Here is a 144179-nt window from a genome sequence, read left to right as displayed (position 1 = left end):
AATAATCTATTCAACTCTGTTATTATTAAAATTATGGATTTAATTGATGTATTGTAAATTAATTAAAATGTAAGACATGTACCTATCTATAAGGCCCAAACAAATTTTATAACTATTCAAATAAAGGAATTGTAAAATTAAATTGTGTCTATGTTTAGTTAAATTCTTAAAAGAACAATTTTCTTGATAGGTACTATTGTGTTGGATTTTCAAGATTTTTGACTAATCGTTGAAATTTGTATCAACACATTAAAAAAAAAAAAAAGAAATCTGAAAATTTCAATACGTAGCTTAAATAGACTATAGACAATAATTGTTGTGTAATAGTAAAATGTTTCGAGTTTCTAGTATTTTTTTCGAATAAATTCCGAATAAAAACAAATAATAACAATGAGTTAACTAAAGTCTCCATCTTTTTGGATTATGATTACTGGGAATTTCCAACCAATAATCACCATCTTAAAGTAGATTTAATTAGTCACCTGAAACTCTCTTCAAAGTCAGAGGGTATCTACTAATCTTAAATCGACGTCAGACACAAAAATTAAACTTAAAAAAACACTCATCATTGTAAAATCGACAGAAAATATTTTCATCGTTGATAACAGAATTTAAAAGTATAGAGATATATATTATCATAATTTTTTGTTTTTTTATATATTGATAATAAGGCTTCAACAACAAGGTCATTAGCCTGCGGTAGGTTTACATTGTTATATACAATTAACTATTAAGTATAGTTGGGAATTACGTGATTATGTATTAGTAGTTTCTACAGTTTTATATAATATTTAAAATACAATTTTGTTAGTAATGAGATTTTTTACAGTATTAGATTTTGATTTGGCAATGTATTTGAAGAATCTGTGTATTAAGTGAGTATTGTGTTTTTCTAGTGCTTCCTCCATTGAAGAAGGTTGATTGAAGATGGATCTTGCGTTGACATACAGCGGGCAATCTAGGACTATGTTTTGATCGATAACGGTTCGTTGCATTGGACACAGAGAGGATGTTTTCCATGTTTTATGATATGTATATGGGTGAGGTTGGTATGACCGATTTTTGTTCTTGTGTTGATGGTTTCGGAATGTCTAGAGATATTAGGCTGGAAATGCCATTTGGTAGCTTTTTTTTTATTGATTTTAATTCACTGTGAAGATGTTGGCTTCAGGGAGTAGTTTGAAGCATTTTGAAGTACGGTTTGTATAGTAAGCGAATTCTACTCCAACGCTGGTTTTGGAAGTATCAGTGTAGATTTGTTTGAAATCTTGGAATTCGGTGTGTATAATTTCGTCGAAGACTGCTTGATTGTTGTTCGTGGAGTGTTATTTTTTTTTTGAAATGAAGAAGCTATTTTAGGGGTCCATTGCCAGAAGGGGGTTGTTGTAAATGGAGAAAAAGTGTCTGTGTAGATAAGGCAATTTGAATTGCTACTCAGTTTAATATATATATGATATTTTCACGGTTCATTGATGTTTGAGGCTAGAAGAAGAGGAGAATATTTGTATTATGCGGTGTTCAAGGTTTTTTTCCTTGCTGCGGATTTTAAGACTTCTTTATTTCTTCGAATATCTGTAGAGAAAGCTCACCTGCGATGCAAACAATACTGGGAACTGTGTGGAAAGCTCCTATGAAAAGTCTGATAATAGGTTCGATAATTCGCAAAATATTAGAGTTGGCCGAGTAGTAGATTAATGAATCGATATATATTATTTATTATTATTATTAATAATAATATAAACTATTTCGGTGAATAAAAAATAAATAAATAACTATCCTTTTTCCATTTATTTATTTATTTAATAAAAATACGGGTATGAGCCCAAAGTTATAATAGTGTAATGAAGCGAATTTTGGCACATAAAAACATTATACAATAATTTAAATTGACTATATAGGTTTTAACATTGTTAGCAAAAATTGGTTATGAGAAGTCTTTTGATAGTCATGGCCCATTGCTCATGAGGTATTAACAATTATCAATGATCCTGGGTAAAATTTCGTAAAACTCTCTCTCTATATATATATATATAGTATAATATTCATTATTCGTAGAGTAATTCTAAAAAAGAATTATTGTATAATAAAATAATATACGTTCGTGTGTTAAACCAAAAGTTTGTGGTAACATTAATACATTATGTGTAGGTATAATAAATTATTTCATGTGAAAAATAGTATACATTTATAAAACAGGGGAGATCTACACACATAATATATATATTAAACGTTTAAAAGAAAACAAATCGATCGAAGCGGCGGTGGCGGCGGCTGTTCCACAATCTCACGATGAATCTGCGACCAAAACGGTTTAAGTCCATTGTGTCGTATATATTATTATGTGTGTATGGTACCGCCATGGTGTATGGTATCACCGAGTGTTTATCCAGTAATATTTTACCCCTATATGAGTATGCAGTATACATGTACAACTGATTTAGTAAATTTATTAATCTCGCGGGTACGTTTATATGTTGAATTATGTGCTCGCCATCGCCACCCTTTTATTATTATTTGGCTACCGAACAGCTGAAAAATGTTTTTACAACGTCTGAGTGTCTGGTCTCGACAAATGATCATAACCCTAAATCATCGTTTTCTCTCATTTCTCGTTAATATGACTATAGTGTATGGCTCTAACCAGGATTGTTATATTATTTTTCGATGCGAAACTTGACCATTTGTCTGCTGAATAATTGGGTATACCCGATATGCAGACCGGAGACGTTTTTTTTCCCGACATATCATATATACAGCGGTTTCCATTTATATTGTCTCGATCATAATATAGTGCAGACAATTGTCGTTCGCTATATCCAACCCAATATTGTATTATATTATTATTATACGTTCCACGCTAGACTTTGAATTAAAATCTCCAAAAGTAAAATTTACGTACATTTATTTTGACAATATACATATATATATCATTCCATATTACCGTCCTTGAACAAAAGACGGCGGTATTTGGATTTTCGCCGCCAATTGTCTGGACGTAACTGAGTTACAAAATAACGATTACTTAAATTTGATATTGTAAGAGAATATTCTATAGAAGTAATTTTACTAAGTAAACTCATTTCTCGTGAACTTTTAAAGCTGTATCCTCAACAATTCAATCTTTAATCATAAATAATCATATATTATATAATTTAATCATAAATAGTTCTTTCTCAAAGGGATATTTTCAAGTACAAAAGTACGTGTAAATTAATATAATATTATATATATATATATATATATTATACCTATGTACTATTGGCAAATATAATACCTATATCATATTATATTGTAACTGGAGAACAGATGTGTATACATTTATCTACGAAAAAATCAAATTGACAATTTAATATTGAATATTTTTGAATATTTGTTCAAATTTTACTTCTTGTTCATAATTTTGTGTTCGTCATGCTTTCAGTGTATTATAGTGTTATTTATATATATGTTATTTATTTATAGTGATTTCATTATATTTAACGTCAAATATTCCATATATTTAGAATATTTAGGTACTTACTTAGTTTCTAACTTAAAAGAATATTTTTTTAAGATTAAACAGTTAAAAATTATAGATTTTATAAATGATTTACACTGTAAACTTAATAGTTTTAAACTTTTAATAAATAAAACAAATAATTAATTGATTGCATTGATTCATATTTTTAATGACTCATGGCGCAAAAGTTGATGGTATAATTTTCGATTTTTTAGAAAATTAACATCCACTCTTTTATAATAACTATTATTCTAAAAATGAAAAAAAATAAATATTTTAAATAATTTTTTTGTCGTTGATTATTGTATATTTTGATAGTTGAAAAAATACTTATTTTAAATATCATGAAATTTAAATTTCGATCGAAAATAAATTGCATAATTGAATGCAATCAATATTTTTATTTTATTTTTTTATTGTTCTTATAAACATCGGCGACAAAGGCCATTAGTTACAATTATTTATACATACATTTTTTTTTAGATTTTAAATTTTATCATACAGATTTGTTTCGCTTAGGAATTTAAGGATTTGTGTGGTGGTAATTGCGTCGACTCCGAGGGCTGCATCTAGTGTGTTGGATATTTCGAAATTTCTTTGTTCATCTGTGTTGGCATTGGAGACATTCGGTAATTACATGGTTAACTGAGAGTTCAGTTCCACATCAATATTTTCATACTTTCTTAAAAAGCATAATATTTTTACAAACCGACATTATCCGTTTTCTCTAGATTTTCACGCTCCGGAACTGGTATATAACTCTAAAATGAACACGTTTAAAAAATATATATATATTATAGATACTGGAAAGTAATACGTCGGTTAAAACTATTTACCAAATTTGGTAAACTCGTTTTCGCTCATGGTTTTCGTAACACCAACTGCATTTGTCTTATAATGATATGCACGTTTGATCTTATCACTTACCATGCATAATATTACACTAGGTAGTCACCTAACCGATAGGAATACAGATTTTTGACGTGTAGGTATATTATTATTGTAATAAATTCCGGTGATATTGTAATTTTGAACAAATAATGACAGCGTTATGCATAGGAATGTGTACAGTAGGTATCTACATTTAATATATTAAACGGAATTTTTTTTTTTTTTTTGGGGGGGGGGAATGGTAGTGAGAAAATGCTCTTGTAATGGAGATCATTTAAATAGCCATAGTTTAATGCCAATATAATTGCAGTTAACCTATGGACGTGACTGAAATTCAATCACCACGAATTCATATTATCCTGTTTTTTACGATGCCGGCAAAACAGTGACGGTTGTATATTGTGCATTATACACATTTTGAAAATTGTCGCGAATAAATTCGTATTAACTACAATACTACATATAGGTCCTATATATAATAGGTATACGCATTTGTGTATAAGTTTTTGAAAATTCCAAAGGGTGGGGTTGACCCACGGTGAGTGTTGTACACGGTGTGTTATATACAATATTGTTGTATTGTCGTATCCCTTAGGTGTACAGATTTGGCGGAACATGGAGGACGAGTAGCGGGTGACTAGCGATGGACAAGACGAGATCCGGCTGCAGCCATATGGATCGCGTCCAACGCCACTGTGCGCGTGGGGTGCAAAATGACCGTTTATCGTTTCCGTGGACAGACGACAACCCTTTACTCATACGCTCATAGATATCTTTATTATGATATATATATACCTATATATTATATATGTATATACAAGCAGCAATAGCAGCAGTGAGTTGTAAAAATCCGGGAGCGCAATAAAAATAACCGATTCCGGAGTTCGACGTTGTCATATACATGTTATATACATCAAGCGTATATATATATATATATATACGAGACAACGACCTCGGTATCAGTATAATAGTATTATTATATTATATATACAATGTATGTATGTGTGTGTGTGTGTGTGTGTGTGTGCGCGCAATAGCATTGATAGTCGTACAGTGGCAGTATATAGCGACGGAACCGGAGCGAGAAATGTGTGTAAACGATGGTAGCCGGGTGGACGACTGGTGTGGGTGAGGCGGCGGTCGTTTTTAGAGCCGCTATCAATCTTGAGGGACCGACGGCGCCTCGGCTACATGGCGCCTGACACAACCCTCACGTACATCACCCACCCCGGCGGCGGTGAAACTTTGGTGCAAGAGCGGGTGGCGATCTATCTATCTATCCATAAATATATATATATATATAATATGTTTACATGCTGCGAAGCGGAGCTGAAACGGATCTTTTTAAAAGTCCGCCTCGTGACCTTTATATTTTATATTGATAAAGTTACACCCGCTCTCACGCACGTTGCCCGCAAGCACATAAAGGCAATTTTCTTTGTATTTTCGTAATTATATCTGATATACAATAAACGCTTTTTGGATATCGAAACAATGCATAATTTAAAGTCATCGCCGTCGTCGACGATTTTTCTTTCCTATTTCGTATTTTTTCCCATCGTTTCCCACGAATTTGTCATTATTTCTCGCTCCGCTGCGCTCTAATATTCACAATGCTATATACTATGCTACATAATATTATATCATTACTCGTATTTTGGATGTTATATTGCGTAACGTCAATGATGACGATTGTGTTCGACTACAGGTAAAACTGCTAGGTTTTAAAAAGGTTTTAATGACGAATGACAGTTTTCGCAAAAGGTAGAGTTTACCAATAATTATCTTTAAATTATTTGTCTATTAAGATATTGCATTTCAATCCCTATTAACGGACCGAGAAAAGTATTGGTTTTTACGATGTGTGATCTTTAATTCCGAGATCTTTTCATTAGTTAGGTGTTTTTTTTTTTTTTTTAATTTTAATTTTTTTTTACTGTATAGTTTTAGAATGATAAAGTTGAAATAAATAAAAACCAGTGTTAAGGGTACATAGTTATCTATTGACTAGATATCCTTATATTGGCCTATTTTAACAATATATTTATAAAGATACATATCACTATTTAAATGTATCACATTTAAATGTTATGCATTTATATTTATTATATACGTTTTATATAAAGCATTTATTCAATAAAAAAAAGAAAAGAAATCAAGTTATAATTTTCAATTCATTAGTCTCCTGACAAAATATAACATGTTACTAATTTTTTTTTCTGCAAGGAGGCTAGTCCTTGATGTCGAATGTCTTGAATCGAATTTGTTTAGTTTTTTTCTAGGTATTCGTATAGATAAAAATATTTGCTCGATAAAAAACCTTGAAAATTGAATACACGTTTATTTATAAGTTTTTATAATAGCAGTTGATAAATATTAAAGATCCATAGGCACGATTTTTTACAAGTACCTATTTAAAGTTCAAATATTGAAAATTTTTATCAAATTATCAAATTATCAAAATGTTCAAAATGTTTTGAAGTTAAAAAGTTTTAAATATTTTAACTTTTATGACTTAGTTTTGAAAATTTAAAAACGAAAATGCTGTAACCAAAAAGTATAAAAACACAGTTATTTGTCACAGAAATTTTTAGTTATTATGTTATATAATTTAAAAATTGTATTCGTAACTATTAAAGTTTATTATTATATTTTTATATAAAAAAAAAAATGAATTTAATCTATACTGTACAGTCTGTGTAATGTCTAATAGTACCTAAAATAAATTACTTTAATCATAAAATATCCTAGTAATATTAATACAAGCTGAGAAACCGTCTTTGCTAATCATAATCGTTTTTCGTATATAAAAATATGATTTTATGTCATTGAATTCAAACTTAACACGTCCATTTCAGTGACCCTTTAAACACCTAATGTATAACAGAGCGTTACTCACTTACCTGCTTTCGTATAGTAATTATGCCACGTATATGATATACATATTATTTAAATATATTAGAAAATTTTCTATGGAGAAAAAACATATAATAATTGTTAGTTATTAATTATTATAATTTAGAATATTAGAACCCGCTAATAATATAGTGGTCATAGATAATTCAAACCTTGAACTATAGATATAATAATAAAATTCTTTGTTTTATTTTTAAATACGTGTTACGGAAAATACGAGTAATATATAAAATCATTACTTGGTTTTTGATAATTACAGTCTTGCGACATGCTGACATCGTTAGGTATAATATCATGTGATTCACTAAAAAGATATCTATTCATTTCATAATTACCTTAATACGAAGGAAGTTAATAAACTTTGAGACTTAGACAGAAGAAGAGAATTTATTATTATTATTAATTCGAAGAGCAGTTCAAATTTTTATTAGCTTATAAATTATAACTGTTCATTATTGATACTCGTATCATGCTATGTTATATTTTTTGTGCGTTCATGAGTTGTATGCAATATAGTCTCATGTATCAAATTAATGACACGATTTTTGAATATTTTAAAAATATCAAATATTTTTTTATATTTGAATATATAGTTATATAATATATAATATATATATGTATATATCCACTAATTATCTGTCAAAAATAATTTTCACGATTCAAGATAGTTTTTTGAATTACAAAATCAAGATGTCAACGGCAGTGGCGTAGCCAAATAGATCCACCTGATGCTTAATATACTACTAATGGTGTGGCTTCTCATCCCTTGACACTTATATTATATTTATTTTTAGTTATATTAGTTTGAAGAGTAATATGATACATATAACTTTCTAGTATTATTTCAGGATCATACAAGATGAATCGATGTTCAACCATTAATTTGTATTTTTTAAATTCTTTTTGTATGTCATCGATCAGAAATCATTGCAATATCTTACAACTGGTCACAGAATATTATGACAAAATAATAATATGTCCTATTTATTATTATTATTATTTATCCTTATTATTATTATTATGATTTTATCATTGTCTAAGATTCTAACACGGCTGTTGATAAGAAAATCGGGAATAATTACAGACACTTTTGGTGTTATCATAGGTGTACTCTTATTGTACTATTTTATTTGAACAGAATATTTTTATCACGTTGACCACAATTCTTATGTCTACCATCACGCACCTTGATATAGCCTTATACTTATATTTTCACACCATGTTGATAATTTAAGCGAAAAAAAAGTGAATGTGTATTTTTTGAACATAATGATCATCATAAGACACATTGTAATGTAGGTAGAAATAATAGTACCAATGTGTATTCTAGCATTACCAAAACTATAGAAAAACATCCAATTCCCTTCTACTATGCGTAAAGAAAATTAGTTATGGCAATGTGTCGGCGTGTTGATACATTAATACCTCAAACAACTCATTTTATTGTACATAAATGTAAATATCACGGATATCGGGATATGAAAATATTCCAAAATTTAATCGTATACATTTTTATGTAAAAAACATTGGGAAAATGTTGTGACTGGGGAGGGGGGGCATTTGGTTCGCAATCCATCCCGGGTGCAATATTTATTTTTCTTGCTCGCTGCGATTGAAGCGACTGAGCTGCGCTCAATTACTGTAATAAACTATTTATACATAAAAGTTAAATTACGTTTAAACGTAGTATATAAAAATAGTGAAAAATAATTAGTATATTAAAAATACTACCGAGAGAGGAAACGTCAGCTCTCCCCCGAGTCATTTGGTGCAGAGATTTGGTGGTGGTTAATTTTCATGAAAAAAAGTGAAAAAAAAACTCGTGTTCTCTAAATAAATAGCTTACAAATTGAAGCACATATGGAACATTTTACATTATATTAGTCGTATGCATAAACTATTACTCTGAATTTACTTTACTGAAAAGTGTAATAATAAATGTTTGTTTCTTTATATTATATTGCATCTGTATAACTCATATAAGACTATAATATAATTGTTGCGACGTTGAATTATCTTTTATTGATTCATTTTAAAATATTTTCTGATTCCGATAAGGAGACACAATATCATCCAGTGCCTGATAAACAATCAAATTACCTCAATGATTAGCCATTTGAGAACTTGACCTCCATATTTTGTAAGAAACCATTATTTCATTAGTTTGAATTTTTTAACTATCTTAAGAATAAATAATAAGTTTATTATTTAAATAAAAACATTAAAATAAATAATAATATAATTGATACTATATTGCATAAGTTTCATTTGAATTTAGATTCTAATCGGAGGGAGGAACAATATATCGATAATTACAAATAGGTTAGATTATTCATTTTTTTTTTTTGTGTTTTGTTTATTGTTATTTTTTAGAGCAATATATTTGATAAAATCATCTACATGAAGGGTAATTTCTTATAAAATTGTTCATCTACCTTGTAAGTTTTTTAAAATTTTGTCTACCTTCATTGTTTTATGTTTATACATTTTTTTTTACTGTAAAAGCTTGAAAATGTTATGCACGGTAAATTATAAAATATTTTTTCAGCGATTTTAAAACATTAAATATACATTGTGATATAGCTTTTTTTTAAATAAAATTTGAAATCAAGTGTTATATACAAAATTTTTCATGAAAATATACATTTTATTTCGTTGTTAGAAATGTATTAATTTTCAATTTATGAACCTCAAGCAAGAAAATGTAATAAAAGTTTCCGCATACGTTGTTCTAACGAAAATTAAAAGATAAGCGTAAAGCAATAAAATAATTTTCTCTGAGGTGTTTCAAATCAAATTTAAAAAAAAATAAGAGATTCAACGATAATATTTAAAATAACATATTGATCGAATAGACTTGATACATTGTGTTATTAGGTCTTATGTTACCATTGCCTATGCACCGTTAAATTTTCAAAATGATCACAACCTATCACCCAACATTTTTTCCTTTATACAATTATTTTATTGAAGTTCAATAATAATTTACAACTGTATTTATAAATTGTATAATTATAATAATAAAAAAGCGAGTAAGTGGATGTCGCTCTGCTGTACATTAGGTGGTGGGGTGGACCTCTGACTAGGGTAGGTGAGATTTGAATGCAATGATAGGTATCATACTATCATTGTATACGAAAAACGATTCTGAACGGAGATGATTTGTCAGTCTAGGATATATTAGAGATAATTAAAAATTTTCAAATCTTTGATTTAAAAAGAAAATTTTGTATAAATTTCTAGCTTAAAATAATTTGCGAATTTTCGTAATTTTTACGTATTTAGTCAATATTTGAACTTCAAATGCTAATAAAAAAAAATTGTGCCTACGTATTTTTATAATTTTTTAATTACTATAAGAATAACTTATGAGGAACTTTGTATTCAATTTTCAAGTATTTTGATAGAACCGAAAAAATGTTATCAACCCTTCAAAAAAATTTTTCAGAAAAATTGAAAATTTCAGTTGTCTATTAATATCTCAAAAAAAGTCAAAATATTTTTAAAATTAAATCATGTAAAGAAAATGTCAATATAAACAACTGATAAAATTTTCACGTATCTACGACTTATACTTTTTGAATAATAACAAATATTTAAAATCGTTTCAGGATAAATCGTTATCGTAACGCTATTTCGTAAAAATTTAAAATTCAAACGCACCTCAAATTTTTCCTATAATGACGCTTCGAGATGTCTCTATAGCTACTTGAAGGAAAACTTATGGAAAATTTAGTGTTGTATTTTTAATCCTTAATTATAAACGCAAAAAATTTTATGATTTTTCAACTTCAAAATTACTTGCAAATTTTCGCGTTTTCGACAGATTTCGTAAAATTTTGAACTATAAACGCTTATAAAAAAAAATTGTGACCTACGATTTTTAATATTTTTTAGCTACAATAAGAACAACTCATAAGGAACCTTTTATTAAATTTTCAAGTTTTTTTGGTCGTCCAACATATTTTTACCGACACTTCAAAAAAAAATTCTCAAAAAAATCGAAAATTTCAGTGGTCTATAAATAATTTAAAAAAAGTCGAAAATTTTTGAAAATTAAACTGTATATAGATATTACTAGCATCAACATTTGGTGAAAATTTCAAGTATTTACAGTGATTAGTTTTTGAATTACAACCATATAAAAATATCGGTTTGTTCGAAAACTGGTTTTGCGTAAAAATTACCGTTTTTCTGTCATTTTTTTTTTTGTTTTTCACGATTTTTTTGAAAACTAATGGAAAATGTTTACTTTTGACCTCTATAATGCACCAAGGATCTTCAATTTGACATCGGAAACCACCCCCAAAGTTTGAAATCGAAGCATTATTTCGACTAGTTATGCTGTACACAGACACAAAAAAAAAACACACATCATTGTAAAATCAATACATTCATCACTTCGTTCAGAGTCTAAAATATGTGCGTTGCTGCCGACTCTATTGTACGCAAATATACGTAGTGTGACCATTCAATGGTATTGACTTGTATTCGTTTTTTTATAATTTCAACCCTCCTAATTAATTCATATATTATTAGAAATAGAGAATGATTTTCTATCTTCTCTGGTCCATTTATAAAATCCGATGAATTATCATTAAATTTAATATTTATATACGTGTATAACGCATATGCTCGATGAGTAAGTACACTCAAAGTTATTAATGTGAAACATTCAAATTTTTTTTTTCTTTTTAATAGCTAAGAGTTTAGATCACAGAAAAAAATAAAAATGTATTAATTAAGCATTAGTAGAAATATAATGTTTAAATGAACGAGGTGCCAACATATTTCGGGTACCTCTACTGTGCCAACCCACTTCGTTAATCTTACTTAATAAACTTTAAATTCTTATTACTAATCAATAATTATACTTGTACGTAATTCGATTATTATACATTGGATTTCTCAGAAAACGTTTTTTCTAATTGATTATAAGAATTTGGAATTAAAATGCGTTCTTTCATTCAAAAACTTAAAAAACGATGACGATAAATATAGTTAACAGTATTATTAAATACGTTCATATTTATTTTGTCCAGATAATGAGTGCTTAATATTACAAGAAGCACCATCATGTTTAAACACCATGAATACATAATACTTGTAGATATCGCGTAAGATACTATAAATAACACTATAGATATGCATCTTCTACACCACGTGGATATTGTTGTTAGGAGCGTGTTAAAATGCAAAACATAAAAAAAAAATAGAGGACTTTGAAATACAACCATAGGTTGGTTAACCAACAGTGATTATGATATTTTATTTTTTCATTAGGTACCTATCTGGTTATCTGTTCCTTTCCTATTGATCCAATAGAGTATTGAATAATGTTTATTAAGATGGTTGAAGGTAATGAATACTACGAGTTTAAAAAAATAATAATAAATATACGATATAGGTACCTAACCTACGATGAAATTTCATAGAATTTCAGGAATATAATCTATGAGTATAATTATTTCTATCGTATTTATTTATAGAGAATACATTTTGATGTAGATCTAATCACACAATATATGAAAAAAAATATTTAAGCCTAGGGAAAAATAACAACAATTAATAAGAGCTCTATAGTTTACCCTTGTTGTGTCATATACTCATATACACGATTAAGTTTTATGAACATATAGCCTTTTTAACATTTTTATTTGGCCTTGTTATTGTCTCTTCTACTAATAAATGAACATCGATAGAGGAGACATAATAATATTATAATATTTTTATTTAGATAACATAACATAAGATTACTTTTTTACATTTAATAATATAATTGTGACTAAAATATTATGTGATTGTGAACTTAACCAACCATTCCTATACATTTCATAAAATCCATGAATGACATACATTGAAAATTAACTTAAAACTATAAAGCAATAAAGTATTATCTATATGGCATTATACAATATAATTCTATTTGATTATAATAATTGCCATTATACATTAATAATTACTCTGAAGTAATTTTTTCTTTTTTTACTAATACACTTTAGAATAAGATACATTGAACTGATAAAAATAGTGTATTACGATAATAATAATATGATAGGTACACGATGATTTATAAACACTATACTCACGTAGTTATATGAGACAAATTGTACGATTAAAAATATATTGGAGAAAAAAGCTATGGAGCACGCGTATGCCGAGTAATTGCAATATCGTGTTGACGTGTTGTATATAAAAATATAATAAACCGTCGCTAATAATACGTTCATTAGCGTATGCGTAATTGCGGATTGCAACGAAATCACAAAAATAAAAAATAATTTAATATTAAATAAATAATTAAAATAAAGAAAAAACGCACAAATATTATTATATTATTTAAACACGGATACAGAACGAATTTTTTACGTACTTTCGGTTAACAGAAACCACTTGCATAATGGACCGTTTAAAATATTATCTGGAGATAATGTTCGTGTAGTAGTATATTATTCCCAAACTATTCGAAACTTTGGCAACTGAATATCTCGGTGTCATCGAGTTCCCATTGTTAGAATATTATTGATTTTTGCTTAAAAATATATATGTTTTTTAACGTCAATAAAAATCGGTCAAGTTATAAATTTTCGCCGTTATTCGCACTAATAAAATGTATACCCGTTTATCAGCCGCGGTTAAATGCAAATAATATGCTTTAAATCACTAAAATAATTTAATTTCGAACATACTACAGATACATTTGTAAGAGCTAATAATAATACATATTTATATATATCATGTGTTTCAAATATATATATTTTATCTTCACTATTTATTTTGTCTTACGTCACTTTTTATGTACCGTGTTTGCTTAGAACGTATTTCTTGTTACAATGATAACAGTCAATTGTTTTTTTGGCAATTTGACACAAGCCCACACATTTAAACGTATACATTATTTTAGATAATACACCTCATCTTGATTTGGTTTTATATCCATCATCGGGCATAGGTCATCATAAGCACATCTCAAGTTTGACAACAAAACGCATTTCCTGGCGTCACTTTGTAAAAAAACGACTCATTCTTATAGAAATACCTAGCAGAAGTCGATCCACTGTTACTATCTATCAGTAAATATAATTAGTTAAATATTTTTTAACCCATTTACCGTTAAAGTTTGTTCGAAAATAAAACCGAAATTGTAACAGTTTAAATAATTTAATTGTATATACCTACCACAGTTAATAATGAACTACTATTTACCTTTAGTATTCGATAAACAGTGATACATAATGCATTTTTCAAAAGCAAAAAAACCATATTAACTGTATTTTACTATTTATCATAATATCATACTTACTTTTAATTAGGATAATCTGTACAATGTCAGATTCAAATATTTGGGTATTTTTCTTATCTTTAAAATATAAATAATTACTTATTTATAATAAGAAAATTACCTACATATAATTATATTGTAGAATATAAACTAATAAGAATAAACTCTTAAAAATGTTATGTGTGTTTAGAAAAAAATGCACCAGGCGATAAATGCTACTTATTTCTTACTTATTACAAGTCCTAAATCTGTACATAAATTGTTATCAGAATCACATAATTAAATTGTGATTAAATTATGAACAAAACTTGATTCTAACGGTTTTTGAATACAAGCTGTTATAAAAATCGAGAAAATAAAACATTATAATTATGTAGGTACCTATACTAGGACGTAGAACATATTTTTCATCATAATACGGCTTGTTCCGATTTCTGACGTGTTTAGCTGGGGCTTGAACAATAGGTGAATGGTTTCTACCTGTCGTCACCTGTTGTAAGATAAGTATCTATTGTAGTTAATTCATTTGCGTGTGGATCGAAATCGGAAGTTGTCAGTCAATAAAAAGATTTTGGTTTATTTCAGCCCTATATATATATAAGTCTTCTTTACGGATGAATACGCCGACACACTGCCACGAAATTCATGCATGAATAGACTTTTTCACAAAGGTCAGAATTTAATATTATCTTCAAACGTTATTATAGTTTCCTGATTCTCGACAGGTACTTACATAATATTTTTTTTTTCAAAAAACATCAATCTGGAAGTATAGTTATTTCAATATTTATGCATCGTAATCTGTAGTGTTTAAGATTTCAGTAGAATATGACAAATTTACAAAAAATATTTTTCAAGATTTGGTCAATCAAAACATGAATATAAAATTGTTAAATTCGTAATTATATTTATTAATTAAATTGGTTTGGATCTTGTAATTCTGTGACTATCATTCTTGTAGAATTTCAATTATTATTAAAGTGTTCTAAATGTTGCACTCAACAATTAATATCAAACGAATTAAATCTACAAATTCAAACAACTCAGTACAATTGTTGAAAACAACTTGTAAACATATTAATGTCAATAAATCTTAAACAAAACATTTAATATTATAAAGCTCTTGCACTCTGAAATCATATTTTATTTATTCTGTGTACTTACTATCTATATTATATTATCGTGAGTACTGAGTTATTTTATTTTGTTTTATTTCAAAAGGTCTATTATAATTCATCAATAATGATAAAATAGATACACTTGATTAAGTTACTTCTTGAATTCCGACTGTGACGATGATGTTTGTTCTTGAAAACAAATAGTCATTTAGCATTCAAAAGCATTTTAAAAATTTTAAAAAACAAATGTCTACATAATACATTTACACTATTTACATCGTCGCCTTATTATAAAACGCAATAATTTAAAATCAATATACGCTGTGAAGTAAATTGCTCAAGAGTGATCTAGTAGGTAATTTTGCTTTCAACAAACAATATATACATTTGATCGATAAAATAATAAGATTTAAATAAACCGAATATATGTTTTGATATTAACTTTTAAATGTATAATTTTTTCTTGGATATTTGCCAATTTATTTATACATCTTCGCCGAAGTCATTGGTTGTAAACAAACATAATGGTGCTAATGAATGATCCTAAATATTATATTAATAAATTTAAACTGTAAACTAATTAAATCTATATTTTTATCTTTAAAAAAAAAAACAATATACAATTTGTTCCAAAAATCAAAAAAAAATTATGTTAAAACAAAATATAAAATTACACCAGTAAATTAAATCATTATTTATATATTTTATATTAATTTCTGCACTTAGTTTGGCTTGTGTGAAACAAAATTATTAATTGAATACATACTTGATTTTGACCTATATAATTATTATAATATAATGATACAGGCAATCTCATAAATCCATAAATTATATTCTGACATTACATTCAGATTAGAATTCGCTAATGAAAATGAGCATCAATTACAATTAAATATACATGCATCACTGTTTGGTAGACTTAACTATTTCTATGATCTTGATTATTCTCGTTAAAAATACAATCACTCGTAGGTCATTAAAAAGTTCACTTTTATTCTTATGACACACATTCCTGGAAAATTAAAACTCAAAAGATATCAGTTTTCAAATAATAACACTTCATGATATAATATATTTCTAAATATTAGTACAAGTATTCGTGTTGAAGATTTTTATTTATCACGAGACACTCATTAAAACTAAGTGGCTTATAAATTATATAATTGTTAAGTACCTACACTTTTTGTACATATAATTTTATAAACTATCTTGTGTAAGTACTCAATTCAAAAAGTTCTATAGTAGCATAAAAAACACAATTTACTATTTAGATATACTATAGGTATATTATTTGGGTTTTCATTATAACCATAATAATCTATATATAAGTGTAACCTTTAATATATTTTATTATATTGTGTGTGAAATTATTATTGTTCCATTGTAATACATTTATGTATTAATTATTGTGTTTTTGTTTCAAATCAGTATATGGTTTAGGAGAAAAATAAATGGAAATGGAAAAAAAAGCAATTATGCTTAATTTTAAATCATTATAATGTTGTAATAAGCTATTTGTTGTTATTACTAATAATTATTATAATAATAACAATATTTCACTAATTCGACTGCTGTAACAAAATATACTGTAAAAAATATATGCTTGAGCTAATTCAATAAATTATTATTGATCTGACATTGTCGATTTGAGATTAGACGAGACTACGAGAGCGTATTTAATATTTTAATTTAATGGGTCATCATCATAACTGTGCGGGCGAACGTTGCCCAAATAATGAGTAAAACGCTTCTTTATTGTCAGGTGTTCTTTTGTTATCGGCTTTTATTGATTATACGATCAATCTTCAATAGGTATAAAGACTGTTCATTGATCCGTGAGATATCAGTATATATACAGGGTAATCTGATCTACCAAGGAATCTCAACGCTCCCCTAATTTCTTCATTTAATAATGAATTCATTCAATTTTTGATTTTTGGAATACTTAAACGTGGTTAATAACTATATTTTTGTTACACCCAAGTAAATATTTTCACATTCTTGACACTTGTTGTACTACTTGAGAACTGCACTGTTGAATTACAAATTTCTGTTTTATTTTTTTTTTATATATAAATGAAGCCTTTTTCATACTGCAAAATATTAAGTGGATGCTTTGTTTTGAAATTGTTGATGTATTTATTTCAAAATTCAAACAAGTATTTTGTCGGATGTTAAAATTTATACATAAAAAATAATAGTCATAATAAGTCGGTAAATTTTTTTTTTTTTTAAATAAAAGTAAAATGCAATATGTTATATCATATCTAGTATTTATTATACTTGGACCATTTTTATAAGTTATAAATATTGATTAATCAATCACTGCATCATTTATCAACATTTTTAGTGTCGTGACCTTCAAAATAGGTATATTATGAGTCTACGCGTAAACCATTAACGAAACAAAGTTTTACTAATTTATGAAAATATCATGCTATATGTATCTATTTGAAAATACAATTTTTTAGCAATTCGAACTCGTCCCTCGTAGATACACGTCCACGGTACTTATAGTGGTCGCCGTGATGAGAGACGTTGGTGCCACTTGGTGGTGGGCGCTTGCTATTATTGATCAGATATGATAAATGATTTACTCATCGATTGATCAATTAGTTATTTTCTAAACATAAAATACACGAAAGTAAATTTACCCACGACGACTGCGCGTGTTATTAATCTTGTGTTATTAGTGTTATTACGTTTCTACAATGATTATCAGTTTCACACTATTTGTATTGTTAGAAATAAGACATAAACAATATCAAATTAGTTTTGAGTTCATTTAAGTGCGCGTTTTGTTAGTTTTGTGTAATTGGAATTACAGACAGTTAATATGGGTACACGACAAAATGAAATGCATCGTCTACATTCGGTAGGCGTAAAATACTAGGGTTATTCAACAACGAATATAATTTTTAATATATTTATACATTAATCATTTATTTATACTAGTACAATTTTTAAACTCACACAGTCTTCAATCCTTATGATATCTTTTAAAGTCATTAGTACTGAAATCGTGTTTTTCTTCGCACAACGAATCGCTGCTTTGGTCTAATCACTCCAAACTCTATACTAGGCTTCTTCTTTTTTTTTATTGGAGTCGATAAAACCATCGGATAAATTAACCAGAATATGCCAAAATAATTATATATAAACAAAACTAATAAAGTTATAGTACACATAACTGAAATGATTATCTATCTAAACTCTAAAGTAATATGAAACATTACGTGTGACGAATTTCGTATAGTTTTTCTGTCGGAGTCTATATATACATGTATCTACATCATATACCTACGTAAGATGTGGAATAATACACATAAATATCTAAACTTGTTATAGTAGTCAATTGTATTTTTTGCTATATAGTATTGTATAGGGTTTGCTTGAGTTATTAACAAAATATAATCATTAAATGTATAACATCATAATCATATTATTTTATAATCAGTAAAACATTAAAATAACCAAAAAATTTTTAGCAGGTACCTATGTAAAAATATAAGAGGTCATTAGTCAAGAAAACTGTTTGACAATTCCTATCGGTATAACTATTATATATAAAAACCTTGCACGCGCATGTACAATGTATATAAATATAAGATCTTAAGTTTATGGTCCGAGAGTATATAATGTTATACTGTGGGAAAGTGTCAGGCCTGTTTACAAACTACAACTCTTAGGGTACGTCAATATACGATCTGATGAGTGATACGCTTTAAAAAAAATACCATATATCCGTAGACGGGCTTTTTTAACAGACCACCAAAGACACTTAATTACAAATCTCTATTTATTGATGTTCCTCACACACACACAACGATAACGACGATGACGACAGGTCGTTCGTATATAACGCACTGACACGTTCAAAAGTATATTTACGGCAGTTAATATTATACGCAACCGAGTGTTGTTAATCCTATTCTCGGAGAGCGCGACGAGATTAAAACAATTTCCAGGACCGACTAATTACTTTCGGGCACTCGATTCTGGTGTAATAATTTGTAATAATACATATTACAGTATTATATATAGTCGGTCACCGATTTCTCCGGGATATTAGCCAACGATATTTGCCAAGTTTCGTGTTTACGGACTGTTTGGACTTGGGAGGACTTTCCTATGGGAAGTGACGAAACGCATGTAGTTCGGCGCCTACTTCGAAATTGGCGACAGAGTTATAATAACAAAAACAACAATAATAATAATAATAATAATAATAATAATAATAGCATGTATGACTACAACGTTCATTATTCGATGCACGTGTGTAATAGTAGACTCCATATTTTGTGTATATTTGTATAGGCCGCACTACACCACGTTACGACTTCACTATTTTACCATTGAGGCGTGAATTTAAATACAAATATAGCACTTTTGTTTTGAACTTTTTTTAGGTTTTTGATTTTAAAGTATATTTAAAACTTTTGTTGCGTGGTTTATACACTACAAATCTATACATATAGATATAGAACGTTCTATGGTATAAAATAATATTATAATATTATATGCGATTTGTTTTGGAAAAAAACCAATGCCAATACATAAATATTCCTGTAATAAAAGTTCTTTAGAAATATAAACTCTGTACAAACCATCTCCACTACGAATGGTGAACTTCGTACATATTAATAATTTATCATCGAGTTCAAATTTAATAGAACCTTAACAGTGACCAGCTAGTGTAATTCGACGCAGTCATTGCACACAATAGAGCGACTTCATCAAGTTTTGAACACAAAACTACAAAAAAGTAAATTTCAAAAGCATTAAAATAGTTTTTTTTTTCAAAAGAGAGGTATTTATTTAATGTGCTATATTTTATATTGGAAATAATATATTATTTTATTGTCTACGAGATTATACTTTATATTTGTAAGTATATTTATATTTTTATACGTTTCATAAACCATGACGACCGAGACTGTAATATATAAAAGTATCTGCTCCAATCAAATTATTTTAAGTTAGTACTTAAATCATTTATAATTTTTATTGATGATTCAGCTTATTAATTTTTTTTTTTTTATAATCAGCTAGTAAATTAAGGGTACCTGTTCTTTTAATTTTTTACGGTGGCACTTTCCAGAATGTGTGTATGTGTGTGATATATGAGTAATGCGAGTTTATATATAGACCGGCGCCACTGTAACCCATATTATATTATTACGGTGTGCGTCCGTCGCGGGTGACATACTGTGGCCGAGACTGGAGACGGTCCAGACAGGCCAGCCACTGCAGTTGTTTCCGGGGCTTGAAGCAGAATTATATCAATTTGGGACGGTTATTGTGACACGGTTTATTTGTTTGACGTCATTCATAGGTAGTAGGTACCTACATATTATTATTATTATTATTTCTATATAGGTGAACTACTCACGTGCGCGGAATTATATAATATATTATAAATATTGTAAGGCAACAGCTGCGGAAACGAACACACAGATTACAATAATTTTTAATAACAAAGAAAATGATTTCATCGTGTATATTGCTTAGTATTAAGTTGATGAATTGTTTAATCAGTATAATCTCGTAGTTTATGATTATATTATTAGTTTGTGTTTTTAAGGATACATTTAGTTCATTATATTATTATTATCTTAGTGATTTTTTTAAGAATATAATATAACCTCAAACATGACATAAAATATAATAATAATAAATTATTAATTATTATACTTAATAATTTCAGCAACAATTATGAATACGACTTGTTAGGTTTTTTATAATACCTAAACGAAAAAGTCAAATTATTTGAATTTTAATATTTCATAGCTGCCACTTAATAAATTTTAAGCTTAGAGCTTTGATAAATGAATTGAAATTACTCAATAGGTGTACTTATGCATGCATTGAAAGAGTTAAAATTTCCGAAAATTGTGTACTTTGTGCCTCCTATAACTATTATATTACATGAGTTATCAAACTGTAATTTAATCAAGTTCATAGGACTGAAATAATTTGAGTGGTAAATATAAGACGAAAAATACCGTAAAATAGCAATAATATATTTGTCGTACATCTTGAACTATGACTGCAAAACGCAATTTCACGATTTGGAATGTCAAGAGCAATAAAATATAGTTTATAAAATGCATCAGAACCATGTCAGTGAAGGTAAAAAATCCAATCCAATGAACACTTTAAGTTTTAATCAATCCAAAATTTCCGATTTATTTTGGTCCTATTCAATTTTTAATATTTAATATATTATACAACCATATAGGTAGTTATCTTAAATGATAAACATTAATCAACTTTTATCATTATTTGTTGAAATAAAATATGATGCAATAAAAATAATGTTCAACTGCATGTACTCGATACAGGGCAGTTGTTTTCGGAATAGAAAATTACTCAATATTATATTTGAGATCTAAACAATATAATTATCATCAAATTTTAAACTGAAATATATATACTGCATATCGTGGTAGTTACAATATTGTCCATGCAGATATTATAATTTATGTTTATGCTTTAATTCCACTGTACTAAGATACAAAAACTCAATTCAATTTTTAATTTTTGGAAATCAAGAAAGTTTGACGATTTTTGCTTTAAGGTCACCGTCGTCGTATAAACCGTCATCATAACGTCGATCATTTGATCGTACTCTGATAATCTACGGTTTACAAACGATTTCGGGAGGAGGGGCAAAATCTCTCCCACCACCTACACCTGGATAAGTCTTCATATCATATATGTGTTGCTTGTAGAATTGTATATTGTCATATATTTATTAAAGGTAAAGTGTGTATTACTAAAACGTACAGTGCATAGATAGGACTGCTGTACAATTATTGCAAGGCTCGAAACGATGTGAGAAAAATGATAACACAATATTTCAAAAATGTTTACCTTAAATGTGATTGAGGCCCGTCAGTCATTTATTATCATACATATATATATATATATATATAATATACAAGTTCTTATATTAATATAACTATAACTTATCATTCCTATATCTCTATATTCGTGGACAAAAACATTATTATTATACACGGCAATTATATATACGCTCCGATAATATTACTGTAATTAAAGGCGACGTCGACAACGACGTGGGAGAAACTAAATTTTTTTTCAGTGCGTTCAATTCAAACACAGAATTATACAAACAGACCTTTATTGTTATAATGATATTTATATAAGTATGTATATATATATATATTATATATATATGTGCGTGTGCATGTGCGTGCATAATATATTATTATACATACCTATACCGTCGTTGATACGCCCACACGCTCGTTGAATTCGTCTCGTTTTACGCGTTCGGTATTAATTTAATTTATTTGAAATGTCTAAGCCATTTCGTTTGAGCAAACTTAAAAATCATTCACGTTTAATAAAAATGTACAATGTGGTAGCCAATGGGCCCATCTCTTAAAGCGATTTCAGGTTCAACTGAGGTTTTCGTATACGGTATGCACCAACGGTGGCGCTTCTCATTGCAGTTTATGGAAAGATACATCAGGTAAAACTATAGTCGAAACCAAATTTTGAAATATTTTTTAGTTTTTTTTCCACTATTATAATATATTATATTATGTTATCGTGTTATATTATACGTAAGTGTAGTGCAGCGTATATGGTTGTAAGTTGTACATATAATAGACAATTATGATTACAAGACATAATATGTGTCATTATACATTTTATTTACTGTTATTTATTACGTATTTTTATAATGATATATATCATACATGTACCGAGTCATCGTGTTCAGCCTTTTTGAACCCGTTTACCTAGCACACATTAAAATGTCAAGAGATACAATGTTTTTCTCCTCGTTATATAATAATTTATCGCCGTTTCGATAGTACCTATACTCGCGTTACCTATAGGCTATAAACTATAAGTTATAAAATATTTTGTTCATTTTTTTTTTCTAACCTGAAATATGATAATAATTTATTACGTGTGTTGCAAAATGTACGTTTACCTATATATTTGCAGTTTTGTACACATTTCACGCGTATAGTGTTTATGGATTAAAAACGAAAGTCAGTACTGCCTAATTAAATGTTATATTTTAAAATTTATAAGGTTAAGGGTTTTCGGGTGATGTTTCCTAAATTACTTTGCTCTTGACTAAAGATTTCGTGGAAACGTGTTATTAGATTATATATTTTTGTTCGTACCTACCTAATCTAGAAGAAGATACAACACTGAAAGTGAAAATGCTTATATTTTTTTTTTATTATTAAATTAACTCCAAAGATCCATTATGCAATAAATTTTATTTTATTCTACCATCTCATTCCGTTTAACATTTTTAATTTTGCAAATTTACTTTCTCGAGACTTTTCTGTGTTATATATGCAAATTATATTTTCTTAATCTATTTATAGGTACTTATTGTCACAAAAATATATGATTTTGAACAATAATTTGATAGGGGTTCAAAAATAGCACTTAAATAAATCATTTATAATATTTTATAGTAAATTATTTAAGATTCAAAATAATATACAGGCAACATTAATTATTTACAAAAACAGCAGGGGCGGACTGGGAGGTGAACGGCCCAGTATTCTACTGTCGGGGCCGGCACTACCCGTTTATACCATCCTCTATAAATAAGATATTTATAATAGCTACATACTTTTTCGGGTATTTATTTATCAAATATATTAGGCGGTACTGCCGTACTGGATTGTGCATAAACACCAAAAAGATAACTTGTTTGCACACTACGAAATTAATTTTTGATTCGAAAGCTTTACTAATTTCTAAATCCATGTTTAGTACCTAATTATAGGCTAGAGTCATAACTAGAGACGAATTTTATGTATTTGCATGGTGATACTAAGTACATGCACTTATAAAATGGTTTGAAATGTCGGCGATTCAGACTTTATTGAATCCGTAGACCAATTTTAATTTTGCATATAAATGCATATTTGGTGGGTCGGTGCACTATAAACTTTGGGGTCCTTTTTTAACAAAAATAAAATAAAAAAATAATAGGTACATATTTAACAATTAAAAGTTCAATCCATTTATTTAATTATAATAGACATTTTATTAGTTATTACTTATTAAAAATATCTTTTATTTATGGTAGCAAAGTATGGAATGGGAAGGGGCCATTTAAATTTGGAGGCCACAGGGCCTAGTGCACCGCCTGCACATGCGTAAATCAGAGCCTGGATACAATGTACATGTTATCATTATAAACTACATAGTTTGACCACAGAATAGATTAAATCTATTCTTTGGTTCGACTACGAAATATTAACTTATTAGTTATTAGTGTATCGTTTTAATAGCCGGCAATCGATAGCAGTAGGTAGTCTTAAACTGTTTGGTATTTAAAATTTAAAAATACATTTATTATTAATATACTAATATTATCAATTGATGTTCATGAGCCCCCGACGGCCCATATATTGAGCCGGCCCGGTGAGTGCTACGGCACACTCGCACACCTGGTCAGTCCACCCCTGAAAAACAGAAAGATTAATAAATTAATATGTATAACATTATTAGGTATATTATAGAACATTCAATATTGCAATTGAATATATTTTATTAAAATACTGTCTTTTTAAAAATGTATGTAGTTTCTAAGTATTTTGAATGGTGTATAGACAATGGTTTTAATGTCTATCTTGTGTGTTGTATTTCAGTCTGAATAATTAAAAGAACTTTTTTATTGTTATTATGTTGAATGTTTTTGTACCCTTTTAGATTGCTGTACCCGATAAAAAATTACCAAAAGATGTAAGATTTTGGAATAATTTGAATAAAATAATTCAGGAAGGCAATGATTTAACGATAAATGAATGCAATGATTTATCGAATTTATCGTAGCTAACAGATGTTTAATAATAATAGTACCTACCTAATTACCTATATCATTGTCCATATTTGATCCTTGTTGTATAATTCCTGAAAACTTTAAAATAGTATTCATTTTTTTTTTCTAAATATTTTAATTTACAATTCGTCATCAAGACTGTTTTTGTCAATGAAATGCGTGTAACTATTTAGTTGATTGTATATAATTTAAAATGGTTTTGTTACATTTACTGAAATCGAATTTTAAAACTATAGAATTTATTGCGGAAACTCTCAGTATTATCATTTTATCATAGTGATGCCCATCCTTTTTTGTTTGATGCTGGATTGGTAAATTGGGTCACAAATGACCATAATTCGGTAAATTGAGTCCCGAGAAAAAAAAGATTGTAGATCCCGCCATCCTGGCTACTAATTAAAAAAATAAAAATAAAAATTTATGTAGATTAAAAATATTAAAAATTTAAACTAATAAAAAATTAAAAAATTAATTTCATAATTATTATCATATAAGGGAACAAATAACCAAAAACACCAGTAATGTTATAACTCGATTTGAGTTTATTAAATCAATATTAATTAAGTTTTTACCAAGTACAATATATATATTTAATATAATAATAATGACATTCATTTGTTAACTTCACCTAATCTTTGATGAACAATTATCTTTGAGTGAGTCACCGATAAATATACAAATACGAATCATCACTGTAAATTGTTTATAAAACACTCAACGTACCAAAATAACTGTACAAAAATCTTTTTAAAATTGATTAAAATTATGTAAAAATTTCTAAACTAATTGAGTTGAAAACAAAATCCTTTTTTTCTGATAAATTCCAAAAAACGTATCAACATTTTAGTTTAATATTGTATTTAGAAAACCATGAATAGATTTTTCTACGTTAAGAAACATTATTACTATGAAAATTGCAATTATTATTACAATATATGGCTTACCACTAACTTATATTACATAAATTTGAACAAATATTTTTACCAGAGGCGCATCATGGGGGGTGGGGGGTTAAACACCCTGAAAATTATGACTAAAAAGTAAAAATGTCTGATTATTGATTTTAATAAAAAAACACAAAATTCAAAACAATTTGATGTTATATTTTTTCTACCTCCCTCCATAATCTCCCCCCAAAAAAATATACTATAGATACGCCACTGATTTTTTCAAATGGACAATAGATGAAATCTATTTGTACATCGTGATTAATAGATGATGAATACAGTTTATTCAATTTTAAGAATTTGAACAGTAGAATTCAAACCAAACTTTTCATTATTAGCATAGGTAAACGAAACACCATCGCAAATTTTACTTTAAAAATAATAATTTAATACAAACATATATTATATAATATGTTTTAATATGATTACTATAATTGTGTTTTTAAAAATATATCATGATGAAAATAGTTCATAAATTAATAATAAAATTATCTTTTGAAATAATTTTACATTTTTTTTTAGACATTTGTTAGACATTTGTAAGACGGGCCATAATGAAAAACTCCGCAGACGGTCTCATGCCTCTTACAGGCTGTGAGTTGAGCACTGCTGATTTATCATGCATTACCAAATAAAATACATTTGTTAATTACATATTATGTTCATTGGTGAAAATAAGGGGCTTGGAAATACTAAGCATATTATATAATTTTTAGAAAATATTATTGAAGATTACCCCCCCCCCCTACTCTTAAAATAAATTGGGCTTTTTGTGCTTGTGCACATAATGACACCTAATTATATGTATATAGGTACACTAAAGCTAAGTTATAGAACAAACTTTTACGGATAATGACGTAAGTATTCTGTGATGATATAATGGATGTTTTGAGAAGCATAAGTCATAGATTTAATTTTATGCTACACGTCACGAATGTTATTTGTTAGTTATTAGTGTTTTACTATTTTGGCATACGTCTGCTGCCAAACGGGTGATAAATTCAAATGGTATTTGAAGTAGCACCGGAAATCAATGAATCTCGTACTCTCATTTCTTAATTATTTTCTGTATTCAGTAAAATATGTACTATTATTTAGCATAGATATCTAGTATACAGTGTGTAACCAAAAAATATGACAAATGAAAAATGTATACCTATTATAATGAAACGTATCTATAAGAAAAATTATGAAAATTATATAAATAGTAAAAATTTAAGATTTTATCTTGACTGAAGATTCCCAAAAAGAATATTTGGAAAATGGTATTGGCTTTATTGAGTTTCAGCCATTTTCGCAAAAAAATATTTACATTTAAAAAAATTTTAAATAATCTTTTTGACTTAGATAAATGTCTTACCATAAAATTTTTTCCAAATATGTTAAGATATTTACAAATTAATTATTTTAAATGTGATTACATTTTCATTGTTAAAAAATAAACAATAATATTGTATACTATTCTTATAGCGCAACTTTGTAATTGTCTATAAATTATATTAGCGCTTATAAATATATATATTTTATATTATTAGAACAAAAGTTATTTTCTTTACCAGAGTATACCGTTACACGCCTAGTACGTTAAAACGCATTACGCGCATCATTCTGCAGTTAGGAATTCCGTAGTTAAATATTATCATCTAATATATCGTTGTGTATTGCACAATATTATGTAGAAAACACGTAAGCACTACCTATATAGCTCGTTAGGGTTCAATAAATAATAATTTTCGAAAAATCGTCTGAGTGATCTTGGACTAAAAATCGTTACATTGTACCGCGGACTTACCTACGCCATTTTCTATATGCATACTGTAGCACCGATCGCCCAATTTATATATGACATGGTAGATTTTTCAGATGGAGGGCCCACCATGAGATACTACCGTGTACTGCGTACAGAATATTATACGTTTAAATATAAAAATATACGGTCAAACGTTACATTACTTATTTGTAGACGCTTTGATTTACATCTGTTCGTTAAATTATGAAAACAGGAGGGATGATGAGGGCTCCTTGAAATACGATGTCATAGTACCTATATTTTAAACGATTTGGCGCCACTGTATGCATATATTATAATCGTCGTACCTATACACATTGTATTTATAATTCATATTATACTGTCATTGACAATATTATTGTATTTATGCGCAAGCAATATTGCCGCGGAATAATAATAATCTGTACGATTGTTACATCAACCGTTATCTCTTCACGTTAATTTATCTATATGTATATGTATAAATTAATAATAATCATAATTCACGTAATCGGACTATAATTAATATTATAATATCGTTTATGATTATGAATGTGTGTACAGCGTCTACCACAGCAGACGCACGTTATCAATATAATAATGTTTTATTGGAACCGCGGGCAATGCGTTATTATATATATATATACGCCAAATAAATTAAATATAATGTTATGATTACTATCATATCTATCTTTCTCAATATTGCGATGCTTCGTTTGGTTTTTCGGCCGATCTTAACGTCAGATTGTCAGAAACGGTAATTTACGGGCAAATCACTCAATACAACAATATAATATAATATATACATATGCTGCAGGTAACAGGTATCCGAAAGGTATCGGTTTTTTAGGCAGTTATCGAGTGTTATAAATATATATTGTAATTATTAAATTACAATAAAATATATTACAACTATTATATTATCACCAAGGTTTATGTTTTTCAACCGATCATGCGTTCGTCTCGATTAATTTATAAATATTATAATGTGTGTAATACGTCATATATTAAGTACATAATATAATACGTTTCATTTTTGCGGTTTTTGCACACATTCTTATACTACCTCCTTCCTTATTTTATTTTTATTTTTTCTTAATTCTTATTGCATATTATTCTAGGTCATAAACATCCGGATTCGAATCATAACTATACAATATAATATTATTTCCCAAGACTAAACGATCTGACAAAAAAAGTAATGCTCTTGAATAATGTTTCCTGTGTAATGTCTCGGTGTATAACAATTGTTGAGAAATAGACCGTTTTAATACACAGTAAATTATATTCATATTAAATGTTGTTATTATTAGTAGTAGTATAATATCATTCTATTATCGGGAGACTATTATCTATCTATAATGACTATTATCACTACAATATTATATATTGCAATATTAATACGCAATTATCATTTCAATGAAAAAATTATTGTTATCACTGCTTGATAATTATAATTTTTTTTCGTGATAATTTTTTCCAATCAAACGTATTTTTACTCCGATTTTTATTATTGAAACGGAAATCGCAAAATTGTAACTGTCGTTTTCATGGAACACCGCAATGTATACATACGGCATACGATATCTTATATATTATTTATATCATCATATTAATATTGTATTGTATTGTCGAAAAAAAACAAAATATCATCATCAAGTACCTTGTTTTAAGTACCCATCAATAGAGAATATAATAAACCATGCGAATCATTAATAATCGTTTCACCAACGATTAATATGCGCTAGAATTATTTGATCCAATAAATAGCGCTTTTATATAAACACACTATATACAGCCAACTAGTGTATCTATATAGTGCTCCACTTGAAAAAAGCGTGTTTGCACTGCGACGAATTATGAACAAAACCCACTATATAGGTACTGTATTTGAATTGTCGGTTTTCTTTTCGAACGGAACAATTGACAATGAAGTGTCTATTATTATAGGGCGTGGGGGCAATCATTGTACATAATAACATACAATATGAGAATTAAAAGAATTATTTTTTAACTAGGTATAAGTATAGGTAAATTAAAGCAATGCAGCTTAATATCAATGAATTTCTGTTTCTCAGTCAAAAACTTTTAACATTTAATACAACGTATACTTCATATAATTTTGTTTGAGTAGGTAGTTACATAATACCACAATAACGATGTTACAATTAATGTTTCTTTCATAAGTTTTTCCGTGGTTTTTCTCGAAACAACTTAAATTATTTTGCTGTAGTTTAAGAAAGAAAATACCTATAGAAACTTTAAATTGTTTTTTTTTTTTAAAAGATTTATTTTTTATGCACAATTGAATTTTAGTTTCGTGTTTTTTGTTTATACAATTAATTGGCTGGAACCCCAACGGTTTGTTGATAAACGGTCATCTGCTATTGTATTAGGTATAATTATTTATTTTTTAAATCCTAATTGCATATATATATATATACACACAGTGAGCTCTCAATAAAATAAACAACAACGGTTTATTATAATTTTACTTATTAACGCGTTGTTTTCGTACATTTAAACATTCTATAAAGGTACTTTTAGTAATTGGTTATGTAAACACGATGATTATTATTATCGTTGCATCGAGTTACGTCGTACAACAAAAAATATTTACCGTTGCTCAGAAGGTACAGTACAGTCGTTTAGATGAATAGACCGATCAAAAACTTCAAACAATCGAAGGATAATAAAATACTAGGAAATATTTAAGACCGGCAAAAAGTTCAAGAGATAGACTATTTCGAGTTAATAATATTTGAATTAACCAATGTCATCGGTGTTTTTAATTAATAAGAGATCAAAAACTCACTTCAAGTATGGCTTGAAAAAATAATTTTGAATGTTACAACGGTACAACTATACACAGTTATAAGTTATAAACTTACAAATTAGATACGATTCTCGTTGGCCATCAAACAACTATAATTGATAACATAAATGTTATTATGGAACACAGGTGTAGTATAAAAATATTTGCCATGCGAAGTGCTGCAGCTATACCTTCTGTACAATCACAACGTTACTTGTACCGCAGTCAATGCTGTTATAGCGCTATAACCATAACTATTGTAACTACTAAAGACACTGCGTATAAGTACTCGTATATACGTCATAACGATGATGTTCGTCGTTAATCGATCGCGACGCGTCATAAACATTATACTGTAATAATATTATATCGATATAACAATACCAATACAATATAATAATTGTCAACATATATGAATATATATAGGCATCCGTGCGCATGCACTCGTGTATAATTATATTATATTATACTTAAAATGAATATATCGGGTGATCCATGATTTAGTAAGACACATCACTCATTGTTTAAAAAAAAGTTTTTTAAATATTTTTTTACATGATTACAGCAACGATTTTTTCTAAATAAGGATATATTTTTTTCTATTTTCTATTGTTTTCATATTTTAATATTTATGCTTTTTTAATTCCTTATTCTACAGCAGAATATTTTTTCGAGTACCTATACTTTGTTGGTAAAATTTTGAAATTTCGGACGAGTAATGAGTTAATGAGTTAGGTATGTCAATGAATTTAAATTTTAGATAAGTGAATTGGTGGAATCTGACAAGTGTACACAGCAAAATTTTTATCCACTGCGATATATGTATATATGTTTGGATTTTTATAGATCTAAATTCTCCGAATGATGTATAGCTTCGGAATAATGTGATAATGTGAAATAAAAAATGTATGTTTTGATTCAAAAGGGTAAAAACTTACAAAAAATAGTAAGAAATATAAATGTTTTCTAAAACGTTAGCGTATTTTGCAATTATAATGAGTGACGTCATACATTAAATTTGATCACCCCGTATAATAAATATATTATATTATTATATAATAATTTCCGTCTAACAAAATGTATACAACATAGCGAAAATTATTTTGGGCGGGATAGAACCATTAAGGCTGTAGCCGTATTTAAGACTCCAAATCGATATAAATTATAGTTGGGAACATTATCTGTGAAATATCGTTTTTATTTTTTTTAAATCATTTATACGAAAAAAGTTCATATTCTTTCAAAATTCATTATTTTTTTGGTTTTCAAACTTGAATAACTTTTTTTCCTAGTTCCGAGATCGAAAAAATAAAAACAATATTTCACAGGTGAAATTCTCCTTTTTATGTAGAGGAAATTTTTGTTGTGTCTGTAGCCTTATCGGCTCTTTCCCGCGCGAAACATTTTTTGGTATGTTTTAGATTTGGAAGACGAAGACAATACAAGTGGGTTAGCGCTCTCTTAAGTTTCGCATAAAAAATATGATATTATTACGTATGTATGTGCTTGTGTGTACGCGAATGCGCGCGCGCGTAATAAATAAAATAATAATTAACGTAAACGTCCCGGCGGTCGTCCGTCAGATGGCACTGACCAATGAGCGACGGCGGCGGCGGCAGCGACGACGACGGCGGCGCGCGACCTCTCGCAGTGTGCTATTCGTAATCGGGGCGTAAGAGTGCACCGGTGCTCGAACGACTTACCCCACGTGCGCGCGTATATCATGCGATGTGCCCCGCCGCCAGTCGTCACATTACCGTTAACGCGTGCGAGTCGAGTGTGAAACCGATTGGTGTTTAGAAAAATATTTCGTTTGTTCGTTGAAAGACATTAGTTTTTCTCGCTAATTAAACAATATATTAAACGATCGCGTATTAAGATAATTTTTTTTTTTTATCGTTTGTGTTTTCAATGAAAAATCCCTGATCGGTTCAGACGATTGTTAAATATTTTTCGTCGTTTGCACTTCGTGTTGAAAATAATCATCCGTATAAAATAATACATTATCAATCTGGGACGTGTGCGACCACGATGGACACTACCTAACAGAATGTTTCGTCCGCAACAGCATAACGACAACAAGAACGATTATAATAATAAATCTACCCATCATAATATTATGTGTCGTGTGACTCTCGTGCGGTTTTCAAGTTGAATTATTCGTTACGTTTTTTTTTTTTTCGTTATTTTCTAAACCGTCGCTACGTACAAAGTGCCGACGACCACTTCGCGCCATCCCAAAAATACCCAAAGAACCATCTACCCCCCTTACATCTACACTGCTGCGATGACGGACCCGTATGACGACCGACGCAATCTGTACCAAGAAGTGGGCCGGTGGTGGTGATACGCACGACATGTCGAATGGTGGAGACGGCGCAGCAGGTGCAGTTTGCGCGTGTAGCCGTCGCCGTAGCCGTCGTCGGACAGCGTCGTCCTCGTCTCCGTCGCCGTCCGTGCTGGCCGTGTGGACGACGGCGTTCGTGCTGGCCGTGGTCGTAGGCGGCGGCGGGGTCGAAGCGCTGCACTCGGCCGCTGCCGTATCGATGGGTGGCGGTGGCAGTGCGGCTGCGGCAGCTGCGGCAGTGGCAGCGGGCCGGATGGCGCCGTGCGCCCACCTGGGCGACGAGACCAACGACGTGTCTGCTCGGGCGTACGCGTCCGACGTGGTATTTGAGGGCAAGGTCCGGTCTAAGGGCCCGGTACGGCCCGGGGACGGTACGTACGGCGTCACGTTTGTGGTACAGCGCGTGCACAAAGACTCCATGCAAGCGGTTACGTACGAGGGACTGCGAGTCGGCAGCCCGGTGCGGCTCAACTTTCGTGAGAAGCGCGGCGACCGCAATCTACCGCAGCGGAGGCCACCGCTTCAGCGCCGGGTGGACGCACAGTGCGTGCAGCGGTTCGCGCCGGCCGCCGGTGGTCAGACCGTCGAGGCTAACATCAAACGCGGCGCCAAGTACTTGGTGTTCGTGGCCGGTGTCGGGCCGCACAACCTGTCCGTGCTCGGGGAACCCGTGCTCAGGACGCCCAAGAACGTGGACGCCGTGCAAAAGGTGCTTTGCAGGGACTGCGGTGAGTACTATTCATCACCTTTATACGTTTATAATTATTACTTATAGTTTCTATTTCGCGATATATAATATATATGCAATACACTGCAGTGGTGTATTTTAGGTTTTTCAAACTTATATAGACGTTAGTCCCGAATCACTACCCATGTCACCCTCACACTAGTCTCATTCCTAATGAATACATATAATCAACATATAAAATGAAAATAAAAACATAAATTATATAGAGTATCCGTCAAAATAACATCTCGTTATGTTCAATTAAGTGATATTTTAGTTCGAACCTAATCTTCACGAGCACATTGTGCTATACATCTAAAATCTTTGCTTAGATATTTGAATGAATTATTTGGCCGAAATTCGTCACTCCCAAAATTCCGCTGTTCTATAGGCCTTGTAGGCCCGTGTCTATAAATACGCCCATATTAGACTATATTGGGTTCCACCGACATTTTTAAATTTCTACTAAATATGCCACACGCGCAGATGCTCCGGTATTGGAAGTCTTTATATACGACCAAAGTTTTAGGACTAGGGTCCACATCGTAATGGCTCAGCGCCGGCGTGATTGTCATGCAAGAGTAATGTCACCGATCTTGGACTTACTGTTTTTAGTGACACTATTATATTATCATATCATGAGAAATATTTTTATATAAAAACGTGGTATACCTTTTTTCAACTGAATGAATTCTGATGATTCAACTGAATAGTCCTATATAGAATTAAAAGGATTTCGGAGCGCGCTGTATGAAAAATTTGCGTTCAAACCGTAGTTAGCTTAAATATAAGAATATGAATTGAACTATATTATTATCTAATTTAAAACATTTGTATTTTTACAATATTTCAGTTATTTAAAATAAAATGATTAATTAATGCTTACGTACAAACACACGCATAATATTTAATTAACTTAAAGTTTAATAATAGGGAAATTTTCACTCTTATTACAATAAAGTTAACATCATAAAGCTATTTCTGCTTTATTCATACATATTCTATACATATTGTGCGTGATAGGAGATAAATAGTTCACTGAAAATCGTTTTAAGGATTGAGTCAGTAGTGGTGTTTTTTTAGTAGTCTCGGGACTTTTATTATAATTTGCACAGAGGCAATTGTAATAGTTGATATTTAGTTAAAACACTATAGTGGTAGGTACTTAAAACTAAAATTATAATAGTGATAGTGATTAATGATTATACTATATCAATCATCCCACCATTATTTTGCTATTTTTCACATTGTCTTTGGCTTAACCAATTTCTCTGTGTTCAATTTCCGGTCTAATAATCCGTAATTTAAAACCTTCAAATATAGCAAAATCGATACGTTTGCACGCCCACCACTATTGGTCGAAATCTCTCTGTGAGTAACCACTTACCTCTACATCGACGGCCGCAACTTACAATAATATCATGTTATATAAAATATATACTTGAGTGGCATACACTAAACTCGAAAATTGTGTTTGCGAATTGAAAAAAAAAACGCGTACCAATACATCAATTAGGTGTAATTTATTAATATTCTATACACGTAAATGAATATAATATTATAATCCACCGTTTTTACCGCCGCGTGGAACGCCGTACGTATATACGTTCCCGCGTGGAACGCGTCCAAATCGTCTATTTTCGGACGGCTGCACGGCGGCGACGATGACTCCGGTCGCCTTGTCTCGCTCGCTTTATCTCAATCGCTGTCTCGCTTTATCTTTATCGCTCTTTCACTCTACCTATCACATCATCTCTGTCTCTCCATCTGTGTGTCTCTATCTGTCTCCTTCGTCTGTCTCTGCGATAAATATGAGTCAGTAGGTTTTCCGACTACGAAATCGCTCATGAGTGCCCACTTTACGCACGCGTGATGTACGCTTAGTACACACGGCCAGAGATCTTTGCAATATATTATTATGATACTAAAAAATATGGTTCTTCGGTAGTCGTACGGTTTTTTTTTTGTTTTTTTAATTTCGTTTCTATTCCATGGGTTTCTAGCAATCTCGCAATTTCCGCGTTGAAACAATATATAGAGTATTTGATGGTTTTTTTACCGTTCGATCAGATCACGTCCTCGTCGCGGTCGTCGTCTGGTAGAATAATTCGGATTCGAATTTTGAGAACCGCGTGAGAGAGAGTTTAAACGCTACGATTCGCACGATTTATATCGATGCAAAATATAAAACGACGAAATATTGTGCAGGGTGTATATTAAAACAATAATTTAATATCAATAATTTTGAAGGTTGGGACTCTGCGACTCAGGTTTTCGCGTCATCTCGAATGCACCGCGGTGCGCCGGAGGAACTAGGAATCGTTAACGACTATTTTTGGACGTTTCCGCGGCGGCGGCGACGGCTGCGACACGATATTATGTTACGCGGGGCGGCCAATGACCAAAAACATCGTATATTTTCACTCATGTGATACGGGTGAAATGCGATATCTTTGTGCGACACAGTTGAAAAAAAAAATTAAATTCACTTTTAATTTTTCTGATTCTTTTGTCGTTTATCCAGTGACTTACGCGTTACAATGGACTATGCACGTATATGAAAATTAATGTTATATTATATTATACACGCGACAAATAATATTCTATTATAAGTACTATTATCTATATTAAATAAGTGTGTGGTTTTTAAATCGACTACGTCTCACACTTTAATTTTGGACTGCAGAGGCACAGCCACACTCACGGCCGCTACTGGATGATGTAATTTATTGTAAACATTATACCATATTTTGACGTGCACAACCGACGTGAAAGTTAACTAGTCTGTCGGTAATTTGCACACGTGTTATTGCTGCTGACCACTAAAATATGAAATATTTTTATTATAACAAATTGTTACATATATAAATATTGCTGTTATCTTCTAAACTAAAAATAAGATACATTTAGAATTATGCACTCAAGTAATAATTTTTCTTGCTGGGTCCTCTTCTGCTTATGCTCATAAATATAAATCATCGAATGTAAAAAATAATTGTATAATAAAATTGACACTATCAGGAAACGTGATTCTAATTTCTAGTCCTCAAAAGGGTAACCACTGTGCGTCTTAGGTTTGATTTACATAATAATAACGAAATGAATAAAAATAAATAAAGTTTTCTTAGAAGAATACAATATTTTTTTATACACCTTTTTCGTTTATTAACTTAATTAAAACATTATGGTTGTACAACATTAACATCAGTAATATTATGATTTAAAACTTTACGAATTATAAAAATGAGTAGATAACAAAACTTAACATGGTGTTTATGCAATATTCGATACAAAATCTTATAAGTATAATATACATGTACACGTTACTAAAAAGTTCTTTTCTGAGCGATTCTAGCTCCATTTGCACCCTTTATATCTATCATCGATTTCCGTTTTTAATACACAATCTTATCAAGGATTCCAGAATAACGCATGTTTATGTTTAAAAAAATGAACTCTTCAAATTCTGATTTTCGATATTTTTAACTTTTTAAATACCGATATTACGGTGTTATAATATGATTAACATCTAATGACCATGTTTAATATATATATGTTTTTATGTACACGGCATTTGAAGACTTGGAGGGTACTGATCACGCGACTATTTTACTAATATTTTATTTGGATTTTACAAACCTAGTATAATAAATATATTATGTTAAAACATCTAAATAAATATTGCATTAAGTATTATTGGTGTTATAATAAATTCTAAATTACAGCCGTGGAGACGTCCTTGTACGAGAACCATGCGAATAATACACACACAACATATTCTAACATAATATTATTAGGTATTATATAGAAAACTGACATACGTAATACCCTGACGCGCCGTTGTATATTATAGGTCCATAATCCTTGGAAAACAGGTGACGCGTTTCGTTTGAACGAAATTGACGAGTATCGCAATAATAATACATAATTTACTAAACAATATTCGCGTTTCACCGGTGCCGTTGTACACACTCGTGAACGTCTGTGGGAAAAAAGATTTGAGAATCGTTCAATCGTCGAGATCAGTCGCGAAGAAAAGGTCGACGGTCACCGTATGTCCGTATAAAAGATTTTTGATGCTAATAATGAGTAAGAGCGCAGATTTTGTGATAAACTATATTATTCTCAATAAAGTGACACATAATATTTGACTTTGAGTTTTATCGCGAGTTATCAATCTAGTTGATTATCTACATAACTTCAGATGTGACACTATAGTCTATTATTATGTGTATATATGTATATATACAGTATTAGAAAAACGTGCAGCCGTTGCTGCAGCTTGTTATCTTTTTCCGTAGCGTTGTTAGATTCCGAAAAAAAAAGTTTTCTTGTCATCAATCACGAATGCCTAATATAGATAATATGAAAATCTGCAGTATCTACTATGAAATCCCAACCGAACTTAATTTGTTTGATTCATAATTTCCTAACGTCTGATGAAGCTCAATGCCTGTTTTTCGAGGGTTAAAAATATAAAAAGTTAAGGTAAGACTCACATCATATAATTATCATCTATCTTATTTACAGTAATCGGTTGAAAAATTTCAGGAAAAAATAAATGATTTGAAAAAATTTATACATAAAGACCAGACACATATTTTTTGAGGAGACAAAAAGTCCATGATAAAAAATATGGTTTTAAAATAATGTGGAAATCGGACACTGCAAATTTTCTATGTTAGCTTAAGTTTATCTATCACTAGCTTTATTGATTCACATAAAACATTTTTTTTTTTAACTTTTATCATAGTATTTGTAAGGAAATTATACAATAAGATTTATATAGATTTTTATATTTATTCGTCTTCATGGGTGCATGTAAAAATTGTACATTCATCAAATATCCATGAAAAGAGATGTGCACATGAAAGATAATTTAAATCCCATGTTAAGTGTATATGACATACACGAGTATAATATGAAAATATCATATTGTCTGCTAGTCATCTGCAGCACTATAGTCACGTATACTCGTCTAGAATTAAATCATTATTTGCACGACTGTATCGATCGTGGCCGAGAACCTGTGGGTGATTCAAAATCAAGTATTTTAGTACCTACCTACCTATATTATATACTATGTAGTAAATTGTATATACCTACTTATATAAGTACATATTACAATTTACAATTTACAAGGGTAGTTTTTGTTTTTATCGCACACACGTTCATCGTAATTGTCGTAGTACCTACGCTATATATGTAGTATATTGTACATATATAAATACACATTATAATTCATAAGGGTAGTTTTTTTTATCGCATACACTGGGAGTATTTTCTCTAACCAAGATACGTGACGTATGTTCGAGACAATCGTATTTCTGACGATGTGTGCGGTCGTCCATTAATTTCGGGTGTGCTCAGGTAAAATCGAGCGCCGAAAGACGGAGAAAAATAGCAATACTTACCGATTGATAAATCAAATATATAATGATCTAGATGGGTGCGCCACTATTTTCGTGTCGATAATCACGCGTGAGTACCTAAATATGTTGGTATTATACGGTACGAGTATGATCTACTATAATATAGTAACTATATGTATGCTATAAAAGGGATCCACAAAACATACATATTTTGTATATTATAGTCTGGGTTCCTATACTTTTCGTCTACTTACGAACCTTTTTTTTTAAAACTTTCCACAAGGTCGTTATTAACTTATACGTATAATCTATAATATGAGTTTTGTATTATTTTTAAAATAATTACTATAACGTATGCACTGCAGTATATAATTTATATATATCATAATATAATGTTATACAGCATAAATTGGTTTTCGTCCTCGCGCGCACGTGTGCACGTAATGGTTGTGCGATAATCATATTTCTCACGATAAATATTGTCAACGAGACAAAAGTACACATCATGTTATATATTTATATGTTTCGTATAATACCAATCAATTAGTCCGAGGTCCGACGGCGACACGGGTTGTGTGGAATCTCGGCGTGTATATCTATCTAATAATATTATAATACGCGCATATGTGATGTATGCGCTCGGTAAAGCACTTGTAAAACGTAAAATCGAATAGTAATAGTAGAATGTGTTTCGTTAGACGGCGGTCGTAATGTAAACACTCGTGTGTCCGTAATTTAGAAACAAAACAGACGGGTAAACCGAATACGTACCCTCGTGTACAGTCGAACGAAGAAAAGAATCGGAGGATGTTGTCGCCTTCACTACGCGTAAAATATCGTCTTCACTAGGGGTCATCAATTAATTTAGACGGCCACTTTAGAAATTCGAAAAGTTTTCTGGGCTATCAAAATTGAATGTATAGGTTTAACAAAAGAAACTAATGGCAAAATCCAAAAATTAAAAAAAACAATAAAAATTAAATTTAATTCACCAAGAATAATTATAAATTAAAATAGAATATTATGTGGCAAGGGTGGGCAGCAAGCTATTTCAATTGTGGGCAATGTGTGCGGTACGAGCAGCAGGAGAGAGCTGCAGCATTCACCCAAGACTGAAATTGCCTTCCCGAATGAGCCTCCCATGATTTTTGTCACGCCTTTGGGTTCTTTGATCATACTACAAGTAAAATAGGGATCTATTTAACAATTATGACTATTCCACGAAAAAAATGTCATGAAAGAAATTTTATTTCATTTTGATAAAACAACCATAATAGTTATCAGCAGGGTAATACAATTATCGGTAACGTTCGATGCACTCATGCAGGAACAGTGAAAATTAAATATGTTTAATTGCAAGGAGGTTTTAATATGAATGTAAGATGTAACCAAAAGTACTAAAATATTTGTAACGATGACCGTGCTATAGATTTCAGTGTTTGATTGTGCAAGCGTAATATACGCTCAGTACTTTTTGGGATTCCACATGAATTCCCTCACATCGAAACTTTTGGGGATTTCCAATTTACCACCCAGCATTTATTGGGATTTCAATTTTACCAGCTGACATTTTGAGATTCTCAATAATTTAGTGCCCGCTGAACAGAAAAATGTATTGTTTTCCAACGTTTCAACGCCTTCAATAGTCATCAAATACTAAACTTTTGTGGCAAGAGCGCCAAAATTAAATTTCTCATCTAAGTCCACATGCAATTTGTCCATATGATTCTATCTGGTGACCTTGGCTGTTTTATATACACAAGAATACGATACGTAAACGAGGGCGTTGGGTGTATGGGTGTATTAAAACCCTCTTCTATACCTATAGATATATGTATAATATATTATATATCAAGTATGTATCGAAATCCGTCAGTGAGACGACGCAAAAATTGTTCTGTTTTCTACAAATATATGTATGTAACGCAGAATACTATTACACATGATTACAAATCGTTTTCACAGCAGGGTTTAAGTAAACTTCTTTAGATTTTTTAAAAATTTTAGTGGGTTTCCCATAGTGTTATTGGACCTATCTCGCGAATTACTTATTAGGTATATACTACATTATATTATATTGTAATTTCGTATATCGTACGAAAAAACATCGTCTCCCTTGATATTTGGCACAAGTACCCACGTCCGTGTGACATAGCAGAAGGGCATATTATAATATCAGCGGTGTATTATTATTATATACACGCAAACAATCGCGATTTGGGCAGTGTGCGAATGCTGCACTGTGAAAACCGTCTAGACAGTAGACACACGTTCGTCTGTGCGGAGGAGTAACACAATATTATAATATATGATATACATGAAGTAGGTAGACGTAGTAAGTATGTTTATATATGTACATGCTGCAGTAGTGTTATAATATTGTCTTTACGCAGATTTATCGTGAAAATAATGAACGCGACTTAATGCACGACAGTAATAATTGTACGAAGGTCGTGGCCACAGACTATTGAGGAAAAATATTATATATTTTTTAAATATATTTAAATATTTATGTTCAAAATGTAAATTCTATATCTACATACTCTACAGGTACCTAAATATATATTATTATATTTATTGAGAGAATATCAAACATTTATGAAGTAACATTTCTATCTAAAAAATATATTTTTTATCATTTTTTTTTTTTAAAGATTTTACTTATTGTCATATAGTACCCATTTTCAGTTTAATATGGAAATATTTTTCTGAAAATGTTGATGTTAAAATTCTCATTTTTCGTGAAAAGTTAATAACCTAGTTACTATGTTTATAGGTGTATATAAACTGTACTACATGAACTGAATGTTTCACATCAAGACACCGTGAAATATTGGCTCATCTCTGCAATAATCTAATCTAAAATAATTATAACTCTTTCGAAATTTAATTTTTATGCATAAAAATTCTATGAAAATAGGTATTCATTTTCAAGATATGAAGTTCATATTTTTACAAAATTCTATGCTATGATTGTTTTACCAGTGTTCTATAATCTATAATATTATCCCCCCAAAAAAATTAACTGATTATTTTTATGTATTTTCTGATGTAAGTATTAGTGAAGTCGCAATATCGTGATAATTATAAATAATTATTGTTGTTTATGCAACAACAAAAAATGTATGAAAAGTACAAAAATACTTTTATGTTTAAGTATACGAAATGGACTCGATACTTATTATTTAATAAAAATGTTTTCCAGGGATATGTTTTTACCATAATTGAATATAATATGCTATTAACAATTATGATTATTGTGGATGGTATTTCTAATAGTTATTATTAAATACTTAAATATTATAAAATTATGTACTTAAAAATTTTGAATGAACAAAACCAAATAAATTGTGAACGCTTTTAAATGTTTGGAGACTTTGGTCTTTAACATTATTAAATGTGCATAACCACATTCATGACGAAGGTACTTCAACATAAAAGCGTTTGTTGACGAAAAAGTACGAGTGCAAAAAGTAAAACCTTTCCTACTATTTGTAATTATATTATAATGTTAGTGACGTTGATGTGAATATTTATTTTGTTTACTAATAATATTATAATAATATAATATATAGTGACAACCATATGGATTTTATTATTTGATAAGGACTGTGTAGAATTCGAGTGAAAAACTCGAGCGCGTGAACATTTTGATGTATAACCAGCTAACCCAACCATATAAAATTGAAACCGAATCCACGTTCGATAAACATTTGGGCTGTTTTTGTTTCTGTTTGTTTAACAATATTATATAATTTCGTATAGTCGCGATGAATGACCTTGATAAGGTTATAAGAAACTCTTTTGCAGTGAAACCGACACACTGTGTGCGCGCTTGTGTGTTGGGGAGGATAAGAAGAAACTCGAACCTCGCAGAACAATGGGAAACGTTAAAGATAATTACATGGCGCAGGAAAACTAGTCATACACATACACACACACACACTTACACTCATAGTGTTTATTACTATAAGTAATAACTAATTCTATTACTACTACTACTACTACTACTAATACTACTACTAATACTACTACCGCTACTACTATAGTACTATTACTACGGTTTAGACGCGGCATTCGGTATTATTACGTTCATGTTGTTATGTGTTCTTTTTCTTTGCCGCCTTCTTCCCTTGTTTTTTTTTATTATTATTATTATTATTAAACGCACTCGATTGTTTCCGCCTCTTTATACACATTATTATGACGACAAATGCCGTAGTTTGAGTCCACAGCCCCCCAGTATTTAATACATAATATAGAATAGGTAATGCTGAACGCGCGGTAGGTGTATATATAAATATACTATTCTATTATTATTGTTATTTTGAATATGTATATACATATATACCAAGACGATTCCCACCGTCACCGACAAATCGACGGCGTTAGAAAAAAAAAATTACCACCCTCTCCCGGCAAACGTATAGACAGACGCGCGTTAATCCGTATACATCTTCACGGTGCAGTTAAGAACGTAATATTTCATAATATACAACACATAAATAATAACTACGGCACAACTATCTACGTACGTACGTTTATATGTATCCGTTTAAGCCGTAGTTTTGTCTTATTCAGTCACACGACGATGATGGCAGTGGTTCAGTCGTTCGGCAGAAAAGAGCGAGTCCCATCTAAACATAGGTACACAAACGATAGTAAAATTTTGCTACGTAATAAATCTACTTATGTATTATAACGCAATATAAATATTCATATTTCATATACCTATACAATAATATAGTATAAAATATATACACTGTCGCATTGACCGGACATTGTGGTATAATTATGATATCAATATTTAATCAAATTTCTGCGTCGAAACCAACTATATGTAAATCACCTATGTAAAACTTTTAAATTTGATGTTACCGCAATAGTTCTTACTAAAAATTTATATTTACAAAAAGAGGTGTCGACAATATGTCGTTACATTTTATGTACTCTTCGCTATATTATATTAGAAGTGCACTTGCACTATACAATGAGTCGCTAAGTACAGTGTGTAGTGTGTATAAAACAATAACGACTATTAAAATAATGTTTTTATAATATATATACTTTATATTTTATCATTATCATAGTATAACTTAAATAGTTTTATATTTTCTCTGATTTTATTCTTCGCCGAAGCGGAACAAGGGTAACGGCTTCGGCGGGTTCTCGAGTGATTCTCTATAACGATATACGACGGTGACGGAAATAATCCTATTAAATTCTATGACATAGCCAAAAATTAATAATACAGGAAGCCATTCTCATACAGCTAACACAGAAAGCTGGAAACACGGTGGCCCACTCTGTATAATAAATGAAAACAACTGACAAAATGCTTTTCGACATCACCACGATATCATATTGAAGCGTGCAAAAATATGTTACCACAACAGAACAAAATAATTTTTGTTTTGTTTTGAGAGATACACAGTTCTATTATCAAATCTATTCTCTGGAACAGTTAAAATACTAAGGCATATTTTCTAATTTGAAAGTGAACCTATTTGGTACTTTGAAGAGTGAAAAGTAAAAAATTACAGTATTATTCTTAATTATTAAGCATTTTTGACGAAATTGATTTTCTTCTCTGAATAACTCCGTAAGCGCGTAAGGCGTAAATATTTTTAACCTTCATAAAATATTTTTATAAGTGTATAATAGTATTTATTTGTATATTTCTATACACGGCATTAGTTTTCAAAATAACTTAATACATATTTTTTAACCCCATAACAATTGAATTTATTTCAAGGTGTCCGATCAATTCTTGTTTTTTTTTTGGACGACGTAAGTTCGGTTTGTAATGTATATTAATTAAATGATTTAAAATTCATTAAATAAAGTATCAAGACTAGGCCGATACAAAAAAGTCTAAGTCACGCAATTCGTTTGAAATGAATAAAACGGTGAATAATATATAGTAAGAATGAAAATTATAGATTATATACTGTAATATAGATACATATTATACATCAACTGTTAAAATGGACATCGCACGTAGCAACGGGTGAAAATCCATTGCTTCCGTTTCTTCACATATCTTCACGGTATGAGAACGCCGCCGCGGCCGGTAATAATAACGTGATTACTAATTACCACTACTTTATACTACAACGTATTGTATAATATCATGTAATTTGTACACATCTCACAAGAATATTGTTATTATATTTGATCCGGTGTTAATAGTTAATGGTAATATACCTACAGATCAAACGGGAACTATAAACCAAATATTCGCTGTCGATGCTAATCCCAATATGTAAATCATATTATATTATATTGGTGTGCATATATATTTATATAAACGTATAGCAACGCTATTATATATATATATTATATGCTGTGATGTACGCCGCGTGGATAGTTTTGATATTATCGGGTGAGGTTCGATGATTAGTGTAACACGCAAATGAGTTAAACGCGTTCAGCAACAAAATCATATGTAAACTGTATATGTATATTGTATACGATACACTTCCGCAGGATCGTCGTATACGTGTAATGTGTATATTATAATATAATAATATAATATGTAGTGATTTTTTTCAACAATATGTACAAGACATTTATAGTTTATCGGATAATTTCTCGTTTTTTCCATATAATTTAGTTTCCATAAAGGTTATTAAAATTAACTGTTTATTATAACTACACTTATAAATATTTATAAAACAACTACCTACTCAAATAATAACGCATTTTTGAAAATATTTAAAAATTAACTCGTCAAAGATTTTTGAACTGTGGATCAACAGCGCAGTCACTTTATATTATCAAGAACGTTTAAAGGTCTGTTAAATAAAAATTTATAACAATCGATATTGCTTCATAACAAAATATTAGATATAATATATTATATTATATAACTTTGGTAGGTAGAAGGTACCTATTTAAAAGTTCAAATCATATTAAAACAATTATTCAAAACAAAACAGTAACAGTTTACTAATGTGGTGTTATAAATTTGGTATACATCTTTCATTATAATATAAGATGTCACGATATACCTACTTTATACAATATTTAATTAGAGATCAAGTTCGATTTTACCGGTAGAACTTTGAAATTTTTAGTTCAAACAGTTATCAACGTGTCTTAAGCAATATTTATGTCCTAGATCGACATAAAATGTTGTTCTCCCACAGACTGTCATTATTTTTGATATCTTTATAGTTTAAAGTAGAGTTTAAACGTTAACAATAATGTACACAAAGCTTTTTAATGTAACAAAACAGTAAGAAGTCAGTCAAAAAACGTACCGTCGTGGTATTGTGACTACAGTGTAATCGCTTTATACACTATATTATAATTTATAACTCTTCTTACGACACGATTTATCATCCACACTATACAAAAGTATAATATTATTATTATAATAGTAAGTTTATATTATGTATTATGTATATATAGAAAGAAAACACTACTATCGTCGTACCTATATAGGTACCATGTGTTTCCCCAGCTGCAGTATCTGATATCTTTATATGACATTATGATATTATCATTATTATACTATGCGTACCGAATTAATTATATATAATACTTTATCTGTTGTCAACGCGCTTAAAATATAATATTGAATATCGTAGATTATTTGCCCAAGGTCGAAATCAAAAACACGTATTATACCTACCTTTAGTATTATGCTCCAGCGGTATAGACGATATAATATAAATTGCATAGAAATATCGTTTAAGTTTGAGTACCTAATCTGTAAGAAAAAAAGGAAAAAACCTGGAAAACATATAGTAATACTAGTTGTTATGATAGTAATAATTATTATTATTATTATGAGTATTGAGTATTTTACTGTGTAAATATTGTGATCTAGATACTATAATGCGATCGAAAATAAAAAAAAATAACCCAGTTTTCAAAATTATTATGCCAACGCGTGAACCATGTGCCGGTGTGTTATACATTAACTGAATCGACAAAATAAAGCATTATTATTAGATTATTATTATAATATTCTACTACATGTCTGGATTTTAAATTTTAATTAACTTCCGTGGCCTATTTACCTACACACGGCGGTGTCACGGTATACAACGATACGCTTTGAGTTTAGACTTTATTGCAAGTAGGCGTATACTTCGGTTTTTCAGTTTTTTGTCTTAGCAGTTAGTAGTTTAGTACTCATAACGTAGATCATATCCATTGTCATTGTCATTAGTTTATTATTTTAAAGGTATAATCTCGATAGAAATGATTGTACGTAGTAAAAGATTCATGGAGGACCATTGCAAACAAACAAGAATTTTTTTAAGTACCTGCCGTAAAATATGTGTTCACGTTTTACAAAAGTGATTATGAGTTGACATCGCATTAACCATCATGCTCTAAATATTTGATTACAGTGTGATATTTCGCTTAATATAATACTATATACATCACATAAAAAATTCAAAACTACAAACATAATTAAAAAAAAATATATATCGCAGAGTAGATGATGATGATTACGATTTTTTTGGTGTCTCATATGTCTATATATATATATATTGTGATATAATGTATAAAATGTCCTGCACACACATCCGGAGTTGTATATCTTACGCGGTTTATTTTTGAGCACAATAAAAACGTAAAAGTAAAATCTTAGTATTTTTTCACTCAGTCTCATGAAGTCATGAAACAACCTCATACTGTAAATTAAAATACAACGTATAATCTTTATGCACTCCTAAAAAATGTATGATTATAATGGTACATTTTGATCAATTTCATGCTTGTGCGTATTGAATATACCTACCCACATAAATTGTATACAATATTTCATATATATATATATATATAACATTAATATTGATACATAATACAATTTATAATATTATATAAACTTATTTTATACGGCGTGCAGTTATATAATACACGTCACATATTCCACATGGTCACTACAAACTAATCGTGAAAAAATAGTAAATATGTTTTCACGTTATTTGCGTATCTTTTAATACGAGTGCGTGATGGTGTATCTTGTGAATTTTTAAGGGTATACACTATACCAAAATATAATGAGCTTATTCCTGGTGGCATTCATTTAAATCGATCTATCAATGAGGATAAACTTACAACTGAACTTGACTATAAATGTCTTACTAGTGCGTAAATACAAATTGCTTTTACACAACACATAGCTATATACTCCAGAAACATATCAAAGTAAAAAATCGTTTTCGACAAATGAAGGTGAGTGATGATAAAAAATAAAAGGAAAAGAAAAGTCATGTCAAAATACGTGAATACGTGCGGTGATTATTATTATTTTTTTGATTGTACTGTAAATCATATAAAATAATATGGCTCGGCGGCCCGGGAAAGTGTTATCATTGTGTGGCGGTTATTAGAATAAAAATACACAATATAATGGTAGTTACCAGCGGGTTCGAAACGGAAACGATAAAAATATATAAAAACAAAGTATCAAACCATTATGACGCGTATAAATAATAGTAATATAATATAATATTGTCGATTTCCCCGTGTGAATCGATTTATTCGTCGAAACGACAACGGAGGTACGGGTAATTAATTATCGTTCTGAAAACAACGACAACGGACAGATAAAAGGAGGAAAAAAGTAATAAAAAACCAGTGCGGCCTGTAAACGAAATACAACGTTCTGTTGCTGTATATCCCCACCGAATAAACGCGTACTGCAGGCTATGCATGCGCAGGTATCGCGGCGGCTGCGAAGACACGGCGGCGGCGTCGGCGGCGGCTGTTTAGGTCGAATCGAAATAGAACTGAAACAGTAAACCGTTGCACACATTTTTCCCACGGTAACACGCTGTATAAATATATAACTATACATGTATACTCTATACGTGCACGCGTATACACGGCTTAACAACTATATAGGTAACATTATTACTGCCGGCCGCGACGTTACTCGTACCTATAGTCGTAACACATTCACGTTATGCAACATCGACTCTGCCGCAGCAAAGACTTAACCGGCAAAGTCCAAATGATTAAGTTACCTTGGCGGCGGCAATGACGACGGACAGACTTACCGAGTTTCGAATATTCCAACGGTGTAATATTATTATTCTGATGATAAACAGCCACTCATCGGTGGTAGGGGAGAGATGACTGCTGGGTCCCCATTAAAAATACAACACGGTTCACGTGAAAATCGATTAATGAAATCGTATTTGTCAATAATGAAAAAATCAGGCAGAGCGAGAAAACATGATCAGTATTGTTTTTTTTTTCATAAAAAATCGTCGATTTTTGCGTTTATGACGTTTGTTACGTTGCTGACAATTGTATATAGGTACATATACCTATAATTATTTTTACTACACAGTATATAATGTAATAATATATTAAATCGTATTGGGGGTTGCTATAAAATATTATTATATATTACATGACGTACACGAATGTGCCGATTTCCGTGTCGTTTTATATATTATAATACCATAATATCACATTTAAACGAAGGTAATCCGCACTCGCACGCACCAGTCGTACTTATGTGCCAACTGCCTATACACAATATAATATAACAATAATATTATTATTATTATACTCACGTATGTTCGTGTATAGTAGTGTGATGACAAATATGACTTCGACATTAAACACGTATACGTTCCGCCGTGGTCAAATCTTCTGCTCTCTGTTGAACCGGAACCCAATATCTAACCCTGCCGGCCTCGCGCGGGGGACCATATGGTACCTAGATATTCAATCCTTTTGGCCTTGTCGGGCCCGTGAGACACAAAGACAAGCACACACACACACACATTCCTGCGTGCGTGTGTGCGTATGCGCGCTATCTATCAGTACGTGTATACCTTTGTAGGTATGTGATGATGTGTTTATACATATATTATTTCGTTTGGTTGTGTCGAGAAGGGAAAAAAATCATACGAGGAGAAATTAAATTCGGCACGAACTGCTCCTGCTGGTGCTGTTGTTGTATGACCACACACGTTTAAAGATTGTGATGGCCGTGTGGCTGCGACGCGGTGGCGGGGACCGCTGCAGTATATACAGGCAATAATAATGTTTATTTTTTTTTTCGGAGGGTATGCCACTAGAAGTAAAAAAAAAAAAAAAGGAATATTAGTCGATTGTGTTTTAGAAACCCGACACCGCGCGCGAAGGGACAGGTTATAACGGGCTAACCGGCAGCTATATAGTAGCAACAATACAGCAGCAGCAGTCGCCACCACCCCGAAAGTGTGGGTAGACGAAATCGTGCAATTACGTCGCTGTAACCTGTAATTTTTTGTCCGACTTATTCCTATTAGACGTTTTCATCGATTAGGTACCTACGGTGGTTGAGTGTGCTAATACACTCGTATCGAATACACTGGGCCAGTCTCGTCCGTCCCGCCTGGCCGTCTGATTGCTGCAGCCGACTCCGAGGAAATTACATTTTCAAAACGCCGAATATTCTACACGTAACTACAACAGTATACGCCGCCGATACCATCGAGTCGTATAGTAATGCTCACCGTGTCTAAAACGGCCACCAAACGAGTCTATTGTCTGTATAGTCAAACGGAAATAATACCCACACAGATGCTGTAAACAATATATCTATATTATATAAACACATATAAAATATATAATAATACAATAGGCATGTACTGCATAATACCAATAACAACTTACCTGTGCGCGTACAATAATAATGAAATATTAGCTGTCATCGTAGCTTATACTACGTTTCGGAGGTAGGCACCCAACACCGCGTCACATGTTCGCTTAACATACCTATATAATATAGTTTTGACCATCACATTTTACTGATTAATCGTTAGTTTTTCAACTATAATATTGTTTGTTCACTGTGAATATCATAAACATGTTTTATGACTAGGTAGTAATATATTGACGCCAGTAAATTAATGTCCATAATGGTAAATATATCCTGAAAACGTCGAAAAATGTATACTATCAAAAAATATAATGATATATTATTACCTATATTATATTATGTGTATGAATGCATGATAAATAATATTATTGTTACACAGGTATATTGTTTGTGTATACCGACCGGTTGATGATTGTTGTGAACATATAATCGCACTTCAACGATATCGTTTTATAAAATATCACAATATCACATGTGTTATTTTTTTTTTTTTGAAATCCGACACAATTAGAACATAAAATGGCCTCTATGATATGTACAATCTATTAGATTTTGAAAATGTCTATAGTGTGTATACATATACCATACACTTATAATCTATATTATATTATTTGTAAACGCACTATCACATACCTTAAATACCAATTGTTTTACGTGTAAGGTGTATAATATATTCTATACAGTGATACTACCGTTTGTTGTACCTATACTAAAATATTATATTAAATAATAATAAAACATATAAATGCGGTGCACGTATCTTTATATTATTGTCTTTTAAAAAAATGATATAATACACTTCTCTAGATTTACGATTAAAACTGATCGTGTTCGCGGACACACGAGTCGTCAAAAATAAATTTATAGTCATGATGAAATTGTCGGTACACTATGGAGAAATACGCGAGAATGTACACTCAACAGTCAACATGCTATACCCGACAAATTTCTGGACGTTTTAATACTTTATTTTAAATTTAGGATTTCTTATTACGCTGCAATACTTTAAAGATTCGTCGTTAATATTTTAATTATATTATATACGATATCGTACTAGTTGCCACAGATTACGTTATTGTTTCGACGATGGTTACAATTAATGTCCACCGTACGACTTCTATTAACGAATCATATCATAATCAAATGGTATAAGAATGGAATTATGGCTGTCGAAGTGGAGCACGCTTCGGAGGAGGTTCAATTTTCCGGGCCGAATAAATATCAATACACATAATATTATTGTCATCTCATTCACGAGTCTAACATTTCAAAAATGGATAGTGTTTGTGGATCTGGACCAATTTTTCTGGACGTATCTCGTACAAAAATTCTTCCATCGGGTAATGATATATATTTTATGTACACTTGATACATACATATATTATATGATGTAGTCGGTTCTGACCGGAAAACATCCGATGCACTTCGGCCGCCGGACGTCAAGGAACCCAGGCCACCGCCGACGTACAAGACCGGAAATCGAAGACAAGGGCCGTGACAAATCGGTAATTGGGTCAGGCCAGGTACGTTGCCGGATGGGACTCTTTGCTTTGTCTTAATAACCCTTTTTTTATATTTATTATACTATATACGTTTTTCCATTTTATTATTATTATTATTATTCTTTTTTTCTACTGAGTTAAATCGCTTCAATAGCATGTCTAATCGGTCGCTCACGTATTCGTCAGTTCCGCTGTCTGAAGGTTTTATTTTTTTATTAGTTTTTTTTTAGTATTTATTTTTTACCACGAGTATTATATTCTCTCGATTCTTTTTGGTGGTCCATTTGCGTGGATTGGCGCAGTAAGCGAAACACAAGAGAAAAACCGCGAGTGCGTGACTCCCGGCGACGACCGCTGTTGGAGGCGGTGGCGACAGTGGCAGTGGCGGTAAATTATTATATATACTCTGTTCTCGGCTCGTTTGGACACACTTCCTGTTATGTAGTGGCGGTGGTAGCATTGGTAGCAACAGCCGCCTCTGTGTGGCGAATGCTTTGCCGCCGACGGAAAACCTGCAACATGGATTGTGGTGGGAGACGGACGGAGACGATCGGAAAACTTATATATACTACCTTAATATTGTGATATAGACAAATAGTACCTACGAAAAAATTAAAACGGTCACACCGAGGAAAAAAATCGACAGACTACGGCTAATGGGTACCTATACTGTGTATATCACGCTGAAATCGCACAATCGCTTTGGAAGTCTTTTGACGATATACCTACTATTATAATATAATATATATATATATAATAATTATATTATATATGTATAATTTTCGAATCACTGCGATACCGTAGTTTACTAGGGTGGTCAGAGAACGTTGACGCCGAGTACATGATGGAATTGAAATACATTTATTGAAAAAATATAATCATCAGATTATCACGCGAAAATTATATATACAAACGAAATTATAGTAGAACAACGATAATAAAAAGAATCAGACAACGAATGAAAAATAAATTGTATAATTACTACGTTTTACACCTTTTAAAGTATTTTCTAAATTCTAAATGTTTCTCATACACCACTACATCAGTGATATCAATTATAATAATAATTGTTTTGGAGTAAAAATAAAACATTAATTTTAAACTTTTTTGTTGTATATATTTATTTATTGTGTTATATTGAACTCAAATTCTACAACTTTATTACATATTAGTGAAAACGACTAAAACGAGTATTCCTCTGATAAGATCGTGAATTATTATTGCACATTTAATTTCTTCACATCTAAACATTTCGTGATAATATCTATTATAGTATAAAATTGCACTTTAACGATAGCATATGCTATCTGAAATACACCAGTCATATCTAAGTTTAAGCTGAAAAGTGACGACTGACGAATTATTATGCCCTGCAGTGTGTTAGATACTTAATGTATAGAATCTTCGATTTACTCGATTTGGAGATGCTGTATCTATAGTAATTACGTATATACATATGTATATGCGCTCATAATATTTTAAAGGGTGTTTACTCGTTGCATAAGATAAGTGATACAATATTATTGTCATCATTATTTATTATTCAAATGTGCTTGCTTATGAAAATCCAAACGAAGCATGCGCATTACTGAAATTAACACTGCGCGGAGTTTTTGCAGTCATGTTTCGTAGTCTGCTGTCATTTATTATATAACTATAATAAGAAGTAACCAACAAAATAATAATTACACTAAAAATGCTACTGCGTACGTTTTATTTAATGTTTAGATCCACATGTCATGTATTTATTAAATGCTGCAAGGGTGGCCAGCTGGATAATAATAACATTATTGTATATATTTGGATATTTAAACGAATTTCGAATCGAACGCCGTTACGCAAGTGTGAATATTCATTACGATATTATATTTATATAATCGACTTGCTAGCACATCGTGCAATCGTGTAAAACTTTTGGCACAACGGCATCGCGTACAATATTATTATTATACGAGTAATGATATAAAATAATAATAATAAATATTATAATGAAAAAATTACGATGTGTGCCAAATGTCATTATATCATTATTCATTATTATTATTTGTTGATTATTCTTATTTCTTAATATACCTCAGGTTAAACGTATCTCCTTTCGTCCCGTTATCTATTATTATTGTATTCTAAACATGTGTGTTTATCTCATCATACAACACGCTATGATGAAGTGTTTAAATTTTAAAGATTTCTTTAAACTGTTACCCCTCACAGTGCTTATAATATTACCTTGGTGATAATATATGTGCTTGAGTATGGTGTTACGAAAACGGAAAAACTGTATGTTACGATACTTACAAATAGGTATTATGTTTATATTATTAAAATATAATAAGTAAACACGACAAATTATAAATCACGACAATGTTTGCGTTTCGTCGGACGGCCAAGTCTGCAGCGATGTACACATTTAATAGAAATATTATTAAGACGTATACGCATAATACTCGTATTAATACCATAGAATCGGATTTGATATAAATTGATAAATTGTCGTTATTATTTCATTATGTGCAGTGTAAGATACGTATTATAGCTCTGCTCGTCGAAAAACTAGTCGGATAGCTGATAGCTCTTATAATAAAGCGTCTTAAAAACGACTCGCGCTCGACCCCTGCGCCCAGACAAAACCTATTAATTTAAATTATTATACGCGTTATAAGCGTATATGCGCCTAAATACGTGTCAAGTTCGGTTGAGTGGGTCCCAGAACAGATGCGCCACTTGAATATCATCGTCGTATAAGTGTCGGCGAATCACGATGATATATCGCCGTTTAGTATGGTATTCTCTAATAGTATATATATATAGTATATTATGTTCGTCTGCGTACAGTCCGATGACTGTGTATACAACACATAGCTCATGCACTGCTGTGATATTGTTCTTATGCGTATCAACAGTCATACAATGGCGTGGCAAAGGTGACATTCGAGAGGAAGGAGCGGCCCACACAGGAGTCTTCAAAGGGATGGGCCATGATGACGATATTATATTATTATGTGCTGGTTATTTGTCACGGACGGAATCTAATTTGTCGACATTTTCAATCAACAAAAAAGTACAAGTTAATGGTGGTGTTTGGATGCAGTTTTTGTGTTTTCTACGACACCTGCAACGTCTTTAACGTATATACATCTATATAATATAAGTAATAATAAAAATAAGATCGAATTTTTGAGCTCAGTGATTGTCATATCAATTGAGTATTTTATCAACAATTTGAATGCAAATTTCCAGGCAGTTTCATATTACTATAATGTTTCGACTTTAACTCCGACGTGTTCTGGTAAATTAGAAAATGTTGACGGATTACGATACCAATGATACCACTAATCAATTATCTATATGTGCTTACACTGAGCCATATACCATCGTTTCGAGACGTTGATTAAAATAAAGGCCGTAAAATAGTGAGAGGAAGAAAAACGAAGACTCTCCGCCGATGATGGTCCGATTCAGCTGCGACGAAGACTTCGTCGTTCCGGAAAGAGCGAAATACACACATACACACACACACACACACACACACATATATACGCTCTTTATATCTACCAGGGCTATATTATAAAAACTGGCAGTGGAATTCCGAGCGTTTTACGATTGCCATCTCTGGTGGCTTTCACTTTTCAAATGATCTAAAAACCGCGAGTGCGTTCCCCGACGATCAGCTTGCCGATATAATAACGGGTAAAATGGTAGACGGTAGTATATATTAGTAGTATAATAGTAGTAGAAGCAGTAGTAGTAGCAGTAGTATAGTAGTAACTGTTGTAGTATTATATATGTATTATAGCCGTGATAAAGTATATATACCTGCCTTAAGACTATCTCTGTTTCTCGCGCACGTGCACACACACACACATACACATGCATTCCTTTGCCGTGTCCGATGTTTGTTTTTATCACACAGTTATAATATATAATATTATATATATATATATACATATATGGTGGATTTTTTTTAATACTATTTATTATTATTATTTTTTTTTTTGATTTATGAAACCCGAGATATATTAGCGCCTAGGAAACATATTTCGCATTATTTCTCTCTCCACACGCGTATATCAGCTATATAATACGTATTTATATGTACATAGTGCGTGTGTCTGCTGTGCATGTCCTCTTATACTTGTATATAATAATAAACACATATAGGTACAGAGTTGTGAATTCAATGTATTATAAACTATAAGATGTGCACTGAAATCTGATGATATACTTAATATACATACAAAAGATAACATGTTCTTAAGATTTGCACTGATTTTATTGCACTGATAAATATCTGAAACTGCACTAAAAATATGTGATCTTCACCAACAACAAATCTAAATATATATATATTAATAATATTATAATTATTGAAATTTCATTTTTATATCTAATATGAACCTAAGATTAGGCTTCATTATTTTTTTTTTAATAACACCTACAAAAAAAGACAAATCATCTAGGTAATGTAGATTTTTTGACGGATATCATATTATTTTTACAAAAACATAAAGATTAAAGAATATTAGAAAAAAAGCATTAGGTAATACAAAGAAATCATGAAAACCTGCAATTATGTGACCTTATATACCTGTTAAATATGCAAAAAATGCACAACATGTAAATGCATTAAATTCGCAGCCCTACTACACTATATATATAATATGACACCGTTGTGCCTGTGTCCCATGTACGCACATATGCCATATTATTACATTACCACAACGAAACACTACTTGTTTGATAATATTTGAAACGTTGCTGATTATAGTAGGTATATTGTTAATATTATGATTGACTGTTGTACGCGTTGCAATCAAAAAATCTACAAGACGATTATAAATTTTACCTTGTGTAGGTATATAATATAATAAATCATTATGTAATGTTAAAATCATCGATGTTTAGATTCGCAACGCAGACACGATGACCGTCCATCAACACGATATTAAATAATATATTTCTATATACTATTTACGTATCATATTTAGCATCCACGAGAAACATTTTCGATAATTTGCCGTTTTTCTATAACCGTGTGAGCGCACACATAACATTATAACACTACGTGTGGTTGTTGAGCAGTCCGACGTTTTCCCCTTTCTTATTTTTGGACGATTCTCCGCGACAGTTCACTGCCCTTTGCTGATTATTTATGGTTTTCGGTTATATATATATATATATATATATACCGCCCATGCGCTCCTGATGAAATTATTGCTATACACATAAAATTATATTTATTATAATATCTCGAGTATTGACTAATAATTTTCGAGTAGTATCAATGTATCCATCACACTCCATAATATTCTCTATATTTGCGTTTAACCTGCAATAAAAAAATGTTCGGTCAAATAACCGTGAGTGTTATAGGCTATAACTCACTCGTGTGAGCTACGTAAGTAATATTAGACATCATTGTTGTATATTTTTATAATGATAAGTGCCAAGGAAAATGGTTATTTAAAAAAAAATTTCTACTACAATTTATCACGTCCATATGCTAAATCTATTCGCAAGTATTAGTGCTGTGGCCTGTGACTATGATTCAGTCTCGTATCTGCGGACTTCTTGCATTAAATGCGATAGGGACCACATAATTAAAATCTATTTTATTATGCGCTTAAGTATATATTATGAAATTCACTTTTTGCTCGCTTTCTTTCTCACATGAATGGATGAATGTATTATAAAGGAATTCGTCCATCCAAAAATTCTCAGACGTCGCCACTGCCGCGTGATTTGTTTAACAATAATTGTATGGAGACCGTTCGAAAAACGCCGCTCTATTTTAGTAGTCGAGTTAAAATAATATGTAACGTGTGACAATGATAAGTAGCTTTTCCACGTACACACTGTCGTCTCGAAAATATGAATAATGTAAGAAACCAAACCAGCCGACAATACGTCGCGTTTTCTGTTTTAGCTAACCAGCTGCATGCATATAGCTAGTGTACCTATCCTTATTAAGGACCGTGACGACATTGAAGTGAACAAATAATTTTTTTTTTGAAATACGCGCTTTCTACTCGAATTATATATCATCACAAAGCGCAATAACTTTACGTTAGTATACCTATCGATCGCCGATGCGATATTATTACGCAAAAACATGACTTCATTTTTTCTGAAGGAAACGCTACTATATTATACACACAACCAAATATTAAAAGATTTAATTAATGTATTATAAAATGTTGATTATTATTGCAATCGTGGCATTTTTTCTAAATTAAACTATTGAACAAGCACACGTTTTTGTAATGCTAACACTCAGCGTATGCGTATAACTACAAAAACATTACAATATATTATATACCTTTAAGAGGATTTTAGTTACCTAACGAAAGATCAACCAATATTGAAGCCAATTTTATTCAGCCAATACTGAACTTAAAAAATAGCCGTCTATCGTATAGTCCAGCGAATATCTTAACTTACTGTTTAGATATTTTTCAACATCACTTGTATTAGTAACCAATACAGGTGTATTTTAGTCACACTATAGTTTTTTCCTACTAGAATGATTGACTCCAACGATAATATTGACCTGTTTGTGCTCGTATAGGTACGTGTTTAAAGTATATTCTGCATAATATCTGACCATTGCTGTACTAAACCCTGTCCTATAATATATATATTTATATATATTACATTTGTTTGAATAATATTATAAAATTATAGTCACTTAAATAGCTTAAATGTGTATATACAACAGATATAATTATTTTTAACAGAATTACGAATAAATGTGTAAATGTAAACGTATAGGTAAAGTTACATTATATTGTATAATACCTACCTGAAATTATGATAAATATTGTCTGATAGTAATGTTAAGCGATAATCAAAGTTAGACGCGCGATATCTAAGTTTGGGTATATATTTAAAATGCGAATTTAACTGATAACGTAGATTAAAAGTATTAAGTATTAAGTCTTTGATTTATAGAAGCCGAAAAAATATCAAAAAAACATCTTATTATTATAAATATCCCTCATATACGTATATTTAATATATCGCATAACATTAAACTATAACAAAATTAATTTTATAATATTTTAAATATAATATGCGCATTACAAGTTAATATTATAATTATAATTTATAAATCATAACATAATATACCGTATGCGCACAATATTGTATTATAATAATATGTAATACCTATATAATATGTGTTACCTGATTTCAGAGTAATATATTTTTTAATAAATATGATTGATTTATAAATCATCGTGTAAGCATATTATATAAGTATATATTATATTATATTTATAGTATTAATAACATAATACATTAACAGTGGAACAAATTCGAGCACGCACGATGTAATAATAATAATTATTATTACTGTACTGTACCTCTCGCTATAGTCGTTAACCGCAGCAGAATGTTTTTTTTTTTGTCAAAGGGTTTCACATCAAAAAGAATTTGACGGTCTCGCGCGCAAATAGAAGGTAATTAAACACAAAAAAAAATATTATAATAATATGTTAGAATACCGTGTGCATACGGCGATGCGCCACGCGTGCTTCAACGGTCTTCACACGCGTATAAAATACGATCTTTTGACATCGTAAAATCATTTTTTATTATATTTCATGTGTAATACGACTGATAATCCTTAACGGGATGTGCAGCGTAACTTCTATACGCACAATTTCTTACTTATCTAGTACTTCCAGTATACCTCATATACGCGCATGTTTTTTTTTCGGTGGTGGCGCTAAGACGTACTCGTTACATATTTATAATATTTAACTGAAGACCTATACTATGATATTATGCATCACAAAAATTAGTGTAATTCGGACATCCAGACAAATTTTTTAATTAAGGTTTAGAATTCCTTAGTAAGGAAATTAAATAAATATATAAATAAATAAATAATAATTTTTATAGTATGTCCCGTCTACATTTTGCCAACTCCCTACGGTGATTTATAAATAATACTTTTTGTATTTCAGTAGCTGGTACTTGTAACTAATTATCATTATATTTAATTTTGTGTGTACTATTGAATAAAAACTTTTTTATATAACAGAAAGTATACCTTCCAAAATATTAGATATTCAAAGAAAATTTTTTTTTGATAAGTTTATCTTTTAAATATAATATATACAACACATACATCGGTGTATATATTTATGCAGGTACACCTATGTATAAGTGATCTTAGTAGACTGTCGGAAATTTCCAGAAGGAAACTTTTTAGGTTTCATATTATATTATTAAATATTGGAAATATTGGAAATATCTGGAAAATAATTTATGAAATTCAATACCTCTCTGCAAGAGGAATCACGACTCCCCTCTGACATCCTGGATACGTTACTGAGTGTATAGTATTTTATTGTAATAAAGCGTAGCTATTTTATCTGTATATCATCCTATACGTATGCGTAAGATTACACGATATAATATTATAGTATATAGGACCAAGCCGTACGTCTTAACGTCAATGATGTGCAAACGGCTGATTGTGTTAAATCGAAAAATATAAACAGCTGAAGTTTTTTTTTTTCATCACTATCGATTTGAACTCTTAGTGCCGTCAATTTTCATAGACGGAAACGGTCGGTCAAGACGAACCGCCGCCGTAGGTCGTGCTGGCCGTGTGTCAAAAAGTGGTGGCCAAAAATAATACACCCTCGTCGATGTGGCACGGTTACACCTTCATGCGATGACAAAAAATATAATATATAGAAACTGGGCCGTTTGCGTGTTGGTAGATATAGTAGGTGTTTTGTAGGTATAATGTGCGACCACACATTAAACTAGTGGGCCAATACAGTTTTGCACCGCCGCCGCCGTACTATATCATGTGTTTGTACCAAGGTTGAGGTCAATGTAAAACGTATAGCAATATCTCAACGAATCTGAGTGCGTTTATTTGATAATATAATCATAATGTATATGTTATGTTGTTCATCCGTATATGATGACATCGAAACGTAATACAGGTGTGAGACCTGTCATTATTAGGTACATATATATGATCATTGTTGAATCTTAAATTATACATAATTTAATAATTGAAATATGGATTATGAATAATTAATTATCAATTAAACTTTAGAAATGAATCGACTTACCAGAACAGCTATTACACAATGATCAAGAGTTATGCAATAAAAATTTAAAATTATTGGTAAATTTATCACACACATTCCAAATCGAGATCAGGTGTGTTTTGTGCGGACTTGACAATATTCGATCGTATATCGCGTGCAAATGGATTATTTGTAAGCCCGTTATAATCTAATAAAATCCAAGCACGCAATTCAACAAGTCAGTATTTTTCCTCTTGGAATATACCATGCCAGTGGATAAAAAAATATATTGGTTTATTAAATATTATATACTCAGGAATGTCATGTAACATCACACGAACCGTTACGTGAACAGTTTTGTAAGTCCGGGCGAATTGGAAATACGACGTGTGGCCCCTCCGGTGATTCGCAGTTGGTAAAGAGATTATACTTTAAATTATTTTCGGTTTGATATTTTACTTAATAATACCTATTAAAAAATTGAACTAATCCATTTTGTTCAACTAAACAATTATTATCATGTCCAAACAAAAACGCAAGTGCGTATATGCTTTTACAAACTATATGTTCTAATAATCATAATATCATGTATTATGGTACCTATAATACTTATCTCACATAACCTATATATTATATAACTTATCTAGATATATGCATCACTATGGGTGTATTATAAATTATAATAATATTTTTTATACTTCCAATCTAACTGCCGCGGACTATTCTATATAAGTTTTCGTTTGTATATTATACACAAAGACGAATAATTTAGTAACTATTATAATCATAATATTTTATAATAATGTGGTCTGAGTATTTTGCTATTACATGGTTTAATTATATACTGATACTGCCCTACCATAATATACTATACTCAAGCAAATACACCGAACTAATTATCAATGATTTCTAATAATATATCGTTATTCACATGATTTATATTGTATAAGATATTTTTAATTAAAAATTAAAACACCATTAAAGGATTATAATAAAATGTTTTTAAAAAATACAGTGGCGTTCATATTATGAGAGGTTTGGGGGTGTTCAAACATACCCATTGGTGTTTGTGTACACCACTGACAAAATTCATAATTGCATTAACACGATGACACGAAAGACGAAACATAAATTACCCCACACATATTAGTATAGATAACCCTAATTTCTAGTTTAACAGCGATATTATTGATATGTGACAACTACCTATGTGGGGTGGTTACGCTTATTTCAGACATGTCCATCGGCTATAATATTAAAATAAATACATGTTCTCGAATCTCGTGCATTCAAAGTATATAAAATGACGTGGTAAGAAAATAAATAACAAAATAATATAAATGAAAAAGAAAACAACACATTGCATGCACCCATCACGTCGGATTATCTCGATCATTTTGATCATTAAAAAATGAATAATGGACATTCCCGGTATAGTTTCGATCACGATTATTATGTATACGAGTATAATAATATATTATACACATAATATAATATTCGGCAATTTCCTTCAAGCGTATACACCACTATACCTATATTATGTGTGTATAATACCTATAATATTCGGTATGCGCAGACGAACGGCAGCACGTGTCTAATAAATATATACGGTAATGCGATTCGGATATTTTTTTTTCCGTTTATTTCCGAGATCGCAGACGGTTCACTAATTCATTAGACAGGTGATTCTCGTTCGGCAATAAAGAAGCAAAAAAAAAAAAAAACCACCAGAATCTAAAAAAAAACCCTGGAGAGTCTAATTCGCGTGTTATTATTAGGGCCACCGGATGGCGATTGAATGATTATCTAGGTAGAAAAAAATACGCAAGAAAAAAGTTTTTGGCGGGGAAAAAATGTCCACCCGCCGTCGAACGTACGTGTGGCTTTTTGGGTGTTCCCGAACCGGTTTTGGCGGGAAACTGTATTTCGAAAAAACGCACACGAACACCGCTGACGATCTATCCTCGCGTATACACACACACACACGATCGTCAATTCGGTCGTAGTCGTTACCGCCGTCATCCAAGTCGTCCAAGTCTCGAAGTCGGAGCGCCTATCCCGCGGGCCGCGGCGCGTGTGTGGTCCCCCGGTGGTAGACCTGTTTCTATCTCATCCGTCGTCGTAGTCTCATGTGTAGATATATATATATAATATATATTATTATAGTAGTATATTACAGTGTGTAATGTATTTATGTACATATCGAGTATAATACATACATAGTGCGGCCAGCCCTAACTATTCGGACCGGTAGCTACTTTGTCGATTTGTTTTATTGGAACTCTCTCGCTAATTACCGCCGTCGCGCGTATATTATAGATAATATATATTTACTTAAGTGGACCGATCGTAAAACACACATACATGAAAATTGCGCAGTATATATTTTATAACCACCAACCGATTAACACACACACATATGCACGCTATATTCAGTACGTTTGAACTGTAAATATTTAATTGTATAATAATATATATGTCATATACCTATCTTTTATGCGTATAATATTATAATAGTATAAATGTGCATTAATCGTAATGTATAGTAGCACATAGCTCTGACACCGATCGGGGTGAGCATTTCCCGAAGGAAGGAACTCCGAACCACTTTGTTCAACATGATTGCAAAATCTATTAAATTATAAACTATATATATATATTATTGCAATTTCAAAATGTATCAAAAGTTTTGATTTTCTGGGAGGACGCTTAACTAGTGTGATGTGTTGTCTTTGTTTTACAGTCGTACAACATACCTAATTTTACGTTCACAATAATCCATTTTACTCTGTTATTTTTAAAATTAGAGTAACTTGACCTATTTTATGATGTATGATGCTATTATTATTTAGGGCATTTCAAAGGCATTTCTAAGGCTATTCTTTATATATATAATTTAGTACATAATTTTAAAGCTGTAATCAAATAATTTTAAAATGATAATCTTGCTTTAAAATTAAAATACCAATAAAAACTATCGAGTTATCCTAGCTTTATATAGGTATTATTAATTTTATTCACTTACTAAAAAATAGATTGACCATCAATGTACGAAATAAAATAAAAGTATTACGATAATATTGACTAATTATTATTATTTCTCATCCACTTTCCTGACATAACATGCCACCTACATACAAACAGTTATCTTGTAGCTTATTCTTCGGCAACAGGCTTCAATAATAATGTTATGTAGATTAAAAAAAAATCCTAATAAGATATTTTAAATCCAACTCCCTGATTTGTAAGTTCTTTCATATATATCTTCAATTCTACACTTTCGACTGTCGATGTGAGTGCTATACACAATAAATTAATTATTATGCTTTCTATATACGAGTATATTCACACTGTTTCTAGAATACATTTGGATCAAGTTTTCACAATATATATATACAATAACGTGAGAAAAATTGCACATCCAACGTTTATTATGTTATACACAAAAATACGATAATTTTATGTGGTACGGCCCGTGTGATCCTCATCTTCGTCAGCGGTGAACTCTTTCGCTGCTTCTGCTGCAGCCGCGGATAATATAATAATATAATAGCCCGTCCAACGCCGCCAACATAAACACACACACACACACACACACACACACACACACACACACACACACACACACACACACACACACACACACACACACACACACACACACACACACACACACACACACACACACACACACACACACACACACACACACATTTAACACTATATAGGTACACACTACAAGTCTGAGTTGCATATATATATATATATATATATATACGTATAATATGAGACCCATTTGTACAAACGGTTATTTACGATTGCCTATACGTATATAATACGACCTACGTGTACATACATATACTCGATCGGATACTGACGGCAGACGCAATTAAACGATTGTATACACAGCACTATATATTTTGATATCGATGTATAATAACGCGTGCACTAGCATATTATAATAAATGTTTATGTATAAATACTCACTCACAAGTGTACACTACGTCATGGCTTCAGCCGTGGGCAGTACGCTGCCAGTGGTATTGTCTCGGAAACCCTCCCCAAGCAAACGTTCACCACTTATTGATATCGCATATATATATATTATAATGATATAATGTAACGATTCGTCCGGGACGCATAAGTAGTCTGTGCCATGTAAAATATACATTATAGGTATCTATAATACAATATATAGGTGCACTATAAATTACGGCTCATTGGCGGTTATCGACGTAAATGCATAATAAGCCAACCCGGTAATATATACAGAGTCTTTTGTCAAACATTTGAACTACAGACGTAATATTTTTGCCGCCGTCCTGTGGAATTAGTGTCAAAATAAGACATTGATGCGTTTATATAAAGTGTGGTGAGTGCAACTTGAAAAGACTCCATCAACCAAAATTCATATTGAATATTTTTAATTATTCTACCGTTTTATATTATTTTGTTGATGTTGCGCAGTGCTGTGCTTAAGTCGGGGGGGGGGATATTATGCATTTCAGAAGAAGCAGCTCACTTAATGCTTTCGGCATGCTGGTGGCTAACGGCTCCGCGAGGGGAAATTAAAAATCGTTCTTGATATAGTTTCGGAGCAGTACAGGTGGGTGGTACCGATTAGAGTACCAATAAATTGCAATATCCGTAATGTTTCCTTCTGAGGTATCAAAACCATCAGTGGGTATCGGTAATTTTCATTTATTTTTTGCTCGTTTGTATAGACTATAGGCGATAATACGTAAACATACGTATACATAATATATATATTCACACATGCAAGGAAACACTTAATATCGTTCGTCGTCGATATGTCGCGTATATACACCGCAAATCGACGACGGCGTATATATATATATAATTCCAAGGCCGCCGTTCAGACCAAAAATGTCCGGCATTCCCTCGGTCTCGGGCAAATGATTTAAGAACGTATACACATTTGATTGGCATCTGTCGTCTAGCCCGGGCACGCCGTCATTAAAATGATCTCGGCGACGGCGCGGTCAGGGTTGTGTATGCGTGCGAGCAGTTTGCGCGCAGACGCGACCGCATAAATCTAAATCGCATAATAATAATCTCCTCTCGCCGCCATCGCTATAGTGGGACAACGACAACGACAATAATATAATATACAATATATATTATTATATTATATAATATATTTTATTATATATATATACATAATTTAACGTATAATAGAATAATGTGCCGCCGTCAAAGGTATTTTTCGTGTCTGAGCGCGCGTATACGGGTCGTATATACCAACGAAAAATGTTAATAGAGGCGTATAAAAGCGTGGAAAAGGCGGCGGTGGCGTTTATACTCGTCCATCGATGCCGGTTCGTATACAAGTTATAATAATATATATGATATAATGCGTATAATGTATATAATAAGTATATATATATATATATATATGTGTGTGTGTGTATAATGTATACGTATATACAAGACCTCTGCACCGCAGCATACGAGGCCGGCAGCACTAGCACCAGCAGACGATTGACAGACGACGACGAAGGATGATAATCATATGTCGGGCGCATAAATACTACACACATATAAGCATATATATATATATATATACGTATAGATATAATAATATGTATGAGCAGAAGGGAAAAAACTACGACGACGACTACACGACACTAAGGAATCTCGTATATAAAATTATAAAACGAGGCCGGTACAGCGAAACGGAGAGAAAAAAAAACTGCAACAAATGAACACAATCGGTATAATTTTTTGGTGCGGAATAAATTACAGGGTCGCGATCGTACGTAGTAGTGCAGAATATTGTGTGCGGGCCGATACGTATACCTGTGTAGGTACAATATTTTGTTAGACGAGTACTGCACGTAAATATAGTGCAACGTCCAACTCGATTATAAAATATAATATTAAATTGCATTTTATTTTCGCATTGAGCAACATTATGGGTTTTCGAAAACTAGAGAGTCTAATAAAAGCTTGCGGTTTCAACATCATCGACTCTCTAGATCTCGGCAATTACATTTTGAGAAAACGGTGCAAATACGTATTCGTGGATATAACCAAGCCCGGAGTATGAATTTATGATAAAGATATACTTAAAATGATATCAGAGATATTGTAATAAAAATGGTATCGATATCTATATAATACTTTAGATAATATCCGAATTTCTTTTGAACAATTGCGATCTATGTGGTAGCTAGTGGTTTCTGTCTGCTGGCACTTTTCATATACAAAGTAAAAACTTCACAGGTATACAGCTGAATGAGTTCCACGAACATAATGAGGACATACGTCGTGGAGGTGGATCTTCATGAAAATTGGTAAAACATTTTATTTCACTGGGTAGTATCTTTTTTCAGCATACATATTCATTGTTATATTGTTTTAGATTCTGAGCGGAGTGAGAAATGTATTGTTTTACAATGATGTTTATTTCTTTTTCTTTTTTATTCTGTAAACACTTTTCCTCCCTATAAACTTGCTCAAAAGTATCAAGTGTAGCATTTTTTCTGAAAGGTAATGTTCTTCAGCTGGTACATTAGAGAGGTACATTTGTTAGGTTAGGTTGGAAAAAATGTTCGATTTTACGATTTTACAATATTAAATAATTTATTACGGACGACGTTTTTTTTTTTTTTTGAAATTTAACAATATAATTAAAATAGTATAACATATCCTAGACTGATAAACCGTCTCCATTCAGAATCGTTTTTCGTACACAATGATATTACATCATTAGATTCAAATTTAATACCATCCATTACAGTAATCCACTTGTAACCTACTGTACTGCAGAGCGACATCCACTTACTTACCATCCTTTTTTAAATCTTTATCGTATCTAAAATTGTTTTAGAAAACAGCAAGAAGAATTAAATATTCAAGTGAAATTTTTGAAATACTAAAACTGCCCGCTATGAATTATATTATAAATTTATAATATTGACGATATAATAAGGTGATCAGAACACAACAAAGCTGGACGCCGACAGAGATTTGCAACCGGACAGACGTTGTGTTGTATAGTTACAGTCGGTCTTCTACTTCTACTCGGTTCTTGGTTCTCAGTCTGGCACGTGCTCACAGTGCGATGTCTCTGGAATCCCAAACATTCGTACACACGTTAAGTAGCCACGCTCGTCGTATGCATTATTTTTCTTATCTCATTATATTATACACTTCTTCTAATTATTATCGTTGTCGTCTCGCTCACATCGTATAATATACTTTTCTGTATAGGTAGGTACATTAAATGTTGTATAATATGTGTGTTTTAATGCACAGGGTAATATTGACGGCCTTGATGACGTATCACTAAAAACGCTCTGATTTCCATTATAACTATTCTTTTTGATGCCGCAGACGGTTTTTTAATTACTGGTTAAGAAAATATTGTGGAGAAAAATATCTATTCACATCATAATATATACGCAAGTATAATATTAATTCATTTATTATTACTTTACCATATCCAATAGTCAATAGATAACATTTATACGTATAAATAAACCAAATAGGTATGTAATGATCATCAGTCGCTGTACACAGTGTAAATTGTCTTTTAATTAATTGCTTTCGATACTTAGTGATATTTTTATGGTATTTGATTAAAATGTATGGTTAAGAAAACAAATAATTCATAGCCTAGATCCTAGATTATACCCTAATCTAATCTAACCTTACCCAAATTAGTGAATTTTCTATACGCATTTTTATCATCTTTACTTTTATAAAAAAAATATTAAAAAATGTCTAGAATGTATTTGTATTTGAATGTTATAGGCTGATAGCCTATAATAAACCAGAATCCAGGGATTGTATACACACACACACACACACACATATGTATATATATATATATATATATATACTACCGTATTATATATTACGTTTTAAAAGCAAATTTAAATCGATAAATCTATTTTATGTTTAGTATCGTAGTATTAAATTTAAAAGTTTGATTAAAATTATTTTTAAGCTAAATGTGTTTTAACTTTTAAATGTATTGAACACGATAGTTATTTGATTGTTTTCAGTTCAAACAGTATTTTAATATATATTATTTTGAAAATACATAAAAAATACAGATAGATAAATAATAAAAATGAAAAATAAAACATTCAATTGAATAATAAAATTTTTTTTTTGAAAAATTCTTTTCGGATTTCAATAATACATCATCAAAGGTAATGATTCATTAAAATAGCATATTATCTACTAATACTCAAATATTATTTTGGGATCGTAATATCATTATTAGTGATAACTAGATAAATTTATTTTGCAGTTAAAAATTACAATATCTACTGTTCTGGAGTGAAATATGGTATGTGTGTATAAATTACATACACTTTCCAAAAAATCAAAGGTAAATAATATTGGTAATATGACAAATCTATCGTCTTTACTTGTTAACTATTTTTTTTTTATAGTAAAATATATAGAACACTTAGAAACCGGTTGTTAAATGTTTATAATATATTTTGTAGCATACCACCTGTATGATGGATACTCCAAAAATATTATAATATTATGCTTCCCAAGGTGGAGGTTGAAGTTTCTAGTTAAATTATTACAATATTATGAAAATAGTTCGCTAAATAATTCGTACTCATATTAAATTATTCTGGTGTGATACAATTTGTAATATAAAGCAATTACACCCGCAATATAAAACATACAATCTCCATCTAGTTCAGAATCACATCACATTTCTTTTTTATTCCGATTATACAATACTAATATAGTATTTAGTATTATACTATACACATATTTTTTGTAAGAATATATACAAATTGTATATCTATTAAGTATTGATTATACCAAAGGACAAATAAAAATAATTGGACAAACTTTGAGGAAAGAAGTCACTCATTAACCGCTGGTTTATAATAGGTATAGATACATTTTAATAATTAACATACAAAATCATAAATGCCCCTAAAATAGTAAAATCTGTACGCAGATTTGTATTATGTTTTGTCCAAAGGCTCACTTAAAAATAGTATATAATAAAACGCATTAAAGTAACGTAGGATAGCACGGTTTAGTCAGTTTCACAAAGAAAACGCCAGCGCAGCGCGACGACAATACTATAATAATATTCTCTATAACAGCGGTTCCCAACCTTTTTAGCCGGCCGTGCACTTTTGTTTGTACCAATTTTGTTAGGTACCCTTCTGTGAATATCACGAGGAACGTGATAAAAATAAACACTTGTTTTCATTCATAACTGATTTAAATAATTTTATTGAACATATTATTAACAAATTATAATTTTATAGTTGATAGTAAAAATAAAAAATTCTGTTTCAATACTGAAAAACTAATAATTAATGCGATTTTTGAGGCTGCTTATTTTTGGAAAGTTAGGCAATATTTTTATCTGTTTTTATCTATTTATGAATTATTCGACACATATTAGAAACACTGTATTTAATATTAGATATACAGATAGTATGCTAAGTAATTTTGTACGTAAAACAGTTTTTTTTCCTTTTAACTATACAATCAATTTTAAATATATAATTTAATAATTTTATTCATACTCGGATGACCCGTGTTGCCCCTTAAATGGCATCGCGGTGTACAGGTTGGGAACCGCTGTTCTATAACGTCGTTTTACTTATATTTTCATAGGACGCATTGAGTCGGAACTATATTTTGTCGGGACCCGTTATAGTAGGTCGAAACAGTAATTTAACAGAACCACGTATACCGTTTATTTTTATTTGGTGAACAATAATATTTATTTTACGTTACTGTATTATAAAGGTATACTACTACTTATAGCTACCTTTGATATTTGAAACGCTAGTGATTTCGTTCTGTGAAATGTGAATATTCTGCACGTGCAAGTACTATCATACCTTGTTCATATAAACAACTTCGTAGCCGTTCACAGATATTGACACTATAATATAGATATTGTCGACGATGATGATTTATATAAACTATAAAAAGACATTGAATTCTAAAATTTATTCGAACATTTTCCTCCAACGCTCATACGCATAACGTATTTAAATATTCATATTTAAAAACTAACCTGTTCAGGAAAAACAATTTTTACAACACTAACACATTCTATCCAATCAAATTAAAACAAATAAAAATAAAAATAAAGAATGAAAAATGAAAAATAGTAGATATAAAATATCTACTTAAGGAGATTCCAATAATATGAAAATATTTTCCTCATCTTTATAACGACATGCTATATTTCATTAAAACAAATGGTTTAAATTAAATAATATTGCGTATTTCAATATTTTCATCAAAATGACAAGGTATTTAAAAATATGTTTTTAATTTTTATGGTGTTATTTTCATCTGTTACTACCACATTACTGTTCGCCATCATAATAAAATGTTACTTAAGAGTATGATCGGCAAGCCCGGCAAGGGGAAGGATAGGGGTGTTAATCACGATTAGTAAGTTATACTTATATCTTGACTGCGAACTGACATCGCAGACGGACTATTGCGTAGCTAGGTATAGTAGAGTCATTCAAACCGTCACACAGAAATTCGGTCGCGTTTAAATGAACGAATTAACGTAAATTATACGAGCGCTTATATGCAAGAAACTCGGCCGGTGGACGACGACTGCGCGTTTCTAGATCATAAAAAATCCATTTGTGCGCGACCGCTTCGCACGGCGACGTGTATTCCTTGAGAAAATATAAAAAAATAATAATAATAATAACCGCGACCAGCGTGGTATGACCGATTTATTATTATTAATTAATATTCGTTGTACATGCTGCAGTATGTATTTATAACACTCAAATTTTTCAATAATTAACATTGATGACCTTTTATGTTATCATTATGATATACATTTTGACATTTACGATGACGTTCACTTTCGCGCGTCCACGGTGTGTGTGTGTGTGTGTGCAGAAATGAGACGACTTTACGACGTTAACCGCGATAATACTATTGACACTTCGGTTCTGAGGCTCGTGGTATGAATTTGGATGCGCAGTGGGGCGGGTGAATGGCGTGAAGAACGGGCGCAGGAAGTCGCGCGCGAGGCAATCGGAAAATATTCACGCGTCCGTCGTCGCTCGCGAATTAGGAAACGGCCGACGGCAATAAAACACGGATTGTTTGGCGCACGCCGAGTCGTGAGCGGGCGAGACGACTGTGGGAGGGAGTATAATAATAATAATATATGTATAGTGTGCCGTGCACCGCGTGAATGAGTCACCGAGTTATATTATATTATGCACAGTGCACAGAGCAGTCGGGTAGGTATACCGTCTGAGTGCGGTGCCAAGAAAAAAAAAAAATTGATAAATATATATAGCAAGGACGACGGCGTCCGCGCGTGTATATACGGTTTTCTATTTATTTTATCAACGCACGGATAATGTTTATAGTAATAATAATAATTATTATTATTGTATTTCGTATTGCAGCCGTGTCCGGCATAGGCGCTCTATTATTGAAACGGGTCCAAAAACGGTCCGACGGGGTTTCCCGCTTGATTCCGCGCAGCATCAGCGTGTTCGCGTGTAATTTTATCCCTCCGCGGGTACTCTGATGGTATTTCAATCGTTAAACACTTATCGACATTTAATCATAATATTATATCATGCTATAACAATATTATTAATGACAACAAATACTACGATCACCGCTGATGTTCGTGCACGTACTCTACACGTCCGTATATGTAATAATAGATACGGCGCGATTCGTGAATAGATGACGTATTTTTGTTTGCTTTTCAACGTGCCCGCCGAGCATGACGTATATATTATTATAATTACCGAGACAACGCGAGACGACCGGCTTGAAATAACATAATAATAATATCATACGAATACGACGTCCCGAGATCTAATTTTAAACTGATACGCCGTGCATAGGGTGCACACCATCACTACACTCCACCGCTGCACACCTCAAGCACCCCCAGAACTGTTCGACGGGGTAAACGCGAAGCGGCTGTCGCGGTATTTTTGCTGCGATAACGTTTTGTCTCCCAAATGGTCTGCTTATATAATTATAGACGTGGTGTGGACGGGAACAGGTGCTGATGACGCACTGTCTGTCTCCCACCCACCCAACCAGTGAGCTTCTATTTTCGTGGGGTACATGCTCTATCTAATGCCCACGGATTGTTTACTCGCCAAACGAAGAAAAACACATAAGTCGCATGTTGTTTTATCATCGGAGAACTATAAGTAAATACACAAAATTACTATTACCGCGGTGTTGTACCTATATCTGCTATACCTATATCTATCATGTATCCGATGCCCTTTTTGAACTCTATCCAAACGCCCGTGCAAAGTCCTCCCTGCGGATCGGTAAGACGTACGATCATCACTATTTTAGTCAAAAATCCGTCGTACATTTTGTAATACGTAAACCGTTATGTCCATACGATAGTCCACATACGAATCAGAAGTATAAACGTGCAGCCGTCTAAACCTCTATAAACATTATAATAATATAGTAAATATTTTACGTGCTCCGAAAATCTGCGAAGATAAATGGACTAAATAAGATTATGTAGTCTCACATATTATTTTACATCTGTGGGTTGTCATCGACGACCATCGTGAATTAATTATCAATGTCTTAATACGTCATATTATAATGTCCGTTCTCCACACGTAATCACCTGATGTTTCTTTTCGCAACATAATGTCACCCGTGAGTTATTGTTAACGCTTCTATTTACGGTATTGGTTGTCATTTCAAATAATATGACCTTAAATGCAAGGGTCTATACATAGATTTTATTAAATTATAATATTTATACTGTATAGCTGGTACCGGCTTGAATACAGCGTGCGATTTATTTTATTACCTTGTATATATATATATGTATGGGCGTATTCATTATAAACTTGTATACAAACCGCGAATTATAATATACCACACAATAATAAGTGCATTAATGACGATTATTGTATGCAAACGCCCCTGATTAAACACTGATTGAGCATTATCCTTGTAAATATCCGTTTTCGCCTCACCGACGCAGAGTAAACAAAGTCGATAACAATACCGTCTGTGATGTCGCAAGTATAGGGATTTAAGTATTACGTGTTACCTATAATATTATTATACTATTATAATATATTATATTTTGACGTACCTACACCATAATATTATACGCATGTCGTAAACGAAAATAACTGGTTAGGTTTACGTCAGCTGAGTATATTATAATAAGGCATATTATACACAATGCGCGTTCGATCTGTCAAAAATCGTCGTGCAATCACCGTCCCGTGGGTTTCAAACACGATTTGTACTCGTTTAAGGCAGACCGCGTCGTATTAACTACCCACCTCCAATCTACATAGGTTATGGGTATATACGTTTTCGAACCGACCGGGATACACGAGCGGCGCCGTGTGGCGCGAAGAGATGACACGCTAAACGGCTAAACGAGTAATCCGTAACTTTAAAGTCACGAACGTCTTAGAAGTCGCAGTGGAGTAGGTACAACCGTCATGGAATGTCATCGTCGTCGTTATAGCATTATATTATTATGTTATTTTCGCTAAGAGAAAACATCATTTCACCGCGGCAGCCTGCAGGTTTGATTATAACAATCACATTGCCATGTATAGATTATAATTATAATACCGTTATTATTATTACTATTATTTATAGTTAAATATTTATTAGTTTATTATAATAACCCTTTTGATATTGTCGGATAAGCATCAAGCATATAACTATAAATACTAATAGATATAAGTATAATAATTGATTTCAAACAGAAAACGTGCCGTTCCAGTGAAACACTCATACGATTGATAACATATACAAATTTAATTGAATCACAAATTAAAACCTAAATTAGTTTCTCATAACAGACAGTTTTTGTAAAAACAAAATTTTGCCAGCTTCGACATCATCTGAGCTTCAGATAATAAACAATTATGTCTTTAAAAATTAATTTTATATATCGTTATGATGGAATACTCATTTATGCAGGGAAATACGATGTAACTATATTTATGTACTTTGTGTTTATAATATAATGAACAGATATATAACAAAGATAATATATTTTGATCTCATAGTTAGACAATAATGCTACACATCCAATATTTTATTTATTGCTCCCATTACTTATTATAACTCGAATTAAATATTTTTATTACAATACGTATTATAATTATTACACTGCTTAGAAATGTATTTATTTAAAACCAGTATTGATTTTTTTTTAAGATAAAGCGATTAACACACCGTATGAAACAACGTTTATGCTTATAACTTTCCAACCAGTTTATAGCTATTCGTTTTTAGTAATTTGAACTATGCTTAACTTTTCTGAAGTACGGGAATAGATAGGAATTCCTTATTTATTATTATTATGTTTTACGTTGCTAAAGCCAATTTTTTTTTTAAATGTCTTCATTTTGTGTTAATTATGACGAATATTTTATGGCAAGCAACCACTTTAACATTCCGGCAAACTGTTGCAAATCACGATATATTAAACGTATATGTTTTGGAGTGTCGTTATCAAAAATATAAATTTAAAAACTAAGATCTGTATGTCAAAATTAACATTTTCACCAAAGGTATTTTCTAAAGTGGCGAGAAATAGTGACAACAATTTAAAAACGCATCATCGCACGTGACCGATAATCGGAACTTAAAATTCACAAGCTTCTTATATGATACGTGTTCCTGAGTAATAATTTAATGAGATCATCAGGTTATATCCGTGTAGAATAATATGTCCGTTCTTTGAAAAATTGTGCGTGAATGCTAATATAGGTGTATAATTCAGAACTACTATTCGATCATAAATAATACATTTTGTTATTCGATTATTATATTATTATTATTATAAGTACCTATATAAGTAATAGGCTGTACACCGGTCGTGTTTTCAGTCGTTTATTATTATGTTGTTGTTGTTAACACTGTCTCATATTCATACCAGCGTGTACGATAGTTAAATAAGCGCACATAATAATATTATATTAACTTTGCGGCAGCAGTTATTCGTCTGCGCTCACGACCCATATAAAATATTATACTTTTTAATATGATTATTGCGATACCTTTATGTCTACATAATATCTACTGCATACTATATTAAGTTATATCAAAACAAGGGGCTCTTTCGCTTCATTCACCAACCTCCATTCAATATATTTTTTTTTTTTTGCTAGTATGAATAAGTTAATATAACTCGGCTAGTATAAATTATCTGAATGACAAATCAAGAATAACAAACAAATATGTAATGCCCCATCAATTACAATATTTTCAATTAATTCCATCTCAGTTTGCTGCACTTAATCATGATTCCCAACAATATTTAAATCATGAAAATTGAAAATGTTGTTTACCACGTGTAATTATAATAATTTATAGTGTCTTTAAATGTATTAAATAATCCAAATTTATCCCAGTGTCTTTAAACAGTTCAAACAGAATTCCCATTTTCAATTTTGAGAAACTTACCATTATAATATGGACACTTTTCTATCTCACCATCACTAATATGTAAATATTCAGGCTTATTTGTATGTTTTTTTCTTTTGTTACGCAGCCTCTTCTATTCATCTTAAATTGTAAAAACTAGCTTTCGTGTTGGTTGTCACAATATTATTTCTTAGAACTTTTTTGTACAGTACAATGCATGGTTATTATCATATTATTATATAATTATGATAAAGTCGATAAACGACGATTGTCCGCGGGGTATCCCCCGGCGTTAGGTGGATGTCGCTGCAGGGATGGGTATCGAAAAGCTGAACTCCGCAGCATCCACGCATACATAAACCACATAGCCGGTATTTGTTATGCATGTAATGCACGTTGTGCTGCATTTATATCTACATCATATTCGTATATATTATATGACACGATATTGTTATATATATATATAGCTAAGTGTACGTGTGTAGTATATATATATATAACTGCCCCGGGCCACCTATGATATATACGCGGCTACCGTCTCTCGCGTCCGTCGCCGTCGCACACCTGCGCGATTAATGTCAGCCGGTTGACGACGTTACTGATCGTCGACAGGTCTAGTCACAGCGCGCCGACTAGTCGTCGTCGTTGTCGTCGTCGTCGTCGGAGGCCACCGAGGTTACCCACAATGTTGGGCATACATGTCATAATATACACAATACAAAAACCCACTCTGTATAGGCCGCGTGGTAAAGTGAAGAGAGCCACTTGCCATAGTCGGCGTTTGAGAGCACAACCGGACTGCTGTAGTAGCTGTACGCGTAGCCCCCATACATAGGCAAACGACAAAATATTCCCATCATCTTGGCCTCTCTCTGCGCTACCGCCGCCGCCGGTCGAGCCACCCCGCCCTAGGCGATGGTGCATTACAAAACATGTATGCGTACGCGTATATAATGTACATATTATACGTGTATGTGTGTGTGTGTGTGTAATCCGTACTTATATATACGCTAAACTGCTACAGGATATATATACATCACGCTCACGTATATATAGATATGTGTCCGCGAAGACGTGGTGGCACGCCCACACTATACATATATACCTAAATGTATATACTATGGTAGCCGATGGCGCGAGGGTATTTGCAATTTTTTTTTTTCATTATTGTTGTTGTTATTTTCATCGGCAGCGTAGTGACGTGGGAACGAAAAACACCTAGCGACTTATCCCCCGGCACAAAAGCTGCTCCGCCACGTGATATCTCCACTTCGAGATCCCCTCCTCTACACGACCACGGTGCGATATAGGTACCAGCACATTATTGTACCTAGGTATATGCGTTTGTATATTAATATATTATATATGGTGGAAGGAGGGGAAAGAAAAAATTCGCGAAGACGACGACGACGACGATGGCAATAATAATAGTAACAATAATGGTATACAGCTGCACGAGTGAAAAAAAAAAGAAAAAACTATAAGCCGTGCCACAGACTGTCCGGGGTCAAGGATCCGCGGTGCACACATGTGGGGTCGTCAAAGATGGGCATACGGCGGTTTTTGCGGTCGCACGCATCCCGATATGTAGGACAGACGGACGGAGAGAACGGTTTCCGTGTCCGTCGTCTGCCTCTTTGATAAACCGCGTCACGTATGCAATATATATAGTATCCAACGCGCCGTGCAGGATACTCTTGCGCGAAACAGACCCCCGACCACCCACTCCCCACGCCACACATACACACCCACCAAGAGTCGATAGGTACCTACATGTCAACCAATCGGTCGCTGATCGGAACTTTTGTATTACAATATGTACGTAATTGTGTTGAGGTACTTATACCTATAAACCAGGAATGAGAAACTTTAACCAAAGGGCCACTGCAGTGTTCAAAACTTATAGTCTGGCTGTCCGGATCGCAGTGTAGGTCAGCGTTTTGGTTTTGTCTTCTAAAAAAAGATTGAAGTTTAAAACATGGCGTGACCTAAATAATATGAGTACGCTCATTCCAATATCATACCCAGTAAGTAAAACGACAGGGATGCGGGCAACTTGCCCCCATGGAATTTTATCACAAAGCTTAGAATAAAGTTTCCTCTCTCTATCCAGGTATGACAACTTCAGTACCTACAAATAATCAAATCTTCTAAAATAAAGAAAGAATGCAACATTCAAGATAGATTTATAAGATAGCAAGACTAACTATTACTGATATTCATTTACTTCACGTGTCAGCTGTTGTTTAATATTATATGTTGAGGTATTATCAACGTTTTCGTATTATCCGAGCTACAAAAAAAAAACCCAATACAATTATGTGATAAATTATGATTACAGAATTATTGTCATCATATTTTTCATCATATTCGTACAAATTATACTATCCTTTTTTATTAACTATTATACCAAGGTAACTAAATACTTAATATTTTTTAATGATATATGTGTATTTACAAATTAATTTTAAGCCATAAAATATGTCTTAATAAGACTTGTGTAATTAGGTTATATAGTTTTAATTATAGTGAAAAAAAGCGCCTCTATCTAGATTTTTAAAAAGTTACACCACTGAAAATATCTATACATGTATTATATCAGCCACGTTTGAAAAACTATAAGAGGAATGCTATGCCAGATATAATTAGATAATATAATATGATGGAACTCTAAAAAACCCTGAAACTAGCGAGAGTCAAATTCTAAGTAAAACTTTTCGTAAAATCAAAATCGGCCTAAATTAATGTCTTATAGGATCTTCAATAATATTCATTCATAATTCAAATCTTTTAAATTTTTACATACTTAATATTATTATATTTGATTAATCAATGGTGAGTTTAATAAATTGTCGTGTTTCAATCAAATTAAATAGCAAAACGATTGTCATCGACCCTTTATATCGATCTCTGCGATACTTTGCTTGGTAGTTGTGGACTTTATATAGGTACAATTATTGGACAAATATATTATATACTTACATCATATATATATATATTTATATAAAATACTTGTACCTTAAAAGGTATCGATGGAATTTTACGTGAGTATATTATATTATTACATATATATATATTTATATTTATTTATATATGTATGATATACCTACGTCATATTAATATATACATGTGATCGAACAAGAGTCGCATGTCCGCGTAGGAATTTCTGAAGACTCTTGTATTTGTTCATGACAGAGGCAGCCTGGCGTGATCTCTAAAGCCACAGCAACGTATTTCATCCACATATACTATGTATGAATGTCTATAAAATATGTATTGTATATTAATTATTTTACACTGTACGTGGTTTAAAAGTCATCACTGCAGTAATATTTCACGTAATTTTTTTTTATTATTATTGCATATCATATTTTGCATTTTAAATTTATTTTTATGTTAAGTTGTTCTATTAGTATAATATATATACATTATTATATATATTAAGCCCACACAGATATTATGCACACCACACGCTGTATAATAATATGTTATAGTTGCAAACAAAAATACATTTTCGTCGGAATTAAACTTATACATTATGCAAATGATATTGAAATATAATTTAAAAATGTTTTAAACCTAAAAATAACGAAAATTTCATCATACTGATGATCGTTGTTAAGATTATCGAGTTATATAAACAAAAAAAACAAAGAGAAAATGAATGAATTATTTTATTTTATTGTGTTCTGTTTATAGTTCAGCCAATCGGAGTGTGGGGACTTCATAACACGACGTTAAAGGTCAAAAGCGCTTTGAAGTTGATGTGCAGAGCCAAAGGCAACCCGATGCCAGCTCTACAATGGTTCAAAGACGGCGTGCCGGTTTTGGTGGGCAGGCGAAGGATTCAATACAAAAAGTAATTATATTGCCAAGCGCTGCAAATGCTTGTGTTCGTCCTGTAACGTTATAACCTAATCGTGATGTTCCAGGAAAAGATCCATGCTTGTGATACCAAAGGTGAGGCCAGAAGACGGAGGCAAGTATGAGTGCAGAGGTACCGGAGTCCAAACCGGCCATGTGGCTATTACGTCGGCCCAAGTCATAGTTAATTCCAAACCGGACAACAGTGAGTATCTATTATATTCATCGATTAGGCAATACGCTTATAAATTATGATAATAAATTACAGCTATCATACAGTTTCCAGGTGTACTTAATACTTATTTTGGTTTTGTAAAATTGAACGTTATCACGTAGCTTAAGTCGAGATAAAATTAGGTTCTTTCCTTCGAGTTTTCGTTTAATTCTAAAACTGTTTTATTAATTCGTGAATTGTTCAATTGTAATTATAATTCGATTTGTTATGGTCACTCTAAATTTGTTATTAAAACCTCAACGATTTGTATAATTATAATCTCTAAATCAAGTATCTATATAAATACCTATATAAATTAAATAACCCATCTATAACAAACAAGCAACAACAACAGTATATAATACTTCTGAAAAACAATAACAAAAATAAGGTAGTTTTTATTAAAAGTATAGGTATTTATACAGATCAAATAACCGGTGCGGTGAGTTTAAGTTGAATACAATAAATTAGATTATGTTAAATTGATGTTTTTTTTAAAATTATTATTACTACATTTTATTTGAATAATTGTTCATGAAAGGGGTCCAAATTTAAGCCCAAAGAGGAAAACTTTTGGTTAGTAAAAAGACTATCAGTACATAGCACTATTTATATACATTAACTGAAATTTGAATATTCGTCATAATATAAATTATGAACTATCAATCATGTACGAATTTTAGTTTTTTTTTAAAGTAAGTGATATATGTTTATAGTTACAAAAATTTGTTTTATAAAAAAATGTCATTTTTGGAAAATTTTAATTTATCGACTTTCTTAAATAAATGGTTCATTTTTCCATTTTTAATATTGGTGAGGAACAGCTATAAGTGTTAAGTGATTAAAAAATATAAATAGTAATCGCCAATCGTAAACACATACTATATCACATATTATACACAATAAACATAAAATATATATAAAAATATTAGTATATTATAATATAGTCGATTGGTTTTGAAAAGAAAAAAATTATTTTATGAATATATACGAACTGCTGACTATTGAATCAGTTAATTCGTATTCAAATTCCCACTGCAAAGCTATAGCAATTAATATGTTTACGAAATATATAATAATACATCGTATTATCGTGACAAATTTGTGGATAATTATTAACTGGTTGTATAAATATGTGATAATGTTTGATTTTCGTCGGTCCTATGTAAAATACATTTTTTCGTGGTATAATACAATCATAATAATAATATACGCGAGGCACAAGACGCCAAAATTGTTTCGATCGGTATACGTGAGTGCAATATTACGCATATTACGTGGATGAAAACTGGATTACCCGTTTTGCTCGAAAATGATTTTACCCTATTATAGTTATGAGTTAAATTAAAATGTTATTGTCAAAAAAAAAAACACATCAACAACAACAACGAATTCCTACCACTAACGACCCAATTTCCACAAGTCCCAAATGATAGTGTAAACGTTAAATAAACACCACACTACTATTGTGCCTGTGTGTGTCCGATGGTGCCGCGGGGCCCCCCGCGCAGGTCGATAGGCGGCGACGGGAGGCGCACACACACACACTGGTCAGACTCGTATCACGTGTGGTCGCCGATCGCGGTGGCCGTTCTCTCTCGCGCGCGCGAGCACACACACACACACACCATCTGCTCGATGTGTTTCAATCAATGTGAACTCGTACGTGCTCAGGTCCACTCCCGATATACTAATAAGTAATAACGTGTACCTCCTATATAGTCACTATATATATATATATATACATCATACTTATTATTATACCTGCTACGACGCTGTTTGTATAGACCTGCTGTATAGACCATATTATAATTATAAAGATGTTTTGTTTAAAAGCCACTCGTCTTTTCGGACAATATTAATTGCACTTTTGATGAAACAATAATATCGATTATATTGATACACAATCTTTGACTACCTGCAGGCTACTATGTATACCAACACGTTTTCCGATAAATATTACTCATTTTAGGTGATATACATCATTGTCATAGGCGAAACTACGAGTCTGGCCATTATGGCCATGGCTTGACCTAATACTAACTGGATAATATACTGACGACATAATACAATTTAAAATTTAAATAAAAAAACTTATTAATTAGATTTTTTTTTCATATTTTTCATTTGGCCTGTTCTAATACAATTTTCTAGTTTCGCTTATGATTGTAGGTTAGTTTAAGTACAGGCAATAAAAAAACTAACATTACCTATAAATACTTATACAATAGTCAATTATAAATGCATACAGTTGTCAACTCGAAAAATAATATTTAGCCTCTGACGAAAATAGAAATACGTATAAAACTTGAAGACTATAATTCCCGAGGCTAAAACACCAAATACTAATTGTTTTAGCACACTTTTCATACGAGACATATATTACGAGTATATAATAATGTATTATCGTAGGAATTTTAAATTTATTGAAATTCTTATAATTTAAAAAATTGGTATTTCAAATAAAAACTATAAATATCACCTTTCAAACTTCACATTTCTATACTTTAATAACGTATAACATTAGGGGTTAAAGAACAAATATTGTAGATGACTTGTAATTTACTCGATAAATTTACCGAACGCGTAAAAAATAAACAGATACATTTAAAGTAGGTAAAGACATTAGTGAAATAATAAGAATCTTTATCAAAAATATAACTCCGCAGTGTTAGTGTTGTCGACCCTATATAATATGGATGTTACAGATTTATATCCGTATCGAATATATTCTATAATATACTGTTCAATCTCATTCCCAAAGTCCTATACCTACGAGTAATGGAAATTGATTCGATTCTAAGATATTGTCTATGATAATATAATATTCTTATAATTTATTTAACAATAACTATATTATAGCTGCCATGATATCTTGAGATTTTTTAGCAGCCACGCCAGTAATGCTTTCGTGTTTTAACTCCGATCATCAAGACCCGTTAAGCCCCATCGTTATAAATATTATGCGATTGGGTCCTTATTATATCCCCTCGAGCAGAATTTAACCTGGTCTATATATATGTATATCATACACACACATATATAGTAACCGACGGTCGTCTTCGTCCGTTTATATTGGACGTAGTATTTGTAACGTCTTATTCGAAAAGGGTTGCAAACCACTAATTAACTTTGTGATTAAATATTTGTGTGGGAATTCTTTGTATGATCACATGGCGGCGGCGTCGTTTAAATATAATATATATAAATATATTTTTACTTTACCGGCCTCGGAACCGAGCCTGAACAATTTGTTCCATTGTAATAATATTGTATTATAATGATGTCGTCGACGTCGCTACTTCGTTGTTACTCACGCTGCTTTCTCGAAGATCCGGTGTTATTATAATATCAGAATGTATTACAATAATATGTGTAGATACGTCGAGTTTCGATAAAATTACAATTAAACAATCCGCCCAACCGATACTATTTAATATAATAGCTAACATAGGTATGCACGACCTACAAGTCTACAACATAGTCGGCCAAACTATTTTATGTTAATTGTAAACAATCTTGATTTTTGTTCGGATTACTCAATCACCAAACATTGTATTATAAAATTATTTTAATAATCACATTTATAATTTATGAAAATGTACCAAATTAGTTCGTATAATTTCATCACCGGAATATCGGATGCGATATTATATTCAGTGTTAATCATATACCGTATGTAAATATTACTGATTAGTTGTTCTTGGAAATGAAAAGAACCAAAAACCTTGAATCCTCTCCAGAAAACGGTTACACATTGACTTTTCTTGCAATGAGTTGGAAAACGGTGAACCATCAACCTGTAGTTTATTATGAAAAATCAAAACCATAGTTCACTGAAATAATAAACGTTTAAATATTGAGATGTACTCATAATAATATAATAGTGTACAGAGAAATTTAGCGCGTTAGCGATTTACGCACCCTTAATTTTTTTTCTACAATAATTTATTTATTCAAAATCTGATTACTAGAATACTTAATAGTTATTACTTTATTAGTAATTACTAATTACTTGATTTGATTTTTACACGTTAAAAATTTAAAAATTTAATAGCCGCTATACTTGGCTGTATAATGTTTACTGTTTTATTATATAGTATAAAAATAGTGATCTTGATTGAAAAATAGAAGTTTCTATCTGCACAGGTCCTAATGCTCCTTAAATAGCTTGAACAAAAAATATCAATAATTTGAAAATTAAGTCTTTAAAAGTACCTAAATGCAGGTATATTAAAAAATTCCATAAATCAGATTTTAAATGGCTCGTTTTGAAGAAGATAAAAGGGGATGAGCGTTTTCTGCGAATCACTCCGGACAGCTGGTATACTCGTGCATATTTTAATATCATAAAAATCATAAAGAAATGAAAAGAAGACGTGTTCGGTTACGGGACCAAAAAAAAAAAAAAAAAATATAAACGAATGCGTCAACTTCATAAAAAAAAAAAAAAATAATAAGAAATAATGTATAAGAAATCCCACGTAGTAGGGGTAGTAGGGGGGGGGGTGAGCCGTAGCGGACTGTGGACGGACTGTGTGCGTGTGTGGGTGTGCGTGAGTGTGGCGGTGGCGGCGGCGGTTGGCCCGGCGCGACGGCAGACATACAGGCGAGATTCAATAATGTAAACAATCCATCAGAAAGGCGGCGGCGGTCGGCGTGCGACGGTAATTGGGTTATCCTCGGGCTGTTTGCGTGCTTGGCAGAGACGGCGGCAGCTGAGGCGGGCGCCCGGTTTTTAGAACCGTTTAGAACGCGCGGGCGCACACCCCACCGCACCGGTTCAGTGTAGTGTTATAGTAAACTCTGTAACTGCGCTTGCATTTATATTATTATTATTAATTTTTTATGATTTTATTCTATCGTCATCGTTTAACATCGTGTGCGGTGTAAGTTTTGCGGTATTACTTTATCGATACCTTATAGTTTACAGACAACAACTCTTATTTATTAAAAAACAAAAAGGTCCATACTGCAAGTTTTTATTCGTATGTATTCAGCAGCAGTTGATTAGGCGAATTTTATTTTTATGTGATATATGTCTACCAGCTACTCATTTATTTGTTTACTTTTGTTTAAAATCATTGTCAACAGCATGATCAATCAAAAATTATTTTCATCAACAGTTAAAAATTTCCATAAACATAGGAATCGTATTTATTTATTAGATTAATTACAAAGTTAACTAACTAGTCAAGTAATAAAGCCAACAAAGGTTTTAAAAAACACAAAGTTTTTAACTTATCAGTGCCTATATCTTAGGGAATAATATATTTTGTACATTATATTATTATGATTAGACACTAGCGGAGTATTGTGCGTCGAAAAAAAATCATCTTATTAATGTTTACATAATAATATTATCATACCGAAAACGTAAATATACACTCGAGTCATAAATAAATTATAGGAAATAAATAAGACCTCAGTAGTCGTCCTCTTGTTTGTTGATAAAATCACCTGACCATAATCAATCATATTATATTATATGACGTGTTTATAGCCTCGCAACCGGTTTTCTAATGGAAATATTTCGTACCTTCTCCCATATAAATTATTACTAGACATATTTTTTTCGGGTGAGGATAATTTTATGATTGTTTCGTCGGCAAATATTATTATTATAATAACATAATATTATTATAACATACATTCTAATATCTCGTACAGACGACCAATTACGGCGACATTTTGTTCGGCAGTTGGCTCTAATAACAGACCTTATCGGCTGTTTCAGTTCCCGATATCGTTCGGAGACGTCGCAATAATGTGATACTTTCGAAACGAGTAAAATCGCCGCGAAACGACAACGTGAACGCGCGGACGTTATAATTACAGACCGGCGCGCACAAATAACGCCCAAAACGAATGGGTTTTCAGTGCATGCACACAACGACGACCGCTAGCCATAGGTTATTGGGGTTTGGTTTTGGGGAGGGGTGAAGGAGATAAGTGTTGATCGAACTCTGTGTAATATCGTTGTTACTTGATATTATTATTATTATTATTATTATTATAATTATGTGCCCGAACAAGTGAACAACTTAATCCTTTTCTTGAATCTCGAACTTCGTATGTTTCCGATAAATAGACTTTTCGCAATCTTCGTGGATCTTGTTGTTGTTAGTCTCAAAATCACTTTATTATTGAGCTAAGCGTGCTAGTCTACGAGGGCGTCTTTTAGTGAAAAAATCCAAGAATTTCGAGCAGATGGAATACACAGTTCGATCGTAGAGAAGTTCTTGATTATAGTATAATAATTGCTCATTCACTGGAAAAAAAATAATTTGTCTTAGTTTTCTCCAACCACGTTAACCAATAGCAATAAGCTACTAAAACTTTTAAAATAATGGTGGCGATAGTATACTGATTAATCATTATTGACGTAACCAGGATGTTTCGTTTAGTGGGTTCAAACGAGAAATATTTATTTCCATTAATTTTTATCGTCATTAATTTGAAATTTAAAATCTTAATATATAAATTATGATAAAACATTATAGTAATTATTTATTACTTAAGGTTCGTAACATAAAAATAAAATGTTAATTTAAATCTTATAACCTAACAAAATATATAGGTACCTTCTACAAGATGGGGGGGGGTCTGGACTCGGAAACACCCCTTTCGGTGGGCCAAACAATATATTAAACCAGCGGTTCTCAAACTTTTAGGATCACGGAACCCTTAGGAAATAATTTGTGTTTTGCGGAACCCTAATGTTTTTAATTCCAACTTAATCCCATTTTTCCTAAAAAATACCAGTAATAAAAAAATGTTTTAATGATATTGTTAATGATTATTGTTTATTACAATTAGTTTAAAAACAATTTTCAATGAAAATTCTATTTATTTAAATAATAAACATTTATTATAAGTGTTATAATTTTATTCTTTTCAATTTCAAGTACATACGACAAATATTTTATAACGATATTATACTATAATAACCATTATTTAGGTGAACTTTTTTTAAATAATATAAAATAATATTTTTTATATAAATAATCCAAATAATATAATTTAAAATAATTTTCTCAGTATCACATACATCGGAACCCTTGAAATAGTCCAAAGAAACCCTATAGGGTTCCGCGGAACACACTTAGGGAAACGCTGTATTAAAGTACCTATTATTATAAAAGTGTAATAGTTGCGTTTGATGAAAAACGTGTTACGATTCTGAATAGTAAAGTTATTCTATTCATACTATACATTTACCATCAATATAAAATGCATGTACCTATTTAATGATTAAAATACTCGCAGATAAAATTTATAATCGTGGAGCTTAAAATTTCCATAAATATATTTTGGAAACATCATTCCCTACGTAGTAAAATAATATCAATATACTTATTATGTAATTTATCTAATTACCGACCTAATCATATTTTTGAAAACATTTAAAGATATAATAATATGCTAACATTGTAGGTATACTTTTACACGAATACACTATAGGTATATTTTGGTAAACGTGATTCCATAGACGTTGTTGTGATTTACAACAATAATAATTAATTTATAAATAATAAAGCTTTTATTTGTATTTAAAATGTAATTGTTTCATCGATCCCCTAAAATAACATGATGTTATTCTTTCACTAAACCAATAAATATTGTCTAATTTTCATATTTTAACTCAGCCTTGTGAATATACAATTTATGCAAAACATATGTGCTGTTACTAAATAGTGTATTTTGGTTCTAATTAATTTCAATGATTTAAAACTTTTATTATACAGCAATTGTATTTATAATTCGTTCATGTCAACGAGAGCTCATAATATTAAATAATATGACTGTAGTTACTATATAATGCATATTATAATCCTTGAGTTTACAGTCATGAGTTGTTCCCTAATCACCTGTACTTATTCAATATGAAGTTAGAAGGTATATAATATTTGTTTCGTTTAAATAAATTAAGGGTTTAGCGATAAAGAAATCAGAATGAATAATCGTTTATAATTATTAAAAAGTGTATGATATTAAATCATATTGATTTAAACATATCAAAAAAAATATATTTAATTTAAAATAGAACTAATACTAGACGATTTATTTATTTTTTATTTTGATAGACCAAATGATTATTATTAATACAAAAAGAAAAATGTAAAATAAAGTAAAAAAAAAATTACTGTAGTAATAATATGTTATGGTAAGATTTTGGAACTATTAACAACTAATTAGTTGATTATAATTTTATTAAGTACTGATTATTATAATTATAAACTATATAAAATCATCATGAATTATCTTCGTAGTCATCATCGTCGTTGTCGTTGTGGTTGTTGTTGTTATTATAAAACTTCAAGTAAGTAGGTACAAAAATAAAAACTCTAACGAGATTATAGCTGATAGTAAGCAATAAAAAATGAATTAAAGTTTATACTCCATACTACACATAGTGCCTACGATAAATTATAGTCATTTTAGTATCTATATAGTATATTATGGTACCTATTTATACATACTATATTTTTTTTAAATATCAATTTTTTTGCACGACAAGCAAAAATAAACCTTATGACCTACTGGCTATTGACCCCATGTGTACGATTATTACTCGCGTTATAGTAATAACACTTAATAATACATTATTTGTTATTGCGAGTTCCAGCATATTTTTTTTTTAAGTTTTTTTTTGACAAAAATTAGATACATAAATTATACCCACTGTTTTGTGAGTCGGAACAGCTCTTTTGACGGGACGCATTTCTACTATTTGCTATACCTATTATAGTATACCTATATATGCGAGTATAAATACATTATTCATCTAATCAGAAAAACGTGACAATGTCTATTCAGTTATTTATTGTCCCTATATATATTACATTAATTATTTATTGTTTTTGTAGACTATAAAAAAGTTCACCTTTCTTTAGAGCGATTCAACTATATCTATTTTCTACATCTCAATAAATCTTAACGATTGTCATTAGTAAACTTAAAAAAAGATGTACCTCCCTACTTTGGCGTACTAATTTTATAGGATTTTCTAACAGGATAAAACATAATACTCCGCGTAAAAGATGAAAGAAACAAATGTGTTTAATGTCTTTTATAACTACGACACGTTTACTTACTCGAGGTGTAAATATCTCTTAAGTGTTAACAATTTTATGGATAAAAGATGTGTTTAAAATCTTTCTTATAAATGTAATCACTACTTTAAACATCAGATTCTAGTCATAAACCTATACACATTTTCTGAGCTATCGTTTAGAACCACGATTTCTAAAATTTCTGAAATTTTTCAATAAGTATTTCATTGATGGTTTATCTTACGCAAAGTGATAGCCAAAAGTTAATTTTAAAAAATGCCAATGTTCAATTTTTGATCTATAGTAGTAAATATGAACACTATAATAACAATACACAAGTATATGACGTTATATCGGATATACTTACTCAGATCTATTGAACACGTTCCTTCTGCCCAGAAAAAATGTTTATCGATTAATAAAATCAAAATTCTAGAATTTTCAGTTTCACATTGAAATATGATATTAGGTGTAGGAAGAGAAAAAAAATATGTTTACATCAATTTTAATTTCATAAATTGTCCAAGAATATGAAATTCTATAATCAGGACACTTTTGATGCAATAAATCCAATTCAACTCGTTGACAAATTTTATAACATTGAAAAGTGTGTCACGGCAAAAGTGCGTTTTGCCAAAACGCTATTTTCAAAAGCACATATTCTATACGACACAGCTGCAGATGTTTACAGTATAAAATTGCCTCGTAGCACATAGCAATGCATTCTAATTGTTTTCCCTTTTTTTCTTTAACGATTGCGTTATTATTTACCATGTATATTTCATTCGTTTTGCAGCGACAGCCCTGTGGCCGTTGGTCGGCGGTCCCTGTCCAGCAGATCTCGTATATTGTCTGAACGGGGGCACTTGTACGTTCTACGAAACCATCGGAGAACTTGTTTGCCAGTGAGTATAATATATTATACATGCTATATAGTATTTTATTTACATTGTAAAATATATCTGTGTACATTTTACACAGCGTAAATATTGTAATGGTAAAATCATTAAAATAGACTCAATGACATGAGTACATTTTTTTATTAAACTTTCAAAAATAATGTTTGAAACCACAATTAAACATGGCTTTTCAATTACAGGTGTGCCGAAGGCTTCAAGGGTCAACGGTGTGAGAACAAAGACATTGTTAACAAAAGCAGTATGTATGCCCCGTCTTTGACTTATTTCTGTAAACTAGGCTTGTCCGGATCCTATTATTGTTAGGTTAATATTATATATGCAAATTTAATTTAATATATACATATTATTTATATAAATATATATATATATATTATTATTTTTTTAAATTATCAAAATTTATTCAAAATTTTACCAAAGACTTTTTTTAAATTTAGTAAATTTTTTTCTGGGCCATAAGTGTTATAATCAAAGTAATTTTTTTATGTACATAATATACCATTTGTATATTATATATAATTTTTTTTTTTTATCAAAAATTATTTATTTTTATTATTATTATTATTATTATTATTATTATTATTATTATTATTATAATTATTATTATTTTGGATCACTTACATCTAGTCACAACTCCTATATGAATTTTACTTACGTGTAAAATTGAAAAAAATTCACGAATCATTTTGCGGATTATACTTATTATTTTTTAATTTATTTATTTATACTTTATTAATTATTTATTTTTGATAATACATTATTGTGTAAATAAAATGACTTGTACAGTATTCTGATAAAAAAAAAAAAAAAACGGTGAACAGTCTTTTTATTTCGCTTGATTATTATTATTTTTATTTATTATTATTATTATTATTAATATTAATATTATTATTATTTTTTACGAATTCTTTTTTTGGTACATTTGTGTGGTATAAGCTTCCTATATTCTTTGCCAAGTTACACTGTGATACAGTTACCAAGGAACGGAACAAATTTATATAATTTTTTTAGCCAACGATCAACCGCTGCATTATGTTTTATTTTCGCTTTTTACCCCTCTTTCGGAAGTGGCGGGTGAATGATGTGTAAAAAAAACTATTTATCCCAACAATTGTTACGTACATTGTACACATGAACTGGACGAGTCATTTGAATCGCTCCCAATCACACGAAAGGTAAAGATTTTATTAAAAAAAAAAAAAAAAACAAATAAAAACAGAAGTTAAAAACAAATACCGATTATTAACAATTATTCTTACTATGCTTTGAATAACATACCTGTTTATAAATTTTTACTAACTCGATTTAGGGTTTAAATTATTAGTGGCTTGTATTAACACGGGATTTTATAATAACACGAACTCACAAAAACTTAGCTTTGAAATTTGTTGACAATATCGATAAGCGCATTATAATACACTTTCACTCTTCAGTTATTAATACGTTATGAGGACGCCAAACCCGCATGTGTTGTCTCCGTCGTACAAGTGCGTAGCATAGCAAATTTTACGCTCAGCAGATCACGTTTATCTCCGTTATTTTAAAATTTAGAGTGAATGTCACCTATTATAAAAATTAAAGGCAAGATTATTACCGAGTGCATCTCATAGGATTTTTATTATATTTTAATTTTAAGCCGAGTTATGAGTATTTTTAGATATAAAAACTATTTACAATTTTAAAATACTCATTATTCGCTTTAAAATTAAAATATAATAAAAAGCCTATGAGATGCACTCGGTAATAATCTTGCCTTTAATAATTATAGGACAAAATAATTAAAATTGCGTATTTTATTAAATATATTTCCCGGGTGATTATTCTTATTCTTTATTTTATAAACATTGGTACTTACAATTGCATTCAGCAGTGTTTATTATTGTTATTTAATCGTCGAAATTGTCCACAAATAACTACGTACACTAAACAAGAACCTCATAATAATATATGTTTCACTTGTGCATTATGTACTTGGTACATTATACTATCGATGTATTGTTTATTTGATATAAATAGACATTATACCGATCATTATTGTTTAATGTTTTTTGCAGTTTGATCGTATACAGTACACGGTGGGGGTGTGGATTTTTGTTTGCAGATTCAAAACAAAATAAGAAACAAAACACCATTGGAAATGACGCAAATAATTTCGGCTAGTGACGCGTCGACACATTAATATGCTGTTATGTCGGTAAGTAAATCGCGGTAACTCGATCTTGGCCACGATATTTTGCAATTAACTATTCTACAAACATTTACCTGCAACCTTAAAAATATGTTTAGGATTAGTTAACTGTAATCCATGGGTAAAAGGAAATTCTTGAATAATTCATATAAAATAAAAAAATTGACCTGACGATTCCATGTAACAAACGGAATCGTTTTCCTAAAACTGTGTAACAGGAACCAATAATATTGCAAAAGTAATAAAAAAATTTTAAAAGAGGCAATATGTATATTTTTTAATTATAGGTAGGCACTTCTGATTTATGCTAGGCGGTTTTCTTTTTTATATAACAACTATTAATATTATCGGTAGAGATCTTGTTACACCGTGAGTACCTTGTATGATATTAAAATATTTCTTCAGTATTTTCTCTTTGCTGTCTTCTGTGGTTTTCTTAAGTACTAAAAGAGACGATAAAGCATAAACCAAATTTATTTCGTAAAACAAAATAGGACAATGATAATATTATATTCGAAAAATGTTTTTGTGATTTTAAGTTTCACAAATATCCGTATGATATGAAAACTAAATTGGTATCTTCCTACTTGAGTGTTGATAAAAAACATTTTGAGGTTTAAATCTGATCATAGTTGTAAGTGAGCCTTTAAATTTGACCTATGTTTCAATCGATTATAATACGTATTACTTATTTCGCAATGTGCGCTGTGTTACAATGTATATATATATATATATATATATATATATATATATATATATATATATATATATATATATATTTGAGTCCTTTGAAAACATGATTTCAACATGAAAACCTTCATCAGACACTGCGTTTCGAATAATCTAGCTTCATTACGACTGCAATGCCTATATAATATTATTATAAATTGTCCTTGCAAATAAGAAAAATTAGATTGGAGGATAAGAAAACATTCTCCAGTTGAGATTTCAATAATATTTTGATTATTTATAAAAGAGTTATTTTACCTATATTGTACATTGATAGTTTTGATGATTAAAATACGAAAAATTCATCAAATTGTGTGCATGAAAAAAATTTCTGAAAAAAAAATATTTTTGTCGTCTGGGGTTCCGAGAAACCCAAACACCGAAACTTCATTATAAATGCAATTCTATTTCAAACTACAAAATTTCGCCTTACTAAAAAAAAAAGGAACAAAAGATTTATTGTCTTTTGTGTGTACGTAATGTACAAGTTTTTTTTGCACTCAGATTCCGACGTTTATTTATTTTATTTATTTATTTATTTATTTTTTGTTTTTGTTCTTCATTTGACTGACAGATGTAACTGAACATTGGACAGCGGCACTAACCCGAGCACATTCTACAACAAACACGGATAGATGAATACAATATATAATTCTTTAAACTTTTTTTTCTGGACAATTTTTTTTATACATTCATACATAATAAAATGTTTTATACAAAACGAAGCTTTACGTTAGATACCCATGTGTATATTATTATTATACCATATAGTATATAATAATATAATAATGTGCAACCAAACTTTATTGCTATCCTCGTTTTTCATCGCTATAATATAACACTAATATACAATATATATATATATAATATAGCTGCATATTAGTTCTCGTAGTTATATAGCTAATTTATGAAATTATACGATAGAGTAAATACATTTTTAACTTTATAATAATATAAGGGCTATTTAGACTTGTTAACTTTTAAATTCTAATTTATTTTATTTGTTTTGTTTACATATTATGTATATATATATATATATATTTATAAATATTGCACCCATTTAGTGAAAAGTATCTAAACTTTGAACAATACATTTTTTACACGACATGGATAATTATTTTTGTCCGCTAAATTTGTGATTAAATCGTTCGATAGTCATACAATATTATGATTATCATACTATTATGCATTACAAAGATTTGAATAAATAAAATATGTATGCATAATTAAGTTTAACTAAGAATTTCCTGAAAATTTATCCGCAAATTTAGCCTGGCTGCTATTACTGTAAAGAAATAAAAGTTATTTCATGACGTATGTACAATTTAATTGATCATCCGTGTTGTCTAAATAAACTTATAATTCACAGTAGGTATGAGTACGAAAAATAAGTGCACTTCAATAAAAAAAAAGAAATTTTACAAACTGGGTGCGACGTTTATATTATATTTGTATATATTATTATATTTATGTGATTGATTTTCATTAAGGCTAAAGGTTGTGATGTTTGTTATGTTCCATATGTATTACTTTTATTTTATATAAGTAACACTTAATCGTGTGTATATTTTTTTATGTTTTATTATTTATTTTTTGTTTAACCAAAAATAATGACCGTCCATTTACTTAATGTTATATTTACTATTTATTAGATAAAATTAGATATGCTTATAACGATATTACCAAAAATATTATGCGTTTCAAAGGGTTGAAAAATTATTTATATATTATAAATAATATATACATAATTTTGGTTCCTTGTAGCAATAATAAGATAAAATAATTGTAGTTGTTAATTTTTATCCAATAATTTATGTATAAAACACAAAAAAAATATTATGGTAAAATTGCTTTGAAAGATAACTAAAATATTGTATTAGAAACACCGTATGTTAAAAACCCAGTTTTATTTTTCCTTCCACATCCGTGTTATGTTATTATTCCTCGTCGTGCATTCACATTAATAGCATACGAGCCAATATATCTATATGGTTTACGAATCGTCACCTATTATATTATTCTACTTATACCACATAAGTAATTTTATATATAGTACAAATATTAATATATATGTATAGAAAACACGATGAAAGATCGTGGATTTTTGTCGTTTTTTGTTTGGCTGGTACAGCAGGAGACAGCGATCGGTGGATGAGGTAAGTGAAAAATATCGATTTCTTATCAGGTACATTTTTATTTAACAATTAAAATTTGATAAAATAAAATAATATAATATTCCTAAAGACTAAAAGTCCCGTAACGACGCTTAATATGTGTTATAGATAATATAATATATACAAAGTGAATCACCCCCTCTTTTATTTAAATAGGTAATGCATTTATTCAATTTCTGATTTTTGTAATTTTTAGATCTTCCAAACCTATTTTTCTTAATAGGTACTCAAGTTAAAAAAAAAATCGAAAATTGGGGATTGAATTTTGATCTTGATACGTCAAAATTTTCAAAAAAATTATCCACTATTATTAATTTATAATAAAATATAGATGTTCAAATTTAAAACAGAAATTTGGATTGCCAAAGGAAAAATAGTACAACAATCTCAAGAAATTTAAATATGGCACTAGGGTCTATATAGGACCTAGGAATATCGTAAATTTAATAATTCCAAAAAACAGATTTTGATGAATAACTAAATTCAAGAAAAAAGGGTAGGTACCTGCTTAATCACTCTCTCTCTCTTTCTTTCTATATACATATATGTATGTAGTATGTTTATAAATTAAACAATTGTATTGAATAAAAAATTTGATGTAAAATATAAGATCTATTTGTCTATTTTTCATCTACGTATAGGTTACATAATACATGTTAATTTAGCATTATAATATATTATTATGAAATATGTGTTATTCGTGTTAGATACACGGATCTACACGTACCTATAGCTCTGGGTGGTGACAACACTGATTTTAAATATATCGTCTAAATATATATTTAGGTAGTAATATTATAATATAACATTAGTTATACGATGTTCTCGGCACGCCCAGAAGAATACGGTCTGACGGCAATGAGGCGGCTTGTGTGAATATTTTTATTATTATCCGTCGCGGGTTCACCACGCACAGGCAAACGAAATATTTTTTTCTAATCGGGTGCTGCAGTGACGGCGGGACATGACATGGAATAAAATTAGCTTATTATATTAAATATACTATTATTATATATATACTCACACACAGACACATACACACACAAATAAATAAGAGGTTATAATTCGCCGGATCATGTCGGATGGCGGCGGTGGATTAAACGCGGACGAAGGGAACAGACGGAGAAGAATGAAAAGATAAAAAATAATAAATACATATATACATACACATGTATGTACTTCTTATATTTAACATTTTGTGTTCTCGACCCTCCTCCGCAACCCTCTATACGGCATCTCGACCTCATCCCCGCGGCCGGCATTATATCCGACAATCGATTACTGTCGACCCGGTGGTCGAAAAAACATCGGTTTGAATTCGTCCGAGTGATTATGGTTTTCGGCCTATTAACAAATTGACCGCCGAGGCGTGTGTATATACGTTTTGAGGTAAACAAAATGTCGTACAATAGTGCTTACCTACTTACGTTACGATGAGTAGCGATGATGTGTTCAAAATATTTCGTTTACAATACAGTGAGTTATAACAAAGAGCTTGAAAAGAAAATCAAATTCATTAGATACTTACAACTGATAATAGAAATACCTACCCAAAATTTCGATTGTAACGTCATAAGTGCAGAAGGTAGGTACAACTATAAAAAAAAAAAAAACATCAACTACTCTCGATCAGTATAGTTTGATGACGTATAAAAGTACACTATATTTATGTTTTATACACAACTTAAGGAATACACAGTTTTTAAATGGTAAAGTTAAATCCAAAAATGTTTAAAAACGATCTCATCATAAAAAAATAAAAACAATAGCCGTAATGAGCATTAATTAAATATAATTTCAATCATATGAAGTAATATAATATATATTAATATTAATATTGTATATTGATTATTGATATTAATGCGACAATTTGTTTGAAATCTTTAAACGAACTACTGTACATTTAGACTTCCTGTTTAATCTGTAAAATTAATTATGTACGTAAAATACTTGAAATAGTCAGAATTGCATTTCGCCATATTTAGCTGTTTATTACGATCTGAAATAGCAAAAACTGTTCACGGTTTTACTTTATCTATGCAATAATACAAAATATCTAACAGCCATCAATTGTCTACTTACCCTAAGGTTGAGTAACATGCTCAGAAGATGTGTAGGTCTATGCATTGGGCATAACCGATTTCGACTAATGCCGTAATCTTCCCTTTTTAGTGAAATATAAAAAATATTTACCTTTTGATGTTCAGATAGAAAAGTATAAAAAATATAATAATTTACATTAACATTAACCCTAACCTAAGGTCGATAATATGTTGTATATATAATATTATGCTAAGGGGCACTATTATAGTAGTTTCGTTACAATCAAACTCGACTACCACAGATACAATAATCATATATATAGGTGTGAATTTTAAAATTACAAAATTTTTATATAACTTATATTTTATACTTTTTTATACATGTACAACATAAAGTAAGCATTATGTATTTAAGTTTATTTGAAAAAGTAAGGGTACGAGTTTAATCGAATAGAGTTTTAATACAAAAACTAATAAAAAATAAAAACTGTAAATTAAATAGGTATTGAATAAATATGATAGAATAACCTCAGACAATTAATATGAAATTACTAGCATTTTAAATAAATGTTATGTCTATGTAGAAGCTGTTATTGCGGATCGTATTCAAATGAATAATTTTAAACAAAGAGATTGGAATGAACTCGACAATAAGTGTTATATAACATAAATAACTCTATTTAAAGCAAATTGAACCTGATGAAATAAGTTACCTTATTAGTAAATGTAAAGAACACTCCTGAAAGATCCTTGACTAACTTGTCATTTAAAAAAAAAAAAAAAACAGCTGACAATATATCACTACCTTTATCTATAATATTAAATAAGTGTTTATCTGTGAAAGAATTTCCAACGAGTTACAAGAAGGTTAGATTAGGTTAAAATTTAACCTAGGAAAAATTATAGCACATAAGTTAAATGCAAAACAACTAGTAGTTAGTGTGTTTCTAGATCTAATAAACGTGTTTTAATCTGTTGACATATATGTCTTAGTTAAAAAATAGAATAATGAGGAGTCAGAGTAGTCGAATTAAGATTTTTCAAGTAATATCTTACAAATAGGTACCAATCAAATGATTATTATTAATAATATTTTTAGTTCAGTCGTTCGGTACCGTTTATCGCGAGCGGACGTTCGTCGCGTGCGTCCGTTATCGCCTTTCACTAATGACCACCCGGCACCCAACCTTAATATGCCTGCTTCTAAATCCTCTAAACGTAATTTATCGTCATCGTCTAGCAATGATGGAGTTAATAAAAACAAAATTTTTATTTCGCCGAACCGATTTGCCTCTCTCTCCGAAGATGCCGATCCTCACCCGGAGGTGTTCAGTCCTCCGCCTGTCACAGTCTCGCCTCAAGCAGAGGACACCTCTTCGCACACCTACTTGGAACCGCCACCAACGACCAAGCCTCATATTCCCCCCTTCTGCGTAAGTGACGGATACGACTTCTCTACACTCAAAAATTCCTTACTTAAAGTACTCGATCCATCGAGTTTTTATTTTAAAAATACTCTCAAATACCTGATTATCCATCCTCGCAGTATATCTGCCTACAACGCTATCAGTGAATACCTATCGAACAATAAACAAATCAAATTCCACTCTTATCTACCCAAGCCACTTAGACCGTACAGCGTTTTTATTAGACACCTCCACCCGTCCACCTCTGTTGAAGACATTGAAGCCAACATTACAGATAAAGGCCACGAAGTAATTCAGGTCACAAATATTTTACATCGTATAAATAAACGTGCATTGCCTCTTTTCCGGGTTGATTTAAAGCTAGCAGATAACAACAGCGATATCTTCGACATTGATTCACTGTGCCACACAAAAATCAAAATCGAGCGGCCTAAAATAAAATTATCCCCTCCTCAATGCAAAGACTGTCAGGCCTACTTTCATACGAGTAATTACTGTCACCATTCCCCTCGGTGCGTAAAGTGTGGGGATAACCATCCTTCCGCCACATGCACAAAACCCCCGTCGACTCCCGCTAAATGCGCTTTATGCGCTTTATGCGCTGGACCACACACAGCTTCATACAAAGGCTGTCCTGTGTACAAGAATATTATTCAATCCCGCAAGAAGTCCAAATCCGCGATCAACAGAAAACTACCCACTCCAACCAACCCAACGCCTTCATCAAAAAACCGACCAGTCTTTCCAAATTCCATTCACAATAATAGATCTTATGCCAACGTCACTGCCAACACACCGCCCGAAGATTCGTATTCAATTTCCATAAATAAGTTCATCGAAGAATTCAAAACGATAATTAATCCATTAATCATTCTATTAACCTCTGTTCTTAATCGTTTACAACCGGCCACGGTATCAGTACCTTAACTTTTACCGATACGTATTCTATTATTATCTTTGTCATATTATATACAACTCTATTGTTATTTTTATTCTTGTTAATGTCAATTTAAGTACTATGTAATTGTCGAACTGTAATAGTTTAAGCTGATGGTTCTAAAATAAAATAAAAAAAAAAAAAATATTTTTAGTAAAGAATTACGTATACAATATTTTGTATCTTAGGGCACAGTACTAGATTCTTTAATTTTTATTATATATATTAATGGACTACTTAACCAAAATATTGATGGAGACATTTTCTGTTTTTCAGATGTCACAAACATTACATTCGGTATTCGGTAGTAACTGTTTAGATGGTATTGAGAAAAAAATAACGGCTGAACTTAAGAATGATTCATCCTAGTTGAATAATAATTCTCTACAACTTAATTTCAATAAATTCTTTTCTTTACACTTAAAAATTAATAATAACCATAATATTGAATTTAATAAATTAATGCTAAATAATAATTCTTTTACACGTGATACTAGTTATTATTGCTGTTGCTCTTAGTCAAATATTATTTAAGCCTGCATCTTAATGACCGTCTATTCTAAAATGGAATAATGGAATATACATATCAATAAATTAATACATGACTTAAGAAAATTCTTCTTTTTTATTGAAATTCCAAAAAAATATTCTGAGCGATAAACTCTGAGTTATATAGTATACAAATATTTAATCCAATCCACAGTCTCATATGGCATGCCCTCTGGGATTCTGCTTTTAAAACACTTATTATTGAATTAGAGACTATATTAAATTAATTAATGACTTGTTTATTCATCAAGCTATAGTTATACACGCTACCTTTTTAGTGTTTGGTATATAAATAAGAATAAATATTTAATCTTTATTTCATTCCCTTATAATGTGTTTGTACGCTATTATTCAAGCATAAGAATACTATCACTTCATGACTACTCATACTCATAGAGTCATAAGCAATACAAAATTTAAAAAGAAACTGCCAATATGAATATTTCTAAATAAAGAACAATGTATGCCCAATCGAGGACCACCATATTATGTATTTGTAAAATGTTGTGTTTAATTTAATATTGATTCACAAGACTTTTCCTAACGTTTTCAAAATACTTGTTATTGATGCCACTGTAAATAAAATGTAAGCTGGTGCATAATACACATGATAAAATAATTTCCTTTATTGTTGAGATTTCTATTATATACATTTATTTTATTTTATTTATAACAATTGTTGTGAACCATTATTACTTTTAATGTAACTTTATTTTTTCAAGCACGTATTGAAATGTTATAAGCTACTTTAGAGCTCTCATTTTCACACATCCATTAGCTTGAAGGTTAAGTTAGGTTAGATAATTAGCAAAAATGATTGTGTTTTTGTGAAATATTTTTATAGCTGGAATTTATTCAATAAATAAATAAGTAGTTTAGGTAGCTATACTAATAATATCAACGTACAATGTAATACATTATTTATTTATTTGATAAAAAACGGTCATACACCCTTAGTATAAAGTTAAAAAAAATATTTTTACATGAAGTAGCAGTAATAATATTGTTAATAGTAATTAGTAAGTTATAAAATAATATTCAGATAATTACACTTAAGAACATAAGATAAATAGGTACACATTATTATTATTTATTATATAGTATAATTATTAGTTTGCATTAGTAATTGAAAATCAAGATTTATTTGAATACAGTGTTACTCAGTAGAATAGCCAGATAAATTGCATCCCTTAAGGGTAAATAATAATTGAATTGTGTAACACATTAAACAATTACAATTATTATATTTGATGATATAATCCTGATTAAGACATGTGTCTATAAATATTGTTTCATAAGTCTATATAGCATAATATTGTCATTACAGCTTTCGATTTGGAAGTTAAATAATAGGCAAATGCCTACCCTAAGCCGAGTTGAAATTTAAAATGAGTTAAAAATAGTTTTAAAAAAAACCTATTAATTCATATAGTAACTACATTATTTTGTCATTACATATTCACGATTAAAGATCATTTTAATATGTTGTATGTTTAGGAAAACGACAAATCTGGCCAACGTGTTTTAGTTGTTCGTAATAATGTTGGTACAACAAGTGATCAAAGTATTGAGTACCCACGCGCGCTTTAGTGCAGCTCACTTAGTCACAATAAATTATCAGTAACATTGCTGACGCGTTTATGCAGTTGTAGTAAGTTGTTCATCCAACTATATTTCGAAAATTGCCCATAAGGCGAATCAAGATTAATATCATAAAAAAACTATTAAGTGATTCAGTTATTTTTTTTTATTATATATTATTATATATCGCCGATTACAGCTCATTTTCATATTATATTATATGCTTTGGAAAACGATAAACCGGGCCAAAGTGTTTTTTTTTTTTATAATTCGTCCGATATGATTATAATATACAATATATTATATCACCTTTATTCTATAATTAAATCGTTTATAATGACGTATTGGTAATAACAGCTTGGCAGTTGACGAATATTGTCCCAACGAATTTTATCTACAATATTAGCTACTTATATTATTTACCAAGCGATAGTGAAGTAATGGTTTACTATTACAGAAACAATTTGTAAATATTCCTACATAACATTGGAAATAACTTGCAACGTATTTAATTATTTTCTACAATTTGTTTTTATTTTTTAAAAATATGTACTTACCCATGTATAGTGTAGGAAATTTGTCATTTAATTAGGCATTTTTTTAAATTTTGCTCTGACATCACCATTTGTTCATAACGAATTATTTTAAACGGCCGCTTGATAGTCCGTTATATGGGCGATATCTGCTGTAGTATACTATTATTAAGATCGTAATATTATTATCATAACGTTAAATCGTCGATACGACATGGTCAAAGCACTGCGCTCTCTAGTGCAGATCACCTTGCCGCGATCATCGCGATAAAACAGCTAACGCATTTAAGCGGTCACTCACTATATTTTGAAACTTGCCTCGAGATCGTCAATCGCGCGTTTGTTCTAGCCTTACAGTGGCGTCCATATGTTGATGACGTGCACGAGTTACAAAATATATAATGAAAATGTTCGTCGTCGTCATTATTTCTGCAGTACGCTTACAATAATACATAATATTGAGCCAAGTGACAATAGAATTAATGTTTTTTACATAATGATAACATAATATCACACTTACGGTTGACCTATCTCAAAGGATGGCGAGTTAACTTTTAGTGAGTTTCACGATGTTAGAATAGAGCATACTTACAACATAGCATACTATATGTGACCTGAACTTGGCTGCCATTCGTGAAGGATTAATATTTAGTTTGTATTGTGCCCGGTGTCCATATATCCTTTTCTGAATTATTATTAATACAATTTAAATTAAGTATGCATTTTTTTAATGATATAACCCTGTTCGAACAGTGTGCCAGTGTCGTAGATGGAAGTGTATTTTAGTCGGCTGTATAAATGCAAAAATAAAATTTACCAAGTGTTTCAGATTTAATATAAAAAGTAGGCTGTCATATAGTTCTACTTCATATTCGATAAAAACATTACCATGAAGATTGATGACATCATAGAGGCATGTTGTAAACCTCTCCCCGCCCTCCTAAATCATACAAATATTTAAATTTAAAATGACCAAATTAACTCTGAAAAACCAAGCTTTGTGCCTGTCGCTGTATATATACTATATTGTGTTATCAACTTCAATTTCTGTACGAATTGAAGTTACAAAACGCTTGATTCACTTCCTTTATGATCTACTCACATATAAACAACTAACGCTTTCGGTGATTTAACTAAAAAATACCGAAATTAGGGTAAGAATACTAGATTAAATCCCTGATGTTGAAGCACACAAGTATAGTATAGTATAATCTGAAAACATATTTGAAAACATGCAAATTATTTAAATTTCATTAACGGGTCTACGAACAATCTACTAGTAGATAGATATATACTAATAAATTTAATAAAATAAACATATAGCGTAAATAGTGTACGAATAAAAACCAGTTACTATTTAAAAATGTTTTATCTTTATCATTAGCCCTAAGATAGTGAATGCATTAGGTAAATTACTATAGTGTTACTTGTAATACGTCGTCATTGTACAACATTGTACAACATAATACTGTATTTTCGTTGGTAAAAACACTTAATGAATTAAATAATATTATTATTAAAAAACACTGATCTAATATCTTCCCTCCAACACGATATTTTATGCTTATGGTGTGATTTTTCTCTATAATATAATAATTAATCTATAGTCACGCGGCGTTTTAGGTAGGCAATTTAGGTACATGGCTGCCGGGCGTGCGTTCGTTTGTCTTGTATTTCATATTCTCTTGATTTTCAAATTTTGATCCACACGATATAAATAATATGTTATAATATTTGTAAAATGGTAGATATTTACATAAAAAGCTGTCTATATGTTGTAACTAGTTGAGAATCTATTGGAAATGGTGATATATTAAATGATAATTGTTATTTTTTTTTTTATTGAACAAGACATTTTTTCAAATATAGATTGGTATTTTCATCAACATATTTTAAATTACAATGATTTTGTATTTTTTAAGTACGCACAATCCCACCCATTGTATTGAGCAACTTTTAAACAAAAACACATAAATAGTTTTACATTTTTATGTTGATAGTTAAGGGGCAATTACCAAAACTTAATACTAGTGCAGCGAGAATCTTTATTTCATACTTTATACTTTATATAGTACTTGTATTCCTTTAACAGATTATTATTTCATATATACAACTTGGTAATTATAAATAACAAATATTTAAATACTTAACACATCAAACATAAACAAAAACCATATTTAGGTACCTAGATAATACCTTTTTGTTAATACTAAAAATAATATTATTTAATCGTGAATTATTTAAATGTATAATACATAAAATTATGAAATCGTCTACCTATAGGTATTTCGTGGTACTTTTTTTAGTAGGTTCAGTCCTGTCGCTAGGGTACAAGAAGTCGTGCGTTAATTAAGGGTGGCGTACATTTTTCAAAATTGAAAGCGAAAAAATTAAACAAATATCAGTAAAGAAGAGCGACATTAAAATTTTCAATTTAAGGTGGAAAATATGTAACGCCAAGATTGAGCAAGAATATGGATAATGTCGTTACCAATGTAAAAAAAAACATAATTACTAATTACTAAAAATATGCATTAGAGAAACTTCTGTATAAGGTATTAAGGTCCAAATTACATTATATGCATATGTAGAGATTTACATACATTTTTTGAGTACCTACCTAATATCTACAATTACGAAAATAATACAAACAATTTATAGTTTATTTCAACAAGTATAAAAATACGTGAGATGATAAACAATTTACAGTAAAGTGAGTATGTCAGGAGTCGGTTTCTTTAAGGAAACACTCAACAGGGCAACACGCAAAAAAAAAAAATCAAAACAAAAAACAAAACTTTGACATATTACTCTGATTTTTGATTTTGTGGTGAGTTGAGGTAAGTAGACTAAAATATATTATTTTATATGTATACAACAAATATTAGCTGCCGCGGAGTAGGAATAACCAGTCACAAATTATCAAATTATCAAACAAATTATCCGTGACGATTTATTGTTGCAGTTATTGTAGGTAGGAAAGTATAAACCGGAGTAATAAATACGATTCATTTCACATTTTTAAATAATTAGTTTAGTAGACGTTGAAAATTGAAATAATTATTGTTGAATGTTATATAATTATTTATGCAATATTTTTCTACTTCAGACTTCAGAGACATAATGTATTGTTTGTTTGAGTTTTTCTGTTCAGTTCTACACTTATTCGAAATTGATAAAACACGAACATCTTTAAGTTTAATATCAATACTAAATAATTAACAATGAAAACAAAAAATCAATATGTATAACAATAATACAATATTGTAGCATTTAATTGTTGGTAGGGAGGCATAGGTATAATATATACACAGTATAATAATGTTAAGAGTCCATCGATCGAAAAAAATATATATATATAGTAAGTCCCGTTCACATGGACGCGTATCATACGCAACGCATTCTACGAGCGCCGCGCGCGTTTTGAGGTACATTGGTTAAATTATTTCTGTCGACGATGACGATTTTCTCTCGCAAGTATGACGCGCGTATGAACTTACCCAATCAAGACTTTCAAAAAAGAAATTGTATACTGTATCGATACTTACCGGTTTAAGTTTTGAGTGTTCAATGAGTTACACGTTCAATATACAAACGATACGTACCGGCCTGTATATCGGGCTTAGACCTCGAGTCGGTACGTAACTATATTCTCAGTCGATGCGTATCGAAATCTTCTTCTTGCAAATCTTGATAGTAAACCTACTTATGATACGTCACGTATTATACGAGTCCATATGAAACGGCACTTAGTTCGCTCTGTTACATATATGTCATTTTACCACTACGCTTCGTTCTCATTCATCGCAAATTAAATAATCATCATGAATTAAGATATTATACTGTGTTGTAATAAAGCGCTCTGTTTATTCAGCTCTCTGTCTCATGCCTGCGCTGCAATTAAGTTCGTACAATATGTCCGAAAACGAAACTCAAGAATGCACAAACTCGGCCCGTGCAAGCGGGTCGTAATAATTCGGTCGTATTGGATTTGTCAAATCATCGGACCTGTTATCGGTTTCGCATGAATCGACGACTGAAAAATTAGGACAGCCTATACGCACGATAGTTTTTAACGACAAACCATCAAACGTGCGATCGGTCATTGCGACACAATATTTTGCAAGCTGACCAGCGCTGCGTATTCTACGTAGTTCTATTCAAATAAATTATTGATAATCTCTACACTATATATACAAATAGACGTTTCGTAACAGCAGATCGACTCGCATACCGCATACGTATATTTTATTATATTTGTGAAAATCATCATCAGCGTCGTTTTCAACATTATCTACATTATTATCTCGCGTATTATACTATAATATATAGATACTACTGGTGATGACCGTGTAGCAACGGTGATGACGATATCGCTGGCGTCCCGTTCGACTTACATTATGAACGGGACGCACCTATAGAGTGTAAAAAGCCCTGCGAGTCGGTTGAGAACGTGGCCCGTAACGTGGTGACTGTCCGGATTGCGATGAGACACGGCGGCGTCATCTACTTGGGCATAACGTGCATTAGAACCACCGAGCCCCCCGGGTCACTGTAACCCGTGCGCGGCCCGACTATGGTACCGGTGACCGGACCATGACCAACGTGTTGTACGTGCACTTGTACAATGGCGGCGGCATGCTGTGGACACTGGACATCGATATATTTTGTAAACCTGCTCGAGCAAGGAGCAGCCACCGATGGTGACTACTAATTGCATTCGACACGGACACCAAAGAAGTGAGTACGTCAACATGAAAATGCTGCAATATAATATCAGTTAGATTTGATCATGTCCTACATTTTATATGCATTCAAAAATCTTTGATTATTTCAAATTAAAATACATTGGTCAAATATGAAATTTTAATGGGCAAGTGTGTATTATGAATGGACAAATAATGTAATTAAATATTATATCTAATAATACGTGTAATACGGACGATTAGTGTTACGTCACAAATTGTTATCAATCCTTATCAAACTATCCATTGGATCCAAACAAACATTTCATACTATCTGAGAAGCATATACTTGAAAAGAAATTGAATAAAATTGTGTTTTAAATGCTTAAAACGTTTAAACTTTAACTTTTATTTGTTTTATACTTTCATTTTAAACGATTTTACGTTTCTTATTGCTGTTTTACCTACTTAATACTCATAGTTCATCGATTCTAATGGCTAGTAATCATTTATTGTCAATAACTTCAATATCGGAATACTTTAAAGAAAACATAAAACAATTCGAACGTGGTGAAATAGCTTATAAGGATAATCATATTTTAAAATTTTAAGCAGATCCAAGTTTAGGAATAATTGTTGGTGAGATAAAACCTAGTATGCGTAACAACCCTTATAATGTAAAACTTTTTGTAAAAGATGGATGTATTGATGATGCGTAGTGTTCTTTCCCTAGAGGTACACTTATTTGCCATCATATTGCAGCATTAGCAATATATACCCACTATAATTTGAGCTCCACGGATACAGCTTGCTCCTGGAGTGCTAAGAAAAACAATACATTAGATAAAATTAATTCAATAAATCAAATATATAATTGTATATCATGTGCGGATATAAGTGTTTCAAATGTAGATTTTGATAACTTTAGAGAGACTTTAATGAGTTTATCTGTCCCTGTTGGATTTTCTTGGTTATTGCAGTCTGAAAACGAATCAATTACTTCCGAAAATTTTTTAGTTGACTCTATTGAAAGTCTTATTCTCGACAAAAGATGTCAATATTTAGTAAAATCAAAGGATTTTGTTGCCCTTAAAAATTATGTACAAACTAAGATCTATGTGACAGATGTATCAATTATTCAGATAGCTAAAGATACTGTTGGACAAATTAATAATGAACTTTGGTTTAAGTATAGGAAAAATAGACTTACTGCTAGCCACTTTGGAAAAGTCTTAGCAGCCTTTAAAAAAGATACATTTTCAAAATTTTAATTTTAATATTTAAGCAATGATACCAACCTTTGTGGTATACATTCCATACAATGGGGAATCTCTAATTAAAGTTCGCTATAGATGTACTTCAACATGAAGAAAATGTAGAGGTGACTCCAACTGGATTATGGCTTTCAAATAGTGGACCTTTAGGAACATTGCCAGATGGACTATATAGTAGGCTCTAATTATGCCGTTAAAGTAAAGTGTCCATGGAAGTACAGAAACAAAAATCTTATTGCTGAAATTGAAGTAGATTATACTTAGATAGTATATAAAATTAATGGGAATTTGATTGTAAACAAAAAACATCCATACTGGGATCAAATCCAAGGTCAGCTTTATTTAACAAATCGTGAATTTTGTTACCTAGTTATTTGGACCCCTGAACAAGTAGTTATAGCTGTAGAACAACCAAATATCCAGCATAAAACCATATTTAAATAATATCTGTATATAATACAAAAATACTATTAACTGTATAATTGTATATACAATTTTAGAATGCAAAATTAAAAGGTAAGGTAAACAATCTATAGTTGACAAGCATAGCAAAAATAGGCTCGCAAGCAGTATTAAACTCAGTTCATAGCGCACACGGACCTTTTAAATTTCTAAAATTATGTATAAATTATATATTATTAGCTTAAAACCGCGTGAATATAATTAAAATATTAATTTTAAGCGACATTATAACTTATTAACTTAATTTAACATAGTACGTTAATACGTTATAATATTTGTTTGGATCCGACGGATCTATTGATAAGAATGATAACAAGTATGACGTAAGCACTAATCGTCCGTATTAAAATACGAGTAGCTCGTTAGGATCATACGCGCATATTGAATAACGTTATTTTAGTCCGACAAAAAGATTTATAAATCATTGTATTGATTTCAAAGTTACAATCTTACGAGAATTAAATGCAAAAAGACTTATTTCATAATATTATGATATTATAATTTAGCGAAACACTGCAATCGTAGTTGATTGATTCCACGATGATGGTGCAAGCCATTTGATCATGCTGACAGCAGTCGGCAATAATTATTATTAATGAATTTAATCATAATCGATTTACGACAAGATAACCCTACGACGGATCCGACCGATTTTTAAATAGCATGGCTTATAATTTAATAGAACATATATAGTAAACGAAGTTTTTGAAGTTTCAAGTTGCATTTCACTGGTAGATTACTCATTATAGCCTCCATTGTAACTATTGGTATACCTATACTCAACATTGTATTGTCTCGCTGACGTTACGTTTGGTATTCGCAAAAATGAAATATTGTCACTAATAATGTGTTCAGAATATTACGTTAACAATAGTATTTTGTATCCATTCAAGTTCTTAAGACATTAGGAGTTTTTGTTCTATGATGCTTGATTACTTACCACTACTGAAAACTGCGGCTGGGACTTGGGCACTTGGCGCATAACTAACAGCAGGGTTCATATCATAATATTCGTTTAAAAAAAAAAAAACATAAATTCTTGGTAAAATATGATGATGTTTAATAATAATATCTGTGTACCGATGCCGTAATTCATTGTATGTGTCCACGATAAACCGGCTAGTTGGCATTACATCAAATAACGTATCGCGTTAGCAGTTGTCTCGGAGATATTCGAATAAATATTATTTTATTAGACACCGGCAAATTATTATATTCATTCAGTTACTGTTCATACGTCACTATTGTAGATAGTTGATCACGATGCCATTGCAACAGCGTTAAAAATCTAATTGCAATTAGCCACCATCGTCGATGCCAGGAATATAAAAAATAAGAGCGATAGAAGAAGAAAACGCTGAAACAACCACATACCTACACCGACCGTGATCGCAATTATGCACTCCGGTGTTTTTGTAGGATCTACAAACAAGAAACGAAGGATATAAAATACCACGTACTGTCGCCGAATTTCTTGAGACGATGCTGGATCAGCTGATTCAGTCCAACTTGCCGGCCGATGGTGAACGTAAAATAATTGACGTGCCGGTGTAACATGCAATAATCGATATGCAGCGATCGATAGGAATATGAAAAAATCACTTTACCCAACAAGTGATAACTTACAATAGCAATAATCAAATAATACTCATTACATCCTATACACCATACTAAAATCTATTATACCTATTATGGTTTATTTATGACAATATAACGGTAAATGCGTATTAAACATTTTAATTTTTAATTTATCCATACTAAAATATAATGGTCAACATTTGTGATATTAAGTAATAAAGAATACCATTTAGTCATATGGTTAATTAAAAAACAAACTGTAAAATAATAATTTTAAAAGTTTAATTAATTACATGAAATAACTATTACCCTTGAGATTTTAGTAAAATAATTTTAATACACCAGTAATCATTTAATGTCCTAGTCCGTGGTGAAAAAATTATACTTATTATATTTTAGATTTCTATGCATTGTTATTAAGTTAAGAACACCTTATATCCCCATTGTATCCGATCATCCGTCTGTTTTAGTTACCAGTACATAGTTAGGAATTTAGGTACTATTGTTGATTTGAAGATATTTATTTATTCGGGATAGTTGAATAATTGCACATCTTACCATTGGTTATAAAATTCTATAATCAATGGTTTTAACTAAATTCAATGGTCAATCTGAATTCGGGCTCTAAAAAGCATGTTCAAAAAATAAAGTTAATTTAAATGTTTGTATAACACAAACATTCAATCCAGAATAAAATCCACTCATCATTAACATACTAATAATTGTTATAATGATTTTTAATTATATATATATATATATATATGTTATAATGTATGCTACAGGTATAATATATTATTTAATGAAATTATTTTTTGTAAATAAATTATTTATAAAAAAAATATTACACAATATGTGTAATATACTAAAATGTAACATTATATATATATATATACAAAATCTAATTTTTAACCACGCCAATGATTAAAATTATTGTTAGTCCTAATAAACCTAAAAATTATAATTAAGAAGGGAAATGAGTTGAAACTTTTTGAATTCGACTGCAGTTCAAACATTACTTGCTTTTCTTCAACCTAAGTACAGTTCGATCATTATCTATTTTTTACACGATTGCAGTTCGACTAAAATAAGTATAACATGACCTATCCTATTTATTCACTATTGTTCGTAATTACTTTACAATAAAATAACATAAACGTTACAATTATTTGCAGTAAGATATTTAACTATGTAGGTTACTTTTTGTTTAAATATTTAATAAATATGTTCATCGCTTATAATATCCAAAATAAACTACCAAAACATTAAGGTTACCAAATTATTTTAAAATTGTATTTGTAAGTTTTGAAGTTTTGAACAATATTCGGATTTTTCCCCTATTTTATTAATTTAACTAAGTTATATCATAAAATATATTGCGTTATAGCCGTGTAATTAAGGATGGATGAAGCTATTAGTAATTGATTTATTTCTATTGTTTGAACAAATATATACTGTGTTATTAGAAACAATTAGGAGGTTTCTATAAAGTAATATTTATTTATGAGTTATATTTAAAAACATTTTTAATGTATATTTTTAAATACTTTTAAATCTGAAAAAATCAGTTCCGTGTGGACAGCCGTCGAGTGCGGTCACGTTTTTTTCGCTGTCTCGTGCAACGATATGATTACCTACTATCTATATTGAAACAATTGTCTCAATCCTACAACAATAGTAGCGAAATCGCAGCCAAAGAAAATGTCAGTCCTTCGGAAAAAGTGAATATTAATAATATAAACTATAACATTGATTTTAAAATGTAATTTAACCAACTACTAAATTATTGATCGTAGTGTGCTAATGCCAAGGCAACGGCATATGCGGTGACCTTTGGATTCAGATAACTATGCCTACTAATAACAAATCTTCAGCTGTATACGCACCGGGCTGCCTATAAGAAATAATTAAAAACAAATCCGTTAATAATATTAACACAGATAACAAACCACAGCGGCACAGCCGCAATTAGAAACTAATAAAGTTCTCTACCCGCTAACACCTATTACTACCAAGAAATCAAGATTCCTTGTCTCTCCAAACCGCTACGCTGTCCTTGCTGAAAATGAGACCTACTCCACCAACTCTAACGATAAGAATCCAGTTGACGTCGATACACAAAGCCAGGGGTCCGTGCACTCTATCACACATACACAAAGGAAAATAGATTTGCGACCACCAATATTCGTTGAAAGCGTTAAACAATTTTCCGAACCATCCAAAGAACTAGCTATTATCACTGGCCCACACAGTTTATGTTGTAAGTCTTCGCATCTTAAACTCCAGCTTGACACCCCTGATAACTACCGAAAAATAATCCACTTTCTGAAAGACAATAAGGCACACTATCACACATATCAATTAAAATCTGATAAAGCTTTTAGAGTAGTGTTAAGAAATCTCCATCCAACGACTCCCGTTTCCGAAATCTCTGGAGGCAAGTCACCAATATTATCAAACCAAAATCCCATTAACACAGTTCTTTGTATACCTTGAGATCGAGCAACGACGTCGCCATCCCGTGAGCTCCAAGCATGCCTGTCTACAGCATTCACAACAGCATCAACATCCTCCAGCTGACCAGTCCAACTACCAACCAGCCAACCAAGCAGCCTCTCAAACCACTAATAAACCTAGTACTCGTGCATACGCTAATGCAACAAGGTAAAATACAGGTTCCATACAAAATATACTTCATCAAATTTTTAATCTGAATTCCTCCCCCGACTCTTAGTCAAATACTAAGGTTAATTGGGTATGGTGATAAAACCCATCCTTGATTACACCTACACTGAAAGTTAAATTATTTTCGATGTCAGTTGAAGCGACGGAAAATTATCCACGAAAAGTCATTGTCAAACCAGATTCATGTTTACAGAAAAGGTTTTTCCAAAACGTCAAATACTATTACAAATGCTGCGTCACGCGGTGGCTTTTAATTTTAAACACTGAAATACTGTCCAGTTGGATACTTACCTGAAGAGACTAATAGAGTCATAGAGGTTTATACTTTGATATAAAATAGTACCAAAGTATTATAGTATAGTGACTCATGTGTGATGATGGTTCATTGGTTCATACTATAAACGTTTTGGTGACTGAAATGATAACCTACCGACCATGCTACACAGTATTATTTTTTATCCAAGAATTCCAATAATGACTTTTGTAGAAAATCAGAAAACTAGATCAATATTCGTGATGATTGGAAAATGTCCTATAATTCCTAATCAATAATAAATATAAATATACAATCAAAAATAAATACGTACACTTATAATATGTATTATACACCATATTATTTGGTAAATTTTATTCGATTTTTTTAAGATTAAATTTTAAGTGAAAATATTAAAATTGTATATATTCTGTCCAGCCGTGTGTATAGGTGGGATGCATAACCATGATTATGGCCGCAGCTCTAAAGTAGTGACTGACGAATAATTTGTCATAAATATTATACAATATGGACGAAAATAAAATAAAATGATGTTGGTATTAATTATCAATAAAATATTAGATAATATATATACTTCTCTATTCTAAGCATTAATACTGAAGTGATCACTAAAAATATTATTGTTTTCATACTGGAAGTTAGTTTGCTATACTATGCTTGTATTTGTTTTGTGATTTTCATAATTTTCACAATATTTAAAATAACTTTCGATCTTTAGTTGTATTAACTGATTAAAAGCTTTTCAAATAAAAAAAATTAAAACTAAGATAGTAATATATTATGCATTATACATAATATATTATACATATATATACACGACGCCTAGAGATGTGCAGTGGACGAATGATATATAATTCATTAGGTGAATTTCACCTCAGTAGCGTATATAGAAATAATTTTTGGGGTGGGCTATAATATATATAGCGACTAACAATAATTATCTAGCACCTAGAGACTACAATATAGTTAACAGTTAAGACTGTAATTTCGGGAGGGGCTGCAGCCCACTAGGCACCCCCCCCTTATATACGCCACTGTTTCACCTACTTATGCACAATAATATCATAATACATATCATTAAATAAGTGTTGAAATGTTTAGTGTTTATTGGAAACATATACGAATATTCCGTTTCGCATCTGATTAAACCTAAAACGACGTCCAACATATTCATAATTTTAAGCAATCATCTCATAATCACACTATTATTATTATTATCATCGCGTACGACATCGCATCGGCTCGTACGCAAGTTGATGCAGGCGCGGTGGTCTTCAATTAAAACACATATTATAATATAATAATATAATTATTATGTTAATGATACACGTCACTATGTCGAGCCACATAACCGTCAAACGTTTCCGATCGACACGTCAATTATTTGCTGAGACGAAAAACGTATTAATAATTATTTAGATCGATCGCTGTACAAACGTTGTGCTCGGCCGGCCCATTCGCACACTTCCGAGCGATGGATGCGGACACGGAAAAATTCGCCGATAAATCGTCGCGAAAAAACATTCGGCTTGACGTCACGACCGTTTGGAAATGGCTGGTATCGTACATGTTTGAGCCCGAAGACGGAGAGTGTCTGGCCGCGTTACGGATAGCTTTCGGTGAGTTTAACGCAACAATAATAAAATTATAAAAATTTTCTTATCGCAATATTATAATGTACAATATTAGGCATTCTTGTATAAAATAATCTACGGAATGTACGCAACTAGTGATCTACGTACAAATGCGAATATTATTCATTTTGAATATTATGGAAATATATTATAATATTTTTATTGTAATACCATGTTGATACATTTAATATTTCATTGCTATTATTTTCATAATATTTTTTAATTAATCACTTTGGATTTTCAAAAAAAATTTATAATGATTTACTTTTCAGTAAAATCAATATTTTTATAATATCCGCTATTAACTTAAAAAGTATCATGGAGATTATCTGACCTTCAGGATCAGGATAAGACGTATACCTATGTCTTGCACAAAAATTATTTTCAAGACGAGGTGGCGAGATTTTACACTTATAAATATTATACTTTGGTCCACGATAACTTATTACTATACCGTTGAGATATTTTGACACCTGTGAATGTAGGCAATTTTATGAAAGTTTTTCAACACTTTAATGGATAGGTCTGCTGATGATGATCGACACGATGGACGAACGGGGCTTTTGCCAGGCCGACAAACGATGGATGGAACCCATGAAGTGCTATTTTCCACTTTTTGACTTTGTTAAACCGCTGCCCGGCCGATGGATATGCTTGGCGTACGTGGCAATGTTTTCCGGTTAGTCACAATCACATAAATGTTTATCAAAATATATAAAAATGTACAATATGTCATATTATATATGTGTGTGTGTGTGTGTGTGTGTGTGCGCGCGCGCATATTTAATATTTATACACTAACACGTTTCAATATTCTTATTTGACTTAAAAACTTTATTCCGTTACTCGTGGTGTACTGTATAGGAGTTCTCGGCATATTCACCGGTTTCCACTACCGAATCAGCTGCGCCATGTATGCGATTCCTTACTGGTACATATTTTTGGCCGACAAGAGCTCGTGGAACAACCATTCGTATCTATTCGGACTGCTGATCGTCATTTTCTCCGTGACAGACGCTCATCGCAACTGGTAAGAAGAGTACCTACCTAAAACTATGTTTTGTCTCGTTCACTATAGTCTATAAAACATGTTATTATAATTAAAGCGTAAGGAAGTAACTTAATTCAAGTTTCGAGTTAATATAAAGAAATCATTTTTTAAATAATTTTATTGTTATTTAACTATGCAATTTATTGTAAGTAATTTATACACGATTTAAGTAACTTTTTTGAAATAAAATTAGGTACTAAATTGCTCGTTACTTTATTTAATTTAATACATTTTATGAAGTAAGAACCGATCGATGTATGTAAATATATCATATACAAATTCGTATTTCACATATTAGGCACTTAAGTAAGATTTTAAAATTTAAAATTATTGTAATAGCTATTTGACTAAAAAGTTTAATTTTAACTAGGTGTTAATTTGAAAATGAATTGTTATTAGAATATCTAATTAGAAATTATGTATTAAAAAATAATAATTGTTACTCTATCTGGTTTTTAAATAAACATTTTATATAAATTCTTATTGTTGGTAGTTATTATACTTAGTTTATGTATCAATAAATATAATTAAGCTCCAATGATATAATAAAAAATGTATTTAATTTTAATTTTAATAGAGTTGCTTTGTTTAACTCAAAATAATGTAGCAAAAAAAAAATAACTCAAGAATAATTTTATTACAACCTTTTAATGGTAAATAGATTTATGTGATATGATATTCAATAACCAGAAACAAACAAAAAAAAAACTTGCCCAACACTTTAATACAATACGTTACAATATAATATTATTATCAAATAAAATAAATGATATTTACACCATACGCGTATTACCCCGAAGGTCCGTGGACAGATGGCTTCGACGAAAAATGCCATCGGACGCGCCATCATTGGTGCCCCGTTGGAACTATCTTCTACTCAGGATACAGTTTTTCATCATGTACTTCGTGGCTGGCCTAAAAAAGTTCGAACCCGATTGGCTGTGGGGTTACTCGATGATGTCATTGGGTCACCATCACGCGTTCACTCCATTCAGGTCTATATGTTATTATAATTGATTTCTTCAAAAACTAATGCATAATATCAGTGGCGCAATTCATGAGTGATCAATGTGGGGTGCAGTAGCATAGCGCTAATCAAACGCTAGCGGGCCCGAAATATGTTTCTATTTTAATGATTCACGACACATTTAATATTAATTTAATGAATATTATGTAGCAGTAATGAGTATGAATGATAATATGTCACCAGCTCACTGTTCATGTATACCGCAGGTATGCTTATGATTACTTACTGAAAATTCAAAATTGTTGATAAAAACTTTTGTTTGTGTGTATTTGACAAATAGCAAGGGTAGACACATATTTTTAAAATACTATACGTCCTACTATATATGGTGTCTACTTGAAAAAATGTATGATTAAAAAAAACAAAAAACATCTAAAAATATTTTATTTTTTTTTAAGGTGCACGAAACAATTTCAGCAATTAATGGACAACCACTTCTATGGGCCTATGCAATCTCTGATACTTGACTAGGTATATGGGAGAGAGGGGCTTTAAAAATTTCACTCATGGGCCAAAATGTTTAATTACGCCACTGAATATTATACTATCATAAATTATAATAGATTATTCAATTCAGTCGTTCGACCCGTTGCGAACATTAACCTAACTAGCGTAGTCCGCCAATGATACGTATAGTACGTTAATAATACATTTTTCTTTCGCCCCTCAAACTGTCGCAGGTACTTTTTCTCAGCTGAATTCATTGATCATTGGATTGTGCACGTCGGAGGATTCCTCATCGATTTGTTGTCCGGATTTGGACTGTGTTTCCAGTCCACTCGACCACTTACTATCGTCGTACTACTCGCTTTTCATGGTATGAACGCAACCATGTTTACTATAGGTGAGTATACCGAAAGAGAAAGACGCATGTGATTTCTTTCTTACACATATATTATATTATATCTTCATGCCTATATAGACGACAATGAGACACTCCAAATTGACAAACCAATTAATTATTTATTGCGAGTGTACCTATATAGTTTTATGATGGTATTACGGTTACCTCTATTATGTATTTATACAGTGTCCCATGAGGATTTGACCATGGCGACGTCTCCCAAAATAATCGTAATATCGATATTCTGGTTTTGTAATAAGACTTACAGAGATAAGAACTAAAATTATTTTATTTTTTAATTTATTTTAATGTTTTTGTAAAAAATCAAAAAAAATCTATTTTTTTATTTAATTATTTCCAAAAAAATTAAAGATATACATTTTGTAGAGTTTTATTTTACTGAAAATATTGATGTTTCAAAATTTTATTTCATTAATTTCTTGAATTTTAATATTTTTTCTAAAAACATTAAAATAAATTAAAAAATAAAATAATTTTAGTTTCTATCCCTGTGAATTTTATTATAAAACCAAAATTTTGATATCTCCATTATTTCGTGAGTTATCGGCGTTATCGCAACTGGTAAATCCTTGAGGGACACTGTATATAGTATTGGGGATGAAGTTTTTAAAAATGTATTTAAATTGCTGTACGAATTAACTTTACAAATTTTAATTCTTATTGGGATAAAACTCTTTTTCTTACTCGTAAAAAAACAATGATAATTTGCACTCCATTCAAACTTTACTTTCTATACTTATCATAACTTGAAATTTATTAATTATAATTATTGCTATTATAAAACTGCACGTCTGCACGGCGCTAATGAAATAATTATAATATAGCGTTCCCATAATATTATATTTGAACAGGTATGTTTCCATACGTTTGCGCCGCAATGATACCGGTATTTTGTGATCCAGCGACGATGTCTAAAATTTTACGGACCACTGTAGAAAATTTCTGGAACGATAAGTCTGAACCAAAGTCCCCCGTCTACAAACCTCCAACTCGGACCAAACAAAACGCCATCGTCGCGGGAGTGTGTGTGTACACAGTCTTGCAATTATTTTTACCGTATTCGCATATAATAACACAGGTAATTTTTTTCTGTTTTACTTCAAAATAATTCACTGTGAAATAATTACTATTACGTAGTGGTAGTTATGTTTATGTAATACTACGGACATTGGTCACATAATTTACGTATCTATATGTGCATTATGACGAAAATATTGAGTACCGATTGGCTATAACAAGTCATTTTTTTCAAAAAATATTATGTTTGAAAAACAGACTCAACTAAGTGATAGTTTCAAACTTTTATAATGAAAAAAAACTTTATTAAAAAAAAAAAAATAATACAGAATCGTTTTTCATCGTATTATGCTTAGCGAGATGTTTAATGAAGCATTTTTACGTGCTATTAAAATCTAACCTGTGTTCGCCATAGGTTCATCACCCTTGGCCTATAAGTTATAACATTACATTTATTTCAGGGTTATAACGGATGGCGAAACGGATTGTACGGATATTCTTGGGACATGATGGTGTACAACGTGGACGTGGCCAAGATAGAAGTTAAGGTGTTTGACCACGTACGCCGTGAACAATTCTACTTGGATCCGAACGTAATAATATGCCCATTAAATTATTCAAGTATTGTATACAATGCAATTGAGCCGAATTAATTGGTTACTGTGTAGATTATTTATATATTACAATATTATTATGAACATCCGGTATTTCTACTCTAGTGGATAGATTTTTCAGTAGTCCACCACTACGTATACATTTTTAATAATGCGTTTGTGCATTTTGGCGTATACATATATTAATTACGTATTACAATTTGTGCCACATCTAAAAATTAATTAAGTAACTTGCGCCTAAGTTGGTAAAATATATCGGAGATATCCTTTCTGTATAATGATCTGCGCTGCAATCTTTTACCAAAACAAATTGTGATCTACTGATTTGTGTCACTCTAAAATAATTAGTAATTTTTTTTTTAAAAACTAATTTATATACTTACAGAGTGATTTATTTAGGTGGCATCACTTATTATTTGAAATAGTTTCAACTTTTTTGAAAATATTTTTCACTATAATATGATTTAACAACAACAAAAAGATTATTTTTAATTTTTAATCTTTGATTATTTTATATTCTGGAGCAATATATTTTTCTGAGTATTTTAGTCTTTAAAGATCAAATTTCCGATAAGTATAGATGTATAATTCATTAATTATAAACATTTAAAGTTTGGATGAACGGAGTAGAGTGCTAAAAGGGTAGGTACTTCAAAAATGTTGTTCACTTATCTGCACTTCTAAGCTTTAAATGCATATAAAAATGAACTACTTGTCCAAACTCCTGTATTTGTATTGAATAATATTAAGAGACATATGATATAGAGACACAAGAGACGTTTAATTTATTGCGATTAATTTCAACCTCATGAATAATATACAAATAGTTCCGTATAGGTATAACTTGTACTTGTATATAGGTAAGCCGAACGATTCTTATAAACATTGACTGCGAATCTTACATAGGATAATATTTCGTTCATCTTAATTTCGTTGAAAATTAAGCAAATACGACCATTAAGTATACGTTTGAAATGTTTTGCCATACATTTTTCGATTAATTTACAAATTATAAATCAACAACCTACAGCTACTAGAATATACACATTGTATACCTACTTTAAAACTTTGAAAACAGATAATATTATATAATTAATATAAAACGTCACCATGTAGGTCTGGACAGACAACAGCAAATGGATGTTGCACGGCGATATGTTGAAGCAGTTCGCGAGGTGCGTGGCCGCTAACATGCCTGAAAGACATGACAATATGTCCGTCAAAATGGACATCTGGGGGTCACTCAACGGCCGGTTTCACCAGCGACTGGTTGACCCAAACGTGGATATATTGCACGCTCCTTGGTCACCCTGGTCATCCGTGCCCTGGCTTATGCCGTTGATCCGGCACTTGGACAGGTGGCGGCCTTGGATAGTGAACGCAAAACGCAGCACCGATGACGATCTACTATTTTTTGCCGATTTTCCAGGTATGAACATAATAAAGCATCTGACATTTAGTCCTTATTTTTTGTATTCGTGATTTTCCTCAAATTATTATCCTTAGAAAGTTTGATTCAATTACAAGAAACATCATACATACATTTTAAACTGTTATAAACTTAAACTCGGAAATTTTATTTATTGAACATTTTTCAAATCTGTCAATTTATTCATATAATTAATCGCAACTTTATAATAATAACATAAAATTCAACCCAATGACACGTGCCTAGCGATCACTCTTATTTCATACTTGCTCAACGCACTGACCTTTACAGACGTCTCCATAACTATCTGTGACATATTCATCTCTATCAACCCTTCACGAGTGATCTTGATCCGGTACTTATTTATGCTCTGTTTAACAAGTAGTTACAGTCAAACTCAAACCGCTGAGATGGGTTGAGTGAGGGGGAATAGGCCCCCGTAACTTTTATTTCAATATTTAAGATCGCATAGGCATAAATTATACATTTTGATAATCGAATAGTTCGTAGTACGTGTTAAAAGTCAGCCATATCCTCCCTCCCATTCTTGAAAAAATCATTTTACCACCACTGATGAGAATTGACTATAAAACGTACATACTTTTTTCGGTGACCCGCACGTGGCACACAACTGTTTCCCATGTTTAATCAACCACCTGCAGTAGCCAAAACAAAGTAAACGATGCCATACACACAAGTTGGCGACCATAACATAGTCAACAATTATGATGAGTATAATACAAAGAAGTAGCTCCGATAACTATAAGACTTATAGTATAAGTATTGCAGGGTGAAGAGTAATATTAGAATTAAAGAAAGAGTCGTTACATAATATCGCACGTCACTGTCATTACAAATTGTATTAATCTGAAACTGTTGGCGTTCAGTGAGCTGAATACTGATTTGTCGGTGTATCATTTCTGTCATGGCAAACACCTCCTTCTCCCCACAACGTCACTCAACAAAAGAATTTCGATCGATCTTAGTTGTGTCTACAAGATATCGCACTAATTTGATCGTGATTTCAGATTTAAAAAGTACCTATTCGTCTTAACGTTTTGTCCGTCTACATTTAGGCATGACTGTGATGAACGTCGCTGACGATCAAGAAGAGATCACCACCACGTTGGCCGTGCTCGAAGGTGCCGTGTCCGTCCATGAATCATGGACCGGAGGTGGAGACGATGACGGGGCTGTGCGACTAGTGTCTGGCGAAGCGATGGACGTGACTGGCCGACATATAGTGACCACCGTGAGTGCGACGCCGTCGTGTTATGTTTTAGCAGCGACGGTGGACAGAAAAGGCGATGGAGGCGGTGGTGGCGGTGGTGGCGGTGGTGGCGTTGGAGGTGGTGGTGACGTTAGAGGTGGTGGTGGTGGTTGCGTTGTCAGTGGCGGCAGTGGCGGCAGTGGCGACGGAAGAGTATCAACTAGATCCGCTGCAGTCGTTCGCGATCGTTCTGGCTGTTCTGATGCTTGTTACGCGTTCGTATTACACACCATAAGAGACGCGTTTTCCGCTTTTTTCCCCCGTGCCGCCGTCTGACCACAAACACGATAGAAATACAACTTTTCTAATCCTATTAGAAATGCCCGTAGTTTGCGATTTGATCAACTTTATTCTCACAGAAGCCAAACTATAATCCTTGTGCATACCTACCTATTAATTTAAATAAAAATAATATTAGTACATTATTATAATTGCGTACTTTTATATACCAATCCATTCAACTGTGTTAAATTAATATATCGTTTTAATCTACAGATGGTAAAATGCTCATGTATATTATTATTATATATGATTAAAATAAATAAATTGTATTTCTAGCTTTTGTCTTCTTAACGCTTAAAATACCTATACATGTGGGCGTAACTACTAACTAGAAAGAATCCCAAAAAACCAATGATCAAGGTAAGCCGTCGCGTGAAGGAGCAAAACTCTCCATACTCTCCATCATAAGCAAACATTATTTATAAGCATTTGTTAATTGTTATTCGAATTTTGACACTCGTCAGTCACGAAAATTTTTAAATTTTTTAGAGTGTGAAATGTAGAAAATATTAAATTGTTATCGTTAAGGATTTCACATTTAAAACAAGGTTTTTCATAAATGGTTTCTAGTAGTTACTATAGTTAGTACTACTATATCTTAAAAATCTTTAAATAAATAGATAAATAACTAGATATATCTTTAATCGTCGTTGTATAACATCTACAACCGTGGATCAAATACTAAAGTATTAAGAATGATTTAAGATTCCTGAAAAGTGAAATGAAAATTTAAGACAAATTCACAGAAGTAACGTCTTCATGACACTGTCGGGTGACTTCAGCGCTCATTGTGGGAACCATAAATAAATTTTGGGTTTTGTTGGCAACACCGCCAGATTCAGTCTTAGCTGTTATCACTTATCATACAATACATTTAGCAAGTAACGTTGTGCACAGTACACAATAAAATATAATATATAGATTATAGATTAGTATAATACACATGAGGCATGACTAATATATGAGTCATGTTTTATGAACAATGTTCTACTGTTCACTGTTCAGTAGTCAGTACCTAATATTTAGTAAGTAAAAACTAAAAAGTATTAGTGCTTGTAATGTTCACGGCTGTGCAACTCGATGGGCAACAGGTAAATTTTAGTAACAACAGACGAGGTAACAAGTAACTATTATTATTTATCATAATATACTATTATATCCATGTTTGTGATTTACCAGTTTACTAATTACTATTTATTTTCTATTAGTCTATGACATTAGTGATTGATATTGAACAGTTACTTCAAGTGTTGTTTAAATTACCTACAAACTACAATAATACTTACTTAACTTTGAGTATATTACACTATTATTGAATTTGCTCAATCATAATGGAACAACATCATCGAAAATTGATTAATAAGCGTATGTCAGAATTAGTATCCGTTACTTTTGACTTAAAATCTATCGTAGATATTCTTTTTCAAAGAGTTGTTATCAATAAATGGATGAAAGATTATATTTTGGTAAGACATTTTAATTTAAATATAATCTTCTCTAACACATAACAATATGTTATTTATGATTTACAATTATTTTAATTTAAACTTTATTGTTATAGGGTGATGAGGGAGAATCATCTAAAACAACAAAATTGTATGAAGTAATTCAAGGACGAGGACCTGAAGCATTTACAAATTTATGTAAAGTATTAAAAGAAACGGGCAACATAAAAGCTTACGACATTTTAACGTCCAAAACATGGTACCTCCTACTTATTTATGCTAAAAAATTAATTTGCTCTTATTGATTGAAAAACTATTAATACCTACATTTCTATTTTAAATTGAATTGAAGTCAATTGCTTTTTAACATTTTACAATATCTCAATTTACTTTTACTATCTTTGTCGTATGGTTTATGGTTTGCATAGTGCATATACTAGGATACAATCAGCTTATAATATTGGTGTATAAGCCAAAAGATGGTTTTTCAATCATAAAACATATACATATATTTCAAAAATTATTTAAATTTTTATTAAATTAAAATATGATAGGTATTATACTAATTTTGCCATTATCATAATTATAACCAATGAAATATTTATTATTTTTAATACCTATCTATTATTTATTCATAAATTTCTGTAAAAAAGTCCATAAGGTATTGTTTCATTTTTAAAAGTGTCTATTATTTAAGATAATTATATTAATTGTTAATTTGAAGGTTAATTACATTTTTCGGTGCACCGTAACTCCACACATTTTGTAATATATCACCTCAACTCCGCATAAAAGATTTTTTTTAACTCCTTAAATCCGCACACATTATAAAATAAATATATTATATACACATAATATGTATTTATTATTGTATTAATTTATTAATTTTAAATACAATATATTATTATGTTATTAAAATTAAATAAAAATAATATTTGAGAGTAAAAAGGTTATACCAGAAACAGCTTAAACAGCCTAATTTAAACAAATAAAAATAATAATAATCATGATAAAGACAATTTATAACAAATGTATATTGTCGTTGTCGGAAAAATAAAATATAAAATATCTAATGTAAATTAAAATTAAATTGCATTAAATGAAGCTAAATTCTTTAGAAAATTATACCTATCAATTTGGTTGTCATTATATAATTCTATTTTTTTGTTTATAAATCATTTTGTTTATTGTGTTCTAATTATTATTGGTGGAATTCATTCATATATAAGAATCCGTCTGCTTGGTTAATACATTTTTGATGAAAACTCCAATATTTGGATGTATTGAAGTAAATAAATCACCAAATTTGGCATGAAAAGACTCACAGTTGTTTATTTATTTTAACAATTATATTTTAAACAACTACTACTCAGAAAATGTATAAAGAACTGAATTAGTCCCGTAAACGTTACACACTAGGAAAATAAATTTATTGGATGTTACCTATAGGCTATAATATGCCATCTGCCATCAATTTTATATTATATCAGTTTTATAAATACCTTTGGAGTTTAAAATATTTTAGAATGCGGAGATATAATACGTTTGTTTTTTCAACCATACGGAGTTACAGATTTACAAAATATTTCTATTCATACGGAGCTACGGTGCGTCCATATTTTTGTTAGAAGTTTTTAAGAAATTATATAGTACAAAATATGGAAAAAACTACTTTATCAGGGGGGGGGGGCTTATTTTGAATTTTTATTTTTGTTTGCTAATAAGTGAAAATGATGGCATAATGAGAATTTTATAGAAACTTTCATACTATAGATATTTGAAGTTGTTGTTTTTAATTTTTATCTATCCTAACAGCATATTTAGATCCTGCAGAATCATTGGCTCACTTGGGTAGTTTAATTCAGAAACATATTCCTCAATTTGTTATATAAAACTACCTTAGTAGGTCTATAAAGCGTAAAATCAACAAACTTAAAATGGCTATTAAATTAAAATTCATTTTCCTCAAAAGGCAAAATACTGATACTACCTTACATAGTCTTTTTCATTATACAAAAATACATTTGCTGGTTGAAATAAAAATTAAAAAAATTAATTACTTGGTAAAATAGTTATATATTATACAAAATAGTAAAATCATCCACAATTGTGTTAATTATTATAGGTTTTTTGTTTTATTCTTTTAGAAAATAAACTATTATTTACTTTTTATTCACATTTTTCAGTGATGAAGAGGAAGATCAATTAAGTTTATTGGACAAAGAATTTAACAAAATCATTATAGATCATGACGACTCATATGTGACAGTTCATCCTGAACATAAACTCATGAAACATTATGAAGCAAAAGTGAACACTCATGTATGTTGATTTTAATGTTGTGTTAAATTTTAAAACATTGGATTGAACATACATTTTTACAGTTTAATTGTGGGGCTTATCCAATGGAATCAAATCCCAAAGGACACGCATTGATCTTAAATATTAATAATATAAAATATAGAGATGAAAGAAAAGGATCAGATGTTGATATGGCAAATTTAATAAAATTATTTAAGGGCCTTGGATATATTGTTCACGCAAAAGTAGATTTAACTGAAAGAGTAAATAACCAAATATTTATTGATTAAATTAAAATTAAGTATAAGAAAAAAATGTCTTACAAAATATTGACTTTTAAATTGTTTTTTTATTTGTAGCAATTCAAGAATGTTATTAATGATTTCATTAGTGTATGTGTAAGTGAAAAAGCTAACTCTATTGTTGTTTTTATAATGAGTCACGGTGAAGCTGGAAAAGAGTCAACCAGATCATCAGACATATTGGCTGCAGATGGCATTACAATAAATACGGACTGGATAATAGAACAATTTGTAGTCAATTATGTTAAACATATACCAAAATTATTTTTTATTCAAGCGTGTCGGTAGGTTATTATATTTTTTTGTATTTTTGATACCTACAATAATTACTTTGTTTATTTAAGAGGAGATAATAGTGATTTTGGTTGGAAGTATCACGATGGTGAAAACAATCGTTTACATAAGGACAGCGGCACTTTATCCCCATATACCACAATTTTTGAACGGCGTTATAAGGATGTATTTATAGCATATGCCACTATTCCTGGTAAATCGCAATCATTATAAAAGCTATTGAAATATTATGATGATTCATTTAAATAATATGATCTCTTATAAAAACTTGATTATATAATTAATTTCATAATTTTATTTTTATATTCAGGGCATACTGCTAAACGTGATCCAATAGAGGGATCATGGTTTGTACAAAAATTGTGTGAAGTATTTCGTAAAAATGCTTACAACACAAATTTGAATGAAATGATGTTAATGGTAAATTATAATTTTTCACCATTATATTATTGTAACAAGGCTGATATTTTTCTTATATACATTAGGTTGACAATGAAGTAGAACGACTTAACAGCATCCATCATGGATTTCAAACAGTAGAATGGTGTTTTAGAGGTTTCAATAAATGGTTTTTCTTTAACCCGGGCGTCTATCAAGATAGTTCAGATCCTGAAACCATAGTGACTACTTCAACCAATCCTACTGATGTTTAAAAACGAATATCATTTTTTAAATTATAACTAACTATTTAGGAAAGTTAATGTTAAGACTGAACATTTTTTTAAATATTTTTATACATATTTTTTATGAGTTTATTTTAAACATTTTCAATACAACTGAGTATAAATTTTGTAAAAGTTTTCTACTATTGCATTTTTCAACCTTGATATTTGTATTTTCCATATTCATAATAAATAAATTATAATAAATGTTAAATGTATTTTTATTATTCAAAATTAAATGCATTAAAGAGTTTATAACTTAATGACTTATTGAATTTTTTGAATTGTTTGTTTACCGTCTAAAGCTAGACACATTGTACAATGTATTTTTGGTGTACTCACTAACAAATAAAAAGGATCAAATAATGCTATTTTGATAAGACCCGGATTTGTTGATGATATAATAACATCCCGTTGTCTTACAAAATATTGGAGGATATGGAATATTAATTCAACTAGATGACATTAAGTTAAACTATTCTCAGTCAAGTTAGAGTTAGGTTAGGATGGTATTGAAAAATGAGTTGAATATTATACAGATAATTTTGAATACAAAGATTCTGTACTATTTTAGAATAATTGTGTACTTTAATATAGTATTATAATGCATATATTTATGCACATTAAATACACAAAACAATTTATAAAATGTCAACTTAATTAATCAGAACTATCACTTTTTTCTTTTTTCTTTTTTCTTTCTTTTTTAGAAAGTTTTTCTTGTTTTGAAATCAACCTTTGTTCCTTCATCATGATTTTGTCCATTCTATCCAAGCGTCTAAAACAAAAATTAATAAAAAAATTAAAGTAATGTATATTATAGTAAAGTTGAATTAATTTACTTGAGTAATTTCATTTTCTTCTTTCTACTCAATGTTCGAACATACATAAATAGCTCTGTATCGCTATCATCGCCGTTCTGAAAAAAATTAAAAGTCTACTAATACTCATGATTTTTAAGGGCCCAAACAGACGACCGGATTTTGCCGGCCGGCGTTTCTGCCGTCCGGTCGATTATACACACCAGTGTCCACCAGCCGGCGAATCAGTATTATTATTATGGTATATTCATAATATTATTTTAAAAACCCGGTAGAGTTAAAAAGTTAATAAAATATTTTTTGATTTCAGTACTTATTGAAAAATTATAATACGTACTTATTCGATTAAATTTTAAACTTGTGCAGTGATACATTTTGGAAATGATCTACCTAGTACACCAAATATAACATGGAATAATTTTAAAATTAGTTAAGAGTTTGAAATAAAGTAAATATTTTTCTTTCGAGCTCAGTCTGTTGGTAGAGTGTGTTCAGTTTAAGTTTTAAAAATGGATTCAAAAAACTCTAGCGATAATTGCACTTCAGTTTTTAAAAAAGAAAAAAGGATTGAAAATAATGTTATGTAAGAAATGAAACAGATTTTGGGTGACCGGACGGCAAAACGTCGGCCGTGTGTTCATTCATATTATTTTATATATATTTTACTGTGACCCGGCAAGGGTCCACCAGTTTTTTGACGGTCGGTCGCCGTGCTCCTCCAAGCGCGGTCCCTGGTCGAAAACTACACCAGAGCCAGCGAACTGAACAAACTAACCGGCCGGCAAAAAACGTCACTGTCTGTTTACTATCATCTAACTCTATATAAAAAAACCGGACTGCCGACGCCGGCCGGCAAAATACGGTCGTCTGTTTGGGCCCTAAACAATCCAAAAACTTACATTAAATGATATTTGTTGTTGGGTTGAAGCAGCACTTTTTTTTAATTCCAAACCATCTTCACGCATTTGTTTTATTAATTCTTGTGTTTTTTTATTAGCACTAGAACCATTTGTTGCTGCATTACTAGTAACAGCTTCAGATATACTAGCTTGGTTAAACAAGGTGCATTCTTTGTCTATAAAATATTTAAATTTTATTTTATTGCACTAGAAATCTTTAATTAATTTCCTACTTATATATATATTGGGTCAACTATGATTCAAAAATTAATTTAATATATATTATTTAACAAAATACTTTGAAATTTACTAACCAGTATTAATATGACCCCATTTGTGGCATTTTATGCATCTCACATTCCTTACTTGAATACCAAATGGCTGGTCGCGAATTTCTTGATCTCCTTTACAGTAACTATACAGGAAAACATTTATTAGTAAATTATGACTATGTAGTTTTTAATTTTATCCCACAAAAAATAATATTAATGGTAATATTTCAACTGCATGTTAATTGATTCAAATATTTTTGTTTAAGAATTGGGGAAGTGTTTACAAAGATTCGGAGGTAGTTTGGCCAGTTTGGGAGATGTTGAAATTAAATTGTATCAGTAAAGATGAAAATTGATACTTGCATTTTAAAAACAATAAAAACCATAAACATAGGATGAAATAATAATAATAATTATTTATTTATTTCGGTAGTATATAGTTAGTAATAGGTAGTAATAGTTATTTATATAGTGCTGTATGTTATGTTAATATTAACACTTTGTGATACTTTTTTATGTAAAATAACCAAATTTAAGTTAACTTAAAGTTTCCAAAATTGGTGACATTATTGAATAGAGCTATATAATTATTTTAACAGTGATGAAGGCTGAGCATAAATCAGTGATCACAAAAACATTAACAATAAATAGAGTCAAAAACTATTTAAATTATACTTTAGCTGACTTGCCAAAATTAAAAATACTTCATTAACATCAAGATAAAGTTATAAAAAATTAAGTGCTCAAATGCATTTTTAAAAAAAATGCAAGAGGTTAATATACTTATTAAATATCCGTTAAAACCTACCTACTAAGACCACATTATTAGTCACTTATAAAGGTTTACTTTACTTTAGCAACAGTTAATTGACATTTTTAGCAACAACTATATCAAATCAAAAATTATGCAAATCAATTTTTAATTAATATAATACCTTATCATTATTATATTTGTTTTATTTGCTTAGTATAATTGGATGAATTACATTTCTAATAATTAAAATTACACAGCAAACCAATTCTGATGATTGTAGTCTTAAATATGGGTCTTGGACCATAGGTTGAAGACCACTAGTTTAGGTGAGAATTGTTTACCTAAGACACAGAATACGTTTAAAATTGAATATAAGAAACTCAAGCAATTCCAGGTATGCCTAACTGCTTATACATTATATAAGATAGATAAAAATGTACATTAGAAATAATACAGATAATACCTTTATAGTAAAATGGATTAACTAACAAAATATTCCCATTCTATATGTAAATGTTCATATGCACCTACATATTATGATACATAAAGGGTAATATAAGAAATAAAAATTACCCATTTTAAGATTATATGTTACATCCAAAATGTTATCAAAATGTACAATCATTTATTCGAATTGCGGAAAAAAATCCCCGACCCTAGGTAAAAAAATCCCCAGACCGCAATATTACTCACAACCTCATGAAAATAGTTGAACATATATTTTTAAACGTTAATTAACACCTATTCACAGTAAAAACATATAATGATATAATTGTTTGTAGTTTTTTGAAATTTTCAACAAATGTTTATATGATGTTTTCTATGTAGGAATGTATGATAACATTTTCAAAATATTTTAAATATTTTAGAGCTATTTAAAAATCAAACATTATGATTATGACTTTATATATTAGACAAAAAACTGTTGACATTTTTAAATGTAATTATAACGGAAAACAAAAATAATTAATACCAAAAATTACAAACATTTTCTAAAAATGCAAAAAATTTTCAATTTCTATAGCTAGAAAACTGCAAATTTAAAACAAGGTTTCTCATAAGTAGTTAAAAAAAATCTAAAAATCTAAAAAAATATCTATACATATTTACTCTAAAATACTCTATGGGACATACTTAGTACTTGGTATTTTTTATAGATATTTTTAGTTAAAATTATAAGGATAAAAAATATTTAAAAAAATTATTTTTTTAATAAAAACTTTGTTTTTCTAACAACTATATTAATTTATTGAATGATATAATATAATAATATAATATACGCATTTGTAATTAAATATTAATAATGTGGTAATTATAGATACCAATTAACATTAAAAAATATTTGTGAATGAGGTTGTGAGTAATATTGTAGTCTGGGGATTTTTTTTCCGATTACCCATTTATTCAGTTGAGTGGAGAAAAATACTAAATTCGATATTATATGATTTGAAAACAGATTTGGTACTTTTTTTATCTTTAACTTTTGACTAACCATGTTCAAGTACAGAATATTTACTTTTTGGTACTTTTCTGTTATCTCTACTACCGCTTGACATTTAATTGATAATTTTGATGACTTTTTGTTTTATATTTTAATAACTTTTCACTGCTGCGATAATTTTAGAATTTGTAATTTGACGTTTTGTGATAGTTTTGATGATTTTATGTTTTATACACGATTTAAGTTGGTACTATCTTAAATTGTGGTTTTATACTATAACTCTCCACTGCTGTGATAATTTATGTGATTGCTAATAATAAACGTTATACTAATATACATTATTACATAAATGCAATTCATGATGTGTATTATGTATTAAAATACGGAACTATCTGGATAGTACTATAGTAGTCGAAATAACAGAAGGCATCGGTAAGGTAGTCTAGATAACAGAATTGAGAGTCGCGGTAGTAGGGATAACAGAAAAGTACCTACTTTTTTAACAATAATAGAGACAATACTATTTTAGATAGGTAATGCTAAAACAAAAATTATTACTGATATCACTAATATCTACTATATATACAACATTAATAACAATTTTAGCATTTTATAGTACTTACTCTTCTCTGGGGGCATTAAATTTTCTTTGCCACTCAAATTTATATTCAGGCTCATTATCTTCACGTTCTCTTTCTTTTTTGGCACCCGGTGGTGGTTCATACATAAAATTTACACTCAACTTATCCTTACTTTCTTTTGATAACAATGCTCTGGAAATATAAATATAATAAATAAATAAATAATATAAAACAATGAATATAATATAATTATAATAAAGTATTTTACTTGTTGTTGTAAAGATCTTGTTCTTTTTCATATTGTAAACGTAATTCTTCTTGACGTTTTTTGTCTTTATCCGATTTTTGTTCTGCCATCCATACCTACAAATTGTTTGAATAATTTTATTAGAGATTCAAATTGTAACATTTGAGAGCATTTAATAGCCTCATGTTCAGTCTTGATCTTAAAAAAAAATGATAACATACCAAATTTGATTTCAGTAGTAAAGATTTCATGTAATTACTTTAATATCATATTGAATTGACCTAATATCAATCATTATGTTAAGAAAATTACATTTGTATCCTATTAGGTTGCTTACAATATTTAATTATTAAGTGAGTAATAAGTATTTTTATATTTTAAAATTTAACATTTAGACATAACTCCTCATAAAACTATATTTTTTATGGTTCTAATAATATATTAATTTAGCAATAATAATTTTATATCAATAAATTTACATTGTGATAATAAAAATACTTCATAAGTTGTATGTAGATGTTAATTCATAGTTAAAAAATAATTAAATTGTATTTCATTAAAAACTAATGACTTATTATGTTTTATTGTCATTTTGTTGGAGACGTTATGCACCTACAGTATTTTGAAGAAAAACTTACTCGTTTTAAATTATCTCTTGACGCTGGATGAAAGAACTTTTTACACATGTAATTATTGAAACCCTTCCCCATTTCGTAAACAATTTGAATGTATTTGGTACTACGAAATATAAAGTAAAGACCCGTGTATTGTGTAAAGTTAATAATAATAAACACTAAACAGCAATATTGAATGATTCTGTTTTCTGTGATTACTGATTTTTGTAGTATTATTTGGATGATAACATTAATGTACCATGTAATCAAACCAAGAGTGGGGCTATATATCAACCAATGATAAGAACAAGTTGACACTTAAGAGATTATATAAATAGTTGTTTTTACTCACGGATAATAGATACACAGAATAGGTGAAATTTCACCTATTCTGTGGCAATACTACGGACGACAGGCGTATTCAATATATATTTTCATCTTAGAACTTAAATTGATTTTTAATTTAATGTTTCCTTTACCAAATTGGTTTTTATTTTTTTAATAAAAAATATACCTATACTATAAGTAATATTTGTAATTAATTAAATAAATAATGTGTTAATTACACTAATTACAATCGTGATTTACGATTTTTAATATTTTTTAGCTACAATAAGAACAACTCATAAGGAACCTTGTATTAAATTTTCAAGTTTGTTTGGTCGTCCAACATTTTTTTACCGACACTTCAAAAAAAAATTCTCAAAAATTTCAGTGGTCTACTGGTCTATAAATAACTCAAAAATTTTTGAAAATTAAACTGTATATAGATAGCACTACCATAAACATTTGGTGAAAATTTCAAGTATTTACAGTGATTAGTTTTTGAATTACAACCACATAAAAAAATCGATTTTTTTGAAAAATGTTGGAAAATGTTTACTTTTGACCTCTATAAAATGCACCAAGGATCTTCACTTTTACATCGGAAACCACCCCCAAAGTTTGAAATCGAAGCATTATTTCGACTAGTTATGCTGTACACAGACACAAAAAAAAAAAACTCACATCATTGTAAAATCAATACATTCATCACTTCGTTCAGAATCTTTTTTTTTTTTTTTTTTTTTTTTTATTCATAAAGTTTTACTGACGAATGTCATCTTAACTTACTGTTAATAACATTATTTTTTTTTAACATTTAGAAAATAAATAACAATTAAAAAAAAAAATACATTAGTGATATAAGATACAAATGACTACATATATGTAATATTATAATAATATTATAATTTCTTATTAAATTAAATTAAATTAAATAAATTAGTTATAGGCGTTATAGCAACAAGTCGTGGGGACGTCCACGCTTGAGTCGTTCAGAATCTAAAATATTATAATAAGGTTTAAATACTAGTTATTTTAATATTAAATTCACATACAATTTATGTTATTATTTTTTTCATATTTTTAGTTGATTTTATTTTTATTTTGATGTTCATTAATTGGCTTCTTAAATTAACTTTAAAATCGTTTTCCAAAAAATGTTCACTACAAATATTGTACTGGTCTTATGATTCCATTTATCTTTTCTCCGGCAGGCATTACTCCAAACATGGCATAGTTTTTGATCTTTTGGAAATGTATTATGTATGATAAGATATGTTAGAATTTTAAATTCTGAACGGAGTGATGAATGTATTGATTTTACAATGATGTGTTTTTTTTTTGTGTCTGTGTACAGCATAACTAGTCGAAATAATGCTTCGATTTCAAATTTTGGGGGTGGTTTCTGATGTAAAAGTGAATATCCTTGGTGCATTACAGAGGTCAAAAGTAAACATTTTCCAACAGTTTTCAAACGAATCGAGAAAAAAAAAAAAAAAATGACAGAAAAACTGGAATTATACTTCATTAGCGGGCTAGCGGCTGGAATGCGGAGGTTTATTCTGACGTCACGCTTCTTTGAAACCACGCCCCCCAAACAACACAATGCTTCGACCGTATGTCTATTATCCGTGGTTTTTACTAGCATTTTAAATTAAAATTTGTACGAAATTACATATTAAAACTAAGAATAACTGTCAGTTATATTATTATATTTTATTCACATTATGACATTTTCAAATGTAATTTTTTGGGTAAAAATGAATTTAACTTACTAACTTTTACTTTTAAATTCGTTAATGCACATTGAACAGTCCTTATTTTTCTTATAATAAATAATGCGATACATACTATATAGTGGTACTCGACATTACATATTTTACATTATGAGTTATTTTGAAGTGACGAAAGTGTAATAGATTTTCTATTACAGCCGTAGAAACAGATATCGCAGTTAAACTAGAATTTGTTATGTTTTGTTTTTTTGTAGACGCAAAAGATGATCACGTTTTCCATAAACCAGTTCACAAATATTACATTTTAACATTAAAAATATATAATTAAATAATTTGTTAATATTCTATATGCTTATTATGTTATGTTAATTGTTTAGTATGTTCACATGTTATTATATATGTCTATAAGACTATAAATAATAAATATAAATATATCTTTTTAAATTTGTCATTGCGCATGATAAGATATTAAGACCACGCGCATCTATTTGCTTTTTCATAAAAATAAATATAAGCCATAAGGTACAAGATAATTCACCAAAGCATGTTTATTAGTTATTACTTAGTACTTACCCAAACACTCAGTTACTTCATATTATTCCTATAATATTGATATTTTTAGGTATAAAATCATATTTTTATATTTTTATATCGTTCAATATAAGTACACTATAAACTCCTGTGGCTATAAGGTATATAATTTTATTATCAACTTCATTTTTTCAAATGAGAATATTTCATTTTACAAATACATTTTTAAGCAGTAGATTTTTTTAAATTCTGATTCATAAAAATCGAATTTCAAACGAGATAAAATATATCTAGATAGATTTTGATAAAATATTCATAGAATAAATTGTTTTAAAGAACATGAAAAATATTTCTTTATAATTTCAGCAACAAGTATTATTTAATTTTTAATGTTTTTTACACATTAAATAATTTTTAGTGCATTTGTTCGAGGGTTTTTCATAAAATTAAATTCTATTGCCTGATTATAAGAAATACCTATAAATAATATGATTTTAAAAGTTTTCACTTGTGATTTATTGTTATTTTAAGTTCGAAAGTTTAAGTTTACAAATTTAATCTAGAATAATGATTTTAGTTTTTTTTTATAATTTAAAAATATTATTTGTGGTACTTGAAAGTGTTGCAACATAATATAATTATATATTTATATATAAATTATAAATATGAAAATCTACCAGCTACAGTAGTAATAATAACAATATAAATATAATTTTTTAAATGTGATAAGACCACTGTGCTTACACGGTTGAATAACAGTGTCACCGTAATAAGGATATTAAGTATGATTTATTATTTTGCTGTTGGGAACAACGTTTGTTTTCTTTTCAAATTTGTAATAATCATGGACCTATTAACCTTATAGTACCTAATAATTATTAATTGTACTGGTACATTAAACATTTATTTCATATTACCTAGCTTGAATTTCTGAAGATTGGAATATTATAATTTATATAATTGTTATACTTCGAAATTATTCAGAATTACTAAATAAAGTATATTAAGTATAAATAAATGAACTTGAATCCACGAAAACTATAATATATAGGTATCTTGATTTCATGCTGAAATTTGATTTAGATTCAATCTTATATGGGTATCTTAGACCTTGGTAATATTATACTAATTAGTAATTACTAATATATCAACTTCGTACCTATTAGTTTGAACTTGTTAAGCGAGCATATTGAACAATCTATTAATCTTAAATCGTGATTTATTTTCAAGCTACAACTTGAAAAATATTTTAATAATTTCCTATTTGATTTGTAATAGCACTAATAGCATATGATTCTTTGATACCTACTCAAACATTAAACATTAATGTATCTTGCATGAAGAGGTTACCTACATTAAAAAAATATACACATATTCATTATTCATATATACATATATACATTCGTACCTATTATAAAATAAAATTATGAACAATTTTTAAATTGTATTCATTTTATTTTGTATTTATTTACGTATAGTGAAAAATCTACCGAAGGGGGGATTGAACACCCACTCCACCCCGTGTTTACGCTACTGCTACAGTTTCAAAACAACACAATAATATATCATAAAATTGATTAAGATTAAAAAATTTGTTGTTTCGTCAAAAATATACTTAAAGAGTATTTAAATTTTTGATGATATAAAAAATATGGTAAAAATAAAAATATGGTACCAGTGGCGTGCCCAGCGGGAAAGGTTATTGATTATAACCCCCCCCCCCCCCCCTTGTATTTTTTGACGACCTACAGAAAATAACTTATTAGTTATAACTTTATAATTATGCCCTAATCTAAAAGTTCTATAACAATTTACTCTAATATCAATATTTACAGCATCCTATTGTAACTAGCAAACGCATATTTGGTATGTTGTACGTGTGTAAGACGGAGACAATATATTATGTTGGCTCAATATTTTGAAGCTGAATTAGAATCTAAAAATAATATCAAATTTTGGTATTATTATTTCCACAGTTGTAATCAAAACATACCTCTCATTTCTCAAGTATTCAGATTCAGGTTCTACAGGAAAATATATATTGCATTTCATTCGCTTTATCAAAGTTTTTATTTTGGAAATTTAATGACGTTTATAACAAATTGTACATTGTTATTTTATCAGAAAAACTAACCAACCCTTTTTTTTTGATACCAAATTATAATACCTATACTTTAAATATTCAATATGAGAAAATGAATTTAAAAAAATTTTTTTGATTGACACATAAGGTTTTAAGTCACATGTTTAACTACACATTTCAAATTAAGAAAAATATCTAAATACCTACAGCTTAACTATGTAATTAAAATAAATCCACAACGTTCAGCCTTAAATTGAAGGTAGGTACTTCTCCATAAAACTTTTAAATTATATAATTATCTCTACCCACTCAAAGGTTTTAACTGAATAACTTTTCCATTCAAGGCTTTTCTAAATAAATTAATTGGTTTGCGTAAACTTTTAAAAATACGTATTTTATGTATCATAAACTATGACTTACGATGAGCTGACGAGGATCAAACAACCATGAATCATGATGTACATCTCATGATAAATTATGGGAACCACGGTACAAAATTTGAATTGTTGTTAAAACCTTTAATTCAAAATAATTTCATGTTACTAAAATGTTCCTACTTGTTAATGCCCCTATATATATTATTTAAATTAACTTAAATTTCTACTTAGAAATAATGAATTTTTGGATAGTATGACGTAATACTGCATATTGGTACCTACTTACTTCAAATATGAATGTACAATATATAGGTACCTAATTGAAATTTAAATACCTCTATCTAAATCGACAATTGTTGATGGTCATATCCACACAAATTTTGAATGTTTCACAATTTTCAGGTAGAATTTTATCAGAAAGGTCTTCAAAACTACTCTAGATAGTTTAAGTGAGTGTTAATCTACATTTTTGGCACATAAAATTCGCAAATATGAACGATTTAAGTACTTAAATTTTGGGAAACAGTATTTTTAATTTCAAAAATATTTTCGAAATTACAATGTACAAAGAAAATATATAGACACGTCAATGCACGATGAACCTTACATGTTTTCAATGTACATCATACATTTGAATAATTTACTTAAAATATATAATATTTTTTTTTATACTACAATCTCAGGCAGACATACATCGACACTTGTTGATGGTGATTTCCACACAAATTTTGATTGTTTCACAATTTTCAGGTAGAATTTTATCAGAACGGTCTTCAAACTTACTCTAGATAGTTTAAGTGAGTGTTAATCTACATTTTTGGCACATAAAATTCGCTAATAAGAACGATATATGTACTTAAATTTCGGGAAACAGTTTTTTTAATTTCAAAAATATTTTTGAAATTACAATGTACAAGGAAAATATATGTAAATATCAAACCTAGCTCAACTATTCATGTTTTCAGTGTACAAAATACCGATAAAAAATTAATTAAAAATATATAATATTTTTGTTTATACTACAATCTCAGGCAGACATTCATCGACACTTGTTGATGGTCATTTCCACACAAATTTTGATTGTTTCACAATTTTCAGGTAGAATTTTATCAGAACGGTCTTCAAACTTACTCTAGATAGTTTAAGTGAGTGTTAATCTACATTTTCGGCACATAAAATTCGCTAATATGAACGATTTAAGTACTTAAATTTCGGGATAAAGTTTTTTAATTTCAAAAATATTTTTGAAATTACAATGTACAAGGAAAATATATGTAAATATCAAACCTAGCTCAACTATTCATGTTTTCAGTGTACAAAATACCGATAGAAAAATTAATTAAAAATATATAATATTTTTTTTTATACTACAATCTTAGGTAGACATACTTCGACACTTGTTGATGGTGATTTCCACACAAATTTTGATTGTTTCACAATTTTCAGGTAGAATTTTACCAGAACGGTCTTCAAACTTACTCTAGATAGTTTAAGTGAGTGTTAATCTACATTTTTGGCACATACAATTCGCTAATATGAACGATTTAAGTACTTAAATATTGGGAAACAGTTTTTTTAATTTCAAAAATATTTTTGAAATTACAATGTACAAAGAAAATATACAGACACGTCAATGCACGATGAACCTTTCATGTTTTCAGTGTACAAAATACCGATAAAAAAATTAATTAAAAATAAATAATATTTTTGTTTATACTACAATCTCAGGCAGACATACATCGACACTTGTTGGTGGTCATATCCACACAAATTTTGATTGTATCACAATTTTCAGGTAGAATTTTATCAGAACGGTCTTCAAACTTACTCTAGATAGTTTAAGTGAGTGTTAATCTACATTTTTGGCACATAAAATTCGCTAATATGAACGATTGAAGTACTTAAATTTGGGGAAACAGTTTTTTTTAATTTCAAAAATATTTTCGAAATTACAATGTACAAAGAAAATATATAGACACGTCAATGCACGATGAACCTTACACGTTTTCAATGTACAAAATACCGATAAAAAAATTAATTAAAAATATATAATATTTTTGTTTATACTACAATCTCAGGCAGACATACATCGACACTTGTTGATGGTCATTTCCACACAAATTTTGATTGTTTCACAATTTTCAGGTAGAATTTTATCAGAACGGTCTTCAAAACTAGTCTAGATAGTTTAAGTGAGTGTTAATCTATATTTTTGGCACATAAAATTCGCTAATATGAACGATTTAAGTACTTAAATTTCGGGAAACAGTTTTTTTAATTTCAAAAATATTTTTGAAATTACAATGTACAAAGCAAATATATAGACCCGTCAATACACGATGAACCTTACATGTTTTCAATGTACATCATACCAATGAATAATTTACATAAAATATATAATATTTTTTTTTATACTACAATCTCAGGCAGACATACATCGACACTTGTTGGTGGTCATATCCACACAAATTTCGAATGTTTCACAATTTTCAGGTAGAATTTTATCAGAACGGGCTTCAAAACTACTCTAGATAGTTTAAGTGAGTGTTAATCTACATTTTTGGCACATAAAATTCGCTAATATGAACGATTTAAGTACTTAAATTTCGGGAAAAAGTTTTTTTAATTTCAAAAATATTTTTGAAATTACAATGTACAAGGAAAATATATGTCAATATCAAACCTAGCTCAACTATTCATGTTTTCAGTGTACAAAATACCAATAAAAAATTATTTAAAAATTTATAATATTTTTGTATATACTACAATCTCAGGCAGACATTCATCGACACTTGTTGATGGTCATTTCCACACAAATTTTGAATTTTTCACAATTTTCAGGTAGAATTTTATCAGAACGGTCTTCAAAACTACTCTAGATAGTTTAAGTGAGTCTTAATCTACATTTTTGGCACATAAAATTCGCTAATATGAACGATTTAATTACTTAAATTTCGGGAAACAGTTTTTTTAATTTCAAAAATATTTTTGAAATTACAATGTACAAGGAAAATATATGTCAATATCAAACCTAGCTCAACTATTCATGTTTTCAGTGTACAAAATACCGATAAAAAAATTAATTAAAAATATATAATATTTTATTTTATACTACAATCTTAGGCAGACATACATCGACACTTGTTGGTGGTCATATCCTCACAAATTTTGAATGTTTCACAATTTTCAGGTAGAAATTTATCAGAACGGTCTTCAAAACTACTCTAGATAGTTTAAGTGAGTGTTAATCTACATTTTTGGCACATAAAATTCGCTAATATGAACGATTTAAGTACTTAAATTTGGGGAAACAGTTTTTTTTAATTTCAAAAATATTTTCGAAATTACAATGTACAAAGAAAATATATAGACACGTCAATGCACGATGAACCTTACACGTTTTCAATGTACAAAATACCAATAAAAAATTATTTAAAAATTTATAATATTTTTGTATATACTACAATCTCAGGCAGACATACATCGCAACTTGTTGGGGGTCATATCCACACAAATTTTAAATGTTTCAAAATTTTCAGGTAGACTTTTAACGGAACGGTCTTCAAAACTACTCTAGATAGTTTAAGTGAGTGTTAATCTACATTTTTGGCACATAAAATTCGCTAATATGAACGATTTAAGTACTTAAATTTCGGGAAACAGTTTTTTTAATTTCAAAAATATTTTTGAAATTACAATGTACAAGGAAAATATATGTCAATATCAAACCTAGCTCAACTATTCATGTTTTCAGTGTACAAAATACCGATAAAAAAATTAATTAAAAATATATAATATTTTATTTTATACTACAATCTCAGGCAGACATACATCGACACTTGTTGGTGGTCATATCCACACAAATTTTGAATGTTTCACAATTTTCAGGTAGAATTTTATCAGAACGGGCTTCAAAACTACTCTAGATAGTTTAAGTGAGTGTTAATCTACATTTTAGGCACATAAAATTCGCTAATATGAACGATTTAAGTACTTAAATTTCGGGAAACAGTTTTTTTAATTTCAAAAATGTTTTTGAAATTACAATGTACAAGGAAAATATATTTAAATATCAATCCTAGCTCAACTATTCATGTTTTCAGTGTACAAAATACCAATAAAAAAATTAATTAAAAATATATAATATTTTTTTTTATACTACGATCTTAGGCAGACATACATCGACACTTGTTGATGGTGATTTCCACACAAAGTTTGAATGTTTCACAATTTTCAGGTAGAATTTTATCAGAACGGTCTTCAAAACTAGTCTAGATAGTTTAAGTGAGTGTTAATCTATATTTTTGGCACATAAAATTCGCCAATATGAACGATTTAAGTACTTAAATTTCGGGAAACAGTTTTTTTAATTTCAAAAATATTTTTGAAATTGAAATGTACATGGAAAATATATGTCAATATCAAACCTAGCTCAACTATTCATGTTTTCAGTGTACAATATACCGATAAAAAATTAATTAAAAATATATAATATTTTTGTTTATACTACAATCTCAGGCAGACATTCATCGACACTTGTTGATGGTCATATCCACACAAATTTTAAATGTTTCAAAATTTTCAGGTAGACTTTTAACGGAACGGTCTTCAAAACTACTCTAGATAGTTTAAGTGAGTGTTAATCTACATTTTTGGCACATAAAATTCGCTAATATGAACGATTTAAGTACTTAAATTTCGGGAAACAGTTTTTTTAATTTCAAAAATATTTTTGAAATTACAATGTACAAGGAAAATATATGTCAATATCAAACCTAGCTCAACTATTCATGTTTTCAGTGTACAAAATACCGATAAAAAATTAATTAAAAATTTATAATATTTTTTTTTATACTACAATCTCAGGCAGACATACATCGACACTTGTTGGTGGTCATATCCACACAAATTTTAAATGTTTCAAAACTTTCAGGTAGAATTTTAACAGAACGGTCTTCAAAACTACTCTAGATAGTTTAAGTGAGTGTTAATCTACATTTTTGGCAC

The 144179-nt window shown here is 30.3% G+C and overlaps 4 protein-coding genes across 9 annotated transcripts; 3 read left to right on the top strand and 1 right to left on the bottom strand.

The window, feature by feature from the left end:
- The first annotated feature begins 32730 nt into the window (after nucleotides 1–32730).
- LOC107166685 (membrane-bound neuregulin protein vein) lies at nucleotides 32731–95731 on the top strand. Of its 4 annotated transcripts, none has more exons than XM_089220361.1 (8): nucleotides 32731–34161; nucleotides 80833–80992; nucleotides 81066–81202; nucleotides 91064–91172; nucleotides 91367–91425; nucleotides 92196–92359; nucleotides 93286–93378; nucleotides 94676–95731. In XM_089220361.1, exons 1-6 carry the CDS (start codon nucleotides 33387–33389, stop codon nucleotides 92264–92266), a joined length of 1311 nt encoding a protein of 436 aa, XP_089076487.1. In that variant the 5' UTR covers nucleotides 32731–33386; the 3' UTR covers nucleotides 92267–92359; nucleotides 93286–93378; nucleotides 94676–95731. The 4 variants fall into 4 exon arrangements, with proteins under 4 accessions (XP_089076487.1, XP_089076486.1, XP_015370940.1 ...); XM_089220360.1 differs by having other exon boundaries at nucleotides 93239–93378; XM_015515454.2 differs by lacking the exon at nucleotides 92196–92359.
- A 20010-nt stretch (nucleotides 95732–115741) lies between these two features.
- On the top strand, nucleotides 115742–123631 carry LOC107166675 (vitamin K-dependent gamma-carboxylase). The gene is made up of 9 exons (XM_015515438.2): nucleotides 115742–115918; nucleotides 116457–116612; nucleotides 116798–116963; nucleotides 117785–117979; nucleotides 118692–118855; nucleotides 119728–119954; nucleotides 120355–120486; nucleotides 121624–121936; nucleotides 123013–123631. Exons 1-9 carry the CDS (start codon nucleotides 115774–115776, stop codon nucleotides 123480–123482), a joined length of 1968 nt encoding a protein of 655 aa, XP_015370924.2. The 5' UTR covers nucleotides 115742–115773; the 3' UTR covers nucleotides 123483–123631.
- A 785-nt stretch (nucleotides 123632–124416) lies between these two features.
- LOC107166680 (caspase-2-like) lies at nucleotides 124417–128755 on the top strand. 3 transcript variants are annotated; one of them, XM_015515443.2, is made up of 9 exons: nucleotides 124417–124604; nucleotides 124697–124954; nucleotides 125050–125192; nucleotides 127120–127255; nucleotides 127318–127497; nucleotides 127594–127820; nucleotides 127881–128023; nucleotides 128141–128250; nucleotides 128316–128755. In XM_015515443.2, the coding sequence occupies exons 2-9, from the start codon at nucleotides 124820–124822 to the stop codon at nucleotides 128481–128483; spliced, it is 1242 nt and encodes a 413-aa protein (XP_015370929.2). In that variant the 5' UTR covers nucleotides 124417–124604; nucleotides 124697–124819; the 3' UTR covers nucleotides 128484–128755. The 3 variants fall into 3 exon arrangements, with proteins under 3 accessions (XP_015370929.2, XP_015370931.2, XP_015370932.2); XM_015515445.2 differs by having other exon boundaries at nucleotides 124417–124611; XM_015515446.2 differs by having other exon boundaries at nucleotides 124419–124579.
- A 303-nt stretch (nucleotides 128756–129058) lies between these two features.
- Nucleotides 129059–134349, bottom strand: LOC107166681 (corepressor of RBPJ and splicing regulator). Its single transcript, XM_015515447.2, has 7 exons — nucleotides 134146–134349; nucleotides 133529–133623; nucleotides 133303–133452; nucleotides 130527–130627; nucleotides 130213–130388; nucleotides 129335–129411; nucleotides 129059–129270 (listed from the first exon to the last, which is right to left on the bottom strand). Exons 1-7 carry the CDS (start codon nucleotides 134215–134217, stop codon nucleotides 129153–129155), a joined length of 789 nt encoding a protein of 262 aa, XP_015370933.1. The 5' UTR covers nucleotides 134218–134349; the 3' UTR covers nucleotides 129059–129152.
- Between the last annotated feature and the right edge of the window lie 9830 nt (nucleotides 134350–144179).

Source organism: Diuraphis noxia, unplaced genomic scaffold (assembly GCF_037042655.1).
Source record: "Diuraphis noxia isolate RWA-SAM2 unplaced genomic scaffold, SU_Dnox_SAM2 contig0002, whole genome shotgun sequence".
Taxonomy (NCBI): domain Eukaryota; kingdom Metazoa; phylum Arthropoda; class Insecta; order Hemiptera; family Aphididae; genus Diuraphis; species Diuraphis noxia.
This window is presented reverse-complemented; position numbering and strand designations above follow the sequence as displayed.

Excerpts from the sequence above, each read along its gene's own strand:
- LOC107166685 (XM_089220361.1), top strand. The coding sequence starts at position 33,387 with ATGACGACCGACGCAATCTGTACCAAGAAGTGGGCCGGTGGTGGTGAT. Across the intron at positions 80,993-81,065 it reads CGAAGGATTCAATACAAAAA|GAAAAGATCCATGCTTGTGA; the intron begins GTAATTATATTG and ends GTGATGTTCCAG. Across the intron at positions 91,426-92,195 it reads AGACATTGTTAACAAAAGCA|CCAACGATCAACCGCTGCAT; the intron begins GTATGTATGCCC and ends TAATTTTTTTAG.
- LOC107166675 (XM_015515438.2), top strand. The coding sequence starts at position 115,774 with ATGGATGCGGACACGGAAAAATTCGCCGATAAATCGTCGCGAAAAAAC. Across the intron at positions 118,856-119,727 it reads CGCAACCATGTTTACTATAG|GTATGTTTCCATACGTTTGC; the intron begins GTGAGTATACCG and ends ATATTTGAACAG. Across the intron at positions 120,487-121,623 it reads AATTCTACTTGGATCCGAAC|GTCTGGACAGACAACAGCAA; the intron begins GTAATAATATGC and ends GTCACCATGTAG.
- LOC107166680 (XM_015515443.2), top strand. The coding sequence starts at position 124,820 with ATGGAACAACATCATCGAAAATTGATTAATAAGCGTATGTCAGAATTA. Across the intron at positions 127,821-127,880 it reads TTTTTTATTCAAGCGTGTCG|AGGAGATAATAGTGATTTTG; the intron begins GTAGGTTATTAT and ends TGTTTATTTAAG. Across the intron at positions 128,024-128,140 it reads AGCATATGCCACTATTCCTG|GGCATACTGCTAAACGTGAT; the intron begins GTAAATCGCAAT and ends TTTTATATTCAG.
- LOC107166681 (XM_015515447.2), bottom strand. The coding sequence starts at position 134,217 with ATGGGGAAGGGTTTCAATAATTACATGTGTAAAAAGTTCTTTCATCCA. Across the intron at positions 133,624-134,145 it reads CAAGAGATAATTTAAAACGA|GTATGGATGGCAGAACAAAA; the intron begins GTAAGTTTTTCT and ends AACAATTTGTAG. Across the intron at positions 133,453-133,528 it reads CAAGATCTTTACAACAACAA|AGCATTGTTATCAAAAGAAA; the intron begins GTAAAATACTTT and ends TTATATTTCCAG.